Source organism: Spermophilus citellus (genome assembly GCF_964194105.1).
Source record: "Spermophilus citellus genome assembly, chromosome: 3".
Lineage (NCBI taxonomy): Eukaryota > Metazoa > Chordata > Mammalia > Rodentia > Sciuridae > Spermophilus > Spermophilus citellus.
Genome location: NC_138184.1, coordinates 180,739,136 through 180,883,314, shown reverse-complemented (window position 1 = coordinate 180,883,314; position 144,179 = coordinate 180,739,136). Strand labels below are relative to the sequence as shown.

Here is a 144,179-nt window from a genome sequence, read left to right as displayed (position 1 = left end):
GCCTGCTTGCTTTGGCCCTGTAAGTAAGGCAGTGCATCATTGTGGGTGCATACCATAGAGAAAAATCACTTACATTGGGTCCAGGGAGCAAAAGAGAGAGAGGAGGGGGGTCAGGGTCCCACAATATGCTTTGAAGGCATTACTCCAATGGCCTAAAGGCCTCCCACTAGGTCCCATTCTTCAAGGTTCCAACACCTCTCAACAGTACCATCTTGGGACCAAGCTTTTTAAAACATGATCATTTGGATGAAACTTAAGATCCAAACTATGGAAAGATTTTCAGTGCTTATTTTCTGATAATGCTTGCTATCAGGTGGTAAGTTAGGAGTGCCCTTACTTCATTCCTCTTCCACTTGCTTGATGTGGAATAGAAATCTCAATGTTTCTGGAAGATGGCTGTCACTAGTTTTCTTTCTTTTATTTTGTTTTTCTTTTCTTCCCCCTTCCTTCCTCCCTCCCTCTCTTTCCTTCTTTCTCTTCTTTTCTTCTTTCCCATTTGCCCTGCCTTTCCTCCCTCCTTTCTCCCCTCCTTCCCTCCCTTCTTCCCTCCATTCCTCTCTCCTCCCTTCCTTCCTTCCACCCTTCCTTCCTTCCTTCCTTTTTGGTTGTCAAATAATCCATTTGTCATTTTAATGGAGGAAGTTAGATATATACTAATGTTGCCAAATTCCATATGAGAGAAACATCATCACATATTTTTAATGACCTGAAATGTAATTCTTTCAAAAGAAACAAATGAATGTGGGCAATAACCTAAGTAATTTTTTTTGCATATTTTCAAACCTAGGGTGTATCTCAAAGTACTCTTAACGATATAGCATTGTATCATTGCAAGAATCAGATTGTTAAAAAAAAAAGGAGCCTTATTTGCCATCAGATAAGGAGCTCAAATGTTTCTGTCTGGCTTGTAATTATATCACAAACTGAGTTGAAATCACATGGGGCCTGCCTATACAAGGATCTAATAAATGTGGATCCTTTACCTATGTGCTGAGTCTGATAAAGAGTGGGAAAACATGTTTGAGATGTTTATACAAATTTCAAGTCTTCCAGGGGATTCATTTTATAAATACTTCTAAGGAATTTTAAGAAGGAAGTCAAATCCCATAATAATTAAAAATTAAAAGTGAATATTATTTAACAAGGTTCATTTCACTGCCCATGGGAAGGTTACTTTTCCTCTCCTGTTTTGTTCTATCCTAGTAAGTAGCACATAGTTTCCTGTGTGTGCATAATCAGTATGTGCCCTTAAAGACTGGGCTACAATTTGGATCACAAATGTCCCCCAGAAGCTCATGTGGTAAAGGCTTGGTCCCCAGCCCAATTAGGAGGTAGTGAAACCTTTAAAAGGTGGGGTCTAGTGGGAGTACGTTAGGTCATTGGGGGTGTTCCCTTGAAAGCAGATATTGGGATATCAGCCTCTCTTTTTCCTCTCAGTTTCTTGGCCATTGGCCAACGTGAGGTGAGCATTCTTTTCCACCATGTGTTCCCTGCTAAATGCTGCTTCAACACATACAGGTCTTAAGGCAATGAGTCCACCTGATCATAGGCTGAAACCTCCAAAACTGCCATCTAGAATAGCCCCTTCTTCTTTATAAGTTGGTTACCTCAGTTGCTGGTCACCATAATGGAAAACTTACTCAGCTGGAAACCATGTTCTTTGGAAATGTGCTCCCTCAGTCTCATGGCTAAACCCACATGCACCCTTGCTCATTCACTCCCTTTCCTTTCTCAGGATTTCCACCTCTCATATCTCCTTTGAACTCGTTTCTTTCTCAATTTTCTATGCCCCATCTCTATATATTTGTTTGGTCTATTTAGTGTTGTTGTTTTTTTCTTCCCCAGGGGATTGCTCAATGTTTTAGCATCTTTTTTTTTTGTTGTTGTTATTGTTTCTTTGTTTTTTGGTTTTTTTTAAAGAGAGAGAGAGAGAGAGAGAGAGAGAGAGAGAGAGAGAGAGAGAGAGAATTTTTTAATATTTATTTTTCAGTTTTCAGTGAACCCAGAGCCCCGCGCATGCCAGGCGAGCTCCTTACCGCTGGAGCCACATCCCCAGGCTACATCCTTTGTTTTGAGTTTTTCTTCTGATGTCTCTTCCTTTGTACATTATCTGACATTTGTCCTTTTTGCTCATAATACTCTCTATCATTTCTTTTTTACTTTTTTATTTTTAATTGCAATTGTACAAATTTACAGGTTATCAGTGGGTACTGGGATTGAAATCAGAGGTGCTCTAGCACTGAGCCCCAGCCCTATTTTGTATTTTATTTAGAGACAGGGTCTTAGTGAGTTACTGAGCACTTCTCTTTTGCTTTAAACTTGCGATCCTCCTGCCTCAGTCTCCCAAGCTGCTGGAATTATAGGTGTGTGCCACTGTGCCTGGTGGAGATATTGTGTTTTAAATCAATAGATTTATACAATGTGTAATGATCAAATCAAAATAATTAGCATTTATATCTCCTTGCCATGTCTTTGTTCTAGTTTTTCATATAATAATTTGGTTTAAACTATAGTCACCCTAATATACTCTAGAACACTAGAATGTATTATCCCTAAGTATATTTTGAAACCATTATCCAACTTCTCCATAACCACCACCATGCTATCTTTCCAAGCCTCTAGTAATCACTATTCTACTTCCATTTTATTTGTGGTCACCATTTTTAGCTTCCACATATGAATAAGATCATGCAGATTTATCTTTCTGTGCCTGGATTACTTCACTTAACATAATGTTCTCTAGTTTCATTCATTTTGACATAAATGATACTCATTCCTTCTTTTGTGGTTGAATATTTTGTGTGTATATACTATGTTTTCTTCATTCATTCATCTACTGATGGACAACTTGGTTGATTCTGTATTTTGCTATTGTGAATGCTGCGATAATAAACAGGAGTTCAAGGTATAGTTCCCGTTATGATTTGGAGAGGAAATATTCTCCAAAGCTCCTGTGTTAACAGGACTGATTAGATTAGGAAAGTCATAACCTAACCAGTGGGTTTGATGGATTTGGTACCTATAGGCAGGTGGGTCACAGCTGGAAGAAGTAGCTTCTTGAGGGCATGACTTGGGAATTAAGTGTTTTGTCCCTAGACCATCACACTCTCTGCTTGTTAGCTGCCAGGACCTGATCAACTTGGCAATGGATTCAACAGACCATGGACTAAGATCTCTATAAACATGAACCCAAAATAAAATTTTCCTCCTCTCTGTTGTTCTTACAGGTATTTTAACTAACACAGTGCCCATTCTTTTCTTTTTACACTTTATTCTTTTCCTTTTTTCTGTACAGTGTTGTCATTTCTCTTGGCAGCTCAAGAAAAACTGAATTTCCACTTTAGTTTCTATTATTTTGATAAAATCTTTCCTTACTTTCCAAGGAAAAGAAAGATACATTGAGTTCATAGACAACACTCAATTTTTAACATTTACTTTCATAATTATGATTATCATATTTTTCCAGTTATTCATAAAAGTTATATTATTTAGTTTTCGGTTACTATAACAAAATGCCTGAAATAATTGACTTATATAGGGAAAAAAGATGATTTGGGTTTACAGTTTTAGGGGTTCCAGTCCAAGATCAGTGGCTCCATTGCTTTGGGCCTCTGGTAGGGTGACACATCATGGTAGGAGTGAATGGTGAAGCAAAACAGCTTACATCATGAACCAGGAAGCAAGAACAAAGGGAAAGAATGAGACTGGGGTCCCACAATCTCCTTCAATGGCATACCTCCAATGACTTAGGAACCTCCCGTAAGTGCCTTCCTTCAAACAGTCCACAGCACCTCCCAACAGTATCACCCTGGTGACCAAAGATACATGTACTTTTGGAGGACCTTCAATATCCCAACTATAGCAAAAAGATGATTTACTTAAATTGAAATTGTGATCCTCAGCCTCAGCCTTCCAAGTCTCTGGGATTACAGGCATGTGCCATTGCACCCAGCTCAATTTTTTAAAGTTCTGGTTTTTAATCTAAAACTGAAAATATTTTAACCAAAACTTCTCACTCAGACTTTTTTCAGACAACAAGAATTGTAATAACTGGAACCAGGGACTCCTATGAAAACTTGCTAATGTTATGAATTCTCAGAGGGCATGGATTTCTAGATGGACATGTTACTTCATGACTCTCACTAATAGAGAGATCAATGCCCGCGTACTTAAGATTTCATTTGGGCTCCAGAGAGAATCCAGAACTTCAAACACAGCAGAAGATCCAAAACAGTGCAGAGACTCAGTGATCCCTCTTACTGCTCTCTTTGTGATCCTCTAACTTCAAAAGCTCTCACTTCTCAGTCCTTGTCTATCCATTGTATAATCACATGCTCCTGATTTTGCATACTTAGTTAACTACTCAGCACATGACTCATTTTTTTGGGGGGTGGGGGTCGAATGATGATCAAAAACTGCTATGAGCAAAAACTGCCTAGGCAGGATAACTTCCATTGTGCACATTTATAAAAACACACACACACAAGCACATACTCAGATACACACACAGGCCCATGTGGTTGCTCACATTTCCAAGGAGCTGTTAAGTGTCAGGGTAGGAGAATCCATCAGAGTCAGACACCAGAAGAACTGGAATTCAAAGGGATGTTATACTGGTAAACCAACAAAGGTCTGGTGATGTAGGGAGATCAAAGATGTAACTAGAAAGTAAGAGCAACTGTGTTGTTTTAGTCAGCTTTTTTGCTGCTTTGACTAAAAGACCTGCTGGCACAACTACAGAGGAGTAAGTGTTTATTTGGGGGCTCATGGTTTCAGAGGTCTAAATCCATGGACAGTTGACTTCATTCCTTGGGGCTCAAGGTGAGGCAGGACATCATGGTGGAAGAGTGTGGCAGAGGGAAACAGCTCGCATAATGATCCGGAAGCAGAGAGATTCCAGTCACCATATAAAAATATATAGACCCAAAGCCATGCCCCAATTCCCACCTCCATCAGCCATACCTTTCCACTTCAGTTACCACTAAGTTAATTCCTACTAGGGGATTAATTCAATGGTTGGGTCCAGACTTCGCAACCCAATCATTTCTCCTCTGAACCTTCTTGCATTGCCTCACACGTGAGCTTTTGGGGGACAGCTCACATCCAAACCATAACATTTGCAGACAATTTCCATATGAAAGATTTAGCAAGTTATCAGAAAATGTCACTGAAAGAAAGTTTCCTCTCCCTATTTTTTTTCTAAGTAGTAGGATCCCATTCAGTCTTTCCTAGCCTCCTTTTCTCCTTACCTATCATCAATGGATTTGGTAATTCCCTCTCATTCACTGAAAGGCTCTAGCATCTGACCCATGGTTTTCATCTCTGCCTCTATTTTCATCTAAAAAAAAAAGCATGAAAATCTGACCAGTGCTATACCTGCCCCTGGGTTTTATGTCACCAGTACCCTTTACCTTCACTCAGCTTCATTCAGGGTTCTCCAAGCTCTATCCTGGGCTTACCATCACCTGACACTTCTCCTAGGAAGGCTTACCTGGAAAGTCCTATTCTTTGTGAATGGACTCCTACTCTTTCAGCTCCCTCACCTTTACTTCCTTCAAACGTGACTTTTTTACTTCAAAGTGATCTCAGTTCTCTTAAATCCACTTCTATGAACTCTTTTTGAATTTGCATTCCTCATAACTCTGTTTGGATCTCAGTGATCCTTCTCTTATATTCTAAGTCTTGCAATTCTACCTCAAGTATTTCAGAATCTACACTTTCCTCTCTATCCCCTGCTCAAGCCACTGTTAACCTCTTACACAGATTGCCTCAACAATATCCACACTGGCTTTTCTGTCCCCATGCTTCCAAACTCATGCTCCAACACATTCTCTGCATTGCAACCAGAAGGATCATTCTATAACGTAAATATGACCCTACCATTCCTCCTTTTAAAACACTCTAATAACTTCTAATTGCCTCTAGAATAAACTACATATTTCTAAGAGTCACATATTTTCCATGATAGAGTCTGCTGTCCTCACAGGCCTCTCTTAACCTTCTCACCCTGTCTCCCTCTGTATTTCAAGTAGACTGAATTTATTCCATTTTATTAAATTTGCCATGTCCTCTCTTGCCTCTAGTCTTTGCACAAACTGGTTCCTCTTCCTGAAATGTTCTTCTGGACTCCATTCTCTTCTTGCACTTCTCAACTAATTCTAATAATTCTTTGAGATCACATCTTTAAAAAAGTTTTATCTAACCTCCCAAGTCTGAATTATTTCCATTATGCTTGTACCTCCCTAGCACTGTACTTAATATCCTATAACTGTCTAACTGTGCATTTTTCATTATACTGTAAGGACAGGGATAGCAGCCTCACAGTCCAGCACAAAGCCTGAATCATAGTAAGCACTCAATAAATATTGAATGAAAATGAAATCAGAACTCAGTCACATGTAGAGAAATTAAATAAACATTACCTCGAATCATGATACTAATTAAGAAATTAAATATTTTTATTCCATTATAAACCTGGGGAATATGAAGGCTTACCCACCTTCCTGGATGGTTATTGGATAAATGTTCCTGGGGAGAAAATCAGCATTTATGAAATTAATATAGAATTCTTCTTTATATTACATTAAGCAAGCATTTGAGATCTAAAGATTCTGTACATTTTTATCCATGCTGAGATTTGCACATGCAATGTCCACAACCAGTACCATAAATTATTTTCCTGATTTCAAATCAGCATATATTTTTGAAGAGTTTCCTTCTACTTTTTGCTTCAACAAAAGATGGTGACATCTAGAGACTCAGGAAGTAGATTTATATCAAATCTCCCATGACTTGCCTGGTGATGCACTGCAGGTCCCCCTGGTTTCTCTAGCATTTCTGACAGATTCTCCATCTTCCGCATAGCCTTGGCTTTATATACATACACTATCTGCCAGAGATCTGTGTCTCCTTATATCCTCAATGCCAAGTTTGCTCAGGCCGTAACTGTATGAGTTGACCAAGAGCATTAATATTCCCCTGCAAGTCTCCTTTTCCCATAAAAATAGATGTGTCAGATTATGGTAATTTCGTCTCCATCAAATGCCTATAAAAGGCAGGCAAATTGAGGGAAGACAAAAGTTAGCAAGAGGTATATAAGAATAAAAACCCAGCAAGCTGTTAAACTCTCCAAGGCTTTGATAACTGCTGTCATTTTGATAACCTAGTTCTTGAAGATCATTAGGCCATGTCCAGCTTCCTCCAGCTGACAAGTCTCAGTTCCTGCTGCTCCTACAGTTGAGTGATATGTCGGTATGGAGAGAATAGCCTTGTGAGAGGTCTTGTACTTTTATTTCCCAGGGATGTTTGTACGGCCACATACTTGAGTAGTTTCAAACATGGGTGATCATCACAATGAGGGTAGTATATGTTATAAAATACAAATCCTCGAATTCCACTCCCCAAATTCAGATCCACTGGTTCGGTTTTTGTTCATTTTGCTTTGCACTTTTTTCTATGTTTTATTAAAGTAAAATTTTACACATAGTGAAATACAAAGATCTCTTTTCTTGCCCTTTGAGCTAACTATTTTATTAGCATTTCATTTTGAGACTTTTATTTAGCTACACTTATTAGTGGATTTTTTTAGTGTTTTTTTTTATGGAATTAATACATCTTTAAGTTTTCAGTCCACTAAATGTTTATTTTCACTTGATCTAAAATACTAGGGCCTAACAGCATGATTCTATTTACTGTGCTATGGTCACATATTTCAAGTTTATATACATTGTAAAGTCCACAATCCAAAAACTTTATAATGTTTGCACTAACTGGAAGTTGCCTTTTTTAAAAATTAAGAGAAAATAAAGAGATATTTTATCACATTTACCCACATGCTTATCTTTTCTGCTCCTCTTGAATCCTTTCTGCAGATCTAACTTCCCCTGTCTTTAGGATTCTCAGCATAAAGAAGATTCTTCAACATGTCTTATAATGCAAGTCTGCTGATGGAAAATTGTCAACTTTTATTTATTTGAAAAGTTTTTGTTTTATATTATTTTTGAAAAGATATTTTTATTAGAGATAGAAGGCCGAAAAGTTTTTCTTTCATTGACCCTGGTCCACTATATTTAATGAGAAGTTAGACATCTTTGATTATCACACTCTACCTAATATACCACCATTCCAGTTCTAGCACGTGTGCGTGTGTGTGCACGCACACACACACACCCACACATCTTCTGGCTTTCAAGATTTTAAAAATTCTTGGTTATCAACAGCTTAATTATGATGCATATCATTTTGTTTTTCTACATATTAGAATTCAACTAAAGATTTTCTGAAAATTTTGAATTAAAATTTATGTTGTTCACCAAATTTGAGAACTCCCAGCCTTTACATCTTTAGTATATATTGCTTCCCATTTTCCCTTTGCCCATTATTTGAGATTCCATGTATATCTACATTAGACAGCTTGATATTAACCCACATATCTATGAATTTCTGTTCTTTATCTTCAGTCTTTTCTCCTCTTTGTTCTTCAAACTGGACTGTATCTATTAATCTGTCTTCACATTCAACTATTGCTTTTGCCATCTCCAATGTACTGATAAGACTACCATTTGACATTTTTCATTTCACATATTTTAATTTTTAAGCTCTAGAATTCACATAAGTTCTGTTTTATAACTTGCATTTCTATGCTGAGGTTTTCCATATGTTTATTACAAATGACCATCTTTTTCTTTTGGCCCCTGAATACAGTTATAACAGTGGTTTAAAGGTGGCATCCACTAATTCCAGCATCTAATTCATCTCTGGATCTGTTGATCTGTTTCTACTGAAGTGCTTTTCCTCTTGATCCAGTGTCATAGTTTTATTTTGTTGTTGTTGTTGTTGTTTTTAGTGATTGTCTAGTATTCTAGACATGATGGATTATACTAGAGGGAGATGCTGGATTCTGTTATTGTATTCTGAGTACTATTAATTTTTACCCCTAGCAGCTTGCTAAATTACTGACTGCTCACCTTCCACTTGTGAAGTCTTGCTTTTCTATATTGTTAAAGCAAGTCTATTTTTAGATTGTTCATATCTTAGAGTGAATCCCATAGGGCAAATCCTGTGGTATAGTTTTTAATCTAAAAAGCATGGGGTTTCCATGGAAAATTCATCAAGCCCTCTAAGTTGCAATGACTCACACTCCAAATGTAGAGTGTAGTGAAGTAGAAATCAGCTAAAAACTCTAAAGTCTTTAAAAATTTCCAAGCTACTATTTTCCACCCAACTCCTTGGACTCTCCCTTACATTTATACAGTCACCAAGGCTTTGAGGAAAGTTGGTACTTTTGCATCTCTATTCTCTGTCATGCTTCCCTTACTGAGGAGAAATTCTCTGCTATTAAAGCAGCCCCAAATTCTGTTTCTTGCAACTCAAACCAAAAACACTGAAGCTCTCCGCTTGAGTTCTTATTCTACTATACTATACAAACTGGGAAACAAAAGCAGGATAAAGGCAGTTCCTATGTATCAAGGGTCAAACTCTGATTTTGATTATTCTCCAGTGCCTTCATGTATCAACTCTTATAGATTTGAGAATTGTTATCTGGGAGGTGAGGGAGGAATGCTAGTGGAATGAAACCTGCCCAACCATCTATCTGATCCAGAACTCCTGTTTGGCTGGCTGATTTTTAAATAAAACTCCTATTTGTTTTTAATTCACTAAACAAATGTTTATTTGTTGAGCAACTTCTATGTGCTGGGCACACTCTTAGACTCTTGCCAGTTCAATAGTGAAGAAGATATCAAATCCCTGTCCTTGAGAAATTGAAATTCAAGTGAAATATGGATATAGTAAAAAATATATACAGAAGACAATGCCTTATAACAAGAGGTACTATGAAAAAATATAAAACAGAATAAAGGACCAGAGACAGGTATAATATTGGACAGGGCCATTAGAGAAAGCCTCTCTAAAGACTTTGCCAGGCGAGCAAGACCTACAGTGAAGAAGCCATCCTGGGGATAGTTGACAAAAGTGCATTCTAGGCCCAAGGCAGTAAACTCAAACACCTCACCATGGAGATACCTTCTAGAAATAAGAAGATAAGTGTGTGTGGAGAGGAATCAAGCCTGATAGTTTAGAGAAGCCACTCCAGCAGGATCATATGGAGCCTTGTGAGAATAGATTTTAATGAGTCAGATGAAAAAGCAGTTCTGAGTAGGGAAACCAGAGAATCTGGTTTGCATTGAGAACAAATCACCATGGTTTTGATTTGAAGAATATTGTGAGGGTGACATAATGATTTTCCCCTGGTGATTCTAGTCATCAATCGGTTTGGGAATGTTTCTGCATGGCGCAGACACTGGAAACTGCTACCTTTTTACCTTGATATTTCAAGGTCCAATCCACCACCAGCAGCATCCACTGAAGATAGATGGCCCCCATATCTACCGAATCAGAATTCACCTTATTCCCTCTTGGTATTTCTGTTTGTACATAATAAAATCTTACCATTCAATAATGATCTTATCCATCATATATATATATAAAGTCCCATCTAGAAGTGAGTTAGTTTTGCTCTATAAAATCATCTTTCCCTCCCAATTCCTGTATCATTCCAAGTTTTATTTTTCTAAGAAGTCAAGAGAGGTGAGAATTAAAGGAGGGAACATGGAACTCATGTTCAGCTGCTCCTTGAATTCATGATTGTTTTTCTGAGAATGGTCACACCTTTTGGATATACTTATGCACTGTGATCAGATCTACCTCATTCTTAGTAGATGGTTTCCTATCCTTCTCTCCACCACCCATGCTACCTTTCTGTACCACCCATGCTACCTATCTCCATGTGCAAATAAGTAGCAACTGATTGTAGTTTTTATTTTGCAACAAGATATTTTGACATTGATCCTTCATAGTCATGGAGAAAGTGCTCTTGCCAGACAAAAGAAGTAATAACTATGAGTTTCTGATTTTAAAATTTGTTTAAAAGTGAATACTAACATAAAACAATAGCAATGATATATTTCAAGAAGTATTCTCCCACTGTTAAAATTACCTTAATGTGCTGGGTTTCTTGCTAAGGATTAATGATCCATAGCTAATAAATAACTGTAATAGTTGAAAACAAAATTTAGCAATCTTAATGACCTTAGTTGGAAAAATATTTTGGTAATACATTTCTTTAAAGTCTTGGCAATGAGTGACATATTCGAAAACATAGTTGTCTATTTCTCTTCTCCATTCAAATGATTAAAAGCATTACAAAAACAATAAATCATTACAATAAAAGCAAAAACACATATAATGAAAAAAGCACATGCTATCATATAAATCAAAATGATTAAGAGCCAGCCTGTAATCTAGTGTTATACCATAACTTACACACATCTTATTGTAAGAGTTATTAAATTATAAAAAGTATGAACTCTATTATTTTATACAATAAAGTTAATATTATAAAATAATCTTGTTACTGTATAATTGTATTTGTAAAGAGACAATTTAAAGGTCCCTAGTTTAATTCACTTCTTAACTAGCAATCTCAGGTACTCATTTCTGATAATGCAGGTAGCCACTCCATTACTCTAGTAGCTTATTTCTTCCATTCTCTCTGGGGTTAAAACTGAAAATGCCTCTCTGCCTTGCCCTATCCACAGTGGTCTCCCTTGTGGGCTCCATTTCAGTAGGCAAATATGTATCATGTTTCCATTACACACTACCACTATGAGAAAAGTCAGGAATTAAAATATAGAAAGAGGCCATAATACAGGCTCTGCTCTTGAAAGAGTCTAGTGGAAGATACAGTTACAAATGATCATAACAGAGCATACTAAATAGCATGAACCAAGGGCTATGGGAGACAGCCATTGAATTTTCTTGGAGATTTGCTCACAGAAAATGATGGAAAGGAGGTGACATCTGAAATAATTCCTGAAAGGTGAGTGATCATTTGCCAAGAGATGAATGGAGTGGACCTGACAGGAAGAGGGCATAACATGCTAAGGGGCTGGGGAGGTGTGACATTGTATGTTGCAATTTGGAGAAAATGAGAATTCTAGTGCAGTCGAGTTAACATGAAGTGGCAAGACAGACTAGCAAAAATGCAGAAAATACCTGATTGAGATGTGAAGTTCCTTGTACATTGTCTTAGTGTCTTTCTGAGCTGAGCTCAGAAAAACCCTTGAAAGCCTATAAGCCTGAGTGGAACTATCTGATATGTTGGTCTAACAAAATTTCTACAGTATTTTATTTTTTGAATGACCTATTTGTCACTTATCATACATTATAATTAACCAGGCCTTGTTCACCAAATAAACTGCCAACTTCTTCTCAAGTAAGCATTTAGACTCTCACAGCCACTTTTTTTTTTTTACAGTGCTTATCACAAGGGTTCTCTGTGATGATTCTCTGTGAATAATTCTTGATTATTAGCTCATACATTCCACTACATACTTATGCATCATGTCATTCTGTAGTGAATTTTTTTCTTTTGCCCTTTCTAAAATACGTGAACATTGATGGGAAGCTTAAAGGATCATCTCTATATTAAAGAATATCCTTCACAGTCACACTTCATTCACAGTCTATGTTGCTGTGGATTGCTATGGGGTATATGTGGGAGAAATGGAAGGAAATGAGGCAGAAAATATTTCAGGCCAAGTCACGAAGCACCTTGATGTAACTGATGTCTATTCTGAATCCTTTCCTGAAGCATAGGATCCATTCAGCAGGACTGTCCTATGCTATTGTTAATACAATTATTATACATGCCATAAAGATTTTGATTTCTTTGAGACTTAATAACAACATTGCAGCACATTGACCTTTTTCTTTGATTTATATCCCACTTTCAAGCTCCCAAATCTTAGCATCATTTAACTATTCCTTGTATTTTCACTTTAATTAGAACAATAGCTCCATTCATCACACATAAGAAAAACTATGAGTAAAAGACCGACTCTGAAGCAACAAAATAAATAAATGTCTTAATTAGGGAAATCTGTTGTACTGCCATATGGTCCAAAAGAATTCCCCATGGCTATCACTAAATTGTGTAGTGAAGTGACATTTATTTATTTATTTTTACCAAAAATCAACTATGAAAAATAAAGCATGTTCTACGCAGCTTGGTGTGTTCAACAGAATGTAATATTGGCTCAGTGAGACAACTGTCATTGATTTAAATGCCATGGAAGCTGTGACTTTATTGCTGCATGTCTTCTTGCTTTCACAGGAAGAGAACAGTGAGACTAGGGGACTGATGAGATAAATGAGATGGAAACCCATTCAGAACAAACTCATTCTGATTTCTGAAAAAAACTCACATTGCATGCCCTGCTTGCCTGTTCTGCTCATGTTTGCCCTTGTCCTTTTCAGTTGTGTGATGCATCCAGGGAGCCTGACCTTGCAGTCTGCATTTTCCAGGCTCCAAATTGACTAGAGCGCACATGCAAGGGAGAAGCCAAGTTCATCATCCTCTGCCTTTGGCAGTAGCTACCATCTTTTGTAAGGTTTGTCCAGGGAGAGTTCAGTGGGCTTCATGTTGTATTCAGGAGCCTAAGATCTATCCTCTTACCTCCTGCTATGTAATTTTTCCATCTACTTGTGTTGGGAGCTTTGGGTTTTGACAATATATGAATAGCCTCACTGTCCTCAAGTTAGCCCCTCACTTTCTTCTATTATCTACAAAATCTATTTCTTACATTAAATTCTTTGTTTTAAATTCTGGGAATGTGTTTTTTTCTTGGATCCTAAACAATTTTGTACCTTGTTAAATGGAGAGTCATAACACTGTTGCTTAAGGTCAATGTTCTTTGTCATATTAAATTCTATAACTGCTTTGTCATACTGAATTCTACAACTAGATATATACAAGATGTGTATAAGAAAAAAAATCCTAAGGTCACAAAATAAATCTGAAGCAAAAACAAGATGACCTACAGGTTCAAGCAGCTCAAACAAAAATTTTAGATTTATTATCAAATGCATTATTCATGAAAAGAGATTAAAATTATAACAAAGCCAGGCAGCTTTGTTAAGATATTTGCATGATCCTGAAATTTGAATATAACTCTCGAATGTTAAACAGATGGTTGGTTTACAGGTAATTAAATACAAAGAATCCCCAGAGACAGACCATAGCCTTTTCAGTGAATCAATGATGGAATAGGGAAACTTGAAAAATTGCATAAATCCCCAGTTTAAAGGAGACTATAGTCACTATTATGTAATATGGTCATCTCTCCTTTTCCTAAAATGCTATGTTCTGTTAGCCTAAAAGGATTATGAGATTATGTATCATTAACATTTTCATTTCTTTCTAAAATCATCCACACAATGCATTTTAAATAAAGATGTTAAAGTATGTGTGTATCAATGTATGATTCAATAAATGAATGTGGCCTGTTAGATACATGTTTTGTAAATGTTCACACAAGATTATTAATAGAGACACTGTGATAGTCCAGAATTGCAGTAACCCTTTGCAAGTGCTTATAATGGTTCTCAAGTTCATCAAAATCCCAAACTTGAAGTTTATAAAGTTAAACTTGGGGAACTCAAGTAGTTTTATGGAACTACTCAAATTTACTGATGAGAAAGAAGAAAACTTAATTCTTCCTTATCTGTATTTTAACAAACGTGTTCTTAAGCAAAGTATTAAATATAAGAAGCATTAGTTTTTCTTTGTAAAATTATAATTATAAAAGTAAAGACAGTGTAGTATTATAGATTGTCTAACATATTTTCAAAATCTATCCCCATTTTAGATTCTCTTTCTCTCTCTCTTTCATCCTACAGGACTTGAATGTGTAACTAGTCACATCAAGAACTGTTTTAAATAGCAGCATTCATTATACAGAAATATCACACAGATTTATATCCTAATTTTACAGGTCTTTCTTAGATCTTCAAAAGCATGAAAGTATGATCTAAAAGGAAGTAAAGAACTCTGAGCCTCCCTGGTCACCTCGGTCTCATGGTGGCACCAAGAACGTATGGCCTACTCCATTTTACCCTTGGGAAGCTGCATGACATGTTTATTTTTAAGACTTTTTACCCTAACTTCTAATGTAAAACACATAAAAAGGCTAAGAAGCCAGAATACACTTTCATATGATTAACCTCCCATATCTTAATTACATGTAACTTCAAAGCATTTGACTCTACAAATAACCCTGTTCACCCCTTTGACCTTTCCCACAAGCTTTCCAAGCTCCTCTAAATATTGTCTCAAAGTCTGAACAAAAGAAGCCAGACTTATTTCAGGCCATTATTTCCCTTTGCTCAGCTTGTACTTTCCTGTGAAACTGAAATATATAATTGGAACTTACTTAAATTATGAAAGAGACATACATTATAATCTCAAAGGATTATCCAGTCTCAAGCATATTTAAGAAAACTCAGGATTTTTATTAAATTTTGTCTAGACAATTTAGTGAGTTGCTTTGATTAGATCTAATAGTTTCTTAGTTAACACTTGGATTTTCTTGTATAGATTTTTTAAATTAATTGATTTATTTGTTCTAATTTGTTATTTCAATTCATAGTACACAAATGGAGCACAATTTTTCATTTCTTTGGTTGTACACAAAGTAGAGTCACACCATTTGTGTCTTCATACATGTACCTAGAGTAATGAATGGATAAAGAAACTGTGGTATACATACACAATGGAATATTATTCAGCATTAAAAGAGAATAAAATAATGGCATTTGCAGGTAAATGGATGGACTTGGAGAACATCATGCTAAGTGAAGTAAGCCAATCCCCCAAACCAACGGCTTTCTCTGATAAGTGAATGCTGATCCATAAGGGGGGTGAGGGTGGGGGAGCATGGGAGAAATGTAGAATTTTTAACGAATATTTAAATGTTGTGTTTTCTTTCCCTATAACATTCTTTCAGAATTTTACTGAATTTGCTTCATAAATCCATGCATTGCCCATATCCTCAAGAATTTTAAATAGTGATAGACTCATCATGCATTTTATATTTGTCTTAAATATATCAGAAAAGCTTCCTATAATCTGTATCAGTTGTGATGCTGATTGTGGTTATGAAAGACATATTCTTTATTATGAGGATCAATAGAAAGGAACAGAAAGTTGCACACAAAAATGCACAGGGTTTTTGTTTTTATACATGACCGTGGTAGCATTCCAATGAGATGGGATACAGTCTTACCTCATGTCCTACCTTAAAATAAATTCTAGGTAGGTCAAATATTTAAGGAAAGACTATGAGGCATTCAAATAAAATGATGGGAAAAATCTATTTTTTAGAAGCCTAAGAATAACGTAAGCATGATACAATAACCAGAAATTATAAAATGTTTAACAAATTTAATTTTATACTTATAATATTTTATAACAAAAAATAAAGCATCTAAACAAAGTAAAAATAACAAATGAAAAGAGAATGAAATTCAGTTCCACTTATTATCACAGAAATGTCATACATAATAGGAAAGTGAACAAAATGCATGATAATGACACAAACATTAGAAAAGAATTTTAGCCTTCCAATAAATCAAAGACAAGAAAAATAAGCTTCATGTAATTCATGAAATTGTCATCATTAATTTTTTAAATATGACTGGCAGTATTTGAATCCTAGCATTGCTACTAACTAGTTATGTGAAATTGCTTAACATTTCTGTTCATAAGTTTCTTCATTTACAAATACATCCAGCCAGGCATGGTCATGCAGGTCTATAATCCCAGTGGCTTGGGAGGCTGAGACAGGAGGATCTTGAGTTCAAAGCCAGCCTCAGCAACAACAAGGCACTAAGCAGCTCAGTGAGACCCTGTCTCTAAATAAAATACAAAATAGGGCTGGAGATGTGGCTCAGTGGCCCAGTGCCCCTGACTTCTATCCTGGGTACTCCCATCTCCCCCAAAATTCCATCTACTTACACAGGGATCTAAGTTCCAAGCTCCATCCACTGTGGATGTCAGTATGCAATCTGAAATAAAATATTACTTACCTCATGGCTGTCATGTAAATTAATATATGTAAAATATTTTACACAGTGTCTGGCACATCATAAGTACTCAGGGACAGATAACAGAAAAGCTTAAAATTCTAAATTGACTAGGAATGGATTCAGTTGCATATAACAGAAAGGGAGTTCATGCTTCATAATGAACAAAAAGCCCAGTGCAGGGAAGGGAAGTTAGTTTGGCTTCTAAAAGACATTAACAGGAACTCAGCTCCTTTGAAACATTATTGTCCACTTTCTTCAGGGTGAAGCTTTCTGTGTTCATACTTAAGCTCCCCTGATTGTAAAGTGATGCTTTCTCTCTAATTATCAACATCTGCATTCCAGGCAGAAAAAAGGAGGAAGGAACAAAAAGCAGGAGGGCTAGAGGTGAGTGTCAGCTCCACCTCTTCTTTTTAATCAGGAGAGAGCACACCTCTCTCACAGCATCTTCTATTTTGGACCCTGACAGGTATTACGTGTGTGTTATTACTAGCTAGGGAGAAGGGCCTGTGGATGGGTATTGGGTTGTGGACCAATAGTGTTTGTCACAAATAGTAACAATGAAACAAACAAACAAACAAACAAAAAAAGAGACTTTGGAGTGGCTCTAACCTTTACATTCTTACTGAAACTCTTCATTGCTTTTTAACAGGAAAAAGAAATACCTCTGATACACTTCACTCCCGAACATTCTCCTACCCCAGCCCATACATCTTACAGGGAGAATGAGGACAATATATTCCTAGCATTCTGACATTTCATAATCATTGACATCCGAAGAACCTCACAAGTTTCAATTCCATGATTGCCCCTAGTGTGTTAGTGATATCTTTGGTATTTGTGAGGTAAGATGCATGTATACATCTTTCTCTTCTTTATAGAAAAACTGGGGGAAAAAGTAAGAATAAATTGCCCGTTCTCAACTGATTTCTTTAGTAAAATTTCTCTGTTATGAATACCTACTTCAAGGACAAAGACCTGAGGTGTTTCACACCAAAACATTGAATAGGAATTGGAAAAGATTGCAAGACAGTTTCTCACACTGAATTTTAAACTGATTCATTTTAATCAGATAATCTCTCTTGTCTAGAAAAGGTCATGAATGTGGAGAAGGAAACTGGAGACAACCAGAGCTTCACAGTAAACACAGTAGGGGGTAAGAGATGTCTCAGCAGTCACCTGTTGAGAAAGAATGATTGAAAAGACACCAAATAGCTGTCAGACTAAAATAGGGTCTCTCTGCTTTTGCTTACTTAAAATGAAATCTCTATTAAACAAACCCTCTTTACTAAAGTCATTTTCTTTATCTAATGGCAAACATCTTTAAAATATTTATTTTGTTGCTCTGTGCTACAATAGAAGTAAAGCAAAGTTTGGTATTTAGGACAAAATTACAGATAATGATGGTCATTTTAATTTAAATTGTGAAGGAAACTTAAAGGCCAAACTCATTTGCATGTAAAACAGGAAAATAAATATTTCTAGAATCCTGAGGAGTTTTCTGCTGATCTTTATGAAAATACTTTACACTATTTACTTTTAATTCTTTTTTTTTTTTTTAGTTGTAGATGGACACAACACCTTTATTTTACTTATTTACCATTATGCACTGAGGATCGAACCCAGTGCCTCACACATGCTAGGCGAGTGCTCTACCACTGAGCTATAACCCTAGTCCACACTAATTTTTTAAAAAGAAAACATACAGATCATTTTCTAGATCTAACTTTCCAAAAGTATCTTCTTTAATTCTTTAATTTTGTAAGTTCTTTACAAAAGACAAGTGATTAACAATACTTAAAAAGTTGTGGAATGTTATTATACTTGAGGTTGAAAAAAAATGCCACCCAAGGATGGAGAGTAATTTGTACTAGATCACATGAGTTAATGCCAGACTAACAGACTATTTGATATTTAAATATTTGATGCCATCTGGCTTTTTTCCTCCCTCCCTCCCTCCCTCCCTCCCTCCCTCCCTTCCTTCCTTCCTTCCTTCCTTCCTTCCTTCCTTCCTTCCTTCCTTCCTTCATACTGAATCCAGAGGCAGATAACCACTCAGCCACATCCCTAGCCCTTTTTATTTTTTGAAGCATGGTCTCACTAAGTTGCTCAGGGACTTGCTCAGTTGCTGAGACTGGCCTCGAATTTGGAATCCTCTTACCTCAGCCTCCTGAGTCACTGGGATTATAGGTGTGTGCCATTTTGCAGGGCTCTGTCTGGCTTTTCTGTTATAGGAACAGTATAGCCTAATGAATATTTTCATTCTTATTGAGAATCCCACACATACAGACTGTTCAATATGTTCTTCATAATCACAGTGAATTAGATATTCATCAGATATTCATGCACATGTTGAATGAATGAACAGAAAACCTTCCTAAGTGAATCATGCAAATGATTTAATAAAATTAATTGCTTAACAAAATTTGCATGAATAGACAAACTTTGGAATGAAATTTTCCTAAACTCATCTTAATTCATTTCTGGTTTTCAACTTTTAGAGAAATATTGGCTTTCCAATATTTACAATTGCTTCATGTTACTTGTCCTCTCAGAATAAAAAGAGAACAAAAAGGAGGACAATTTGGTTTGAGTTTAATGCAAGTTAACCTAATAGAACTTTCCTTTTGATACCTTTACTGAGATTTACATGAGATTAAAATTTTGTTGCTCTATAAATAGATGTGGATAGTGGCTATATATACATACTTGTTTGGTGATATTCTCCCTTCGACCCAAAACATGCATCTGATACAAAGTCTGTATTTCAAGTTGTTGAAGCCTAAAGCACACCTCTGTAATAAATACAGCATGTTTTTTTTTTTTTTTTTGGCATTCACCAGCTAATCTCCCTTTTCTTTTGAAATTGATCCCCCTTTTGAAAAATAATTTCAAATGAATTTCTGAGAATAAACAAATCCAAATATACAAATCACATTTTCCCAGAGTAAATGAAGTAGAAAAAAATTGAGTTTGACAGAAAATATATATAGATTATTTTCTATCAAATCCAAATATCATTAAAGTGAAGCCAGTGACACATCAAATAATTTCATGAGTCTGAAATGGCCTACTGCCAGTAGAAATTTGAATTTCCCTTTAAAGTGTCATTTTCTCTGTACCATGATTTAGATGTCTATTAAGTATGTAGCTAAATTTGATCATTAAGATCACGGCCTAATTCATAGCTAAAAATTGTTAGAATTTATTAAAAATTCTTATAATTATATAATTATACAATTAACCTTTTCAGGACCAAGGACATGAAAACTAATGAATTCTGCACAATTGAAGCTTATGAAAAATGCAGAAGACTTATGATTTATTATGCCTAGAAATTTAGTGGAATAATTATAAAATGATATTTAGCTGTTAAGTGACATCTTTTAATGACATTTTTGCATAATTAAAAGTGATAAAGCATACATAGTTTTCCCCTTTATTGAATAGGTGTTAAATGGAATGATTTTGTACAAATTCTGGATAACAGAAGCCTTGATATAAGGTAGGTATAGTAAAATTCTTCTGTTTTTGCTTTAAATTCTCCCTGGAGACATTTAAATTTTTAAATAATGATTCTCAATTATTTAAGATGGAAATACCAGAAAATAGTATGCTCTCTTTATCAGTTTCCATGCTAATTCTGGAAGCATTCCGTAGAGATGATCACAAATTCTATGATGTAATGAGACAGATTTCCACCAGGTTACTTAAGAAAACCACTTTCATTTTAGTAGGGATTTTCCTCATGCATGGAGTAAAATGGGTAACATAGTTATAAAATTGCATTTGTGCTTCACCTGAATCTGAATATATGCATACTCCTATTAGGTTTCTGCAAACTCTCAATGGGTTCAAAAATGTAAATAGACACCAGAATCCTACCAAGCAGATATCACTATGCACATTCTGATTGGTTCTTCCTGTAATTTGGGGCATTAATATCATCCTTGAGGGAGGGTGTTGTCTTTTCACTGCTGCATTCCCAGTTCTCATCTGTTTGCTCTCTTGGAACAAAATAAGAGCTCAGTGAAATTTGCTTTTTGAATAAATGAAAAGACACATGTTAAAATGAGGTCAGATTATTAATACACTTCTTTCTTTTTCATGTAACAGTAAATTTAAGAATGTTTCTTGTTCTTAAATATTCTTCTAAAATAGGACCTTTGAAGGTTGAATTATATTCCTTTTTTAATAATTCAGCAATTTATCAATCAGCATTGTAGGAAGTTGTCATTGTTTCTGATTTTCTAAATAGTATTTTTTGGAAAATGGTCACTCTCAAAATTTGCAGTTTATAAAAGAGAAAAGCATGGCATAGAAGAACAATTATTTTTAAAATTATTGTTATATTTATTTTTAGGGTACTGGGGACTGAACTCAGGGGCACCCCACCACTGAGCCACATCCCCAGCCCTATTTTGCATTTTATTTAGAGACAGAAACTCACTGGATTGCTTAGTGCTTCACTTTTACTGAGGCTGGCTTTGAACTCGAGATCCTCCTGCCTTAGCCTCCTGAGCTGCTTTTAGATTTTATTTATGCCACTAAATAACTTTCCAGAATAGTTTTAAATTTTAACAATACATAAAGGTGTCTTTTTAATCTATCTTCAGAAAATTTTTGTTTTTAATCTTTCCTAATTTCATGTACAAAATAAAGTTATTTTAATTTTCACTTGGGTATGAATTATACAATTGATCATTTTAATTTATTTTTCTGTCAATTTGTTCATATTGATATTGTAATGTTGTTTTTTTATTGCACCATTAGTCTAAAATATTTGTTACCATTTTTTCACAGTTAATTATTTACCTTATGTTTTTGGCTTACTGATATACACAAATTTTTAAATTTAAAGAGCATGGTAAATATAAAAGAAATTTAATGAAACTTTTTTTCCCCCAATGATTACTAGGCAAGTATAAAAAAAATTGGTTAGGACAAAGTATATTTTAAAATTATTCATTATTTCACTAAATATAGTACTAATGAAATTCCTTTTATGCAGTTTAAATATAAGAAGTTGATAATACATTTTAAATGATGTCTAAAAATGAGACTGCACTATATTAACAGTCAATACAAATGGTATATATACAACCCAAATCACTATAGTTTAGATCACTTTTAAGTCAAACTTTACTTTGGATAATCTCATCAGCAAGTTAGAAATGTAGTACTTTATAGAAGTTATAAATACAGTATGTGTAATTTAAGAATTATTTCCAATAGTGTTATTTATAAATCAAGAGATGGAATCTTTCATATATTTCTTTTCAAAAATCCAAGTGTTCATATTTATGGGGAAATTCCCCCAAGATGATGATGTCTGAGATATAATTCTTGGGTAACTTTATTGATTACCATGTTATGAAAATTCCCATTTAACTTGGAATAAATGTGGAACAACTAAATAAGGTCTACTAAACTTTACTCAACTGATCTGGCTTTGAAAATTAATGATGCCATTAAAAATAGTGTAGCATTTAGATGTTAAAGTTTAAAATTATCTCAAGCTAGCAAGTCATGTGGTGTTTGACAGACATTGCTGTGGTTTCTCTAAGTCACTGAGATTATCCTGATCATCCTGTGGATTTACTGTGGTGTCCTGAGATGTTTAAACCATGACTTCAGGTGAACAAAAGAATAAGGCCTAAAATGGAAATACTTCAAAAGCTTAAGCTGACCAATGCTGGGCATATATTAATGTATGTAAGATGTAAATAAATGCATGAATGTTAAAAAAATGTTAGAATTTTGGGGGACTTAGGTATCTTGAAAAAATACCAATGCTGGACTTTTGGTGCCGATACCAGGGGCAAAAAAGTAGAATTTAACAGGGTCACATATTAGTTTAACACAGTAGAATTTAATAATTTTATAGTCAGTCACAGTTCATTTCATAAAATGAAAGACATAAATCTTAAAGTCAAACTGGATCACATATTAGATCAAAGACTTCACTTCAAAGTGACTTTTTAAAAGAGAAAAACCAAGTTGACAGACTACCTTTGTTCTAGCCCTACTCTATGCCTGATTTATTTACATACATCATTACCAATTCTTTTTTTAGAATCAAGTTTATGTACTATTTTTTTGTGGCTTCATTAATTCAAATGTTGCTATCCTAAGGGAATTCAAATTTCAAAAACATTGAAGACTTTTTTGTTGGTGGGAATAGATTTCAAAAATTGTGGTACCCAGATCTTAATCATTTTATGAACGAAATACTGTTATTAATATAGTTCCTCCTTATGAAGAAAGACATGTTATGAGAATCAAATTATTTATTAAAATTATAAAATGAAAAATTCAAATGGAAGCGTTAGTGAGATACAGTTCTAGGCTTTTCTGGATAAGCCAAGGTTCCATCTTTAAATTTATCCAAGTAGGAAGGGATGTGTTAGTTCATCTGACATGATATTTGTTAGAACTTCTGCAATTGACTGAATGTCTATGTCCCTCCAAAGTTTGTATGCTGAAATGCTACCTCAAAGATGATAACATTGGGAGGTGACTAGATCATGAAGGCCATCTGAGGTTAGAGTGAAAAGACAACCACCTATGAACCAGGAAGTCAGCCCTCATAGGACAGCAAACTGCTGACACCTTGATTTTAGACTTAGCTTCTGGCACTGTAAGAAATACATTTGTTTTTAAGCTATACAGTTTATGACATGAATTTTATAGCAACCCAAATGGAATGACAACCTTCAAGGGGGCAAAGGTCTTCAAATACAAATTTTCACAGGTTACTAGGAAGACAGTGGAATCTCCCTTAAATTTAAGTGGTTGTTGAAAAGACCAAGTTATAAACCACAAAAAAAGGTAACATTACACATACAAGGCGGTGTTAATTTTTATTTTAAACATTTTTTTTTTGGTGTTTATGGCAATTCCCTTAATTGACACATTTTGTCATTAACAGTTACACTGCCTTTAGTGAGCTGTAAGTATTGCAATTTAAGTATCTCATATTAACAGTAACTTTTCCTCTATGAACTGTTGGATTTTTCTTCTAGTAGAGCAAGAATATGAATAAAAGAACATAAGAGTTTTCATCTATTGTATTTTAAGTGTCTCTTTTAAGGTTTTCTCATGATTCTCCTTACCTGAAGTAAGGTGACTCTAAACAGTGGGATATCACATCCATCCACTTTGGTTTGAAAAAACACAAGTTTTTCACTTGCTATGGACTGAAATGAATGAGGGAGGGACAACCAATCAACAAACAAAAACCACACCCACACACTCAATTTAGATTCAGATAATAAAGCTAAGCAATTAACTCTCCTCTTTAAAAAAATGATTTGAATATAGACAGTCCAAAGTCCTCCAAGATGAAATTAAAAAACATTTTTTCAGATGCCAAGAATTCTTCCAACAGAAGAGGAAAGAAACCAAACAGAAAGAGAATTGTGAATAATGGTCCACAATGATTCTGAATTGAAGATTTTTTTTCTTTTCCCTCTAGCTGCTTAAGGGTTGGTTTGTTCTTAAATGATGATCAAAAAACAGTCTATGAAGCAGTTCTCTACCGTTTCCTTTACTCTTTCCTCTAAGAATGCTTGTTACATTAAACCTTTTAGTTACATGGTGGGAGACAATTTTTTACTGGGTAGGGTGAAGACTTATTTTTGGTCAGTCGATAACAGCTGGATACAACAGAAACGTTACTGTACAAAACAGAACAAAGAATGAATCATCAAATTAGAAAAAAGATCAGAACTGGGAGTTCTTAAAGATCAGCTGGTTCACTGGTTTGCAATCTTAATTCCTGAACTATCAGTGACTTTCAAGGTACAAAGGGCAGAAAGTGAGATTCTTTTCAACATTACAAAAAGCTTAAAAAGTTGCACAGTGAGAAATCTGCACAGATTCTTGCTTTTGTTTAGGATTAAATAAAATTGATTATATAAAACATTCTACAGTATTTAATAGGACCATATGTTCTTATTTAAGTTGCTTTTAAAAAATGAAAATGAGAAATTTTTATTTAACAAGAGAAAGTTCAGAGGTGAAGTCTTGCAAATTAATCAATGGTGAGTATTTGATTTTTCTTCTAAGGCAAGAATGTGAACAAAGGAAAACAATCGTTTTCATCTATTGTCTTTGAAGTTTTCTCATGATTACCCTCATCTAGAGTGAAGTGACTCTAAATAAAGTGTTATACCATATTGATCCTTTTATTTATTAAACTCATCCCTTATATAGTCAGCCCTCTGTATGGATGGGTCCCACATCTATCTTTTCAATTAACCATGAGTTGAAAATAAAGTATTGAAAATGTACTATAGGGTCCAGAGAAGTGACTTTCTCAGGATTAAGTACATTAGTGTGAAGGCTGGGACAGGTGGGACAGGATCTCAAGTTTGCTGATTGACAGTATTAAAGGTCAAGGTAAGTAGCCTTTCTACCTTGGTCTCCAGTACAATAACATAGAGGCTGGCTGATGTCATTCACACTATAGCCTGTGAGTTGTAATCCCTGGAACTGTGTGATGTAGCCTCACACACCTGTGCTTTGTATAAGTCCTCTATTTTCAATAAAATGTCACTGATTTTATACCTATTTAAATATTTTGCCTATTATGTAGGTTTAAAAATTTTATACTATTTAAGTACTGATACCAACATGAAGTTGTGTTTTTCCAGGCTGATTTCTATTTTGTGAAGACTTCAGACTTAAAGCAAAGAACTGAAGCTCTTCCAAGAGACAGTCAACCTCACGCCAGGTATTCTTTTGGCACAGAGAGATTTCTGGAGGAAGACTGATGACTAAGGCAAGAATGATATAGCTTTCCTTAACTTTGCAAAAAAAAATATTGATCCATTTAGAGTGGAGCTGGAGCAATCAAATCATGAATGTCTGCAGAGTTGGCTTCTCTTAAAAGGAAGTAACACTTTGTCCCTTTGTAGATTAACCTCCTTTGCGGTGATCCTACAGGTGAGGTCTTGTTCTGAAAGATTTGCTTTATCATGTCATAGGATAACCAAGTGTTTTGTCAAAAAGATTGAGGAATACACTGAAGCCAGGTTTCAGTTACTTTTAAGTACCTAATGTGTGTTCTAAAAACCAAATTTTATTTTTTAAGGCAGATAAATTATGATCTATGTCATAGACCCCTTTTGTGATCTTACAGTAAAGAAGTAATTTGCAGATTCAATATTGGAAATTCAGTGTTTTCAGAGAGACATCAGTTATGGTCTGTGGAACCATAAAATAACCACTAAAATATCTCACCAAATAACCCAGCATAAAAATTGCATTTTGATTTAACTAAAACCAGAGGGACTAAACACCAGTAGCATGTATTATGTCATTACTCTCTGTTTAAATCTCTACTATTATAAGAATAGACCGGTACATTGTGTTGCTCCATTCCAAATTAGATCATACAAAATATTTTTTTTTCATTTCTTTTTTTATTGATTATTTAAAGCATTACATAGCTCATGATATATCATCTTTCATACATTTGACTCAAATTGTGTTTTGAACTCCCATTTTCACCCCAAATACAGATTGCAGAATCACATCTGTTACATATTCACATTTTTACATAATGCCATATTAGTGACTGTTGTATTCTGCTACCTTTCCTATCCCCTACTATCCCCCCTCCCCTCCCCACCCCTCCCATCTTCCCTCTCTACCTCCCCTGCTGTTGTTCAATTCTCTCCCTTTTTTTCCCTCCCCCTTGCCCCTCATAACCTCTTATAATTTTATGTATCATTGAAGGTCTCCTACTATTTCCATGTGCTTTCCCTTCTCTCTCCGTTTCTCTCCCCCCATTCGTCTTTGCTTACTGTAGTCTTTTCCTCATGCTCTTCCTTCCTGTTCTGTTCTTAGTTGTTCTCTTTATATCAAAGCAGACATTTGACATTTGCTTTTTAGGGCTTGGCTAGCTTCGCTTAGCATAATGTGCTCTAATGCCATCCATTTCCCTGCAAATTCAATGATTTTGTCATTTCTTAGTGCTGCATAATACTCCATTGTGTATAGATGCCACATTTTTTTTTATCCATTTATCTATTGAGGGGCATCTAGATTGGTTCCACAGTATAGCTATTGTGAATTGTGCCGCTATAATCATTGATGCAGCCGTATCCCTATAGAGCGCTTTTTTAAGGTCCTCAGGGAATAGTCCGAGAAGTGCGATAGCTGGGTCAAATGGTGGATCCATTCCCAGCTTTCCCAGGAATCTCCATACTGCTTTCCAAATTGGACTCACCATTTTGCAGCCCCACCAGCAGTGTACAAGTGTACCCTTTTCCCCACATCCCCGCCAACACTTATTGTTGTTTGACTTCATAATGGCTGCCAACCTTACTGGAGTGAGATGGTATCTTAGGGTGGTTTTGATTTGCATTTCTCTGATTGCTAGAGATGGTGAGCATTTTTTCATGTACTTGTTGATTGATTGTATGTCCTCCTCTGAGAAGTGTCTGTTCAGGTCCTTGGCCCATTTGTTAATTGGGTTATTTGTTATCTTATTGTTTAATTTTTTGAGTTCTTTGTACATTCTGGATATTAGGGCTCTATCAGAGGTGTGGGGGGTAAAAATTTGTTCCCAGGATGTAGGCTCTCTATTTACCTCTTTTATTGTTTCTCTTGCTGAGAAAAAACTTTTTAGTTTAAGTAAGTCCCATTTGTTTATTCTTGTTGTTAACTCTTGGGCTATGGGTGTCCTATTAAGGAATTTGGAGCCCGACTCCACAATATGTAGATCGTAGCCAACTTTTTCTTCTATCAGACGCAGTGTCTCTGATTTGATATCTAGCTCCCTGATCCATTTGGAGTTAATTTTTGTGGATGGCGAGAGAAAGGGATTCAATTTCATTTTATTGCATATGGATTTCCAATTTTCCCAGCACCATTTGTTGAAGATGCTATCCTTCCTCCATTGCATGCTTTTAGCCCCTTTATCAAATATAAGATAGTTGTAACTTTGTGGATTAGTCTCTGTGTCTTCTATTCTGTACCATTGGTCCACCTGCCTGTTTTGGTACCAGTACCATGCTGTTTTTGTTACTATTGCTTTGTAGTACAGTTTGATCTCTGGTATCGCTATGCCTCCAGATTCACACTTCCTGCTTAGAATTGCTTTTGCTATTCTGGGTCTTTTGTTTTTCCATATGAATTTCATGATTGCTTTGTCTATTTCTACAAGAAATGCCGTTGGGATTTTGATTGGCATCGCATTAAACCTGTAGAGAACTTTGGGTAACATCGCCATTTTGATGATGTTAGTTCTGCCTATTGTGCACCATGATCAAGTAGGATTCATTCCTGGGATGCAAGGATGGTTCAATATATGGAAATCAATAAATGCTATTCACCACATCAATAGACTTAAAGACAAGAACCACATGATCATCTCGATGGATGCAGAAAAAGCATTTGACAAAGTACAGCATCCCTTTATGTTCAAAACACTAGAAAAACTAGGGATAACAGGAACTTACCTCAACATTGTAAAAGCTATATATGCTAAACCTCAGGCTAGCATCATCCTAAACGGAGAAAAACTGAAGGCATTTCCTCTAAAATCTGGAACAAGACAGGGATGCCCTCTATCACCACTTCTATTCAATTTAGTTCTCGAAGTACTAGCCAGAGCAATTAGACTGACAAAAGAAATTAAAGGCATAAAAATAGGAAAAGAAGAAATTAAACTATCGCTATTTGCGGATGACATGATAATATACTTAACAGACCCAAGAGTCTACAAAGAAGCTGCTAGAGTTAATAAATGAATTCAGCAAAGTGGCAGGTTATAAAATCAACACGCATAAATCAAAGGCATTCCTGTATATCAGCAACAAAACCTCTGAAATGGAAATAAGGAAAACCACTCCATTCACAATATCCTCAAAGAAAATAAGATACTTGGGAATCAACCTAACAAAAGAGGTGAAAGATTTATACAATGAAAACTACAGAACCCTAAAGAGAGAGATAGAAGAAGATCTCAGAAGATGGAAAAATGTACCCTGTTCATGGATAGGCAGAACTAACATACAAAATATTAAGAAAAAAAATCCTGTTGACTCTCTTGAAAACCTTGCATATAAACACTTATGAGTGATGAAACACATTAGGAAATCCATAGTTTGTTACCAATATTTTAGTTTTAAGTGACTCAAATGAAGAAACTGAAAAGGCTTACACACCAGTCATATCGCAAACATTTCCCCATAAAGTCAAAACCTTTTGAGTTTTATTTTTTAATCATAAACAATTTCATTTTTTCTTATTGCTTGTGTACTATTTTTAGATCCCCTTTTGACTAAGTTACCTTAGTCAAGCTATATTCTAGTTTAAAAAGCAGCTCTACTGTTTATCTGAGTTTCTCTCTTGGTTTTATTTGTTCATGACAGGAATGCGATATTGAGAACACAGGGTCTGAAATCCTAAAACTATCCAACATAACCATCTGAAGAGGAGAATCTTTGGTCAATTGACTCAATGACACTACTCCATTTCATTTCCATTTCTGTAATGGGCTCTAGATTGGGTCTGAAATAACCTGTCATATGCTGTTTTGTCTCTTTGTCACCACCACTGCAGGGCTGCTAGAATGCTAAGACATCACAAAACAGAAGGATGAAATAAACTTTAAATCTTTTTCTGAAGAGAGCAGAAAGAAAAATGACTAGTTTTTGTCATTAAAGTTTACTGACATTTCATCCTTTAGAGGATTTCCCATGTGCCAGGTTCTAAACATTTTAATGTTTTTTCATTTAGTCCTCCCTACTTCCTAGGACAATCTAGGTGGGTACTACTAGCATTTAGTTTTCAAGAAATGCTAACAAACTTAACATTAAACAGGTGGTTAGCTGTGTTGAATCTGTACAACCCTGAACCAGAATCCAGGGTGCCAACCTAGTATCTGACACTCTTAATCTTCCTCTTCCAGGTGATTATGTTAGGAAGTCAGAGTTTAGAATGGTTGACCACTCTAGATCCTAGCTCAAGTTGCTTCAACTAAAATGTTCAGGGCCAGGCAGAGCAAATAAAGTCCTGAATCAGACACAGATACCACACTTGAAAAAATTCCTACAAATGGGTCAGAATCTTTTACCACAGGAGATATCTACCTAGGACTTTGCTTAAAATGCAAATTTCTGAACATCAACTCCATAGAATCTTTGTCCAATTTGCATCAAAACTATCTAGGTTTTACTTTTAAAAGCAGAATTCTGGGTCCCAGGCAACCATACCTCTATAATCATTGTAGATGCTAATTTTAATATTCTCACATTTTAGAAGATGGCTCTCAAATATGAGAAGATCTCTTCATTCCTTCCAGCAATATTTACTAAGCACTTATTACGTGGCACGAATTTCTAGACACTGGGTAAAAAGCAATGAAAAATTAAACTCCCTGTCTTAGGAGCTCGTATTCTGTTAGGAAAGAAAAATACAGATTGTAAACAAATAAATATGTCAAATTAGATAAGTGCAAGGGAGAAAAATAAGGCAGGGGTGATCGGGGGGATGGATTGCAATAGGATAAGGTGTCCTTCTTTATAAAGTCACATTGATACCCAGGATGATGGGAGTGAACCAAGGAAAATGGGACAGCTCATTAGTGTCCAGAATAAAGTAATGACATTAAGTTCAAAAACCTTGAGAGAGCTTGCCTAGTCCAAAGAACAAGACCAGTGTTCAGAGGGGACTGAGAAAGGAGAAAAGTGATGGGATCAGAGGTTTTAAGGAATTGTATCACATTGGGTGGGGGGGAGGCCCTGGTGATCAGTCTGTGTGAGACATGGAAAATAACAATACCTACCATGTATTAGAACGCATAAGCCTCTCCACTGAGAATATAATGCTGGCAAATTGTGGAGGTGAGAAAATCAGCTGGAGGGCTATGGCTGTAGGCCAGGCAAGAGATGCTGACAGAATGGTCAGCGAGGTAGTACAGAAGGGGTCTGGTGTAGCCCATTTCTGGATAGGTGATGGAGCAAGCCATGGTTATTTTTTCTAATGGATTGAATGTAGGGTACACACAAAGAGGAGAGAGAAGAGGGGACAGAGGGGAGAGAGTAAAGAGGGGGAAAGAAGAAAGAGAGGGGAGGGAGGGGAGAGAACAGGGTACAAGGGGAGAGAGTGGGGTACAGAGGGAGAAGGAGAGGGGGAGAGGGAGAGAGAAAAATGAATTAGGATGACCAGATCTGATGCTTGGGCATTTAGAGCACCGTAAATTTGATGTAAATAAAACACTCTCCCAGCAAATTTCCAGTTGGACACTGGTGTGAAGCCTACTTGTCTTACAACTGAAGCAACATGTTTCATGGAGCACTGGAGATGAAACACTGGAACACATACCTTTACAGAACTGTGATTCATCAAAACCCATTCTTCCTGACATAAAACATGGAATACAAGACACCTATTTTTTTTTAATTGCAACCAGAAAAGCAAAAGGTAAAAGAGAAACTTATTGGTTTTCTCAATGTATCAGAGGGAAACAGATTTTTTTTAATGACAGAAAAATATTTATGATTTGGTCATAATTTATTAGTATTTCTAATAATTTTAAATGGGCAGATGTTTAAGAATCTTTAACAAATCATTAAAACAAACCAAAAATTGTCTCACCTTTAAGTCAAAAGGTGGATGCTTAATTGAAAATTCCCCTATTCTGTTTCTTCCAACTTCAGAACTTACATTGTACTATCTAGATTGTTTCTGCATTTTAAAATAAGTACTATTGATTACATAGGTGTGTTTAAAATAAAAGTCCACCTTGCTACTATTGAGATAAATAAAAATGTCTGTAGCACCTAGTAATATGATTAATAACTTGTTATTTAGTAAGAGCAATATAACCTGATGCATCTTCATGTGTAATAAGTTTTGCTCAAAACCTGTAGCATCCTTTAGGTTAGGATTTTGAATTGTAATACTCCTCTCATATGGCTCTAGTCTTCTTGCCCTAATTCTGAAGGCATGCCCCATGTTTGTCTTTTAATGTAAGTCACGTCAAATTTCTTTTTGGATACAGACACTGTATGAGTAATAAGTGAACAGAAATGCACAAGATGACCTTTAAATACCAATTTTGTGGTTTGGATTCTTTATTTGAATCTCCATTTAAGCTTTGATCATCGTGCAGAAATATTTTATTAATGATTTCAAAATTTAAGGACAAGTTTGTCATTTTAGAACTTTATTAATGAGGAATAAGCACATAAGTTTTCCCACCTAAAACCAAACCCACAACCATGCATATCTACTCCAAGCAGTTTTCACTTGACTCCACAGGTCAATAAGTTTGATGTCTTACCTTACCAGTGTCAAAGACCCACTGTACTATTTATATATGTATTAATTATTAACTGTAATGCAAGCTTGAGACAGAAAGTCACTTATGAAGTAGCCAAACTTGGCAAGCTACTTTAAATTCTAGAAGACATTGCCTTCTAATGTAGGATAGAAATCTTCTAAGCAATTGTCTATGTAAATACCAAATGGCCTTTAGGAATTCATATTTCAAGAGGGAGAAATTCTCCTGAAGGTATAAGAAAAAAATTTCAAGGTTGCATATAAAAAGATACTTACTTAGAAACTAACAATATTTGGTATGTTTTTAATAGATGAGAATGTTAAGGTTTTCAACAGACATGTTTAACCTTCCAAATACTGTGAACAAATAGACAAAATGAAAGAATCTTTTGTACAAGTTGAAGACTGGTTTCTTTGACAACTATGGATGAAGTTGTCAGGTATCTTCAAATATAGTACCCTGAAAGGAGAACTCAAAGCAGAGAATAAAAGCAAGTATACAAACATAGATGGCATGCCTGCACCAATGTCAACACACACACACACACATACATAGTATCAATCTGACTTTGTGGCCTACATTTCAAGCTTAAAAAAACACACACACACAAAAAACACCAACATGTTGCTGTAGTCTAAAGAAATGTGAAGGAGTTTCTGAACTGCGTCATAATTGATACAAGAAGGAGAGCTCCCACTACAGATATATCATCCTTATTGTTGTAAAGGAAGTATAACAAGTCTTGATCCATCAAATGCAGTCCTGAATGCAGGGACATTTATTTCCACATATGATCATCATTGAAACTCCAACTGATATCAAATTTTCTAATAGCTTAAATCACAACACTGCAGGGAAAAATAACACAGTATTACGATTAACATATCAACTTCCAAAAGAAACTATAATCCATACCTGAGTGCACTGGTAAGTTCTCATATGATTTCCAGGTGCCATAGGGAAAGACAGACTATTTTGCCCCGATTTAACTAGATAGGTCCCTGTTTTCTGGGTTGGGTGATGTTTTGGGTTTTTCGTTGCTGTAACCAAGAAAATTTTTAGAGGAGGAAAAGTATACTAGGGATTCACAGTTTCAGAGGTCTTAGTCCATAGATGGCCGACTCCATTCCTCTGAGCTCTAGATAAGGCAGAACATGATGGCAGAAGAGTGTGGTGGAGGCGAGTGGCTTAGGACATAACCACCAAAAAGCAGAGACTGTCCTCACCACTGACAAAATATGTACTCTATGTACCCTAGGCATGCCCCCAATGACCCACCTTCTCCAGCCACACCCCACCTGTCTACAATTACCACTCAGTTAATTACTATCAATGGATTAACACACTGATATAGGTTAAGGATCTCATAACTTAATCATTTCACCTCTAAATTTTCTTGTATTGTCTTACTTATGAACTTTTGAGTACACATCATATCTAAATAAGAGGTGACAAAGATTTGAAACTACACAGAGAATATGAGGGAACAATAAGAGAAAAAAAATTTTGTTTCGCCTAAACTGATGTTCTAGAACTTCAGTATGACTCATCATAGCCTTCACATAACTTGAAATGCCTAATGAAAAGCATCAGAGAAAGTGTTCTTATTATTCTTTTCTCCATGATTTGTCAAAGCAGGAAAGAATATTTCAAGATAATGTGTCATGGTAGAATCCTAATCTATATTAGGCATCCGATATAGTTCTCCAAAATTCTGATCAGCTAATAAAAACCTCTAAAGGGTATGGTGACTCCAGACCCCAGGATGTCAGATTTAAGGGGTAATAACAACAGACAAAATACAAACTAAATAATGTAAACAGAACAATATTATGATTAACTATAAGGTAATAAAATAAAAACAAGGATACATTCTTATAAAAATATAAAATTCCAAAACTGATGTAGGAAATATTTAAACAAACAACAAAAAACACAACAGAAATAGTGAGATAATCAGAGAATTACCCACTGAAGTAACTTCTGCTGAGTAATTATAAGCAATGAGCTTCTTCCTCTATGTGTACTGACATGAAAAAAAAGTCCATTATTAAAACTGACAAGAGAAATATTGCAGGACTGTCTATAACATGATGCAATAAAAAATATGTAAATATACACATACTCACATGTTCTTAGGAAAAACAATCTGGAAAGTTGTACTCCAAGCTGTTAAAAAGTGCTTTCTTCGGGCTGGGGTTGGGGCTCAGGGGTACAGTGCCCACCTGGTGCACCTGAGGCACTAGTTTGATCCTCAGCACCACATAAAAATAAAATAAAGGTATTTTGTCCATCTACAACTAAATATTAAAAAAAAGAAAGAAAAAGAAAATGCTTTCTTGTGGGCTACCAGCAAGTGCAGGAATTAATTCAACTTTACATATGCTATGCTGTTTAAAGTTCTTCATAGTATACATTAGCGTGTATGTGTTGGGTATTGAACCGGAGGACTCCTGCATGATAGGCAAGTACTAACCTAAACCTCAGCCCTATTACTTTTATTAATAATAAATGTCTGGATAAAAATTATCTTGATAAAATGCAAAGTCAAAAATAATCCTAAAAATTATAAGTAGGGGTTGACACTGTTTTTTATAGATACCAAGAAAAATTTCCAGAAAGCACAGAAGATAATTGGTTGGATTTTCCTAATTTGTGACAAATTCATGGTTTGACTTCTGAAACAACTTCATAGTCAGTTGGGCAGTGGAGATTCTGGTCCATTCCTGTGGCCTGTATGAAGCTAAGGTACAGGTTCTATGTCAGCTAAAGACCTGGGTACCCAATGTCCTAATTTGTGAAGATGGTTTTCTAAGGTAGACAGAGGTCTATTTTTATTTAGAAACAACTTCCAATGTACAGGAAGACCAGGGGTTAAAAACAACAACAACAAACCCTGAGATGAACTGTGCCTTGGAATGTAAGGTTTCCTCAAAAAAAAAAAAAAAAAAAAAATTCAGTGGAACTGAAGCTGGCTGCACAGCGAATGTGTGAGCAATGCATTTTTCATTTCTGCATCTAGATCAGGAACAACTATCTTCAATAGAACAACTGTCACCAATTTTTAAGACCCAAATTCTCTTCTTCATATAGAACAATGCAAGGATTATAAAGAGACGATCTAATAGTATTCTTATGGTTTAGATGGTGTCCCCCAAAAGCTCACATGAGACAATGCAAAGTTTGAAGGAGAAATGATTGAGTTAGATCTTTAACCCAATCAGTGAATTTTCCCTGATGGGATTAACTTAGTGGTGGCTAGAAGTAGGTGGGGTGTGGCTGGAGGAAGTGGTTCATTGGGGGCATGGCTATGTGGTATATATTTTGTATTTGGAGAGTGGAGTCTCTCTATTTCTCTGTTTTCTGATCGTCATGTGAGCTGCTTCCCACCACAAAACTCTCCCTCCATAATGTTCTCTCTCACCTGGAGCCCTGAGGGCTAAAGCGAGCCTTCTATGGACTAAGATCTGGTTTTGAGATCTTAGTCCATAGAAGGACTATTTAGCCCTCAAATAAACCTTTCCTCCTTTACATTTGTTCTGGTTGGGTCTTTCAGTCACAGCAGTGAAAAAGCTGACTAAAACAAGTATCTAAAAATAGATACTGAAAAAATCAGAAGTTGTACACAAATGATCTTCCTAAATTTATGTCACATTTTAAACCTGACAGGAAGATTCTATCAGTAGTTATATCAAGGGGACAGGGATTTTAAGAACAATCTGGGATTATTAAAGAACAATCTGGCAGTATATATCAAATCTTGGTAAAACAAACTACCATTCTGTTGTTCTAGAAATGAAATTCTTCTAATACTCTGGGTTCCTGATTAGGGTAATGTACACATCACTGCTGGATAAATACTAGGTATAAATTAAACTCTTCTTTTTCAAACAGAAAAGGTAAAACAAAACAAAACTCCACAACAAACTATAAGAAGTCATGTTAATGTAATGGTTTACATAAAACAAAAAAAGAGTAAGAGAAATGACCTTTAATCATAAATATTCATGGGGAGAATTTTCCTTTGTAAAATGGGAGAACACATAGGTTCACAGTGTAAACACATGACAACATTTGAACCCTACTCTTTAGACTGGGTGTTTCCTGAAGGAAGAGGAAATGTCTACCCCACCTTTGTATCCCTAGCATATCAGCAGTACTGAAATACATCCGTTCAATTGTAGGGTTTTAAAGTATTTTCCCTGAGGATGTTTTGAACCAAGAGTCTGTATCTCTAAAAAACAGCAGCACAGGTCACGAGTCTCTCACTGTTTAAAACATGGAATTTGTAACTAGGTATAGAAATGTGTTAATGTATCCAATGCCTTTTGCCAACAAGGTATCAAAAGCCTCTTGAGAGTTCAGGAAAACACATTGACTTCTTTTATAATCTACTTCTATTTTAGGTATTTAAAAGCAGGATTTAATGCAGAATAGCCCATGGTATCTTTTGTTTCAGAATACTGGAGTGATTAGCAGTAAAGGCTCTAAATAGATAATAAAACACAAATACTGACTCTAGCACTTAGGAATTGTATGAACTTTACAAGTTAGTTTATCTATCAGGATTCAAGTTTTCTTATTAAAAAAATGGATTGTTCAGGGGTTCAAAGACATGTTAAATGATAGATGGTGCCTGGTATATAGTGCCTAGTATCTACTATGTTGCTTTGATTCTTTGCCTCATCATTACCATGCTACCACTCAATGTACAGCAAATAAATGAAACCAATGAAATGTGTGCATTCATTTATTCTTCACTAATACTGAACTAGGCAGACAGGTATTTGTCAGTTATTAGCAAATAGACAAATCTATCCATACATACAAATACATGGGAATATTTGTATGAAATTAAATATTCATGATTTTACACTTGACAAATAGTGTCAGGTAAAAAGCAGACTATTATACTGAGTTAACATCACATTCAATTAGTTAAAACCTCTAATATGTGTATATTTTACATAATACTATTGAAAATGTATATAATATAAATAAGTCATTAACATTAATCTGATCACTTTATTATGTTGGTGTGGAATGGAAAATGTTTTATTATCATGGAGAGAAACAAGCAATCAAGACACACAATTCAGGTCTAAAGAAATAGATTTACCCTAAAATGATCAATATCACAACTGAAATAAAGCATTTTTGTTAAATGCAGTTAAAGTAAATCATACTTTTACTGAACTGTGGTTCACTCCGACAAATACTTCTTTAAGCAGAACTTGGTTAAGCGGATCTCTCTGTACAAAAAACAAATCAAAATAAAACCAATAGCTTGCATTTAGTGAAAGCTGAGACTGAAGGTAAGGATATTTCCTAACCTCACACCCATATTAACATAAGCAAGGCTACTGATACAAAAATCAGGTAGGAAAAGAAGCTCATTAAGGAATAGTATACAGCACAGAAATCAGTAGTTGATACATGAAAAATGCCATAGAAAAACTGATTTTTAGTTTAGGGTAATAAAACAGGCTTCTCTGCAGCGACTGCAAAAATCAAATGAAAGACTAGTCTTTATTTATTCAATTTTCCTTTTATGTCCCTGGCAGTCATCATGTGGATATTCTGAGCAACAAGCACATTTTAACATACTCAAAAGAAGGCATTAAGATCACAAAATGTCTATTAAAAAAAATCTAAAATAGTAGTAAGAATGAAAATGTGACTGTTATTTGAGTAACAGCCAAATGTCTTCCTTGTTTTGCAAGAAATTCATAAAAAGTATTAACTTTTGCTTTTTAATTTACGGTATTTTACTTAGGCTAAGTTGAATGGCAATATTAGATAAGATCTTCTGCAACTGTGGTGTCAAAAATTTGATAGCAAATTTGCTGCTCCATTCCATTTGTGACACTGTAAGATCTGATGAAACATTCCAACCATGGATATGCATCTACAAACAAACACACAACAACAACAAAACACTATTTAACCATTAACACTATACATAACCATATTAACCATTAACACTAAACAAATAATTGGCAATTGTGTCTATTTAATTTTTTTCCCAACAGCAGAAGAAACTGATTAAATCTGTTTCATTTCAAAATGCTTGATATCAAAAGTAGTAAACCAACTTTTATTCTGTTTTCCTCTGCTGACTACTTAGTGATTATCCACATACTTTTAAATTTTTTTCCTTAAATGATTAAAAGAAATAGAGCCTGAACTTCAAATTAGTTCCAGCCCTTACACTTGCCAAGCTGGACTCACATCAGGTAGCAGATATGGAGCTCAAGCAATACTGGCAGCCACAGATGCCATTTCTAAGCTTTGTTTATTATCATGGTAAGTTTATTTGTAACTTCTAGAAAAATTGCATATGTTTCTTCAAGTTCAAGTGTGAAAGACATTTATTAAAGTACTTAATTTTGGCAAGGGTAAAGTGAAACTGACACTGTCCTACACTGCTGATAGAACTGTAAATAGATAAAATATTTTTAAAGAACAATCTTGCAGTATATATCAAAAGCTACAAGGTCCATGTTTTATTTTTTGACATGGGAGTTTTGCTTCCAGAAATCTATCCAAATAACTCAAATAACCAACACAAATAAAAACAGACAACAAATAAAACTGAAGAAGATAAACTTTGTTTGAGATGAACAAAACTATCTCTTTGGAACTGTCACAGATGCAGATTAACCAGAGAAAAGTATAGTGATTAAAAGTAATCCATAAAAATTAAACCAACAACAGTTAGATCTACAGCAGGTAAAATTTCTTAGTGATAAAAATATTTGGAATAATCAAATTGTCTTAAAATGATTTAGATCTGCAAGTTTCAGTATAAACAGAAATAAAAACCTCAGAAGGAAAACTCTGGCAGTAGGTATAATCCATACAATTTAATCTTAAGAAAACCTAGTTGATCAATCAAATGCTTATATGAAAAATAACTAAAGTTCATAAAAAAATAGAAAAAGGAAACTTGTATTATCTGAAGGTAATTATCAATAAATAGAAAATCTACCAATGAATTAAATGCCTAAGTAGAGTTTATTATAGAAAATGTTTAACATCAAAATTTCAGTCATTTTTGATATAATTTCAACCTAAATGTGTACATGCACAAACTTTGTATCAAATGTGCTTATGAGCCGGGCGTGGTGGCACACACCTATAATCCCAGAGCTCAGGAGGTTGAGGCAGGAAGATTGCGAGTTCAAAGCCAGCCTCAGAAAAAGTGAGGTGCTAAGCAACTCAGTGACACCCTGTCTCTAAATAAAATACAAGACAGGGCTGGGAATGTGGCTCAATGGTTGAGTGCCACTGAGTTCAAACCCCACTACCCATTACCTGCAAAAAAGTGCTTATGATCAAAACAGCCTCCCTTTTACTACATTTCAAATTACTTATAAAATATTATATAAACATTTCATTTATACCTTCTCTATCTCTGTCTCATCAAGAGATGGATAATATAGTAATTACTATTTAACAATTCATTTGAATTCAAAGCTTTTATATTTCTAACTGTCTGCAGATTAGATATATGCTAGATGCTCTTTCAAGAATAACAAAGAAAGGAGGGTTAGGGATTTGGCTCAGGGAGAGACCCCTTGCCTAGCATGTGCAAGGCCCTGAGATTGAGTCTCAGCCCTGGAAAAAAAAAAAAAAAGAATAAGAAAGAAAGGGATTGTCAAAATATTGTTACCTACCAATTTTTATCCCTGAAGGGCAAAACATATCCATGATCATATCCATATTTTTTTGAAGGTCATCATCAATTAAGATTTCTGATGCTGGAATCTGGAAGAATTTTTCCTTTAAAAAATTATGACAGAATGAAAAATAAAATATTAAATCTTTTTAATCATAATTAATATGAAAGTATTTTAACATTACCTAATATACTGAAATAATCTAGGATCATTTCACTTTATCAAGATTATAGAATTCATAAATTAGAGTGCTGATCTTTAAAATCTGCTTACACATCTTTAATCTTAAAAGAACTTTGTGAGATATATATATATATAAAATAAAATCAAGTTAGGTTACTCTGACTTAATGATGATAATAAAAAATAGACTGATGATTCTCTGTACACGAGAATACAGAATCTAGTGTTAAGTTTAAAAGAACATAACATAGTATGCATTTATTTTTTCTCCTCTCTACTAGGTTGTAAGTTTGCTTACTTTGGTCACTGCTGTATCCTTATCACACTGAAAAGGACTAGGTGCACAGGTTATCATTAAGTATTTATTTAATAAATGGCTAATGAGCTGTGAAAGTAGGAGAAAATGTCTTCTCTCAAACTAACCTCATGTTCAAGATGTTTAGTAAGAAGTTTAACCTTACCTTAATTAAGCCCTTAGCCTGTGGGGTAATGTCTAAACTTAGTGGCACACCTGATAGGAGGAAGACTTTGTTTGCCTGGGGTGGGGGTTGGGTCATTCTGAATAGTCTAACAATGTGATTCACATGGAAAGTTTAGGGTATGCATTATCAGCTTGATGATGACTCAAATCAGTCACATGGGCAGTCAACTATGCCAAGGTGATGGAGTCACAATAAACATTTTTGACATCAAGACTCATTCAGATTCCCTGGTTAGCAATACTCCACTATATAGTTACACTGTTGCAGGAAAAGTAACACAATTCACAATTTCATGGGGACAGGATGACTCTAAGTTCCATGTTTGGAACTTTCAGAAACTATGTAATCTCCATTTTTGGTTGATTTCAATCTACATCCTCTGCTAGGCAGTTCTATATTTGGACTACAATAGTTTTCAGTGAGTTCCAAGGTTTTCTTGTGAATTATGAAAACTAAAGATGGCCTTGGAGACTTCTGAACTTTAGAAATATCAGAAGTGAGGATGGGCATATGGAACACTCTACAGCTTTACACAATGTCTACCTCCTTTTCAAAGTAGCTGTATTTCTTCTAATATGAAATGTGGAGGCTTACAAAGTATGGTGAAACACTTACTATAAATAATGCTTATATAGTGTGGCCATACTTCTGATTTTTGAACTTGCGGTTCAACTTAAGCATGATATAGACAATGACTCTTCAAATTTCTATTCCCATTTTTTCATTTTTCAAATATCAAGATTTATAATATCAAATCAAAAGAGAGATACATACACAGACAACTTAAAGATGTATAAGCTTATATTTTATTTAAACTTTCAGGTTGCCTTAAAAATTTTAGGAATAAATAGGTATGTATAAGTGTATTACAATTTAAAAAATTTTTCTTTTAGATGGAAATGTCATTATTAGCTTTGTTACTTACTGAATCCTTGAGATAAGCTTCTAATACTCCAGTTCCATCATCAAAAGTAAATGTCATAACAAATACATACTCAAGGGGTACAATACCCAGTACTAGTGAAGGAAAAAAATGAAAAAAAAAAACAACCCATGAGTCTGCTATTCCTTACTATCAAGGAAAAGTCAAACTTGTTTTATTATGTATTAACCTATAAATATTGTTTACTAAAATACTTCAAGAGATAAAGAAACTTTCAGATTCAACTTTTGCTCTCTAAAAGCAAAATATTAAGTTTATTTAGCAGGTTTAATATGGAACATTCCACAGTATTTACACAGGGATAATGTCTTATGATATTACAGCAATGGAATCTTTCCTTAATCATTTTTATAATGTATCTTTAAAATGAGAAATCATAAAGTATTTCATAAATTGTAACACACTGCATTTAGTCTTCTGAAAATTAAACTAAAATAGCAGGATTAAAAAAATAGAATGCAGTTCTTTTTTTTTTTCTTAACATGCCACTCCTGTTTGTATTGTAAGTATAAGGGATCGCTTATTATTTTTTAAGGAATATTATCTGATTGAATTAACAAAAATCTCAGAATCTGGGATTTTATCATGATGAAAAGATGAAGAATAAGAAAGATATTAAAGACACAAAATCATGTTTGTATATGGAAATGAAAGATACTCAATATGCTTATATACCTTAGCTTCCATCTACCGAACCCATATTTAAACTGTAGGACTAACTGTACTAATCAAGTAGGCAAATAATAAATCAGGGCACACAGACATGAATTTAAGCATGTAATAGATATTATTATTACAGAGGAATTGATTTTCAGGTTTCAAAAGGTCTCAAATAAGTTAGAATAGTGAACTAAAGCCAAGAAGGAACAACTTAAAACTTATGCAGAAGATCTACAAAAACCAACAAAAAATTGCATTAAAAATATGATAGAAGTCAGTACAGTGGCTCCTGCCAATAATTCCAACTACTCAGGAGGCTGAAGCCAGAGGATCAGAAGTTTGAGGTCATCCTGGACAACTGAGTGAGACCTTGTCTGAATGAATGAATAAAACAAAGAAACTAAAGGGTCAGGGAATGTAGCTCAGCATGTCCTTAAGGCCCTGAGTTCAATTTCCAGTACTGCCAAAACAAACAAACAAACAAAACAACAAAAAGAATGATGGGAAGACCAAGCTTGACATCAAAAAGGGTACACTTGTACATTGCTTGTGGGACTGCAAATTGGTGCGGCCAATTTGGAAAGCAGTATAGAGATTCCTGGGAAAGCTGGGAATGGAACCACCATTTGACCCAGCTATTGCCCTTCTTGGACTATTCCCTGAAGACCTTAAACGAGTGTACTATATGGATACTGCTACATCGATGTTCATAGCAGCACAATTCACAATAGCTAGACTGTGGAACCAACCTTGATGCCCTTCAATAGATGAATGGATAAAAAAAAAAATGTGGCATTTATACACAATGGAGTATTACTCTGCACTAAAAAATGACAAAATCATGGAATTTGCAGGGAAATGGATGGCACTAGAGCAGATTATGCTAAGTGAAGCTAGCTAATCCCTAAAAAACAAATGCCAAATGTCATCTTTGATACAAGGAGAGCAACTAAGAACAGAATAGGGAGGAAGAGCATGAGAAGAAGATCACCATTAAACAGGGTCGAGAGAGGGGAGGGAAAGAGAGAGAGAAGGGAAATTACATGGTAAAGGAAGGAGACCCTCATTGTTATACAAAATTACATATAAGAGGAAGTGAGGGGAAAGGGGAAAAAAACAAGAGAGAGAAATGAATTACAGTAGATGGGGTAGAGAGAAGATGGGAGGAGAGGGGAGGGGGGATAGTAGAGGATAGGAAAGGCAGCAGAATACAACAGACACTAGTATGGCAGTATGTAAAAAAGTGCATGTGGAACCGATGTGAATCTGCAATATGTATATGGGGTAAAAATGGGAGTTCATAATCTGCTTGAATCAAATGTATGAAATATGATATGTCAAGAGCTTTGTAATGTTTTGAACAACTAATAATAAAAAAAGAAAAAAAAGAAAGAAAAAGGAAAACAATATGGAATTTCACTAGAACACAAAATATGAGATAGCAGTATCATACATCTGTATTACAAAAGGAACAACATACAACTAGGTATAGAAATAAATATCTAATCACTAAAAATTTGGTTAGTAAAAGCTAAATGTCCAGTTTTAGAGAAGCTAAAACTTTCATTATATTTGAAATTGGCCAGATGTCAGCAATCCTGCATCCAGCTTTGAATGTCAAACCCCAGTTAAGAACTTTGGCAAAGTAAAATGTTTACTGAGGAGGAAAAACAAAATAGTAAGACATGTGGAGAAGTACTAGAGAAAATGAGGGTGCCTGCTTGAAGAAATAAGATTCCAGAGGCCTGACAAATATCTTCAAATGTACTAAGTCTGTTTATCTTACAGAATAGGAAATAGATGTGCTCAATAATTCTAGTAGACTGAATGGTGCATATTAAAAATTCTAGGTAAGGAGATTTTGCTTCAATGTTAAAAGTGTCTAAACCGGGTGCAGTGGTGCTGCCTGTAATCCCAATGGCTCAGGAGGATTGCAAGTTCAAAGTCAGCCTCAGCAAAAGCGAGGTGCTAAGCAACTCAGTGAGACCCTGTCTCTAAATAAAATACAAAACAGGCATGGGGATGTGGCTCAGTGGTCAAGTGCCCCTGAGTTCAATCCCCTGTACACTGTTCCCTTCCCCGCAAAAGTATCTAGTACAGGCTGCCTTGAAATGTAATGAGTACCCTGCCATTGAAAGACTTAAACAAAGGTTGGATGGCCATAGTTAAGAATTCAATATGAAAAGATTCTTGTATTGGGAGAAAGTTGTAATTGCTCTAAAACCCTTTCCAAGCACTTAAGAGCTGAAGTGATTTTTCAGAACCTGTATTTACGATCAATGACTAATGAGAAAACAAATTATTGATAATTAAAATTTGCATTATGATGAAAATTATAGGATGACACTTGAAATGTACCTACAAATGTATTAAACATGTAGACTATATTTTAATAAAATCACTGTAAATGATTTCACCTAAAAAAAGTTAACCTAGTTCTGCCTTTTATATCCACAAATGCTAAAATATACATCAGTGAGATGATCTTATACAGGAATAGTTAAAACTGTACGACATGGAAATTTAGCTAACCTTCTGCCACCGAAGAAGGAATCCATGATGTTTTATCGATAACAGAATTTAGATTTTGTATGGGTCTCAAAGTAGAACACTGTTTACATCTGAAATTAATAAAAGAAAAAGTTGTGAATATTTAAAAGTAATTTAATTATTATTATAACATTTTTGCTGCTTAAGTACATATAAGTTTAGAATGTAAATTATTAAACAGAAGAGTACTGTACTACCTATATTGTAATGTACTTATTTCAAAAGGGAATTAACAAAAAATAAGGCTTTTTTTTTTTAACATAAAAGCAATAAAAAAGATACATGGGGATCAAAATAAGCAACTCTACTTTGAGAACTGAGGAATGAATTCCAGATGCCAATCATTAATTAATATGACTCTTTAATTTCATAATATTAAAAAGTTGAAAGAGATAATTTCTAAGAATTCTTTTGATTTTATAGCAAGCAGTCAGGATTAGATACTAAAAAAAATTACTAATTAAATTTCAAATAATCACATATAGAGGTTTATAGTTTATGTTGCCTAATACTACAGTTCTCTTTTAAAATGTAAAAATATCTAAACTTATGTTACTACTAAAGTTGTACACTATTTAGAATAGACATTTTGCTTTGCTTATATACCACATATTTTAAGTTTGAGTAATTCCTTTTTTAATAACACATCATCATATATTTATGACATATGATAAGAAAATTTTTGAATAAAAACAAAAATTCAAATTCAAAAGATTCCTTTTATTTTCAGTTTGGGGGCAAACAAGGTAACTGTATTAAATTTTACCACCTAATCATCAAATACATAAATGATTCTTAACTAACTAAAAAGACAGCTGAATGAAATAATAATATTGTCTAAAATAGGAGACTGAAATATTAATTAGATTGTGACACTGATAAAGCAAGTATACTAATTAAAGATTTAAGGAAATAAGTCAAAATAAGAGAACTCATTAATTCCAAATCAGTAAAAGGTGAAAAACGACAAAATTTGGAACATTTAAGAAAATCAATTCAACAAAAAGACTTGAAACATTTTTAAAGAAAGTAAAAATATACTAAAAATGTGCTAAGTAGAAAATAATAAAAATGAAAAGATATATACTACATACTAATAATTAAAATGTATTTAAATTCATCTGCTAATGATAACTAAACAATTTATAAGTGACATATTAAAACTGGATGACACAAACTTGAAAACAGAATTAGATACTAAAAAAAAGTTGAAAACAATAAAAAATATTAGCAAAAACAAACCTTAAGGAAAAAAAAATTATGGTTAGAAATGTTTTCCTTTTGTAAGGACCAATAATACTCAAATAAATGAACTCAGAAAAGAGCCTCAAATTATATACAGCAAATGGTGACAGAATAAAGAGACTCAAAATCACAGAGGATGTTTACACACATCTTATAAGAAAATGTTTAAATCAATAAAATTACAAAAGAAACAGAATTTTTTATTATGACTAATAAGCCTGATCTAATATTATACTCTAATTAAACTATTAAGGACTGTACATTCTTTTACAACACAGACAGAATATGTACAAATCTAAGCATACACATTGTAGGATAAAGAAAGCTGAACAAATCCCAAAGAAACATTATGAAATGTTCCAAAATGTTTAGCTAAAAAACAATCTCACTAAAATATACATGATAATATAACAACTAAAATACAAATTTGAGAAATGTTATAAACACAGCTAAATAATTCCTTGGTCAAAAAAGAAATCACAGGAATTATGAGACATTTAGAAGTATGTTACAAGAATAACACTACATATCAAAACTTGAGATAAATCTATGGCTATATTCTCAGGAGAAAATTTATAATTATAAATGTTAAAATATATTAAAAATTAATTAGTTGAGGCAAGCATTAAATATAGAATGTTTGAAAAACTAAGGAGACCTAAAGAAGTAAAGGAAGACAAAGAGCAGTAGTACAATAATAAAGAGCATGATCATGAACAAAAGTCGGCTGTTTTGACAAAGAAAACTCAAGGAAAAAAAGAGACACATACAAACGATATTAAGTAGATGCAATGACAAAGCAGATATTTAAAAGAATTTGAAAATATAATCAACAATTGTATGTCAATAAACTTAAAAAATGAAATGAATACTTCTCTAGAAATATTTCATTAACAAAATATAAATACTTAAAAGATGTATAACCATTAAAGAGACACACTGAACCATTAGCTTAAATCTTTTTTAAAAAGGATCATGTCCAGACAACATAAAGAAAGCTTTTAAAAACTTTTATGGGCTTAGGAAAGCATTTTGGCAAATATGACTATATTAACATTTTAAAACTCCATAAAACAAAGGAAACTATGAAATTAGAAAGATATAGATAGCACCATAAGTATGTAACTCACAAAATATTAGTATTTCTACTACAGAAGAATATTTACAAGCAGTTGCATGCACATGCACAAATTTAAACTAAAAAGAGAGTGGTAATCACATAGAAAAGCAGGCAAAAGATGTGAACTTGGAATTGATGAAACAGAATACTGAAACAGTCAATAAACATATGGGTTTTATAAACCCAATAATTACCTAGAAAATAAAAGAAAATACATAGACACCATTTGAAGTCTAATAAAGTTATAAGTTACATTTACACCAATGCATGGAGAGAACATAATAGAAATTGAAATTTTTATATACTATTGATGAGACCATTAATTGTTAAAAGCATTGAACAATTCAGCTTTCTTCCCAAAAAAGCAAAAAATATGCTTATCTTATGACCCAGTAATTCCAGTTCTAGGTAAATGACTTAGTAGTCACTTTCAAACTCTTTTGGCAAGGACCCACAGTAGTAAATTCATTTTAGATTATGTCCTGGTATGTATCCCAGTATATATCTAAAAAAAAAAAAGTCTAAAAAATATCTAAAATATATAAAAAAACTAAAAAACCAAAACTGCTGGTCATGATCGCTGAAATGATTTTATGACAAAGAAAATGTGTAACAGGAGATGATTTAGTATCGTCATCTTTAAATTAAATAGCATATACCAATTAATAGGAAATAGATGAATAATTATGATATGTTGATAGAGTACAGATAGTAAAATAACCTAAATCTATACAATCTACATGGATAAGTCTTGAAAAAAACATTGAATTTAAAAAATGCTGCACATGAGAAGGCATGGTATATAACAGTTTACACACATTTAAAAAACACAAAAAATAATAAGATATACTGCTTAAGAAGTTCATATATTACAACAGAAGCATCAAAACATGCCTGAGAAGGACTGACACAACTTTGGAAAAATAATTACCTGTGAGAAAAAAGGGTTAGAGAAGGGTCTGTTATAAGGACATATTTCTTCTCTGTAAAATACCAATTCTTAAGTGTAAAGTCTGAAAAATGCTAAAATGCTAATATCTGCTAAATCTAAGTAGAGGGTACATAAGTGTTGTGACATTTTTTTGATATTTTTGTAAGTTAAAGTTATTTTATAATTAAAGATAAAAAGGAAATCAATTAAAAGACATGTTGGCTTTTGCTGCTGATATTCAAGTAATAGAAAATCTAAAAATATCTTTAAAATTTAACATGTAAACAAAATTTCTGTATTGGTTCATGCTGAAAGTGGTGAGAAAAGCTGACATCCTTAAAATAACTTTTATAAAATAGAATACTGGTAAATTAACAAATGACATTCTAGAGTTCATAACTAATATCTGCTTTCCAAGTTTAAGAGTAGTCAATTACCCTATACAAGGAAGTCAAGTCAGAAAAAGGGCAAGAGAGAGAAGAGGTGTGTGTGAACACACAAACACACCCATAAAACAAAACAAATGGAAAATCCCATGTTAGTGATTTCATTCAAGAAGAAACACACAGAACATAAAAGGCTTTGATTGTTGAATTAACTGGTGGATAAATCTTGAAGATGACTCTGAGGTCATGTATCTAGTGAGAGATATAAAGATATTGGGCACATCAAGGTAAAAATCAATATTAACCTAGGCATTTAATTCAGTGGTGCAAATAATTAGTTCCACTTTATGACTGAAGCATTTTGGTGTATCTTATAGGGGATAGAACCTGGGGGATGCCTACCAGTGACTCCAAGTTCTCAATCTGGGAAACATGATAACTGTAGTAAATAATTTTTCAATGGAAATCAAGATGTACCCATTTTTAATAATGACTAACAATTGCTACAAATTTAGGAGTAGGAGAAATAGACAGTAAAAGATGCATCCATCCTAAAATCCAAAGTCTCAAAGCAGGACATTTGCATGGTGATTGTTTTTTCAAGTAGTAGGTGGCATTTTTATCTCTATGCTTTCCTTCTAAACCTAGATATTTCTTTGTATATCATAATGCATTCTTTTATCTTCTAATTTTTAGTGCAATCAAATATTTTATCTAATGTCCTGGCAATTCTGGAATTCAATCACTTAATTATAAGTTTGCAGCACTGAAATTTTCTCTGTAGCTATTATCTAAATCCTTGTGAAAGAAAACAAGTATCTGCATCTGTCTGAGGAAAAAAAAAGGTTGTAGGCTTATACTTCTAACACTGTGTGCTTAATATATAATGCTTAATAGAATAGAAAAATCTAGCATAGATAATCCTTGATCTACTTTGGAGTTACATCTTAATAAACCAATTTTAAGTTGAAAATACCTTAAACTGAAAATGCATTCAATACATCTAACCTAGAGAACATATAGCTTAGCAACACGTTCCTCTGCAAAGTGTTAGTTGTTTACCCTGACTGAGAACTCCAGCTTGCTACCAGTGCCCAGCCCTGTGAGGGGAGTACTGTACTCATATGACTAGCCCAGGGAAAAATCAAAATTTACTGAGTGTGTGTCACTCCAGCCATTGTAAGTTGGGAACCATCTGTATAGATAAGTTGGTACTAAGTATCTGCTAAACATATAATAGTGCATGGGACAAAATACTAACAATATAGTTTTTCATTCCAAAAATTCCCTGGGTTGAAAACATACCCGTAGTAAAACACTTTTCCTTGTATAAGAAATGGTGCTGAAAGATCTAGGAGTTCCAGGTCTTCAGGGCCAGATCTCACAGGAATTACACTGTGAAACTTGTTTGAGAGTTTAAATATTTCACCAAGCATACCTCCTATTAAAAAAGAAGAAATTAGCTATCCAGGTTTATTAAATAAGCCATATCAGGTTTATATAATGAAGGCAAAATGGAATACTTATTAAGTAACACATGAGATACAGTATATACTAAAGAGATTAACAGAAAAAAATAAAGTCATAAATTTAGAGATTTAATCACTCATGGTAAAAAATATTAATCCTATATATTAACAACATTATATAAAAATCCTATATATATAACAATTATACAAATATGTTGGGACTTAGTCAGTGCCATGGCACATGCCTATAATTTCAGCAGCTTAGGAGGCTGAGGCAGGAGGATCATGAGTTCAAAGTCAGCCTCAGCAACTTAGTGAGATCCTGTCCCAAAATAAAAATTAAAAATAAAAAGGGCTGGGGATGTGACTCAGTAGTTAAATGTCCTGGGTTCAATCATTAGTACCCCAAATTTAAAAATTAAAAAAATTTAATGCTGAGACTTGATTAAAAATACAAAGTTTGTAAAATTTCAACCATCATCCTAAATTTAAATAAACTGCTCTTTATGCCAGGATCACCTTGGTTCAAATAACCAAGAGAACAAAGATGGGAACCAACGTATTATAGGTTTCTCACTACTAAATTTCTTATTGCTATTAATGTCTAAACAAATATAGTTTTGAGTTTGAAATATCTTTTTTATGACTATAGTTTAATAAAACTTTATTTTCAAAAATAAGTGACTTGACCAGATTTCACATACAATTTCTGTCTAGAGTAGTATGTCCGACAGAAATATATCACAAACTTCATTTAAAAGTTTCTAGTACTTGCATTAAAATAGGATGAAATTTTAATGTATTTCATCTAATATAGCATATCCAAAATATTTTCAACATATTGTCAGTAAAAAGACTAATAAATTATTTTACGTTTTTTCACATTAAATCTTCAAAAACTGCTGTACAATATTTAATACTTACAGCCCATCTCAATGTGTTTTAGTTTCAAATGCTCAGTAGACAAATGTGGCTCAGTGACTACTGAATGGATAGTGCAGGTCTATAGTTCTAAAACCGATCAACTATATAATTACTCTACCCTCTATATCTTTTAGCTATTCTGTACTTTCATTTTGAAATATCTTTTAAACTTTCAGATCAATATTAAATTAAACTATACCTATGTAGAGTAGTTTATGTCATATGAACTCAAATACAGTGTTTATTCATTTTTCCTGGAAATATTATCACACTTCCCCTAATTCTGTGACAGGACAAACATTAAAACCACCAATTTGGCTAAGAAAACAGTATGCTCAATGGTTTTCCATTATTGGAAGATAGCATTATCTTTAGAACTCAAATCCAATTATCTTTTTACTTAGATTGATAATTCCTTTTCTCTATAAGGAAAGAGAACATAATGTTTAAACATCAGTTTTGTGTATTTCATGAAAATTGGACAGAAATTGTAATGTTAAATTGCAAGTACTTCTGGACCTTCAAAAATACTTTTTTCCATAAAAGTAACAAGAACATCAGCAAAAACTGCCAAAATTAACTTTTTCAGAACTCTGGAAGTTAAACATAAGACTGCAACAATCTGTGGAGTGTTTATTACTGATAAATGATTGAATTTTGGTAAGAACAGTGAGCTTGGCTGCATTTGATTTTGTACAGTCCCATCTTTGTTTCCACAATTCTGTGTCAGCTAGAAGTCATACTTTTGCTCTATTATACTGATCACAACTGCTTAAATTTCAAAATCTAAGAAGCTAGCTATTTAAAAGCTTCATATGCCAAAAGCTACAATCTATCTTTTAGATACTTATACATAGCCCCACTTAACCCTGCCTACTTTGCTTAAAATTGCAATGAGCGACCGAACATTCATAAACTCTTTTTCCATGAATGTTCCCTGCAAAATAACATTCCAAAGAACACTGTGAGCATTCTGCCCAGCCATTTTCACTGGATTACCCAACATTGGCTCTGATACGAGTTTGATAACCTTGGTTGAGCTACTTTGGTATATTAGTTTCCCGGATTTTTTTTTTTTTTTTTTTTTTTTTGGTGTGCGGGGGGAGTACTGGGGATATCACCTGGGGATGCTTAACCACTGAGCCACATCCCCAACCCTTCTTTAAATATTTTATTTAGAGACAGGGTCTCACTGAGTTGATAAGTGCCACGCTAAATTGCTGAGACTAGCTCTGAACTCTCAATCCTCCTGCCTCAGTCTCCTAGGATTATAGGCATGTACTACCTTGCCCAGCAGAGTTTAGTGTCCTCATTTTAAAAACAGAATTATAATACCGTTATACTGTAAAGTCATTATAAAGATTGAATAAGTTAATGTTTATAAAGTACTTAGAGTCACATGTGACTACTTTTATGAATTATTACATAAAGTTCACAAAAGAAAACACTTTGTCTTGTATGCTACAATACCACCGATGATGAGCTCAGTTCCCGGCACAGAATAAACATATGTAGAATAAACCAAAGAGTACAAATAAAAGATGGTTAAAATTATATGTATGAATAGCAGTGTTAGAAAGGTTTATATCTATAGGCATTATTACTGAAAGACACATACTTATAATGGGTACAAAGATTCATCTTGGACTATGAACATAGGTTTGAGTTTTTTTTTCTCCCATTTACTAGCTCTTTAATTTTAAGCTATTTATCATCTTCTCAGTCCCAGGTTTCCCATCTGTTTAAAAAGGGGACAATATATAGCTTACAGACATTGTTATGAGCTAAAGATAAAATATTAAACTATGTAGTATAGTGCATGGCATATAGTATGCTCAAGATATTAATAAATATTATGATAAAATGACTCAACATTAGAGTTGCAAATGAATCACATTTCAGAGTAAGTTTTAAATTATTCAGTTTTGAAACTACATATTAATAATAAAAGGAATACAACTGAAAAGAAAAAATAGGAATATTACTACCAACTCTATACCCACAAGTTTGTTAACTTAGATGAACAATTTCCCAAAACTCACACAAGGAGAAACAGATAATCTGAATAAAACTTTATCTATGAAATACTGAATCAATAGCTAAACCTAAGGAGGGGAAAAAGAAGAATCAGGCCCAATTTCAATAGTGAATTCTACACAAACATTTAAAGAATGATATCTGTCTCACTCAGAAAAAGACATTACAAGAAAGGAAAACTACCAACTAATATCTCTCATGAAGGCAGATATAAAAACCCTCAACAAGTATCAGGAAATAGAATCTAAAAAATGTATTCAAGTAACCATTCATCTATAAATGAGATATATTATAGGTATGCAAAGGTAGTTCAACATTAAAAACATCAATTGATATTACTTGTCACATCTACAAGCTAAAGTAGAAAAATAAATATAACATCAACAGATGCAGTAAAAAAAAGCATTTAACAAAACCTAATACTCATTAATGACAAAAAAACCTCAGCAAATTAGAAATAGAGGTAAACATGTATCCTGTCTTTAGTAAGATTAAAATCTAATAAATGAATTTTTAAACAGACAAATTAACATAAATCACAAGGTGATTTGGCTTTTTTTGTGATGGTTAAATGGATACATAACAAACACCAATTAGAGTCGTTTTGGGCACAGTGTAATTACATTAGAAAATTGCTATGTTCATGAAAATGATATCCATTTTTATAAACAGGAATATTTATATATATATGTTTTATAAAATCATATAAAAGCAGCATTACTCCTATGAATAAAAAATGTCAGCAATAAAAATAGTACAATCATTATTATTATAAAACAGAAGGAAGCATTTCTCCAATGCAAATTAGTTATCATGGAAAATTATATAGGAAGAAAAGCTTTAAGGAAAATAATGAAACTTTAAACTTGTCTTGAGAAAAGTTGTATTACATACATAAAATATTAGATAAAATGTGACAGAAATGGAAAGAAAATGAAAAAGAAAACATAATAAATATTTATTCTTTTACTTTATTATTATTATTATTTTTTTTTTTTTTTTGGTGGTCTGGAGATTGAATGCAGGGCCTCATGAAAGCTAGGCAGGCACTCTACCACTTAGGTGTATACCCAGCCCCGAATTTTCCTTCTTTTAAAACTTGTCAAGTTATTCTTACTTGTTTAATGGTCTCTTCCTTGATTTAGACATCAATACAAGACTTTCATCCTATTTTTATGAAACAACAGTGACATCCAGAGGCCAAGACAACAGCAGCTATACAATACAATAGCAATCAGCTCACTATTATTACTCAGCTAAATAATCAATTTGGAACTGACAAGATCACATGCCAGAATCCAACAAGATGGATGAATATAAATACTTAGGTTTAATGTCTAATTTCAAAATGTAGTTCAGATGAATGTGTGTGTACGTGTGTATAATATATTTGAATCTAGTTAATATAACATTCAATTTTGTGAAACTTAAATTACTAGTAGTTTTCATTTATATGTATTAGGTGGCCTGTAAAATACATTTAACGGTAATTAACCTGTAAAAGCAGTATTCTAAAATCCAACAGTTTAAATATCTTACCTTCTATCAAAACCAGACATTCATTTGAAAGTGGAAGAATACCATTATTTTTCACAAAATGAACAACTACTTTTCGTCCTCCTTGGTCTTTGGTGGTCCAGATCTCTGAATCATATAATGATGTATTTTGTAGTTTGTTATCTGGGGATTGAGTTGCAGCATCTTGCAAAATTATATCCAAATTGCCCTCATGTGGAACTTCTTGCCTAAAATCAATGACAATGAAGTATTTTAAAGCAATTTTGGTTTAATCTTAAAAATTCCACTTTAAGAAAGCATCCAATTAAAATTCCATTTTTATATACAGATCAATTAATCTATTTTTTTCTTAAATTAAGAAATAATTCACTGTGCAAATCAAGTAATTTTATTCAATAGATATCTGGTATTTTGTGGCTAAGCAGATCTATACCATCATTTCATTAACCACTGCCTAATTTTGAATGATTACTTACAATTATTTTTTTTTATACCAATCTGTTCTCCTCTGTAAGGAATGTGAAAATTACCAGTGGGAGAAAAAAAAAAAATGCAGCAACTCCGTTTCCCTCTCTTTATCCAGTTAATCTCACTTTCATAGAGCATATACTTTCAACCAATCTTAAACTTCCTTTAATAATTAGTAATTAAGTCACATGGTTAAAGTATCATAGTGTAGAAATGGCATAGTTTGGAATCAAAAGGTCTATGTGCCTGTCCTGGTTCTGTTGTCAATTAGCTGTATAACTTTATCTCATTTGTTTAAAAGGGGATTATAGATAGGGGCTTTGCTTTAAAGAGCTGTAGGATTAACACAGAAAGGTAGATTACCTGTAGGCAGATAGGAATAAGGGCCTTTGGGGAGGTGGGAGGAAAGAGACCTGGCCATCCTACAAGGAGACACTAGGCCTTGAGAACATTCTGTGGCTACTTCTGCCAGCCTCAACAGTAACTGCCCTTCCTTAGCTACCCTTATCAATAGCCAACCACAAAATCTACTCTTATCCCAAGCACTTTCTATTCAACTAAAGGACCAAATCCCAAGGTTGAGCCTGTCCTCTTAATTATGTAAATAAGGGATTAAACATATACACTTTGGATTGGTTTATTCAACCAGAGCTTAAAGAGCTTGACTGCTCCATTCTTCATTTATATAGGTTCCACCAATCACCTACCAGGGGCCATCACACATGCCTTTAAAAACCCCCAACAAATAGCCAGCAGTACCCTCCCTTAGGACCACTCCTGTACTGTGGGAGCCTTTTCTGACTTAGATAAATCTTGCTACTCTACCCTCTACTTTTTGTGTGGATCTCATTCTTGGAATCTGAGAGACAAAGAACACACTTAACATCATGCTCCATGCAACATGATTATACACAGAATTTAATGATCCAAAATTTGATAATATTTCAAGAATTAAGTAAAATATTTACATATATTTTAATCCCAACTACCATTCAAGGTCTAATGGGTCCAACATGTAATTTAAAGATATTTGATGATCAAAAACCACTCCAAACAGTATTATTCTTAGATTTTAGAGGGAAAATATGTATATTAATGTACACAGAAATTACTAAATAACATAGCAACACAAATATATATGGTCATGTATATAATGTGCATCATAGTACACTACAGAGAAAGCTTGATTTTTGGTATCCAAATATACATATCCATCCATTAGCTACTTTTCATTAACATCATTTTATATATTTAGAAGACAGGTAAATTGCATTAAAAATATGAACAAAAATTTAAAAAATAACTTTCCAACTATCTCTTGAGCTGAGTACATATTAACAAGATTACAAAACAGTCCTATGCATACCTGCATTTGTTTACTTACTTATTTATGATTAATGTTTGTAGTAAAGACACCAAGAAACTGAGAACTTCTTAATTTCTGCACAAAATTTAAATTGTGCTTTTTATATTATAGTTATTAACTAGACAGAAATATTTCTAACAAGAATTCTGTATCACTTAAGTAGAAATACCAATTACCTACATTTTTTTCAAGAATTCCAGTTAAAACAGATTTATATTTACATATACATTTTGTAACAAAGGAGAAATTCTCCCGAAATACTTTTCTAATTTATTATTTTCATAGGCATTCATCAGAACTAAGGTGAAGTTCAGATCTAAAAATAGCACATATTTTTATTTATTATTACTAAGAACGAACTGAAAGGAAATATAAGGGAAAAAGAATGAATCGGAAGAATCTACTCTGAGATTGTACATTTCCCTTAAAAACATTCTTTCAAAATACTATAAATGAAATCACAATTGATCATTATCAGGACTTAAAAATATGTATGTGTAATGCTTATATACAAATAACATGATAACTTTATTTTGGAATACTTACAGTGAATAACATTTAGGACAATGAAGTTTGACAGACTGAAAAAGTTTTCTGGGCTTATAGGATCTCAGTTTTGCTCGGATTCGATATTGTTGAGGAGCTTTTTGTTTCAAAATTGCACATAATGGTGTTTTCTCCAAATACTGATGATCTGTAAGTACTGTACAGAATTTTTATATTAAATCAGAATAGCTTACAAGAGCCTTAAGTGTATTCATGACATCCCCCAGAACCAAATATACACTATAAAACCTAATTAACTTACACATTGTTAACTGTCAGTTCCAAGAAAGCAGAAGTCATATTATTCCTGGATGCATACCCATAAGATTTAGGCAGCATTGTCATGCAGATAACATTACTATTGAAAATTGGGCAGGAGTTGGGGGAGGAGAGTGAGACCAGAACCTTGGTGGCAAATGCCCAGCAGGAAGGCCAGGAAGGCACACAATAGGTATCCAACAAATATACTGAGTAAATGCCAAATACTTCATTCATGAAATAATTTGTCTAGTAAGTGTACACTAAGTATTTTTATATGAGACTAAAAGTGATTTCTTGGCTAACTTAAGGAAAACAGTAAAGTTTATTTCATCAAGAAAATGAGTATGTTACCTGTGAAACATTTTAAAATATTCACTATAATACTGATATCTGCAACAACTCTCTATCAGGTAACAGCTTAAGTTGTGTTTGACATTGTTCAACAGAATATAACAAAACACATTTGCTCAATATTATTTGCCAGACAAGTTCTTCTCCCTGATATTTAAGACAAGAGACTCTTTCCAGAACTTTTATTTATAATAAACAATTCCAAGAGTGACAAGGGACATTAAGGAATACCAAATTGTCATGGTGGTGGTAAAGTACAAGAAGGAAAAGGAGTCAGATGGGAAGGAAATGAATGAGGAAGGTGAAGAGAGGAAAAGGAGGGAAGGAGGAAGATGAGAAATAGAAGAATTAGATTGGAAAAAAAGTCAGACAAAAGCAATAGAGGCTTAGCCTGGTTTCCTCAGCTGATGGTGGAAAGGTCTGGGATAGCAGCGGTCAGTTTATACAGGGATGAGTACAAAATTGCTGGTGACCCTCAGTGTAAGAAAGCAACACTTACTCTGCCTGCAAAATTAGTTAACACTTTTCTATTTTAGAAAATAGAATGGATGCACACAGTTTGACACTCAAATGGCTAGGAGCATTACTTCCTATATCCAGCTTTAATCCAACTAAAGCCTCACTGAATAAATTTGCCTTCAAGGAGGTAAGAGGCCAAGAGTTTACAGTGGAATAGTTTTGCTTTAAAAAGCAAAAGGCCAAAGTAGATGCAATCAGTTTAGTTTAAAATTGGCACTTGCTTCAATTAATACTGTGAGACAAAGTTTTTAACTTTTTATTTAAAACTTTCAAACTTAAAGAAAATTGCAAAAGTAATACAAAAACCCTCTATATTCCCTTTCCTAAGCTTTTGTCACATTTAACCTTGTCAGTCTGCCTTTATCTCTCTGCATATGTATTTTTATTAATGAAATAATTGAGAATAATTTTTAGATATCATGCCTCCTTCCCCCAAATACTTTAGTGTGTATTTCACAAGAACAAGATCTTTCAATGACATAGTTACAGTGCAATTTTCAACATCAAAACATTTAATTTAATAGGTATTATTCAAAATTTTCTAACTATTTCCAAAAAGTTCTTTTCAGCATTTTATTATTTGGTTCAGAGTCCAATCCTGTTTTTATTTTTTGACATTTATTTGAGAAGTTCAGGCCACTTACTTTGTAGAATAAACATTAATTTGGGTGTGTCTTGTTTTACTCTCAGGTTCAAATACAAGTTATACATTTTTGGCAAAGACAATATCTGTGATAATGTGTGCTGCTCAGTGCATCCATCAAAGGACATATAATACCATTGTTTCCATTATTGGAGATATAACTTTTTTCATTTGATTTAGGTGATTAGTCTGCTATAAATTTACTATTTTGCCCCCTCATAATTGGTAAAGAGGTACCTAAGAAAAAGCAAATATGCTACGCTTCATCAAATATTTAGGACCTAACAGCTTAGGAGCCGCTGATTCACAATTAAATCAATAATTACTAATATCATTGCAAAATGATGGATTTTTTTCTAATTTAATTGTTTTTTTTTTGTATTTATTAGTACTCATATGTAGTAGTCATTTCTCCATAAGAAAGAGATTTCCATTCAACCCCATTTATTTACTGTTGTTTGTTATCAACATGGGCTCATACAATGAGTTCTAATCCATCACTAATATATATTTTGATGCTCAAATTGTCCTAGATTTGACATGTCCAAACATTTATTTGAGAATTTCCTTATTTTCTGGTACTCTAAGATATTTCAAATTTATCTTATTCCCTTGTCCTAGCCCCGGATCTGCTATTTCTCTAAGGAGCCCTTGCATATTTTTAAACCAAAATCTGTAGACTGCTTATACTTATTGTTAGTGGAATACCCTTGCCTCTGTGCCCTTTCATGGATACAGGTGAGCATATGTGCATATAGGTTGATACTGGTGTATACACATACATGTACTTTTATATGAATATGTATACATGTAAATATATGGATACACACACACACCCCTGTCACCATTTCTATAGCTACATATAAAATCATGCCATGATTACATGGCATCTTTGGTTCCAATACAACACCAAGTTTTATTAAGTGTTCTCTCATTCCATATTTTGTATTCCCTTTCTCTCATATGAGAAACTCATATCTTTATAATAGTATATAACATTTAATTAAACTGTGTTTAATAAGTTCTGTGGCATGTTTTAAGAAGTTCCTTATCTAACACTATGAGAGACATAGTGTGATTAAAATTAATGTCATATAATATATTCTGTATCCTCAAACTAAAAATAAACCCTGATATACTGTTATATTGTACAATGATATTTTTTATAAATAGTAAGAGACACATGATTTAAAACATATATCCAATCAGAGACAGGTTCTGCATGGGTTACATTTTATGCTGTATAGGATGAGGTAGAGGAATAAAAGTTAAATGCAGACCTATTTTTGTTTTATGATATCTACTCTTACTATTAGGCAAGAAGGAATTAGTTAAGTGTAAGAGCAAACTTTAAGATGCTCATTACTGTAGTATTGTTCCTTATCTCAAAAACGATAGTTGATCTTACTTGTAGCAGACAGCTGTTGGCATCTTTCTACTTCATATAGTGATACTGATCCAGAGCCTACAGGAAGAAGAAAAAAAAGAAAGAAGAAGAATTACAAATTTACTGTGGCACTGAAAACTATAAAACATTATTGAGAGAAATTGAAGAATACCTAAATAAATGTTGACATAAGTTATCATCATGATTTGCTAGGCTTGACAATGTTAAGATACCAATTTCCCCCCAAATATTTTGCAGATTAAATACAATTCTAATCAAAATTGCATAGGCATTATTACAGAAATTGCTAATCAGATTCTACTACTTAAGTGGAAATGCAAAGGACCTAGAATAGTGAAGAAAATCTTGAAAAAGAAAAACACTGCAGGATTTATAGTAAATGACTTTAAGACTTACTATAAAATTATAGTAATCAAGTCAACATAGTACTGGCATAAAGACTGACAAATTAAATTAATTAAATATATAATCTATAAATAAAGCCACATTTACAGTGGTGATTTTTGACAAAGACAACATGATAATTCACAGGATAAGCAGAAATAGCTTTGGAACAATTGAAAATTCATATGGGAACAATGGATGCATCCTTCACACTATACTAACATGTAAAGAACAGAAAACAGAAATAAATCTATATTTACATCCATTTGACTTCTGACAAAGACACTGAAGTAATCTAAACAGGAAAAAGGAAATAAACATTGCTATAAAAACTAGAAATTCTTACTTAAAAGGAAAATGTCTACTTTACACTATACCACAAAGTGTTAAGAAAAGAATAAATTACAGATATATGCAATAGTGCAGATAAATCTCAGAAACATATTTTGTGTAAGAGAATAGATAACTCATGATTCCACTTATTTGAAGCTCTAAAACAGAAAAGTATGCAGAATGTGAATTATTCATGTTTATATATCAGGTAAAACTCATGTAGTAGTACATGAAATAATTGGTTGTCATTTCAATTAATGTAAATTTATCTTAAAAATAATCTTAAACAATTATTGAATGTTAATGACGAGTATTCATACTTAAGTGTTTAGAAGGCTTGATATCTGAAACTTACTTTAAAATGAACCAAAAAATAGAGACTAATAAATGAAAGGAGGAATGGAGAGAGACCAATATGTAACAGAGCAAATAAAATAAAATATGAATCAGAGAATCTAGGTACTGAGTATATAATATTCTCTCTACAATTGTTTTAACCTTGTTGTATGTTTTAAAAATTCTTAATATATCAAAAAATACGCCATGAAAATGAAGAAGTGGATAAATCAGTAAGTTTATTAAATGTAATACAATGACAAATTAAATTAAACAGCATTAAATAGGATATTACTTTAATAAGCAAAAGTAGAAATCAAACCAATAATTTGTAAAATACTATCTAATTTATAAAATGAGGAATTTAAGACAAGTATATTTTACAATTGCTTTATTTTCCATTCTATTATATATAGCAGTATATTATTTATTTTATGGAGCATCATATACAACACATGCATGACTAGCCTTTCTTCTTCAGCATCACTAATGACTAACACCAAAAAACAAGAGAACTCGGACAGATATCTCAAGGTGACGTGGTACAATTTCAATGAATCTAATTTATTTATTAACATCTACCATTCCAATATGAAGTGTAAACAATGCAGAAACCATAAAAGCAGATGAATGAGAAAATATGCAAAATATATATATGGTCTACCATCAATTGATAAAAAAGGTAAAAGAATCCAAAAGAAAATCACATAGAGTAAGGACAGAAAATTGAAAGAAAAAAAAATAAATAAAAAGAGCTTTTAATTATATTGAGATTTCCAAATGCTCACGAAAATTAAGTAAGACATTTCCTTTTACCTAGCAAATTGTCAAGAAATTATACACATTGTTTAACCTCCAGAACTGTGAGGTCGTGGAGGAAAGGACATTATCCTATGCTGTTATTCACGTACAAATTCTGATGACCTTTTCTGTAAGAAATTTTGTGGTATCTATTAACATAAAATATATGTCTACCCTTTAATATATCAACTCCACTTGTAGGAGTTGGTTTTTTTTTAAGAGAAGTAAAAGCATAAAAGTAAATGTGTTTAATATTTATTCAAACACTACATGCAATTACAAAGCACTTGTTGACAACCTAAATGTCTACCAAATGGAGAATGGCTAACTAAATATCGTTATGCCTGTATAATACAATACTATGTGATTACTAAAATAATGAGTTTAAGCTATATGAATCAGTGCAGAAAGATGTTTAAAATATACTGTTAAAAAAGCAACTATTATAGCATGATTCCATATTGGTAATAACTTAAGAAAGAGGGAAGTTTTATTTCTTTATGTTAGGTATATCTTTAGAAATATGAAGGTATTGAAGGAATCACATTAAACTATTAACCTTATTTCAGGGAGAAAGGCATAGAGGTGGATATAGGCATACAGACAAGTATTCAATTTGATATTTTGAATATTACTGTGTAATTTAAAAACAAAACACTTTTAAAAGGAGAAAAGAGATTGCAAGAAAGTATAACTACAAATTACACTATATCTAAACGATGTCAATTGTAAAAAATGGTCTTTTAATGGTAGTGTGAATAGTTATATATTACGCTAAAATGCCATTATTGAGGTGACAGAAATGGGAAGAGTTTTAAGACAGAATGAGAAATAAATTTAAAAACAGAACGTCAAATATACCCTATATTTGAACTTGATTTGCTTTATCATCAGTCAATAAGTAAGTATCTGTGAACAAATTACATGATGCCTGTTACTCAGAGCCTCAGTTTCCTTTCTGTAAAAGAGCGAAAATAATACATCTTACAGGCAGTTGTCAGGATTAAAAAAATAATGGACACAGGCATTTACTAAGTGTCTATTACGAAATGCATGCTAATTTTAGACTACTAGTGGTATAGCCAGAGAGTAAACACCCATAAAACATTTTTTTTTTTTTTGGATTATAGCAGGATAGGAGTTAAACTGTTAAAAAATATCAGACTAAAAACCTGATGTACATTCTATAGGTCAGAATGTACAACCAGATATTAAGCCAAAGTGGAAAAGGAGAAGAAATGTTGCACGCTGAACAGTTTTAAAGTTCAGACTTGAACAGGCATCTATTCAGGTAGACAAAAATATAAACATACAAAAGTATAATAATTTGATAGCATCTTATAATTAGATTATGGAAACTATGTATACATCTAAGATGTATATGAGCAAAAAATTATAGGGGTTTTTGATTTAAAGCAGCACAATCAATAAAGCAGCACAATCATCCTTTGTTCATTTTAGAAACTGAGAAGTAAAAGTAGTTGCCTAGAAAATAATACAGAATTTTTAATGAATACACACATTTTATATATATATACATCATAAATCAAGCAGTCACTATCACTCTAATTTGGAAATGTAATTATAAATTTAGGAAGAACCATACTTAACTTTTCATAGGATACAGATGAATGTTTAGGGTGTTCTATTATATTTTTATATATATATAAAAAATATATACATAAATATACATATATATATTTATACACACATATAAATAAAACAAGAGATAGAAATAGTGAAATATTAAAGAAAATAATTATACTGATGTAGCAATTTATCAGGAACTAAACTGTCAAAGTTAAAAACTGTCCTTACTTGAAAGGGCTGGAAAGCTGTCCTCATGTTCTGATTGAGAGATAATATCTGAACGCTGAGTAGCTGTCAAATCTGCAGATTCTAAAGCTCTAAAATGGAAAGAATATAATTTCAAATTTGATAACACAAAGTCAAAACAGCAAGGTTAGCTCCAACCACAAAAATCCAGGATTCCACTGTAATTACTTATTCAATTTTCTGTGTATTCTCAGTAAATAGTCTACAGCTTCCATTAGATTATCTGAGGGTTCCAAAGCCCCCATAATTAAAAACCCAAGGTTAGAAAGATAAAAGTGGAACAGAAAGGCAATGAAATACTATAAACAAAAATATTCTGGCAATTTAATAGACATTCGGAGTCAGAACAATCTCACTGTAGATTCAAGAAATGAAATAATGAAATGCTATGTTGTTATATATTGCAATACAAATAAAAATGACATAAAATTAGTAAAATAGATTTTAATTTTAATGACAAACTCACTGAAATACATTAAAATTTAAATATTACTTATCAAGTTACTGTTCAGTAAAATTAAGTGTTGTCTATCTCTGGAGATACATAAAAGTTATTTTTTTTGTTCTGTCTAAAATACTGCTAAAAATATTTTTTGTACACAGTAGCCACTAAGAATAGCTGAAGAAAAAGAATCGCATATACAGGAATTAAATTAATATACTATTTACTTTCTGAGCATATCCAAAAGTTAAAGACACTTTTGTTAAAAGTTTAAAAATTCATACACTAAAACACTTCTGTTACCTATTTAATCTTAAGCCCTTTAGAAAGTTTTTTCTTTTCCTCTCCCCACAGCAGGATTAAATATTTTAGAAATTTTAGTTATATAATAAAGTTTCCAAACTTTGGCTAAAGTCTACTTGCCACTGTTTATTGCTATACTTAGTATAACAAATGGTATAAGAAGAGCATGAGTGTAAAAAGCAGACTTTAACTACTAGAAACTTAGACTATAGTGATGGCTCTGTTACTAACTGGCTATTTGAACTTATAATCACTTGAGGTTGTATCATTTGGCTCATCTATTTAAAAACGTGGAGAATATTACAGAAGGCCATGAGGATCAAACCTGATGAGACCCACCAGGAACAATATTACCTTTGAAATTAGTTTAATGAATACCTTATGTACATTTTCTAAAAAGGTGTATAAAATGCTTACTTTTTCAGTTGGTCCACATCGGAGTTACTTTCTGGCAAGACCCTGATTCCTCGACCATAACTAGTACCTCCATGGAGATGAAACTCTAGACTTAACAATGATGCCTGGCTCTGCGAATTCACTGATTGTAGTTTGGTATGGAGGCTATAGATCCTAAGAAAGCTTCCAACCTAAAAACAGATTATTTATGATTTAGAAAGAGAGGAAAAAATCAATTTCTTACATTTAAAAATGTTAGATCCAGTGTGAGGCAATGACCAGCCACAACAATAAGGACCACTGCCTAACCAGAAAATAAGAGTAAGTGTGCTATACCAGTGTGGCTGAATATCAGCTCCATGGATTCTATATCCAAACCACACATTCAATTGTAAGACAGTCCCATTTCAGACATACTGAATGTGAAAGAACATACTGTCTTAACATTAAGCTAGGAATGTGGGAAAACAGAGAAAGATATATTCAGTCTCAAGAGAAAAAGAAGCACCCGCGAACTGTTGGAATTCAAAACAAAACTACTCATGGGCAACCCAGCCTGCACCCTTGGGGCATGCCCTTGCCTGCAAAAAGTCATATAATACCAGGGTAATATACAAATAGTACAAAAACCGGCTTGAAATTGTGTAATTCTGCCCTGCTTCCACCTGTAGTCTAATCCATAGTTACTGTCCCTCAATAAACGTTAACACCCCAGACCAAGTGGTGCCTCTCTAGTTCTTGAGATTGCCCATATTCTCCCTTGAATGTATCTTTGTTTCCCTAATTAAAACACTATCTGTGAATCTAACTGACATGTCTTAAATTCATTTCTCTAACATTAGTCAACATTTGTGGTCCTCCTCTCTAGGAATTCCTCTAGTCTCTTCCAGTGATGGCATCAATAAAATATAGCAAAAAAAATTATTATCTAAATGAAATCCAAGACCTTTATTTGATAAACATTTCTCAAAATAACTTGCTTTAACTAGTTTTAAAAATATGATCACTAAATACTCTCATGGTGACCAAAGTAGAAAAAACAAAAAGTACAACTATACCAAAATAATAAATATTACACCATCCCTCAATTTTTATGAAAAGGAAATTTTTATAATAAAGCATTTGTATTTCCACAACAGTACTGCGAAATAAAATCATAGGATTGATCTATGAGTTCAAATATAGGATTAACGAGTTTTGAATCAACTAATCTATGGTTAATCTTAGATGTTTTGCTAAACTTAGTCTGAAAGTATTTCAATTACAGAGAACCTGATTTTTTTTTTCCAATAAAGATCTCAATGAGAGAGATATAGAATGCCAATCAAAGATATCAAGATATCGACATCTACTTAAAAGAAGAAGCAACATAACCTGAATCATAATTTACTTTCATGAAAATTTACAGTTATAAGCTAGGAATTTAATTAATTTGCATAAAAGTAGCACTAGTGATTACTAGATGACTATAAGGCTATCTTCCTCTTTTTTTTTTTTGTCTGTTTTTTCTTTTTTTTTTTTTTTCCTACAAATTCAGCCTAAAAGTGGGGATGTAAAATAGAACAGAAAAGCCATATAAGGGAGAATACAAAAAATAAAGACAAAGAGCAAATCATCTTCCACTAGTGACTGTAACTTTTCTTTTCTTTTTAATATTTATTTTTTAGTTGTTGGTTGGACACAATATCTTTATTTTATTTATTTTCATGTGGTGCTGAGGATCAAACCCAGGGCCTTGCATGTGCCAGGTGAACACTCTACTGCTGAGCCACAACCCCAACCTAACTTTTCTTAATTACATTTCTCTTCCTCACTCTTTTGCTATGATGGAAGGGGATAGGGGAAAGAAAGCAAGGTAGTAAATCTACATTCCCAGACATACTCCTTCATTCCCAAGGGTCTTTTTTCCCATCCAGTAACTGGTTTGTAAGGAGGGAGTAAGGTATCTAGTCTTTTCTCCTCTGACTTCTTACACATCATGACTGGGGAATAGGATGATGAACATCAGGAAAACACACACACACACACATACACACACACACACACACACAAAGATGATAAAACTCATTTCCCACATGGTCTCCAAAGTGCAATAGTGAAAGAAAATAAGTTTCTATTTATCTCATTCTTTTTGAATATTCATTATTTTGTGATTATATATGTATATAAATATAACTATACATCAAATATACTAGTACAGTACATTTCTATACTCTATGAAGAACTTCAAAGAAGGTCTAAATATATGGAGAAAGATTCTATGTTCACAAACAAAAATCTCTGATATTATAAACATGATTTCCTCTGTATTACTCTTTAAAGTCAATGTAACCTCAAGCAAAATCCTTAGTGTCTTTCATAGAATTTGAAAAGCTAATTAAAATTTTATGGGAAATAGAATAGTCAAGTAAATTTTTAAGATGAAGAAGGGGCTCTGTCTTATTAAAAGTGTACATACAGTAAAAATATATTTTTTTAAAGGATCAAGCAGGATACAAAAAAAAAGTCAATGTATAGAGTTTGATTCTAAAAGTATCTAAAGTAAACATGACAAAACAATTAGAAATAAGTTTATCTGGTGAGCTCATGGGTGTTTATCTTTTCTAGTATTGTATTTCATTATTAAAAAAGATTTAAAGGCCAGAATAGAATTCACATACCAACAGACTATAAAAATGACAAATGGTTATTATAAGAAATTCCTTCTGGAGGCAGCATTGTACCTTTTAAAACCTGACTAAATATATCATGAAATATGCCCAATGCTCTAGTATAAAAAAAAGAATGTTGTTTTGTCTTATCACTAATGCAATAAGGTTCCAAAAACACAAATGAAAAAAATTAAAAAAAATAAAATATACTTTAAAAATTATTATAATTTTTAAATTATACCCTATTTCAATAAAGAAACACTGGAAAAAGCAAAGCAAATATGACTACTAAGAAACCACTATCTCTTAACATAATCACCTCAAGTTCTAACCATTTTCCTCCAAATGACATAATTTCACTTTTCTTTATGGTTAAAGAAAACTCCATTGTGTATATATATCACATTTTCTTTATCTATTCATCTGTTGATGGATATCTAGGCTGATTCATATGTAGAAGCTAAGAAAAAGCAAAAGAAAGGTGTGTGGGGCATGAGCACATGAAAAGCAAAGGGAGATCAGTAGAAGAGGAGAAAGCAACCAGGCAGTGGGAGGTGCAGAGGGAAGGGGGATGTGTTGAGGAGGAATACTGGCCAAGTTATATTGCTATATTGTGTGCATTAACTAATGTATAACAACAAATCCCACCATTATATATTACTATGATGCACCAATAAAAATGTGGAGGAAAAAAAAAAGAAACCACTATTCCTTTAGAAATAATCAAAATATGGGCTGAGGCTGTAACTCAGTGGTAAAGTGCTTGCCTCGAATGTGTGAGGCACTGGGTTCAATCCTCAGCACCACATAAAAAATAAAGATACTGTGTGTTCATCTACAACTAAATAAATAAAAAAAAAATCAAAAATATTTTCCATAAATCATCAAGAATTTATCTTTAGGCTTAATACTTTTAATACCTTGTATATGTCTCAAAATAGTTAAGCTACAGTTAATTAAGGGGTTGCTAAAGGCCAAAACATAATTATGACATTATATGTTTTATAGTTATTTTCAAAACTGTCAAGATAAGACAGAATCTCAATTTGTCTTCATGTGTGTAAAATGTTCTGGGAATGACATAACTTCCTTAAACAGCAAGATTCAGAAAAAAAGGTGAAATGAGTTAAAAGGTAATTTAGGCTGTAAAATGTATTGTTTAATAAAATTTGGTTACATCAAGCTTTATTTTGCATTAACTACTCCTTTATTTAAAAAAAATACACATCTTTCCTGTCTCTGTACAACAAATTTTGAATTTGCTCCATGCGTTTTGATATTAAAATGCAAACTTAAACCGTTGTCTTGAAACACTGATATTCACTTATATCTGCCATGGGATTAAAGATTTCATACATAAATGTGAATGTTTACAGAAGTTGCCAGAAATTAAGATATCAAGCACAAAAGCATATTATATAATAAAGATAATACTTAAACACAGAGACAATTATTTTCATTTTTAAATTGTCCTGCATACAAAAAATATAACTATGAAGTCTTTTGAGAGAAACAACATGCCACCTATTTTCTTAATTAGAATATGTGCTCATATCACCATCTAGTGGGCAAGAAGTTAAAAAGAAAAAATCTGGAAAAAATTCACAGCATCCTTTCACTCATGTACTCATTAACCAACAGATATCATTTCATCCTTACAATACGGAAAGTACTATAATAAGTACTGTTCAGGACTTAGACAAAAAAGCAGAACAAGTAAGGAAATAAAAATTCACAAAAGTGCAGAGGGAAACAAAATGGAATTACAATAATCAGTAGATATGCATGATGAGGAACTGAGGTGATTCTAAAATGTAAATCCTTTTTATTCATAAAAGAACTCCTTTTGTACTAAAAATAACCTCAGAAGTGGATTTATCATAATTTTTCATTTGAAAAGATACTAGTACAGACAGTATCTTTCACAGAAAAAAAATACCCAAAGTATATCTTCAACAATAATATGTCGGGTACACACACATAAACACAGACATTTCTAAAGAACCAGAAAGTGCATTTATTATATCCAAAGCCCTAATTTTAACCCAATTTTATTGTTTGAGTTGGGTGAGCTCATTTGAAACACAATGTGAGAGAGGAAGTGTTTTCTTCTCCATGGATTTTACATTTTTACAAAAGGAAACTGAGCAATGAAATGCATATCTGCACTTTTACTATTTCCTTTTAACTTCCATAAATAGGCAGAAAGACATCTGCAATAAGAACATTTCCTTTTAATGTTTAAAAGGATTACTTCAGGAAACAGACTTTGTGGATTCAATCACTGGCATAATCAAATAGCTGTAGAATTCTGGAAAGTTCACTTAACCTCTGAAAACCTCACTGTCTCATTTATAAAATGAGATGGTGACAGCACTTACAGCATAGGTTAGTACCGGATTCATATGAAGTACTTAGCAAATGTTATTATTATAAATCATGGTACCATTATTTGTTACAAAGGATACTTTCAAATAAAATACAACAAAATGAAGAAAAATATTCCATGAATTTGTGTTTCTAATTTAATAGGAACTGCCATATCTAAACAGTGCATTTTTCACTAAAAACTATAAGCAAATTCCCCCAAACAGTAAACAAATTCTATAAACTTTACAGTACATAAAAACATACACAACTAAATCATTACATTGGAGAGGATTTACCACTTTCTTAAACCAGTAAGTACAAAGTTGCCATCTAGAATCTACCAAATCAATTAACAAGTTTAAAATTTATTAACAATATTTTACAAATCCTTTGTCACTTGACAAAATTTTCCTTACTATTTACACAGTAAATTGTGTATGGATGGATACAAGATATCAGGAAAGATTAATTTAAAAAATAATCTATTATATATTCTAATTTATTTAGGTGACTTTAGTTACATATTTTATAAATTAAAAATTCAAGAAAAACATAAATTTGAAGCTAATTTCTAGACTTCACTTATCACTTATAAATGTAATCTTTTATCACCAACATTTATGTGGACCAAAATCATCAAAATAAAATAAATAACACAAACATAAAGTAGCAAAAATTTTATAACACTCAACATTACCTTCAGGGATTTTGCCACTCGAACATGATTATCATAGACTAAAATGTCTATTGTCAGATTCTGTAGCCGATGAATATGAGTTAAATCACCTTCAAGAATAAGGTCTTGTATTAAAACTCTCCAAGATGGGAATGGTGTCCTGGTACCATCCCATACCTGCCAAGGGAAGAGTAGAGCAAAGTTTAATGATATTTATGAAAAAAATGTAGAAGTTTTATTTTGTATTAATAGTACTTAAATAATTAAATGTATGCACTTAAATATCTGCAATACTTTAAATATAATACATATTATTTTCTAATTATAAAATTATTAAAGATAAACTATTGGTAATGTGAAAACATAAAGAAATAAAATTCACTTTTATGAGCATAGACAAAATATTAGTATACTGTTCTATTTCATTTTTCTATTGTTTTTGTATACATAGTGTATATATTTAAAACTTTTAAATAAATTGGTTTTATGTAATGTTATGGTTTGGATGTGGTGTCTCACAAAAGCTTATGTATGAGACAATGCAAGAAGCTTAAGAGAAATGATTGCACTGTGAGAGCTTTAACCTAATCCATGAATCCCCTGATGGAATTAACTCAGTGTAACTGAAGGTGGGGTGTGCTTTGTGGTATATATTTTGTATCTGAAAGTGGAGTCCCTCTCTCTGCTCTCTGATCATAATGTGAGCCACTTTCCTCCACCACACACTTCTGTCATGATGTTCTGCCTCACCTTGAGCCACTAGGAATGGAGTTGGTGGTCTATAGTTGAGACCTTTGAAGCTGTGAGCCCCTAAATAAACTTTTCCTTTTTTATAATTGTTCTTATCAGGTCTTTTAGTCACAGCAGCAAAAGAGCTGACTAAAATATATCACTTTTCTCTATAGTTTATGATTAAGTATTTTATCAAGCAATTTAAATAATACCCTACAATGTGGTTTACAATGTATTCATATTATTATTTTAAATCATTTGATTTTATTTTTTTAAATACACAACAGCAGAATGCATTACAATTCTTATTACACATATAGAGCACAATTTTTCATATCTTTGTAATATTATTTTAATAGGGATGGGCACAAATTTACCCTACTAACCTTCATTAGTCAGTTGGGTGGTTTCACATTTTGTTATTTAAAATAATACTATAGCTGTCATCTTGCGTATGAACCTTTTTGAGTACCTACACTAATTATCTTAAAAATTTTGTAGATTAACATTAGAAATATACTGACTTTTGTTAATTTTTTCCATTTTGTTCTTATTTAGAAAATCCTTTTAAAAGATGTGAATGTTTTATTTACACTAGATTTTAAAAATACAACTAAATGAAAATAATGGGTACTGGGAAAAAAAAAAAAAAAAAAAAAACCTATGTTGGACTGCTATGTAAACTACCTTAAGGTGCTGGGACACGGGGCACAAGATGAGAACTCATTCCCCCTTCCTCACAACATGAATAGTCTATGTTGTGCTTGGGTTTTAAGAGATACTATGCTGTGCCACAAATAAGTATGATGATGAAGGACAGCTGGTGTGATGTGGGAATGTTAGAAAAGTATGGATGAACAAGAATAGACAGGTTATTTGAAAAGAAAACACTAGATCTTTTATTTCTCTCTCTCTACTTTTTTTAAATTTTCTTGTGATCCAGTTATTGAATTCAGGACCTGACATAGAAACCCAAACACACCAGATTTTTATAGAAAAGGTCAGATCAGTGACAGATAGTGTCAGGGCACAGTAATGAATAATGCTGGTACCATAGGAAGATTAAAATAACAATCATGTCAAAATGAGTAATATTTTATGTCGCAAACATTTTTCTCTGTCCAGACTTCATTAATTTTTTTGTGTACTGGTTTTTGCCTTTAACATTCTGTACTTTACAGATCAATGTAAGAGTCTTTGAGAATGGGGTTAGAGGGTAAAAAGTTGTAAAACGGCTTTTATGGTTTAGTTTTTTTGGGGGTGGGGGAGGTACCCGGGATTGAACCCAGAGGTACTTAACCACTGAGTCACATCCCCAGCCCTATTTTGTATTTTATTTAGAGACAGGGTCTCACTGAGTTGTTTAACACCTTGCTTTTGCTGAGGCTGGCTTGCAATCCTCTTGCCTTAGACTCCTTAGCCTTAGGGTTTATAGGCATTGCGCATTGCGCCTGACTTATGCTTTAGTTTTAATTGAATGAAAATCACACACACACACACACACACACACACACACACACACACACACAGCTAACCCTTGAAAAACATGGATTCACTTTTATATACATATATATTTTTAGGGGAGCTATGATAATTTGAGAAAAAGAACTTGCAAAATAACCACCTAGTCTAGAAACAGTGAAAAAAAATGAAGAAAAAGCTATGCTGTGAATGCACTGAATCTATGTAAATATGTCTATTTTATCATTTACTACCATAAAATATACACAAATCTATTTGAAAACATGTGTTGATGGTTTATGTTAGTTGTAAGGCTTCTGGCCAATAAAAGGCCATTAGTAGCTAAGTTTTTGTTGAGTAAAAAGTTATATGTGAACTGTTCACTATAGGAGGCACTTTCACATTGTTTGGGAGTAAACTGCCTGTTTACGTACACACATACATAATTTTAATTATGTAACTTTTGTAACATCACATTAAAATTCAATTTGGTAGGTATTTGTATATTTATAATAATTATATGTAATTTTTTTCCAAATAGATAATAACCACCTTTAAACAACTTTTCTTGACTAATTTGAATGCAATTTTAAAAATATGTATATACTATATAAACATGGAAGAAAAAAATATGGTTAACAGTATTTCATATTTCCTCTAGGCTCATAGATTCTTATTTCTTTACATTCAAATTACTCATAGTTCATATTTAGTAATTGTATAATTATAAATAATATACATCATATTTAGAGTAGTGTGGCTACTTAAAGGCATACATTTAATTACTACTATTAAGAACAAATAAACTGTTGCATGTACAATACAGGATTATTTCTGAGTTTCTTCATCTCTTCCACTACTTAGTATTAATTTGAGTGGTTTTCTAAAACTTTTAAATATCTGATACAGAAGGCTCTTCGCACTACCAAAACTTTCTTATTTCATTCTTTGATCATTTATAATAAGCTTCAAAACTATAGTCTATTAAAACAGTGATTTTAATTAAAATTATATTTTATTTAAAATTACTACAGGGAAGAATCAAAAATTTCAATGCTTCAATTTTACTTTAATGTCTCAGTAAAGTCTTCTAGCTATTTTCATACAAGGTTAGGTATATCTTGCAAGAACTTACAGGTTTTACGAATTCATTGCCAATCTGAAAGGTATTTTGTTCAATTATGTTATTTTATTTGTTGACATACAGGAAAGACATATTTTAAAATATTTTAAACTAGTTAACTCATTGAGCAATTTTATTAACATAAGTAGCTTTTTAGTTACCTGAAATTTTGATATCATAGAAATACTACTGTGTTTTTTTCTTTTTCATTAAGAATTAAATCTCTCATTTCATATCTTATTGAATTCATGAGACTTCCTGAGCAATATTACAAATTAGGAAGACAGCAGATAATTTTGCTTTGTATCTTACACTAAAATTTCATCAGTAACAATTTGTTTGGTATAAGATGGACATGTTGTTTAAAAAGTTAGGGAGGCATATTTCTAATATTACCTTGCTAAATTAAATGTTTTCATAAATATATTAACATTCACTGAGACAAGCATATAATTTTTAATACTCATGGAGATTACTATATTTTCCTGTTATTATACAACTTCTGAACTATAAAAATAAATTATGCTAGATAATAGTATATTATCCTTTTACTATACTGTTGATTCTGTTTGGTGATATTTGATCAAGGATTTTGGTTCACATTTACATAAATAAAATTATTATATAAGATTTCATCTCATTCTTAGTTACACAGCATTCTTATGATGCTTCCATACAAAGAAGTAAATATTGCAAATCTGAACAGTAATCCCTTGAATATGACAATTTCTGGCTCACATTATTTTATGTTTTCCAAAACACAATAGAGATTAGACATACAAATGATCCATCAGCTCTGGCTACGCATGATTTCTGCTTTTTTATTTAAAAAACAATAATAATAATAAAATAAAAGAGCTGGATGCAGTGGCACAATATTGTAATCCCAAGGGCTTGGGAGGCCCAGGCAAGAGGATCAAAAGTTCAAGGCCAACCTCAGTAACTCAGCAAGGCCCTACACAAATTAATGAGACCCTGTCTCTAAAAAAAAAATAAATAAATAAAAATATAAAGATGAGGTTTCAACAACACTGTGGACATTAAGGAAACAGAATATACCTAAATAAAATTTAATTTATAAGTATTATACAGAACACAAGCTGTATAACAACAATAATAGAAATAAGGTAGAATAATGTTAGACTTCCAGACTTATTAATTTATGCCTTTATTGCACACCATTGGTAAAAGTATGGTTACTGAATAAATTAAATCAACTACATTGCAATTACCGAAAAAGGGATCAATACTAGTATCATACCCAGGTTGAGAAAGGAAATAATGATACTACATAGTTATGTTGACCAGATATCATTTAAGGTAAGGTCTGCCTCCTCCTGGTTTTGAAAAAGAATTTAATAATGTTTTCCTGATACATAAGAAAAATCCAACATCAGAAAAATAAAATCAGCTATAATTCTACCTTTCAGAGTTAACAGTAAAATACTGCAAAGTTATATATGCTTTTCAATATAGTTTTGCTATGTTTATGTATATTTTTGTAAACCAATGAAACAATATTACTCACAGTATAGACAACCAAAAAACTATCTGAACAAGTATATATCTACAATGCCATTTTATAGTCTGAGAGCATTCTATTACATATAAATAGTTCATACAATTTAATTCTCTACGGTTACTGAATTTTTCCCCTAAGTTTTGGTACTATAAGACAAATATTCTTTTAAATTTCCTCTGTACACATTTTAAATCAGTTCTTTAAAATATTCATGAAAATAAAATTGTTGCATCAAAAGGTACACAAAGACTTTTAGGCTTATATAAAATTGTCCAAGATTTACTAATTTAATTTCTTACATTTACTTTTTAATGCCATATTTTAAAAGTTACTTGAAAGTTCCTTTTACTTACTTGAAAAAGTTATCTATTAGAGTAAGATACAAGAACACACTATTTTTTAAGAGAAAAAAATATAGATCATCAGCCACAAAATTTAATGCAAAATTTAAGAATTTTCTAACAGGACAGCAGTCAAAATATGCTCTCTGCCCAAAGATGGATTCCTTGTCATTGAAAATATATAATAATTACAAACTGCGCTGTTTAAAGATATCACATTGGCCACAGAGCATGACTTCTATCTTTGAATGATTTTATGTTGCTTTAGCTTCAGCTTTGTCATATTTGACGTGATCAACTTTCCTTATAGTATTCTGTGTATATAAAGATTCTATTTTCAATTTCTAACCCTTCATATTTTATTTAATAATTTCTGTTTTTCACTGTCCCTTAATATGAGTGTTTCAGTCAGCTTTTTATCACTGTGACCAAAATACCTGACAAGAACTGCTTACAGGAGGAAAAGTTTATTGGGGGCTCATGGTTCAAAATTCTTAGTCCATAGATTGCCAACTCCTGGCCCCAGAATAATGGAGTCAGCCATCTATAGACTTAGACCTCTGAAACCATGAGCCCCACAAACACTTTTCCTCCTTTAAGTTGTTCTCATTACCCAAAGAACATGTATGAAGATAAGGATTGGTGTCAATATACTTTATATACAACCAGAGATATGAAAAAATGTGCTGTATATGTGTAGTAAGAATTGTAATGCATTCTGTTGTCATTTATTTTTTTAAAAATCAATTAAAAAAGCTAACTAAAATAATGGACAAGCTTAATGATAATAACACTAATCCCTAAGATTTGTCCAAGTGATACAACATTCCACTCAGTTCTTTGCCCTATAATTGCAGAGAACAGAGAAAAAAAAAAAACAAAACAAAACAAAAAAACATGGTGAAAGCAATGTTCAAATGCCCAAGAAAGAAAAATAGCAGATCATTCCTCCAAAAATTACTCATGAGCTAAACAAGGATAGCTATTTAGCCAGAAAACAGCTAAACAGCTAAATAGAAAACAGGTCTATTACTACTAAAATAATAAATAAATATGTCATAAATCACACTGTATTTAAAATACAGATCTGATAATAATATTTTTCTCTGGAAGGAAAGTATTAAAGAAGTAAGTGTAGATAGCATGAATATTTAGGCTTATCAAAAAAGTTAAATTTTAAGTTCTTATTAGAGTGTAAACTTATTCCATATGAATGCTAAAAATGTTTCATTAATTCAAATATGGTAATAACTTATAATTTCAAGTATTTAAATGTACCTTTAGAAGATATGAAGCTCCATCCACTTCTGCTTTGCCCACAAGCTGACAAGTCAGGTCAAAATACTGCATAGGCTGAACATCACACAACTGTACTAACATGGAAGAAGGCGAAATATGTGTAGATGCCCACACCCGTAGTGCTTCTACCATTTTGTGGTCCTCAGCAGTGAAGTTAAAACATTTGCTTGAAGTACGAGGTATGACAGGAGCTCCCAAGGTTCCCTCAAATGTCAAAGATGCAAACCCAGAGCTGGTGATACCCTGAGGCTCATTTTTATATATCTGAATCTAAGAAAATAGAGCAAAGTAGAAAACAGATACTAACAAAATAGTTTATCAACCACAACTTAGGAGCTAAAGAAACGTGAAAGATTATAAATTTTTCCAGCATAATTAACACACACATGTAATTCTCTAATATTTTTCATTGAACTAACATGAAATGTAAATTCAACTGGTATTATATCAATATACATAAGTTATCATATAAAATTCTACAACACTGTACAAAACATATTTACATTTTCAAAGAGGTAGTCATTGACTACCAAGTTTTTATACATTATTTTTACTAAGATATAATTTACACAAGGAAAAAAGGGATAGTAAGTGACAGTTATTAATGACAGATTAAAAGCTGGAATACTTAAAAGATGAGTGTGTGCTGTGAATAAATGCATTTTAGGCTAGTTTACTCACTGTGATTGAGAGAGCTGACAAGCCATGAACATTTTTTTTTGCTTTCTGAATTTGGGGGCTCATTTACTAGATATATAATTGTTATATTTTCTTCACAAAGTGACATTTTTGTCATTATAAAATGCTCCCTTTCTCTTAAAAAAATCTTTTTAATAATATATGCTTGATGGTGTAGTTATTTCATTTTCTGTATGACTACTGCTTGCTTGGATATTTTTTCCTATAGTTTTAGTTTCAATTAAATTGTGTCTTTATATTTTAAGCATGTTTTGTAGGTCATATACCTATAGTTTTTAAATTTTCATTCAGTTGATCCTTTCCTTGTAACTGTACTGTTCATTCTATTTACATCAATGTAATTATCACTATGGTTGTACTTTGTTATCTTGTTATTTATTTATTTTTTTGTTCTTTGCTGTTTGCTTTTTAAAAACTGCTTCATTGGTACCATTGTTCCATATGTTGGATATTTCAATTCTCTTTCAGCTGATTTCATACTTCATTTTGGTTTCTACACTGGTTTCCGCGTAATTTGTTTAGGTGTCTTTTATTTTCATCTACCTTGTATTCAGTGCATTTAAGTCAATGTTATTCATCAAATTTGGAAAAGTTTTGTCCTTATTTCTAAAAAATATTTTCCCCATCCACATTCTTTTCTGTTGCTTCTCAAATTATATAATGCAACACTTGATATTCTTCCAAAAATCCCTTAGGGTATATTCATTTTTACTTAATCCTTTTTCCTTCAGATTAGGTAGTTTCTTTAGCTCTATGTGAAAATTAACTTGATATATCTAATCTGCTCATTAGCCTGTCCATTAGATTTTTCATTTTATTTGCTGTTCTTTTCAACTACTAAAATTTCTATTAGGTCTTTTAAAAACAGTTCCCATTTCTCTGCTGTAATTTGATTTTTCATTCATTTACATTTTCATTTGCTAAAAAAATTTTTCTTAATATATTGTATTTTATATATTCTATAAATATCTATTTTTAAGTTTTAATTAAAAAAATCTAACATCTGGGCCAAGGAATCTGTTTAGAATGTCTTTTTCCTCCGTTGCCTCTGGGTAATATTTTCCTATATTCTTATTTAGTATTCTTTTTTCCTTTGGTAGACACTGTAAGAATCTGAATTGTGTTACCTCTTCATAGTCACTTATTTGATGGCTAAACACCTTAAATCCAAGAAGACCTGGTTTTATGCCTTGTTATACACAATCTATGGAAACCCCATGGTGTTTTCCAAAGTCCTTCTATCTTGGTGGGACTCACTTGCAACATGTCTTCTTTGTAGATCTTCTTACAGGTTTTGACAAAATATGTTGTAGTAGGCCTTACTCTAGGATGTTTCCCTTTATGATGAAGGGCTTTAGGTTTTCTCAGCTGAATGTCAAAGGTGTAAAAGAGGTATTATCAAGGTTATTTATCCCTAAGTAGGCTGAACTGCAGCATCCCCAATGCTAGACCTCTAATATCTATTTCATGTTCAAACATAATTCTGTCAGAGAGCAACTCTTGTAATCCTTAAGTATTCTCCTCCTTCCCATGTACAGCACAGCTTTCAGTCAAGAATTCATGGACACCAACCCCATCTCTAACACTAATAGACTTCTTGACATCCCCTTATAAATAGTTCTTTCCTCTCTGGTACCTCATCTTAAAGATCCAAGTTCTTTTAGCTGTCTTGAATTTTGGCCTAGTTTCCTTATCTTAGTAGAACAACAGGTTACATTCCAGCTTGCCATGCAATTGTTGAGAAACTGTACCCAGATAGAGATGTGGTGATCATGTGGCTCATCTCCTAAGTCTCTTTTCTCTATCTGACCAGATAGCTATTGTCCAATGTGTGAAAACAGCTGCTTCACCTTTGTACAGTGGGAAAAAAATGCTCACAATCCATATAATTTGACTAAAAAGATCTACAACCTTTATATATAAGGGACTTCCACAATAAGATAAGAAAGGGAAATAAAAATCCCATAGAAAAGAAAATACATAAAAATGGCTATTTCATATTTTGGAAGATACATGAATTCAAAAATGTTCTCGACTTCATAAATATTCACAAAAATTCAAGTTAAAACCATGAGATAGTAATATAAACTCAACAATACATCTTAAATGGAAAATATCAAGTGTTTGTGAAATGTGGAACAACTAGAACTTTCTTATGCTGTTAGTGACAATGTAAAGTGGTAGCAATCACTTTGAAAAACTTAGGGTGAACACAAAAGTACATCTTAAGGCCCTAGCAACCACACTTGCTAGTATAAACCTAACTAAAATGTATGTGTGTATATAGGTATGTGCTTGAACATATGTTTATATTAACTAAAAGCTAAACTAAAGAGTCCATAACAATATTTATAATTTCCACAATCTGGAAATCACCTAAACATTTAGAAACAACAGAATGAATATAAAAATTGTGATGCGTTCACATAGGAAAGTACCATTTATCAATGAAAACAAACAAAACCATGAAAGCAATATGGATGAAACACACAATCATGAGTAGACATTTAAAACATAAAACCAAAACCATAGTGTCTAGCCACATTATAAAGGGAATACAAACAACATAAACAAATAAAACTAGTATGATATTAGAAATCATAGCATTGACTCAGGCCTGGTAGCATATGCCTATAATCCCATCTACTCAGGAGGTTGAGTAGAAGGACTGCCTGAGCCCAGGAATTTGAGGCTAGCCTGGACAACATAGCAAGAGCCCTGTTTCAAAAATTAAGTAAATAAATAAGTTAATTTATTATGATTGTTACTCCTGTCCTTTACCAAAATTTTCATATCATGAATCTATATTTGAAAGTAAGAACACAGAATGGTCTTAGTGTGAATCTGAGCATCTAAAGAATTGGAAATTCATTTAAATGAAGTGATATCACACTATATATTATTTGGAGTCTGATACTATTTACATTTCTTATCTTCTGAAACACCTGATGTCATGCTCTAAACAAAGCAACTAAACAAGTAGTGCTAACTAGCTTCAGTGAACGGCAGAGTTCTCATCAAAAGAATGTAAGTTATAAAAAGTATGAATTATACCTTGAGCCTATGAAAGCGAACAATGTCTCCAATTTTATAAATTATTGGAAGGGCTTCATAGTTTCCACTAAAAAACAGGCAAGTTAACTTTACGTTTGTCTGATCCACAATTGTTACCACCGAGCAATAATCTGGAAAACACAAAAATATTGGCATAACTTTTAGTATTTCAAAGCATTTGATGAAATAAGATTATGCTTACTTCAAAATGTCATACTTTATTATTTAAATTTTTAAAGAAAAGGATGAAATATGAAGACATTTTCTTGGTTTTCAATATGTCTTGTCAAACTAATTTGTAAAAGTGTTCCACAAAAATTACTTTAGAAACTGTAGTAAAACAAAATTAAAGACTCAATTAATTTTTCTGGAGAGGCAGTATCTTTTTTTATTACTCCAAAGTTTAAAAATCATAAAGTTGATGAACATAGTCAAATAAACAAAGTATAATTCATAAAGTAAGCACATTTAAGTTTAGAATAAAAAGAGCATATTTGCACCAAATATGATGAAGTCATATTGTAACTACATAAAAATGCTATATATTGACTGCAGTGCCAGGGATCAAACTCAGGGCTTCATGCATACTAGGAAAGCACTCTACCACTGAGCTGTCCTTGGCCCCCAATTTTTTTAAAAACTAGAATTTTACAGTAAATGTACAAAAAAATAAATGATTCCTAGAAACAGTTTTTTGATAACAAAGAAGTAAAGATATACCTGAGAGATTGGAGGACTAGGGGTACTGAAGAGCAATAACAATGAATAAAAGCAAAGAACAAGGAATGAAAGTTAAGTATATTATTTAAAATCAAAGAGCGTTGATAAGGAAAAAGTGAATAATAAAAATCTAGTAGGAATAACATTTTCCAGAGTACAAGGATTTCAATAATCTAAAAGCATTTCCCTCTGATAATAACTGCTTGATAAATTACACTACATAGTCATACTTTAAAAATTGTTTCTCAACTCATAAGTAAATCCCAGGTATAAACAAATATGGCAGGAGCTCAAGCTGGGTGGAAAGTAAATACAGAAGTTAACAACACATTGGTCAGTGCTCTTATCATAAATCTAACAGCTTTGGAAATTACAGATCAAGTCTGAAAAAGAAGTGTATCTTAGACTACTGAAAGTTGAAACAGATATCAGAACAAATCAGTCATCATAAAAGACAGATATGGGAGAAAAAAATGACCTGCCAGTATAAAAAATCAATAAGAAAATTTGTCCAAATATGCCATGGTTTGGAAATGAGAAAAAAATAATAGGCTAACTAGTAGATAAACTTCCTGCTGAAGAGCAAGAATTAAAAAAAAAATACAATAAACCTAAAGGAAATAGGATACAGTAGTAATTTCAAAAAGAAAAAAAAATTAATTTTCCAGCAATATTAGATTTTAGCAATAAACAAAAATATTATTTATTACTCTTCTATATTTGCAACTCACCTAAGTTAATTCCTATTATGTAAATTAAAAAGTTTTATCAGAAAACAAATCCTTTACTTATAATTCATCCAGTTCTTCCACACAACTATCACTAACATTGCCTCATGTCTAACAGATATGATTTAATACAGGATTTTTGGTAAGAGCTTCCAATGTTTCTCTAAGCACTACACAGGTTGTTAACTTTGCAACTGGATTCACACGCATATGACCATGCTACTTACCACCTGTCCTTCTTGTGAATATTACCTCTGTAATTTTGGTCCCATTTTCCACAACAGTGATATAATTTACTAATTTCATAGTGAAATGCACAGCTGGTTTGCCAGAAAATAACAACATACTTTGAATAAAACACAATTAGTTTGAAAGTTTTAAGTTCCTTAATATTTTATGACAGATAAAACATAAGGGCAGAGATCACTATTCTAACATAATCTGGCACAACTCATGGTACACGTCATTAAACTTAGTCCTTTTACATTTTTGTTTCTTGGCAGCCTTTATAAAGCACATAGCTGATTCACTTGTAACAGAATACAAAAACTCGCGTTTCATATTTGTACCTAGTCACTTCTTGCATTTATGTCATTTTAACCTGCAGCAATTCTACATTACTCCTCTTACTTTAAATGCCTTGAAATGATCCATTTTTATATACTGGGGATATAATGCAAAAGCAAAACTGCAAATTCATGGCATAAATAGTTGAATTTGAATGTTAGCAAAGATGAACAAAATCCAGTCCTTGTAGTATTAAGATGATATTGAAGAATGTAATAGCTGTAGGGGACGGGGCGCGGGGGGGGGGGGTACGGGGATTTTGATTTTTAAAAATCAGGCTTAATCTAAATTTTAAGACTAAAAAAGTTTTACCCCCGTCCCCCTGCTCCCAGGAAATGTCAACCTTCAAAAGATGAGTTGCTGGGAAATGCCAACCTTCAAAAGATGAGTTGATGGATTGAAAGACTCTAGGTAATATTTTGGTAACATTAATGTAGGCCCATTATCTAAGTAGTCTTTACAGGGTCATCACTAGTTTTGTAGTGCTTTGTGCAAAACTGAATAGACTCCCCTTTTTCAAAAGTACTGATGATCCTCATCAATTTTACAAAGAAACTTTATTGACTCCAGGAGAGCAGTTTTGGCTACTCACCCATATGCACTCCTATCTGATCTCACATGCACACCCAGAAAGGGTGATAAAATGGACATATTCTTTCCTCACCACCACTTCCCTAGAAGTGACTGTGCCAGGTTAAAGGTCTGTGCGGGATTGGACAGCTAGGAGAAAGAGAAACACCTCAAAGGATGCCCAAAGTACACACACAACAGTTGTGTGTGCAAGGAGTATTATGTCTGCATGCTCAGAAATCTGAGTATATAAATAAGATGGCTGAGGATCTAGGTTTATGCAAGAGAGGACACTCCTCAGTTCAATCAAGTCTTGGCTGTAAACCCTGAAATGTCTTTTACCTAAACAACTCTATTACCTGGATGGAGGACACACCTCTACCAATAGCACGCTAAGTCCATGTTCCTAACTTTCACTAGACCCATGTGTTTTACTTTGGAAGCACTACTACCTGTGACTTTTGGCAAATGTAAACCACAGAGACTCACCATGTGCTCAAGGAAGAAAGGGAAGTAGGCAAGCAAGGAGGAAAGGAAGGAAGGAAAAAGATATTTCTATAGAGTAAGAGCTTCCTTTAAAGCAAAATACACACACACACGTAAATAAGAATTCGTAGGCATGACTTTAATTCAATACAAGAGATGGGGGAGAGTGGATGATATGCAACAGTTGAATCACCTGAAATACTATTTTAACAGAATGACTTCCCTTGCAGTTTGAATAAATCTGCCCCAAATGTAAATGTCCTTCAGGATTTTCCTCCATTATCCTACATCATTAAAATCTTTTTCGTTGGTTAATATTTTGTATTGCAGTAGTAGTAATCCCTTAGCTTTTGCTTTACAGTTTTCCAGACCCCATTTAAAAAAAAAATTAGTACATAAGCAAAGTGAATAGCAGATTCACTCATTATTTTATGTTACACATAACCATAGTTTATAGAGAGTACTAAGTGAGTGAGACATGGTCCTGCCTCCCATGAAGTTTACCTTATTGATTTCCTTGTACTGATTTTACATTTTTATAAACTAATGTTAAAATCTTAGTTTTTATAATATTTTATGCCCCTATTTGCTACTGTAGAGTTTACATTCTCTATATAGGTGATGACTCATTCATGGTAAAGGCAGAATTAATGATGCACATGACATTTTCCAGAATAAATGGAAATACACATTTAAACTTGATGAACAGTCAGTATTAAGATGGTCCCCGAGTCTTGCTGAGCATTTACTTCATTTATTTATTTATTTTAGAGAGAGAGAGAGAATTTTTTAATATTTATTTTTTAGTTTTCGGTGGACACATCTTTTTTTTTTTTTTAAAGAGAGAGTGAGAAAGGAGAGAGAGAGAGAGAGAGAGAGAATTTTTAATATTTATTTTTTAGTTCTCGGCGGACACAACATCTTTGTTGGTATGTGGTGCTGAGGATCGAACCCGGGCCGCACACATGACAGGAGAGCGCCCTACAGCTTGAGCCACATCCCCAGCCCCTTTATTTATTTATTTTTTTTTATGTGGTGCTGAGGATCAAACCCAGCGCCCCGCACACGCCAGGCGACCGCGCTACTGCTTAAGCCACATCCCCAGCCCTGAGTATTGCTTTAAATATTCACATTTTAGAAAAGTGGCAAAACCAAAAGTTTTTATAAATATTAGATACAACCCTGCAGTTCAAAATGTCAGGCAATAGAAAAGACCTCAAATTAAATTTCTAGATATGATTCAAGTTCAACCAAAGGGTCAGAAATTAAGTCTATCATGGGAAGTTAACTATTATTAATAATTTATTATTTTTGTCATTTTTTATAACTAATACTTGTCAATGTTCTGATTTATATAGAGCTGAATAAAGCATTCTACTGAAAACCAACTGAAAATATAGTTTCTCTGTTTAAGTACTTTGTTCCTAGGTCTTTAATAGGAAGAAAGCTGCATTACTTAATGGTCAATAATACTGAAGGATCACTATATACCAGGCAATATGGTAAGCTGTGTGTGTTTGTGTGTGTGTGTATACATATATAACATACATATATGTGTGCGGGCGCATATTTATACATGTGTCTAAACATACTCACATATCCATACACATACCTCCTTAAATTTTTTTGTCTTCTGGAAACTTTATTATTTTGTCTTTCACATACAGATTTGTTATTTACCAGGAATTAATTTTATGTTTGATAGGAGGTAGTGATTCAGTTTCATTTATTTCAAATGGTCACAATTGAAATCTTATATACTTGAATATACTAGAAATTATTCTTCCAGCTTTAAAACAAGGGAACTTCTTGTGGCTGGGGTTGTGGCTCAGTGGTAGAGCTCTTGCCTAGGACATGCAAGGCCCTGAGTTCGATCCTTAGCACCACATAAAAATAAATAAAGGTATTGTGTCCAACTACAACTAAAAAATATATTTTATATATATATATATATATATATATATATATATATATATATATATACATACATACACACACACACACACACACAAGGGAACTTCTTAAAAAGGTTAGTCAAGCTATCCAAGTTCTAACATCTTATAGGTCACAAAGCTGGGATACAAACTACAAACTTAGCATGTCTGTATCAAATATTTCTATGCTGCATGCTTTTAAAAACCTGAACAGTAACTTCCAAAACGTAAAATATTGCACTCAAAATTATGATGAAAGCTTGAGTAATTCTAATTACATAAAATCATACTGTATCTGAATTATATTTACAATCTTTAAAATTTCATGCATTTGTCTTGAAACAGATCATTTCTGAAGAATTAACACATCATAATGAAAAAAATATATAAATTTACTCCATAGAAACAGACCCAAGGGCACTATCACGGTTTCTATTACTGTATTCCATTCATATGAAGCTTATCATATATGCTACTTTGCAATTCTTTGTGATAATTAAGATTTATTTTTGATTCATAAACTGAATGAATAAAAGAAGAGTATTTTTAGAAAAGTAGTCTCTCCTCAGTATTTGTAAAAAGTTAAATACTAATGGAAAGACAATCAAAGATGTATGTTTAAGTGTAAGACCACTTAAAGAACAGTCTATTGAACTTTGAGTGGTAAGAAAAAATAGAGGGGCAGTGGGGTTAGGAACAGGGCAAACTATGGCCCAAGGGACAGATCTTGCCGACTGCTTGTTCTTCAACTTTGCAAAGCATTCAACTTTATTTTCATAAAGATAGTGTTTTCACATTCATATCTATATTTAACTTCATTATTTAATTAGAATAACAAGTGAAAGGAGTATCAACAGATCTGAGAACAAATCAAAATATAAGAATACAATTCTTGTAAAAAGAGAGCTTCATTTGTGGGAATAGAAGTGTGAAGGTGTACTAATCAACTCCTACTAGAGGGAATTCAGAATGCAAAGCATCAGTTACATGGTTTTACAGATAAGAAGAGGACAGACAGGAGTTAGAGTTTCTAATTTAAATAATTTAGCTATGTGCAAATGCCCAATATCATACAAAAGTAATTTATGTATTAGAATGGAAAATATATTTTCAGAACAGGAGACTTCTGAAGAATATCAAAGGGGAAATAGACAGCTTTTAATCAGAAGACATAGAAAGACAGGCTTCCAGACTTAGCATCAAATCTTCTCAATTCACTGCATTTATCACACATAGTAGCTGATCAATCAAACACATGGCACATGTAAAAATTCATCCCCCCTAAAGCCAGTGGCAAACACAGTCTCTGTATACCTCAATTTTCTTATATGAAAAAATGGGTAAGTCATAGTATTCACCTCAATGGACTGTTAGAATTAAACAAGTGATTACTTGTGCAGTGCTTAGAATAATACCTGGCATGATAAATGAGCGCTGAGCAGTAGTAGCAGGAAAAGTAGTGACAGTATTTCTTCTAGTGTACATAATAACAGGGTTCTCTAATAAACCTACATATGATCTTAGAATCTGTCTAAAGAAAATACATAGTATCTAAAAATACTTTGTCAAAATACGGTGCCAATCTTTAGATTAAGTTTGGCAAATGAAATGGAAAGTATAGATTCAAAGGATTACAAAAAGATTTAGACTTGAATTTCTACTGGATTAGTTACTATTAAATATGGTTTCTTTCCAGAGAAGACTCTCACAGTTAACAAGAACATGCCATTCTGAAAAGAAAATTCACTTGGGACACAAGAGTTTCTGAAAAGATGGAAAGTGAAAAATAACCATTAACCTGTCTTACCTTAATCTTAAACTTAATTAAAATGCCAAAGAGACAAAGACAATTCTCATAGAGCAAAGGGGTAATCAAGAGCCAAGAAGCTCTAATATCTAGATTAAGATTTAGGATAAATATACTAGCAAGGCAAAAAAACTAACATAGATTTTTTAATTGCTCCAAGGAAATATTGTATTCAAAAAATAAACCAACTTCACAACTTTCAATAATGAATTCACAGAACAATACAAGTATTTATTTTCACTATGACTTATTTCTACTCTGTCCTAAATGAAGATACAAACTAAAGGTAATTTAGGTCTTTCTTCATAGTTAACATCTCCAGGGAAGATGGGCAAAGAACTTTAACAAATCAACGTTTTTACCTAAATATAGCCTTCATAATATATATGTTTAAACTGTTGAGAAAATATTGACTTTAATGCGTTAGTAATACTTTATAATTTGATTTCTGACAAAGCATTTAACTGGTTTAACACTTTGGTAATACTTCCCATAACTTGATATAAATCTGAAAAGATAAAAAATGACAAAACAAGCACTCTATTCTGCAATATTGAGCAATTCACCTATTTTCCTCAGCATGATTAAGTATAAATTGCCTTGGAGTTTTATTATAAGGGAAAGTTAGTACTTCATCTAAGCAAGGTCTTTAATCAAAGAAGCATGCATGCATAAATAATATAATCTGCAAAAAACTCCTCTATGAAAGCTGCTTCATCTCCTTTTTATCTACTTCTGTACTTAAACCAATCAATATTTTAGCAAAACTCTCCCATTTGAATAAAAGTATCTTATGGAAATATTTAAGTACAAACTATGAAGTTAAATCACTGTATCAAGACCACATAATATATAATCCTATTTCTTTTATAAGGAAACTTATTATACAATAAGAACATTTCTTTATTGTGCTGGGGTGAGGTTACATAATTTCCCTTCATATTTTATTGTACTGTAAAAGAGCGTTGAAGATAGAACAGAAAGCAAATGGTATGATACATATTATATATTACAAAATACAAACTATAGATGATAAATATTATATGTACTATATATTTTAATACATACAGATATAGACTAGATAGGTGGAAGATCTTTTTTTTTTGAAATTGACATTTTAATTATAACTTAGGAGAGAGCAAATAGAAACATGTGCTCTACCATCTAAATTCATTTTACATGGAGGGGAAGAATAGCAGTTTACAATAGATTAGACAAAGGAGAATGAAGGGAATGGAGAGGGTAAAGAATAGAAAAGAGAGTGGAATGATTCTGACATAACTTTCCTATGTACATATATGAATACACCACAGTGAATCTCTACATCATGTACAACCACAAGACTGAGATACTAATTAGAATAAGATGTACTCCATATTTGTAATAAATAAGTCAGATTATACTCTATTGTCATGTATAGCTAAGAAGAACAAAAATTTTAAAAAGTAAAAAGTAAATAGATAAATCCATTTTAAATTGGATGAAAATCATAGCCATGAACAAGGTCAGCAAACTATGATCTATGAGGCAGCTGCCTGTTGTTATATAAAACTTTATTACAATACATTCATTTATATCGTGCCTACAACTGATTTCATGTTGTTTGGCATTTGGGAGGCAATGTCTATCATTAAACTAATTTGGGGGTCACAAAGCACCAGACAGAAAACATTTCTTGCTTTGCAGGACATATTTTCTGCAAGAAAATTGAAAAATTCCAAGTTGAACCGTTGTAAATCTGAAGAGCTGAACTGATACATACATGCTTCAACAATAGATTGATCTTGAAAAAAATCAGACCATGTGAAAGAAGGCAGGTACAAAAGCCACATATTGAATAATAAGTTTATAGGGAATGTCAAGAAGAGGCAAATTCTAGACTGCTTAGTAGATTAGACAAAGGGAAATGAAGGGAATGGAAGGGGTAAAAGAACGGTAAGAAATAAATTTCTCTTGTGTATAAGCTGCCCAGTCTATAATATTTTGCTACAGCAGCCCAAACAGAATAAGACATATATAGCATAATCATGCAACTTCTGAATAAAAATGCTTCTGTTAAAGAAATATAGGTGGTCCTCTCTTGACAATGGTTGAGATTACAATTTTTTAAATTTATCATGATACAAAGAGATACATATTGAGTAGAAACCATCCAGCAATTTTTGTCTTTTGCTAAGTTACTGCTATCTTCCCTGATACTCTTTCATGGTGCTGAACAGTGGTACTGAGCTGCAACTCACAGCCAATCAAAACATACCTAAGAAAAATATCTAAAAAATATATATACAGACATTTTTTGTTGTTTTTCCCAGAACAATGCAGTATAATAGCTTTGTACTGTGCATTTATGTTATATTAGTATTATAAGTAATCTGGAGATGATTTAAAAGAAGGATATATGTAGGTTATATGTAGTACTTCATTATTTTATATAAGAGACTTAACCATCTGCCAATTTTGGTATCCTTGTGGGTCTTGGAAGCAATGCCTCATGGATACACTGTGTTTGTGTGTGAATTTGTCCTTTGGTATATCTTATATGTAATTTACTTAAGAAGCTAATACTACCCTGATTTTAGAGAAGAAAAAAATCAGAACTTAGGGTATGAGTTTTATATAAACTTTACTCTGGTCTCAAATATATTAGATTCCATATACCAGCATATGTATGGTAAATACACTCAATATATTCCTGAAAGCCACAAAAATCCACTAAAATAATAAACAAAGAAAAGAGACAAACCCTGAAATTCACAAGTGGATAATATAATCATAAAGAAAATCAAGACTGAAACAAAGATTCCTGAAAACTCCAACACCCCCAAAAGTTCTATAGAGACTGCAGCAAAGACTTTGGCCAATGACAAAAATTTGTCAACATCTGAAAAGTCTTCTTTTTAACTGACAAATTATCACAGGTTAAATGCTGGGATCAGAAAATTAATTACAGACTCCACAAATCAGTACAGATATGTAAGTTATCTATATATCATGTTATTTAGTAAATGATTTTGAAACAACAGATCAATTACCAACAAAACATTAGATCATCATATCTTAGAGGGAGATGGACTTTCCAAAGAAGCATGTAGAAAAAAAAAACACTCCATCATATTTTAAATATCTGTATCTCAAAAATTACCAGTAATGAATAGCAATAATTGTGAAAAGCATCTTTAACATATACGACAGAAAAGACATTAATATCATTAGTACATTAGTAGCTCCAGAAATAACAGCAAACAACAAATCAAAATATAAAAAAGAAAAGATATTTTAGATTTCTTGACTAATGATAGAGAAAGTGTGTGGGGGGGCAAGGGGGAGTAGTATACTAAAGTAGAAGGAGCTCTCAAAAATGCAGATGAATGTAAAAGGAGTTCTTAACGGTAAGGTCTCAAAATCCTAACACCAGGTATGACAGCCCCATCATATGAAGTATTTGCAACATTGCAAATATAATCTGAATGAATCAGTTTTATCACATTTTAAATTAAATCTAGAAAACCATAAATTAAATATAAAAATATTTTTACTTTGACCCTAGGTTCTTAATAATGATCCCTAAAAGACTGCTACAACAGCATAAAATTAGGTTTTAATACAATGGTTTTTTTTTATTAGTTACACAAGACACTACAATGATCTTGACATATCATACATTTGAATCAAATGGGGTATAATTTCTCATTTTTCTGAATGCACAGGTTGCAGAATCACACACACAAACACACACACACACACACACACACACATATATATACTAGTCACGTATATACTAGTGTCTATTTTATTCTTCTTCCCTTCCTATCTCCCCTTTCCCTCCCCTCCCTTCACTTCTCTCTACCCAATCTAACGTGGCACACTTTTTTTCCCCCTCACATCGTCATACATGTATTCTGTATAACAATGAGAGTCTCCTTCCATCTTCCGTCCAATTCTCCTTCTCCCTCCCTTTACCTCCCAACTCTCTTCCCTATTTTTGTTTCAAATTATATTTAAGTCGACTTCCTCAGCAGTTGACTTTTGAAATTGAAAAATTCACTTTTTCATTACAGAACTCTGGCAACTATGACTGCTGTCTCCAAAATTTGGAATATTGTCCTCCTTTTCCTCATCTATCAAAATTCAATTCACCTATGAAAGTTCAACTAAAATACTAGATCTCTTAGAAGCCTTTCCCCTGTTAGCATTTATCTATGTTCACTGCCAGAGATCTTTGCTTTTTCCTTCAGTTATCATACAACTAATTATGTCTCATATTAGCAAATCTATTACATTATGTCTTCCTTGACAACTCAGTCTCTTACTATTTTATCACTGTGAACACCTAGGTGTAACCCAAACCTACAAGTGAGAAAAAAAGAAAAAATTTAATTGAGCAAATAAAAGAATGCATTACAAATTTTAAGACAGATTGAGAAAAATGTACTAACTTTTATGATTCATTAAAACAATTCAAATTATAAACTAATGAAATATACAGGTAATTCTCTAAATTAACAAGCTATTAATTCACCAAAGGAAAAGATCATAAAATACAAATGCTAGAATATGCACAGAAAGCCAGATGGAAGCCTCAGCTTCATTCAAGAAGTCATTCCTGAATGTAAGTAAACAATATGAAGATATGGTGATGAGAAAAAAAATCATTTTTCCCCACCTCCATTCTCCAGATGGAAATGGACAGACTAACTGGAAAACAGTATGAGGCAGATGAAGAAGAGAAGCTTAGCTCAACCTTCCAAGTCTTTAAAAAGAGATAAGTGGGGCTGGGGATGTGGCTCAAGCGGTAGCGCACGAGCCTAGCATGCGTGTGGCCCGGGTTCGATCCTCAGCACCACATACAAACTAAGATGTTGTGTCCGCCAAATACTAAAAAATAAATATTAAAAAAAAAAGAGATAAGTGATGACTATCCAAGGCCTGGATGCCTTCCATTTCTGAAAAACTGTCGAGAACCTATGAAATCTTGACTTATTCACCTAGAATAATACAAAATAATTCATTTTAGCTCTTGCAAAATGGAAAACTCAGTGCCTCCAACATTATAATAAATTGTCACTCAATTTTAAAATATACATTCAAAAAGCATAGAGTAAAACATAATATTTTGATAGAAAATTACTGCTAAAAAATCTCCAAAGTCAAAAGAAGGCAGCAATGATTCTCTCTTCCTAAAATTGTATCATACACTCCATGAAGAGACAACTTTGATGACCCACTGACACGTTAATACTAGCTGATTCCATAATCCTCAAAGTTTTTCTAGGTTCTCATGAGTACAAATGTTAATATCTATGGTATCCTATGTCCTTATAACAGGACTAATCGACTTCCAAAAAGAATTAAAAAAAAATTGCCCCAATAATTGATGATAACATTTAGGAAATGATGCATTTGCTTTCAGATGGAGATTATTACCAGAAATAAGACAGCATGCTATACATCATATGGAATTTTTAGTGCTCAGAATGAGGCAAGTCTTCAAGAAAAATTTTAGTCAAGGAGTAAGAATGCCAAATTGCACTTGACTCCACTACAATAGATTTAACATTTATAAAAAGAATTTTAGTGAAAACAATTATACCTAGTAATATATAAAAGAATATACACTTTTCTTCATCTATGTAAATTTGAGTTGCATGAAGGTAATTTTCCTGTATTTAGCTGTATGTATATCCAGATGTTATTGAGATTGTGGGTCTGCATTTCTGAAACAACATTGCTTTATGTAGTATTCTTAAAAGGCAAAGATATGCACTGCTCCTATATATTTCTTTTAGTATTTTTTTGTGGTACCATAAATGAAGCTGATCCTCTCCTGAACATACATGAGTCATATTTGTCTGACTCTCCTGCGGCACTTACTCCTGTTGAAGGATGAGTTCTGTCAACAAAAATAAAAATGTAACTGTAACTAAAACTGCAAGATGGATAGTTAATACCTTTACTGTCTTACAAGTAGTGAAGACATCTTCCTATGTCTGAAAGATGGAGTTTAAAGTTTCGATGACTGCTGAGACAAAATTGATGACATTTATTTTAATTTAGTATTTCAGAAGAAACATATTCCATCTGTAATAACAGATAGTTCTTTACTAGCCATGAATTTTTTACTAAGGGACTGGATCCCTTAGTAAACATATCTTAGTAAACATACCTCTACTATCTGATTAAGATACATACACATATACAATAAATGTTATAGTTACATGTGACATTCACTTTTATGTGAGATTCAATAACATTATCGATAGAAGAAATTATGACTATATTCTCTAATAAATGAAAATTAAAAGTTATCAGTGTTTTTTTTAAATTTTTTTTATTTTTTTTATTGGTTGTTCACAACATTACAAAGCTCTTGACATATCATATTTCATACATTAGAATCAAGTGGGTTATGAACTCCCATTTTTACCCCAAATACAGATTGCAGATTCACATCGGTTACACATCACATTTTTACATACTGCCATATTAGTGACTATTGTATTCTGCTAACTTTCCTATCCTTTACTATCCCCCCTCCCCTCCCCTCCCATCTTCTCTCTCTACCCCATCTACTGTAATTGATTTCCCTCCATGTTTGTTATCCCATTCCCCTCACAACCTCTTATATGTAATTTTGTATAGCAATGAGGGTCTCCCTCCATTTCCATGCAATTTCCCTTTTTTTCTCCCTTTCCCTCCCACCTCATGTCTCTGTTTAATGTTAATCTTTTCTTCCTGCTCTTCCTCCCTGTTCTGTTCTTAGTTGCTCTCATTATATCAAAGAAGACATTTGGTAATTGTTTTTTAGGGACTGGCTAGCTTCACTAAGCATAATCTGCTCTAGTGCCATCCATTTCCCTGCAAATTCCGTGATTTTGTCATTTTTTAGTGCTGCGTAATACTCCATGGTGTATAAATGCCACATTTTTTTTATCCATTCATCTATTGAAGGGCATCTGGGTTGATTCCACAGTCTAGCAATTGTGAATTGTGCTGCTATGAACATCGATGTGGCAGTATCCCCGAAGTGTGCTCTTTTAAGGTCTTCAGGAAATAGTCCAAGAAGGGCAATAGCTGGGTCAAATGGTGGTTCCATTCCCAGCTTTCCCAGGATTCTCCATACTGCTTTCCAAATTGGCCTTACCAATTTGCAGTCCCACCGGCAGTGTACAAGAGTACCCTTTTCCCCACATCCTTGCCAGCATTCATTCTTGTTTGACTTCATCATGGCTGCCAATCTTACTGGTGTGAGGTGGTATCTTAGGGTGGTTTTGATTTGCATTTCCTTGACTGCTAGAGATGGTGAGCATTTTTTCATGTACTTGTTGATTGATTGTATTTCCTCCTCTGTGAAGTGTTTGTTCATGTCGTTGGCCCATTTGTTGATTGGGTTATTTGTTTTCTTATTGTCTAATTTTTGAGTTCTTTGTATACTCTGGATATTAGGGCTCTATCTGAAGTGTGAGGAGTAAAAATTTGTTCCCAGGATGTAGGCTCCCTATTTACCTCTCTCATTGTTTCTCTTGCTGAGAAAAAACTTTTCAGTTTAAGAAAGTCCCATTTGTTGATTCTTGTTATTAACTCTTGTGCTATGGGTGTCCTATTAAGGAATTTTGAGCCTGACCCCACAATATGTAGATCGGAGCCAACTTTTTCTTCTATCAGACGGAGAGTCTCTGATTTGATATCTAGCTCCTTGATCCACTTTGACTTGACTTTTGTGCATGGCGAGAGGAGGGGATTCAGTTTCATTTTGTTGCATATGGATTTCCAGTTTTCCCAACACCATTTGTTGAAGATGCTATCCTTTCGCCATTGTATGTTTTTAGCTCCTTTATCAAATATAAGATAGTTGTAGCTTTGTGGATTAGTCTCTGTGTCCTCTATTGTGTACCATTGGTCCACCCACCTGTTCTGGTACCAGTACCATGCTGTTTTTATTACTATTGCTCTGTAATATAGTTTGAAATCTGGTATCGCTATAGCACCTGATTCATACTTCCTGCTTAGAATTGTTTTTGCTATTCTGGCTCTTTTATTTTTCCATATGAATTTCAGGATTGCTTTATCTATTTCTACAAGAAATGCCATTGGGATTTTGATTGTCATTGCATTAAACCTATAGAGAACTTTTGGTAATACCGCCATTTTGATGATGTTAGTTCTGCCTATCCATGAACGGTATATTTTTCCATCTTCTAAGATCCTCTTCTATTTCTCTCTTTAGGGTTCTGTAGTTTTCATTGTATAGGTCTTTCCCCTCTTTTGTTAGGTTGATTCCCAAGTATTTTATTTTTTTGAGGATATTGTGAATGGAGTGGTTTTCCTCATTTCCGTTTCAGAAGTTTTGTCGCTGATATACAGAAATGCCTTTGATTTATGCGTGTTGATTTTATATCCTGTCACTTTGCTCAATTCATTTATTAGTTCTAGTAGTTCCTTTGTAGACCCTTTTGGGTCTTCTAGGTATAGAATCATGTCATCCGCAAATAGTGATAATTTAAGTTCTTCTTTTCCTATCTTAATGCCTTTAATTTCTTTTGTCTGTCTAATTGCTCTGGCCAGTATTTCGAGAACTATATTGAATAGAAGTGGTGATAGGGGGCATCCCTGTCTTGTTCCAGATTTTAGAGGGAATGCCTTCAATTTTTCTCCATTCGGAATGATGCTAGCCTGAGGCTTAGCATAGATAGCTTTTACAATGTCGAGGTAAGTTCCTGTTATCCCTAGTTTTTCTAATGTTTTGAACATAAAGGGATGCTGTACTTTGTCAAATGCTTTTTCTGCGTCTATCGAGATGATCATATGGTTCTTATCTTTAAGTCTATTGATGTGGTGAATAACATTTATTGATTTCCGTATATTGAACCATCCTTGCATCCCAGGGATGAATCCTACTTGATCATGGTGCACAATTTTTTTGATGTGCCTTTGTATCCGATTCGCCAGAATTTTATTGAGGATTTTTGCATCTAGGTTCATCAGAGATATTGGTCTGTAGTTTTCTTTCTTTGAGGTGTCTTTGTCTGGTTTCGGAATCAGGGTGATGTTGGCCTCATAAAATGAATTTGGTAGAGCTCCCTCTTTTTGTGTTTCCTGAAATAACTTGAAAAGTATTGATATTAATTCTTCTTTAAAGGTTTTGTAAAACTCCGCTGTGTACCCATCTGGTCCTGGGCTTTTCTTGGTTGGTAGTCTTTTGATTGCTTCTTCTATTTCATCCATTGATATTGGTCTGTTTAAATTGTGTGTATCCTCCTGACTCAGTCTGGGCAAATCATATGACCTAAGAAATTTATGAATGTCTTCACTATCTTCTATTTTATTGGAATATAGGTTTTCCAAGTAATTTCTAATTGTCTTCTGTATTTCTGTAGCATCTGTTGTGATATTGCCTTTTTCATCTCGTATGTTAGTAATTTGAGTTCTCTCTCTTCTCTTCGTTAGCATGGCTAAGGGTCTGTCGATCTTGTTTATTTTTTCAAAGAACCAACTTTTTGTTTTGTTAATTTTTTCAATAGTTTCTTTTGTTTCAATTTCATTGATTTCTGCTCTGATTTTAATTAATTCTTGCCTTCTGCTACATTTGCTGTTGTTTTGCTCTTCCTTTTCTAGGGCTTAGAGATGAAGTGTGAGCTCATTTATTTGTTGGTTTTTCCTTTTTTTGAGGAATGACCTCCAGGCGATGAATTTCCCTCTTAAAACTGCTTTCATTGTGTCCCATAGATTCCGATATGTTGTGTCTGTATTTTCATTTATCTCTAAGAATTTTTTGATTTCCTCCTTTATGTCTTCTGTAACCCATTGATCATTCAGTAACATATTGTTCATTGTCCATGTGATGTAGGATTTTTCCTTCCTTCTTTTATCATTGATTTCCAGTTTCATTCCATTATGATCTGATAAAATGCATGGTATTATCTCCACCCCTTTATATTTACTGAGGGTTGCCCTATGGCATAATATATGGTCTATTTTTGAGAAGGATCCATGTGCTGCTGAGAAAAAAGTATATCCACTTGATGATGGTTGATATATTCTATATATGTCAGTTAAGTCTAGGTTATTGATTGTGATATTGAGGTCAATAGTTTCTTTATTCAAGTTTTGTTTGGAGGATCTGTCCAATGGTGAGAGAGGTGTGTTGAAGTCACCCATGATTATTGTGTTGTGGTCTATTTGATTCTTGATCTTGAGGAGAGTTTGTTTTATGAACGTCACAGCGCCATTATTTGGTGCATAAATATTGATAATTGTTATGTCTTGTTGGTGAATGGTTCCTTTTAACAGTATGTAATGTCTTTCCTTATCCCTTTTGATTAACTCAGTCTTGAAGTCCATTTTATTCGATATGAGAATGGCCACCCCTGCTTGCTTACGAGGACCGTGTGCGTGGTATATTTTTTCCCAACCTTTTACCTTGAGCCTGTGTATGTCTTTTCCAATCAGATGTGTCTCCTGGAGGCAGCATATTGTTGGATTTGTTTTTTTAATCCATGTTACCAGCCTATGTCGCTTTATTGGAGAGTTTAAGCCATTAACATTTAGAGTTACTATTGATATATGGTTTGTACTTCCTGCCATGTTTGATTATTTATGTCTTTTTTTTTTTCTAATTTAGTTTGTTTCTCCATGATTAGCTTTCCCCTGTCCTCTGTCTTTACCGAGGCACTTCCCGCTGATGGTTTTGGTTATTGTTTTTCATTTCTTCCTCGTGTAGAGTTTTGCTCAAGACGCTTTGCAATTCTTTTAGATTTAGTTTATCATGAAAGATTTTTATTTCGTTGTCATATCTGAAGCTTAATTTTGCTGGATACAGAATTCTTGGTTGGCATCCATTGTCTTTCAGTGTTTGAAATACATTGATCCAGGATCTTTTCGCTTTCAGCGTCTGTGATGAAAAATCCGTTGTTAACCTTATTGGTTTACCCCTGAATGTAATCTGCCTCTTTTCTCTTGTAGCTTTTAATATTTTCTCTTTGTTCTGTATATTGGATATCTTCATAACAATGTGTCTTGGCGTTGGTCTACTGTGGTTTTGTGTGCTCGGTGTCTTGTATGCATCTACAATTTGTATATCTGTTTCCTTTTTTATTTCTGGAAAGTTTTCTGTAATTATTTCATTCAGCAGGTTACTCATTCCCTTGGTATGAATCTCTGTGCCTTCCTCTATCCCGATGACTCGTAAGTTTGGTTTTTTTAAGTTATCCCAAATCTCTTGGATGTTTTTCTCGTGATTTTTTTACCAGCCTATCTGAGTTGGCTAGACTCTTTTCAAGATGATATATTTTGTCTTCATTATCTGACGTTCTGGCTTCTACTTGCTCCACTCTGTTAGTGATACTCTCGATTGAGTTTTTAATTTGGTTTATCGTTTCCTTCATTTCTAGAATTCTTGTTTGATTTTTTTTTTATAATCTCTATCTCCTGATAAAGATGCTTAACTTCTTCTTTTATCTGTTTATGTAATTCATTTTCAATGTGATCTTTAAGGTTCCTTTCCATCTGTCTAAGGTGTTCCTTGAGTTCTTTATATGGCCATTTTTCTGATGACTCTAGCTCCTCCTGAATATTTAGGCTGTCCTTCATTGTTTGTACTCCTTTTCTTCCTTGCTTTTTTATGCTCATGATACTTCTTGTTCTGTTTGACTGCTGAGTTACTGTTTATTCTTATAAATTTATTTGATGCTTGGGAGGAGAGATATTAGAAGGGAAGGGAAGAAGTCACTAAAGCGAGTGAGTGTAGGCAGGTAGACTTCAAGAAAGGGGGAATGAGAAAATTGAAAAGAAATGAAAAGACAAAAGAAAAAAAGTGAAAAGAAAGAAAGAAAAAACAAAAAAATAAAATTTAAAACCAAAAAAAATTATAATGATAATAAACAAATGGAAATTAAAGTTTAAAAAATAATAGTAATAATAATAGAATAAAAAGAATTAAGAAAAAATTGAAACCATTAATAAGAAAGTTAAAGAACAACAACAACATCAACAACAAAAAGTGAAAATAAAATTTAAAAAAATACCAATAATAATCATTAAAAAAAAAAATAATAATAATAAATGCAGTCATGGAGCTCAATTAACTTCTCTTCTAGTAGGTGGAGCTATGCCCACTGGGCCAGGCTTCTCTTCTTGATGGGTGGGAACCAATCACTGTGCCTGAGCCCTTCTTCCCAGACTGTGCAGGTCTCCAATCCTGAGTGCCTAGGGCCTTCTCTTGTGGTTCTTCAAGCCAGGCCCCGCTCACCTGTGACGCTCACCACAATACTGGCTACACACCGGGTCTGCTGCTCCTGGGAGCCCTGTTTCCATGGATGCCTGGGCACACCCTCTCTGTTTGCCTCCCTCAGACCCTAAGTTTGTAGGGCTTGGGGCTGAGGACCCCCAGCGAATTTGTTTGCCCTCAGGTAGCAACTCCCCTGGTAGCTGGTGCAAGGGACCTCTGTTGTCAGCACTGGTGGGAGCGATACCCTGGGTCTGACTATCGTGCTCAGTTGGCTTTTACCTCTGTGAGTTCAGGTGGGCCGACTAGTTATTTCAGCGGGATCATTAGTGCTGAGTCACGAGAAGCAGGCAAACCAGAACTAGAATGCAGCCCAATCCGGGCTCGGTGTGTTCTGAGAAGGGCAGACTGTTTGCCCGGGATTCCCTTCAGCTCAACAGTGCCTAGTGGTCCTGAGCGAACAGTATTTTGACAGTTTACTTCTCTCTATGCCCGCGCAGCTGAAGGGGTTAGAGACTTGATCTCTCCGCGTCCGCCACCATGTTGGATCACTTAGATTTTAAATTGTCACTCATCTTATCAGCTGTTCCATTTTACTCGGCAGCTCACTCGCGCGGTGAAGAGTCTGCTCTATGGTGGTCCGCGGGAAGCGGCGGCGGCGGCCCAGCTGTGGCCTTCGGGACCCGCGGGGAGGGGGTGTGGGCTGGGGGAGGGGAGGCAGCACCTCGGGGCCCGCGCGGGCCGGGTACTGGACACGCGGGAGAGCGGGCGGGGTGGGGGAAAGAAATTGAGATCTAGATTTAGGGAATGAGCGTGGGAGGAGAGATGGCGGGGGAGAAGCAAAGCGGAAAGGCGGAGAGGAGAAGGAGAAGGGGCCGAGGGAGCCGGGCAGCTCGGGGGCTGCAGCCTTACTGCTTGCGCTGAAGTCATGATGGAGTCACTCCACCTTGGCTGGAGTCGTGGCGGATTCACTCCACCTAGGCCCCTTTCTTGACACGGTGCTGAGTCTTTGTCGACAGATCTCCTTTAATGGTCTTTACTTCTTCTTTTAAGACGCGGCAACATACGCTGCGGGCGCGGCGGTGCGGAGCACGGAGTGGCTTACTTCTCGCCGCCATCTTCCTGTCCTAGCTACTTGTTTTATGTCATTTTTTCTGGTATTTGTGCCCACTCATTCATCTACAGACACACTTCCCTAATTTTTCTTCTATAAACATAACATTTTTTTCCTTTTCTGCACAACACATATCCCTGCATGCAGATTAGCTTCTGTTTGATTGTGATCAGGGTAATGATGTCAGCCTATCAGTGTTTTTTAAACCAGCTACCATTTTATTCTACATTATCATTTTTAGGTTATTTTCTAAAATGATGTATTTGCTGAACAATTTATTACCAAAGTATTAAGAGAAGAATTAACAACATATCAACACAATGAAGTTTTAAAATGATATCTTCTCCACCATAGATGTACATTATTAACAGTATTGGAGCTTTTTCCTAGGCATACCTGGTCAATCAAATCAACTGGTAAAACTGAGAATTTGGAAGAGGATCACGGTGATCACATTATATCCAGAAATACCCAGAAGGGCACATGTACAAGAAGTTTCACAGTTTCAGGTTGTATATTAAAATCTTTAACCCACTTTGAGTTGATTTTTGTATAAGAGAATAATCTGATTCCATTCTTTTGCCTATGGTTACCAGGTTTTCCCAGTAACATTTGTTAAAGAGACTATCCTTTCTCTGTTGTATATTCTTGGCAATCTTATTGATGATCAGTTGACCATATGCATAGGTTTATTTCCGGGCTATTTTGTTTCACTGATGTACATCTGTCTTATGCTAGCATCATAAGGTTTTAATTACTGTAGTTTTATAATACATTTTGAAACCAGGAAATGAGAAGCCTCCAGATTTTTCTATCTCAAGACTGTTTCTGGCAATCTGGGATTCTCTGGGGTTCCATATGAATTCTGGGATTTTTATAGAGACTATATTAAATCTGTACATCACTATGAGTAGTACAGACATTTTAACAATATATTAAAGTCTTCCTACCATGAACATATAATATCATTCCATTTGTTTGTATCTTCTTTAATTTCTTCCAGCAATATTTTATAGTTTTCAGTGAGCAAATCTTTTACTTCCTTGGTTACATATTCCTAACCATTTTCTAGTTTTTGATGCTATTGTAAATGGGATTGTTTCATTTCTATTTGAAATTATTTATTGTTAGTACATAGAAATGCAACTGATTTCCATATGCTAATTTTTAATCTTGCAACTTTTCTGAACTCAAAATACTTCTTACAGATATCTGTGTGTGAGTGTGTCAGGGGTGCTTTCTATTTACATAATCATGCCCTCTGCAAACTAAGGCAATTTTATTTCTTCCTTTCTGATTAGGATGCCTTATTTCTTTTTCTGGCCTAACTACTCTAGGTAGGACTTCTATGTTGAACAGAAGTGAAGAATGTGTGTACTTTGCCTTTTTCCTGATACTACAGGAAAAGCTATCAGTTTGAATGTCAAGTGTTATATGAAATAAGGGCTTTTATACATAGTCTTATATTAGGTTGAGGTAATATTCTCTTATATCTAGGATGAATATTTCATTCATAAAAGTACTGAATTTTGTCAAATGCTTTATTTGCATCTCTTGAGGTGGTGTGATTTTTATACTTCATTCTATTATGATGATGTAATAAAATGGTTGATTTCATACATTGAAATATCATTGCATCCCAAGAATAAACTTCATTTGGTCATGGCGTGTCATGACACACCATGACATGAACATACAGTTCACTAGTATTTTGTTAAGGATGTCCACATCAATTTTCATTATGGATACTGACATGTAAATTTCTATTTTTTCAGTCTTTGATTTTGGTATTATAATAATGCTATATTCATAAAATTAGTTTGGGAATGCTTCTTTCTTTTCAGCTTTTTTGAAGAGTTTTAAGGATTGGCACAAATTCCTCTTTAAATATTTGGCCAAATTCACTAGTAACATTATCTGGTTTTGAGCTTCTTTCTCTTTGGGGGGAAACTTTTTGATTAATGACTCAACAGCTTATAAGTTTTCCACTTTTTCATTCTTATGTTTCCAGAAAATCACCCACTGTTTTCTCAGTATCCTTTGTTTTCTGTGGCATCATTTATAATATTTCCCTTTCAATTCTGATTTTGAATTTTTTTTCTTAGTGTAGCTAAAACTGTCAATTTTGTTTGTCTTTTCAAAAAAAAGCTTTTTCTCTCAATGTTTTACTATTCTTTATTTCACTTATTTTTACTCTGATCTTGTTTACTTAATCCCTACTACATACTTTGGGATTATTTCTTTCTCTAATTCTTTGTAAATTAGGTTGTTTATTTGTGCTCTTTCTCCTTTTTTTTAACATAGGTACTTATTAGTACACAGGTCTCTCAGAATTGCCTTTGCTGCAACTTTTAAGTTTTTGTATGTTGTACTTTCATTTTTGTCTCTATTTTCTAATTTCCATTTTGAGTTTTCCTTTGACTCATTGCTTAAGGGATATTATTTAATATGCCCACATTTAGTGAATTACCTAATTTTCCTCCTGTTACTGATTTCTAGTTTCATTCCATTGTAGTTGGACATAAAACTTGGTATGTATTTAATCTTAAATTTGCCAAGTAGTTTAGTGACCTAACGCGTGGCCTACCCTTGCGAATGTTCTGTGTATATTTGAGAAGATCCTGTTATTAGTCTCTAGTTACAATAAATGTTCTGCTAGACACACAGGCGCATGCATGTAACCCCTGCTGCTCAGGAGGCTGAGATGGAGGATCAGAAGTTCAAAGCCAGCCGCAACAACTGAGACCCCATCTCAAAACAAAAAAAGGGGGGGGGTTGGGGCAGGGCTGAGGATGTGACTTAACAGTTAAGTGCCCCTGGGTTCAATCCCTGGTACAAAAAAAGAAAGAATGTTCTGTATATGTCTATTAAGTCCATTTGGTCTATAGTGTTGTTAAATTTTTCTGCTTTATTTATATCTTCTGTCTGGATATTCCATCTATTATTTAAAGTGGTCTACTGAAATTTCCTGCTATAATTATGACTACCTATTTCTTTCTTCATATATATCCACATTATTTGTTTCATATACTAGGAGTGCTGATGTTGGCTGCATATATAATTATTATATTTTCCCGGTGAATTGATCCTTTTATCATTATATGATGTCCTTTTTCTGTTGTAAGAGTTTTTGACCTCAAGTCTATTTTGTCTGATATAAGTGTACCATCTGTGCTCTTTTTGGATATCTTCTTGTTTGTTTCCACACAATAATCTATGTCTTTTGATTACAGAATTTAATCCATTTACAATGTCAGTCGTTAGTAACTGGGAAGATATATGGTCATTTATTTAGTTCTTTTCTGAGTACTGCAAGTCTCTCTTTTGTACTGCTTTTTTTTTTCCTCTCTTGCTATCTTCCTTTATGTTTGGCTGAGTTTACATAATGACAAAACTCATTAATTTCTAATTCCTTTCTCATTTTCTTTTGTACATTTTTCAAAGGTTCTATTTTTGTCCTCATCACAGGGTTTACTTATATCATAACAATCTATTTTAATCTTGCAACAATTTATGCTAAATAAAAACTTCTACACTTTCACTTCTTCTCCCAACAATTTTTATGTTATTGATGTTATAATTTACATATTTGTATATTGTGTATCTGTTAACATATTTATACAGCTACAGTTATTTCTTACACATAGATTTTTCAACTTATATACCAGAACTAAAGTCATTTATGCTGTAATAGTACTGCCACAATACTGTAATATTCTGTTATCTGTTTAGATATTTCCCTTTACCAGCAAATTTTATACTTACTTATGCTTTCATGTTACTGTTTGGCATCCTTTTAAAAATTTATTCTGTCTTAAACTAGACTCCTGAATCTAAATACATATTTATTTCATAAATTAAAATTGCTGAAGAACATGCATCAATGTTATTTGGCAATTATAAATCAGAATTAAGATTCTGTTCAAAGACTCAGGTTACTGAAGGAGCCTAATTCTTGCAACCAATATGCAGTTCTAGTACATAAAAAGCCCACCAGGACTGGCGATGTACTTCAGTGTTAAAGCCCTGAGGTCATCCCCAGCTCCAGGAAGGGAAAAAAATAAACTACACTATATAGAAGGTGCACCAATTTTAATACTTACCAGTTCCTTTGCTTAGATATGGGGGCTTAAAGAATTTCACAACACCATAGACATTGACAATTGTACCACCTTTAAGTTGATTAAGGGGTGTATATATATAATTTGTTGCTGGAACCTGAAGAAAGAAAATACAGTGAGTACATTATTATTTACTTTTTAGAATCATATCATCAGTTATAAATGAGCAAATCTACATAACTGTATATTACCCTTCAAGAATCGAAAAGAAGACAACTTTTAAAAAGGCAATGTGCAGTTTATAAAATTTACTATATAAATCAACTAGTTTTCTTCAAAATAACTTGTTTAAACATTATACTTCTTCAATAATAAAGTAAAAAAGAGTACATTAAAGTATCAGTAACTAATGTATAAACTGAAACAATATAGGAAATAAGAAACTCTTAAAATATGCATATCTTCTAAGTTAAAGAAAAAGAGTTTTACTAAAGAGATATGACACATAAGGCTGGGGATGCAGCTCCATGGTAGAGCATGTGCTTAGTACAGACAAGTCCCTGGACTTGAATCCAGTATCCTCCCTCCCCTCAAAAGAAAAGGAATAATCAATTATAATGAGACTTTTCTTAAAGTCCTGAAAGAGTGGTAAGAATACTGGTTCTATCAATAAAGAATTCTGTATCTTACAAGTTTAGGGAAAACGTTTTGTCTAGGGGATTCCCAAAAGTACTAAAGGCTCTGAGGGGGGGCCTGTCAGTAATTCAATCATTTTAGCCATTTTTTACATTAATACTTTCCCAACTTATCTGGCAATGAAGTCATAAATGAAACGTAAAACCCACAGTTTATGTGTATCTATAAAGAACAATTTTAAAAACCATAAAGAACTAGAAGAAAGACTAGTAGAGAAAGGAAAACAGGGTAGGAGAACGGAGGGAAAGATTAAGGACTGAAGGGAAGCAAATTATATTCCACAATTGTATGATTAGGTCAAAATAAAACCAAATATTATGTATAACTACAACACACTAATAAAAAAGCACAACAAAACAGTTATCAGAAAAAAAATTTTAAAAATGAAGTCTATGAAATTTTGGATTTGGCTTGTAACTTTATATCACTTTAACACTTATGGTATAATTTCTCTTTCTTTTTTCCGAAAGATTTACTGAAATAACTACATAAGTGTGGTAAAAAAAAAAAAGAAAAAAAGTCATTTAGGAGACTATGCACATCAAGGAGGATGCTAAATGTTGATATGACTGCAAGGTCCAATTCTAAAAGGTTTCAGCTGGGTGGTGCCGTCATCCACCTGCCTCTGCCTCTACCTCAACAGAAAATCGATTATCCATCACTCTGAAAGGGAAAATTTTAAAACTCAAATAAAAACAAATGAATTCATTTTTTCCAAGGAAGATGATTCCTTGAATCACACATGGAAGAGTAGGGCTTAGAAGCTGCATTAAACTTTTAACATAAAAGAAAGCTGTAGCTCATCAATGATGAAAGAACACAGGTCAGCAAAATAAACAGAAAGAAGACATGTGCCTTGGTTGACAAAATGACTGGACATAATATTCTATCTTAACAAGTCAGCCTAATGCAGAGATGAAGGAGGAATGCTAGCATAGCTAAATGGATCATCCCAGTTACTGTACTTGTTAATTCATGATGAAAAATCAACTTATGAATTATAAATTTGGCTTTCCAGGTAATCAGACAGTAGATGTGTATGTAGCAAGTAAGCTGTGTTTTTAAATAATATACTTATAAATTAATGTTTCTGCTAATATTCTCATATAAGTTTGGTTAATGTACTTTTTTTGGCATGGGGGACTGACCACAGGGGCTCTAAATCACTGAGCTACATCCCTGGAACTATTGTTTTTTTTTTTTTTTGGTACTGGGGACTGACTCAGGGGTATCTGACCACTGAGTTACATCCCCAGCCCTATTTTATATTTTATTTAGAGACAGGGTCTCACTGAGTTACTTAGGGCCTCACCATTGCTGAGGCTGGCTTTAAAACTCCTGATTCTCCTGCCTCAAGTCTCGAGAGCCACTGGGATTACAAGCATGAGTCACTGCACCTTTTTTTTTTTTTTCTTTTCTTTTTTTAAGATAGGATCTCACCAAGTAGTTTAAGGACATGCTAAGTTGCTCAGGCTGGCCTCAACGTTGGGATCATCCTGCTTCAGCCTCCCAAAACGCTGGGATTATGGATGTGCACCACTGCACCTGGCAGTTAATGTCCTCTTAAGAGAATATGTATTTGGAAAGACAGCAAATAAACTCACATAATAATTCCCAATAAAACTTACCTGAAAAATCTGTCTCCATTGCAGACAATAAAATATGACATTCCATAAGAAATGATTATAGTGGAGACACCCAAATTGATATTATTTTAAGAGACAAATGTATGTTGGGAGGGATGTGGTGTGGTTAGGAAAGAAGAATGATAAGCAAAGGTTTTCTGAAGGGGATAACTAATGTAAATGTGGAAGGACAACAAAGAGAGAACAACACTTACAAGAGATTGGCTATAACATTACATAATTAGAGATTCGAAAATATTTTGACAAAATTGACGCAAATGCTATTTCTAATATTGATAACAATAAACATAATATTTACAGCAAGCTACCAACTTCTAGGCTGATAATAGGATATAGTACTTGTTATGGCAATGCCTTTGGACACATTATTCTATAAATAATTGCAAAAAACTACATCATCACTTTCCAACAGATCCTTTTGTGAGAATAAAAATATTCCACAACATTGTGGTTGCTAAGAAATTTAAATATGACTACTGCAAATTAGAGTAGTCTGAGGAAGTCCCTTTGAGAGGCTGAAATGTTCCTAAGCAGCAGAGTGTGTATTTAGAAAATCCCTTTGAAAAGATATTTACAGGAAGGAGCCAATTAAGCAAAGAACAGAAGTTGGGAATGAGCTAAGTAATCCAAAGTACATGTATGAAGACATGAATTGGGTGTCAACCTACTTTATATACAAACAGAGATACGAAAAATTGTGATATATATATATATATATATAAGAATTATAATGCAAAAAAAAACCAAGTGCATGTATAAAGACATGATTGGCATGAACATACTTTATACAAAGATATGAAAAACTGTGCTCTATGTGTAATAAGAACTGTAATACATTCCGCTGTAGTGTATTTAAAAAAAAATAAAATCAATTAAAAAAAAAGTAAAAAAGAAAAAGAGAGTTCTAAGTAGAGAAAACAAATTTGATATGTTTGACAATCACTGTCAAACATATGGCTGAATTATACAAGGTTGAATAGGAATATAGGGGTTAGTTTATATGCTGAGCCTTTAGATCATAGAACTGGGCCAAATGTTTTTAAATCCTGAAGACAATATAAGATGAAATAATTGTTTGGTGTTACTTGAAAAGGGTAATTCTACCACTACTGTAAAATAATACACTCTATTTCCTAAATTCTAAAAGATTACTGGTCCAATGATACATTAGACATTAAATAATACATTCTGAGGAAAACTGCAAAATCTTCTTAGGAAAGTAGTAAAAACCTCACCAACAATAACTGGATGCTTTGCTAATATAACTGCGAAGTCCAATACTCAGTTTAAAAATGTGAAAATGAGCACTAGACTCAGGAAAATAAAGTTCAATAAATCTGTACTTGATTTATTTAAGAGGCCTGAGCTTTTTGGAAAACTATTTTAGAGATGTTCCTCTTATTTCCTTTTTATTTGCAGGCTCAAAGATGTACCAAATAATTAAAGTTGACTAATCTATAACAATTTTAGGAAATACAAATGCCAGGGCTACTTCACATTCTAAAAAGCACATCTACCCTCCTATTGTTAGTTTCCCCCCAAAACGAATTTTAATTATATTACTATTGATATGGCTTGGTTGGTAGAATGCTTGCCTACCACGCACAAGGCCCTGGGGTCAATCCCCATCGCACGAGCGCATACACAAACACACACACTAACACACACACACACACACACACACACAAAAAAAACAACAACAACAACAAATTTCAAAACCTGTGTCTCATATTTTTTTTTTTTAGGAAAAAAGTCTCTATTCTCTATTTGCCTAAAGCTTTATTATTCTCTATTAACTGAAGGTTTAAAAATATAGGCATATCATGAATTTTAAATTAAATTTTAACAATATACTACCTTTCCAGTTTCACTCAGCCATAAATAGCCTACCTATTAAAATGGGAACCTTCCTACCGCTATAACAAAATTTTATAAGAGTGAAAATATGGTATAAAAAGAAAAAGCAAAATGTATCACAAATACAAAGAAATTCTTTACTTAAAATTATATAATTCATCAAATAATAATTCAGCACATAATAATCTGTTCATACATAACTTGATGAAAAACAAAAAATGATTCTTCCTATAATTAAAATTATCAAAAATCTCATTGTCTTCATATAGTAAAAATCTTTTAAAATTAAATTTTCTTGTGTATGTATACCTTATACAAAGTATCAGCAGATATCCAGATAATAGAATAAGCAGATATTAATTACTAAGTAAATATGTTAGCAAATAGAATGCTATCAGATATAAAAAAAGGGACTTCATTTTCTGATACTATTTCAAAATCAAGACAGTAAGGTAGACTAATTCAAAATCAAAATATAAAGTAGATGGACTAAAAAGCAGATATAAATATGTGTGTGTGTGTCTCTGTGCATGTCTATGTGGATATAGTAGGTATTATGTATTCTAAAATAACTAAAATATCATCTTACCAAAGACATTGGTTCTGTAGAAAAATCTTTCACAGATTTGACATAAACCTGAAAAAAGAGAGAGGGTTTAGTTGTATGCAAACTATCTCTAGTGTCATCACAGACATTAAACTGTGGTAAAACTAATACTTAACAGTATAATATTCAAACTCACTAAAATGACAAGAAGTTATAGATTATATATTAAGAATAAAATGTGCTGGGCAAGGTGGCTCATGCCTTATATACCCAGCAGCACAGGAGGCTAAGGCAGTGAGATCACAAGTTCAAAAACATCCTTAGCAACTTAGTGAGGCCTTAAGCAACTTAACAAGGCCCTGTCTCAAAATTTAAAAAAAATTTTAAAGCCTGGGAATGTGGCTCAGTAGCTAAGCACCCCTGCGTTCAGTCCCTGGTACTACAAAAAGAAAGAGTAAATTTTCATTAAAACACTCAAATTTGAAGTATATCAGTATTTAGTCCTCAGGAAAAAATATAAAAGAGCATACAATTCTCAGTTCAAAAAAGTGGAAAATCAGAATTAGGGTTCAAAACTTCTGCACAGAACCCTGGACTTTACAGAAAAACAAAATAAAATAAAGGAAATGTAGTAGAGATCACTTTACCTGTAAATCTAACCCATATTCAACCTAATTTATTTATTATAATATCAAATAAGGCCACCCATAGCCCTTGAGTTGCTTTTGTACACACTAGGAGAAAACAATCAAACAGTTGTATGACTTGGTCAACATATGATTTTGATCAAAGAAGTAGTTTTCCAGCATGTGAAGGAGAAAGGAGGTCAAGAGTAAGAAGTCACTGTCACAAAGACTAACCCAGGAGAAAATGTTTTAACTAATTAATTTAAAATGAAATCAGGTCAACTATCAGAAGTACCTAATGGGATAATTACAAAGAGGATGAGGTCTTGAATGTCTATGAAGTTTTGTAAGTTTCACTTTAAATGCAATAATATGTTGATCAGGATATTTAAGTCAACAAGTCAACAATGGACTGCACATATGATGGTGGTCATGTAACACATCCTTGTGACATAGCAGCCATCTGAGCTTGTGAAAAGTACATTCTAGGATGTTTATACAACCATAAAATCACCTAAGGATGCATTTCTCAGAACATACGACCATCATTAAGAAATGCATGACTGTATTCATACAAGACCTTCCTTTTTCAGAGTCATTCTAAATATTTTGATTTTTTTTAAACTTGAAATAGTCAATTGTTGAAGCTCAGAAAATGACACTCCAAAATATACAACTTTGGACCTCAAGCTGAGAGGCTATTTCAAAATCAAACTGTAAGGTAGACTAATTCAAAATCAAAATATAAAATAGATCGACTAAAAAGTAGATATAAATATGCGTGGATCTGTGCATGTACATGTGGATGTAGAAGGTGTTATGTATTCTAAAATAACTAAAATATCATCTTACTAAAGATATTTGGTAAGAAACAGCAAATGCTTGGAAGAGTTTTCTCTGAAGTTAGTTTCCTTATTTACTCAAAGACTAGACCTCCCAAAAAAGAACATAATTACCTTCATATCTTGGTATTATAATTTCATTAGCCATGGAAGATTAAACTCAAATCATAGAGGAAGAGATTAAAAATCAAATATTACATTAAGAACCCAAAATATATTTGTATTAATTCACTGTCTCCTCTCCAGACATTCTCCCTCCATAAAAATCCTTTTATACTCCCCTAAAATTGCAGATAGCTCTCCTCCCTCCCTCTCTCCTATAGAGGTTTTTAAGTCTCAAGCAGCTTACATGTCTTATTTTGTATGGCTCCTGTAAATATATTCACATTAATAAATTTGTACATTTTTCCTCCTATTAATCTGTTTGTTTCATGAGATTCAATCACTGAACTTCAGAACTGAAACTTGAGCTTTCTATACCACTAAAACAATTCAGTCAAACTAAATTTATCTACTGATTTCCATCCCATTACTTCAGCTCAGTGAAGCTACAATATATATGGTTAGAAAATAAAAGTTGTATACTTACATAAACAATTGATTTGAAGTTTTCAAATGCTTTCAAAAATATGCAACATTTAGTATCTCTGCTTGTAGATGCTGACAAAACAATAAACCTAGCCAATGCAATGGTGTCCTATATATGAAAAAAAAGTTTGTTATTTAATTATGAAATATCTATAACCCTGAATGTTATACAAATCATTATTTAAAAACAGGAATTACTTCTATAAAATGGAAAACTGCTTAACCTAAATTGATTTCATGCTTATTGAATATATGTTTTAGACTAATACCTCCTTTGACCCTGAACTTCTACAACCATAGAAAAGAATAATGTCCCACTTCATGGCCTAGGAAAACACTGACAAAATCACACAGAAGATTTTTTTTTAGTGGGACTTAAAAATCATTGTTTATCTCAGCTTACATAAATAAGCTGTATAATTAAACACAAGATAACAAATGGGTTAGCAGTATTAAGAATAAAATTTCAGAACTGAGAGACTACATTGAAAAAAGCACGTCTTTAGTGTATAAACTCTATATTACAAATTACATATGTATATAAATCCAGAACATGATAAAACTAGGAAATTTCCAGTTATACCTAAGAAGAGATATATTAAACTTATGTTTATAACAGTAAGAAGAAGCCATTCTCCATTTGTTTGTGTCATTCTCCATTTATTTGTATCTGAATATTTTTCAGATACTGAAACATAAACTGAGTTCTGTCTTGTCCATTGTACATATTTTGTTTTCTTATTCTTCTAATTTTAATAACAAATCTTAAGATGTATAAAAATTCTTGGACTTTAGGTCATCTTCCATCAATAGTTTTAATCTCCATCAAATGAAAGTCTACATAACTACATTTTGCTTTATATATACAAGGGCATGGTATCAGCCCCCAGAATTTTCTATTCAGTTTCATAAACTAGGTTCTAAGCCCCTGGAAGACAAAGGGTTATGTCTTCATTTTCTTTGTGTTTACAACTGACCTCAGACCAATAAATTCTCATTTAAATGAAAACTTAAGATTTTGGTTAAAGATTCAAAGTTGTTTATTCATCTCTCTCTCTCTCTCTCTCTCTCTCTCTCTCTCTCTCTCACACACACACACACACACACACACACACACACACCAGTATCTTATGTTATTCTTTATTTGACTTAAAAACATTTTCAAAAATAAACACTATGAGGAAAAAAAATTCACCGAAAAGCAAAAGATAAGGAAAAGATGGACATTTTTATCTCAAAGTTTCAGCATAAAACTTTATAAATATTTTTCATAATATAGAAAATATTTTATGAATAAATGACTAAAAGCTGTGAGCTAGCATTCATTAAAAATTTCTCAATTTATGTCAATATTAGCTACACTTGATTTAGTAAGAAGTTATAATTTTTCCCTGAGCATATACTTGTCAACATGGAAATCATCAAACTTTTTTTAAAAAGTAAAGTTTGTTATAAGCACAGATTTATATTTGAATATGTACAGAAGCATGCACACACACACACACACACATAAATTGCTTTGAAGGCCCTCATCTCATCTGAGCCTACTTCCATTTATTTTCATCCAATAAATATTTCCTTCAATATTTTCATTCATTCTCTTATAAATCTAACACTTTTCCACATCTATTCTTTGCTTATTCTAAGCTCCCATGAATAATAAACATTTCCCCATTTGTGTATATTTAACTTTATCTGTTCTTCAAAGTCTGAGTTATAAATGCTTCTTCCCGATAAGGACTATCTTAAATTACACCTTTCCCAGAAGGGGGAAAAAAAAAATCTTCCTCTGATTTCTCCCATAGAGCATTTAAACATTCTTTGTACTCTGTTACTTCCAAACTTTAAATTTAATACCTCTAGTGCCATGTTAAAGCCCATTAAGCTCTTTTTAAAAAAAAAATACCTTTTATTTATTTATGTAGGTATGTATGTATGTATGTATGTATGTTTGGTTTTATGTGGTGCTGAGGATCAAACCCAGGGCCTCACACGTGCCAGGCAAATGCTCTACCACTGAGCCACAATCCCGCCCAACCCATTAAGCTCTATAAAACTAAAAATAATGTCTTATCCACGTGTACATCCCATGAGTCACTGACAGGTTTCTATTCACAGTAGTCAACAAAGATATAATATGAATTAACAGTGGTAAAAATTGAAGTACGGATCAAACAAAGGAGAAAAAAAATGGCTCTTCAGATCTGTTTCCATGAATTTATATATTTTTATATTTATTCCAATACATAGAAAATAAGAAAGATGAATATTTAATATGAAATATTAGTTTTTATATTTAGTAGATTTAATTGAAAATGAGATTTAATGTGTAGTGCTCTAACTTCTAAACTTCTGAGAGGTCCATACTGAGGCCATTCAAAAAAGAAGAGGAATTACTTAGTTTGGTGCCAAGAGGACATTCTGATACACAAAAGCAGTTATCTCAATCTGCTGAAAAAGTGTTAGGAGACCAGCTTGAGAAGAATACCATGTTACTAAATGTTACAAGGCTTACTGATGCCTGTGCACAAGCTATTAAAAGTAAATAAATATACAATCAGTGTAACTGAAAACTAGAGAAGTCATTTCCTTTTCACGACTGCTCCATTCTTCACTGTGCCTTAGATAGAGTGATTCCATGTCACTGAACAATTCCTGTTTGGTTTGTTTTCTGCAAACCAGTCTCGGGGGGGAAAAAAAAAAAGAATGTAAACAGTATACATGTTCTTAACTTAAAGAAATGTTCTTCAAAAATTAACAATCAACAGGAAAAAAAAAAGAGCCTACATACTGTGTGAGTCTATATAACATCACGAAAAATGTAAAACTTTGAAAACAATAACCCACTTGAATCAAAATGTGAAATATGATATGTCAAGAACTATGTAATGTTTTGAACCAACAATAAAAAAAGTAAATAAATAAAGTCTAGTTGTCAGCAAAAAAAAATAAAATAAAATAAAATAAAGATAAAATGATCAGTAGCCTGGGATTAGGAGAAGGCAAGGATGCCTAAGCAGAGTACAGAAGATTTTTCAGCAGTGAAAATCCTCTGTACATACTATAAATGGTAAATATATGTGAATATGTATTTGCCCAAACCCAGAAGAATGTATACTACTAAAAGTGAACCCTCATGAAAACTACAGACCAGGTGATGATATGTGAAAGTAGGTTCATCAATTTTAATGACTATCTCACTGTAGAGGGGGATGCTGATAGTGGAGGAAAGCCTGCATGTGTGTAGGGAGGGTGTAAAAAGAAAATCTCTGTAATTTTCTCCTAATTTTGCTGTGAACTTAAAACTACTTTTAAAAAATGTCCTTTAAAAAATCTATCAGACAACTCATTTGTACATTAACAAATAGGTCTTAATATGTTCATGAAACTTTTTTTTTTAAAGAGAGAGTGAGAGAGGAGAGAGAGAGAGAGAGAGAGAATTTTTTTTTTTAATATTTATTTTTTAGTTCTCAGCGGACACAACATCTTTGTTGGTATGTGGTGCTGAGGATCGAACCCGGGCCGCACGCATGCCAGGAGAGCGCGCTACCGCTTGAGCCACATCCCCAGCCCATGTTTATGAAACTTAATGAAGAAAGCAATCAGTGGTGAAATAAGCAAATTAATAGATGAACAACAAAAAGGTAAACTGTAATAACTGGTGCTGGAGAGAGGAGCCTTATTTTTTATTATGGCAGCCTGCTATTTTTGTAACATGATGATTGAATTGAACACAAACTACTGTAGAAACTGATCTCCTCTTCTTCCTGAATGAGTGAGCTGATGATTCAATATTGAAATCAGTATCCTTGGGCATACCTGAATGAACAGTGTTTGGCAACTGCCTCTGTTTGAAATGATGCTGTGTTTGGGTTGTATTCTGAAGTTTTTTGGAGCACTACTTGGCATCTCCTTTCTTCCATGGAGCGCTCACCATTCAAACATGACAGATTTGGTAAAACACTATTTAGATTGAGTCTTGCATGCCTCCACGTGGTCACCGTTGTATGAATCCAATGGTTGTTTTGTTTTGCTTTTTGGTTTTTTCCTGTTTTTTTTTTTTTTAACAGTTTTCAGCTGATGTTCATGAAGAGTGTAAGTATTTAGAATTGTGCTACCAATAAAAGGAAATCCTAAAGAAGTACACTTCTTTACATACTGCTATTATATATATATATATATATATATATATATATATATATATATATATAAAATATATATACATATAAAATACATATTATAAATGAATTTGAAACAGCATTTGTTTTAAAACAAAAGATACGAAAAAAAAGAAAAAGAAAAAATACATATTATATATATATAATATTGAATTTTTGGAAACTTTAGCTATACTGTCAACTTTGGAAAAAGTATCCCAATTTACTGTGTTGAGTTGGCATTGTTCAGAAATTAACAGCCATATTGGTCTAGAAAAGTTAAACTTAATTTTTTTTCCATTTATACAAGGGTAACACACTGTATCAAATATGCAAGGTTTTATCTACATATGTTTTTTTTTTTTTTTAACACTTCAATGGTTTATTATAGACCAGATTCAACTGTAAGTTTGAAGATAGAATACATCAATAAAAATATTTTCATAATTAAAAGAGTGCACTGGAATTTAAATTGTTAAAGAGCCATGACAAAGTAAAGCCTATTGATTTATTCAGTAGAGTGACTTCATTGTGAAAATAATTATTAATAAAAATTAATTATTAATAATAAGTAAAATAATTATTCCTATAATTCTTTCTTAGTGTTGATTACTTTATAAAATATCTAATATGAAATAGTAACTACATGGTAATTGATTGCCAAGAAGTCAAATAACAAAAGTATAATTGACAGGTTTTTGTATAACTTAATGATTCAAGTTATGATATGGGGGTATAAATTAATATATTTGTTATACCAAAGAGAGATTTCTTTCAAGATTTGAGTAATCAGCTAGGTGCAGTGGTACATACCTGTAATCCCAGCAACTCTGGAGGCTGAGGAAGGAGGATCCCAATTTTGAGGACAGCCTGGACAACTTAACTGAGACCCTGTCTCAAAAAGTATAAAGATCTTGGGTTGGGGATGTGGCCCAAGAGGTAGCGCACTCGCCTGGCATGCGTGCGGCCCAGCACCACATACAAACAAAGATGTTGTGCCTGCCGATAACTAAAAAATAAATATTAAAAATTCTCTCTCTCTCTACCTCTCTCTCTCTTTTTTTTTTAATTATTTTATTGTTGGTTATTCATAACATTACATAGTTCTTAACATACCATATTTCACAGATTGATTCAAGTGGGTTATGAACTCCCATTTTTACCCCGTATACAGATTGCTGTGTCACATCAGTTACATTTCCATTGATTTACAAATTGCCTTTCTAGTGACTGATGTATTCTGCTGTCTATGAGAAATGCAAATCAAAACCACCCTAAGATACCATCTCACTCCAGTAAGATTGGCAGCCATTAAAAAATCCAACAACAACAAGTGCTGGCGAGGATGCAGGGAAATGGGTACACTTGTTCATTGTTGGTGGGACTGCAAAATGGTGCAGCCAATTTGGAAAGCAGTATGGAGATTTCTTGGAAAGTTGGGAATGGAACCACCATTTGACCCAGCTATTCCCCTCCTCGGTCTATTCCCTAAAGACCTAACAAGAGCATGCTACAGGGACACTGCTATATCGATGTTCATAGCAGCACAATTCACAATAGCAAGATTGTGGAACCAACCTAGAAGCCCTTCAATAGATGAATGGATTAAAAAAATGTGGCATTTATACACAATGGAGTATTACTCTGCAATAAGAAATGACAAAATCATAGAATTTGGAGGGAAATGGATGGCATTAGAGCAGATTATGCTAAGTGAAGCTAGCCAATCCTTAAAAAACAAATGTCAAATGTCTTCTTTGATATAAGGGGAGTAACCAAGGACAGGGTAGAGACGAAGAGCTTGAGGAAGATTAACATTAAACAGGGATGATAGGCGGGAGGGAAAGTGAGAGTTAAGGGAAATTGCATGGAACTGGAAGGTGAGCCTCAGGGTTATACACAATTACATATAAGAGGAAAGGAGGAGTAGGAGGAAAATTATATAAGTGGAAGAAACGATTTATAGTAGAGGGGATGGAGAGAGAGTAGGGGAGGGGAGGGGAGGGGAGGGATGAGGGGACAGTGGAGAATCTACATATGTTTGATTGCAGAAACTAAAAGTATTTTATAAATAATGAAAAAATAAATTGTAAGACTAGAGAGTTAATTTGCTGATTTTTAATAGATAATAAATTAAAAATTCTCAAGCTGTTAAATTTCATGAGCAGAAAAAGGGCACAGAATATGTAAAATAACTGATAGTCTAAGAAGAAAAATACATATCTAATTTTAATAAGCATCAAGTAATTTTTCTGACCTTGCAGATCTTATGAGGTTATCTTATTATTTTAAACAATGTTAATACAGGGTTCAGCAAGAAACCAGGGACCTGATGGTATTAACAGTATAGTGATTAGACAGAAAATGTTTCACTAACATAAAAAAGTATATTTTTTTGAGAATTACCAGCTATTGGATTGTGTATTACACCACAGACAATTATGTAATATTAACCTTAAAAACCCAAATCCTACAATGATCTACAATTACTATATGATCCCGTAACCACCTCCCTCACCAGTCATATACTAGTTGACTCAATCTGATATTCTACCTTCTAGTATTCTTTAAACATTCCAGATGCTCACTCAGGACCTCTGCATGTTATTCTCATACTGAGTCACTCTCCAAGTACCCTGTGCTCATTTTTCTATAACTCTTCTCAATTTGTTATTTAATGTTCTTACTATGAATCATGTCTGTATGAAATGATTGTAATAGTTGGCTAACTCCACTTTTCTCCACTCCACATCATGTTCCATGAATGAAAGGCCCATGACTATCTTATTCACTAATTATCTCCAACATCTATCATAAAACATAAAAAAATTCATGTATTTGAACAACTACATAAATAACCAAAGAAATGAATACTCGCAAACTCAGACACACACATTGTATAGCTTCATAAATCTTACATAAATTGTACAAAACTTCCTTCATAGAATCTTAGCATTTTGCATTTTAGAATTGATAAGAACCTCAAAGATCATCAAACACCTTCATCTTTCAGATAAGAAAACAAGGGCCAGAAATCATATTAAGAATGGCCTAAAGTCACTTATAGATAATTAGTTATAGACTAAGACAGGAACCCAGATCTCTTGATCTCCAAGACAGACACTATTCTACCTCCAGTTTTCAAAACAAGGATAGAAAATCTATCTATACATAAATACCCATAATTTGACAGTTTTGTAATAAAATATTTTTTTTAAAACTTAACACTTTGGATAAGTCTACCCATATCAAATATCAATACTTACTTTAAAAAATGAAAGCTAAACAAGGAATTTCAATTATACGACATGTATATTTCTATAAACTGTATCTTTAATTTAGCAAAGCAAGGATTAAAATCTTGTTAAAATTAGTTTTAGAGTTTTAGGAATTGAGTTTTACTCAAATATGGAATTAGCCTTATAAAAACAAACAACTGACAGGGCAGACATAAGAACAAAATTAGAAGAGTTAATTTCTCTATGCAAAAAAGTTCTAACTTTGCATTGCAATTTTCTTTAATGATGATACTACAGTCTCTAAACTAACCATGCCCAGATGATCAGCACTCATGAACTGTAAGTCCAGAAAGAATTTAAACTGTGACCTAAGTTTATCATATTTAAAGAGGGAGAAAACACTAACTTACCATCTTTAACATCATGTTATCTCAGAAATATTAATTAGCTGTCATAATCCTATTATATTTTCATAAACACCTATATAAAATTTATTTTAAAAGCAAAAAACATTTTTCATGTGTCAGGGAAAATACATTCAATACTTAATATAGTGTTTATCACATAGACACATAAGTACATGTTCTAAAAAATCACTATAATTTTTATATAGGCTTTTTAAATAAAAAAATAAATGTAAGCTGCTTAAAGAGAAAATGAAAACATATCAGAAATATAAACAGAAGATTCCAATATTACTTTGCATTTATTTTTGAAATGCTTCTATAGGATACCTAAGTATAACTAAGTGAAAATGAATCAATTTTCAAAACATGGGTAGCATTTGTTCCACTTCCAGACCCTGTAATCCCTTTTCCCTTCCCTCCTCCCTTCCTCTATTCCCCATCCTCTATTCTACTGGTCTTCCTTCTATTTTTTTCTAGTTGCAGTTGTTTTAAATTAGTGCTTTACAGATATACATAAAAAGTTAAATTCACCATATTCATATATGCACACAGCACAATTTGGTTAATTTTATTCCACTGTTCCTCTCTTTTCCTGACCCTCATCCATCCTCCTCAATTACCTTTCCTCTGCTCCACTGATATTGCTTCTATTTTCATGGGATTTCCCCCACCCCCTTTATTTCCCTTATTTTTGTCTGCCTTCCACATACAAGAGAAAACATTTGACCCTTGACATTCTGGGTCTTGCTTATTTCATTTAGCATGATATTCTCCAGTTTCATCTATTTACCAGCAAATGACATAATTTCATTTTTCTTTAAGACTGACTAAAACTCCATTGTATAGATAAACATTTTCTTTATCCATTCATCTGCTGATGGGTATCTGGGTTAGTTCCATAACTTGGCTATGGTGAGTTTCCCTGCTATAAACAATGATGTGCCTGTTATCACCACAGTATGCTGATTTTAGTTCTTTTGAATAAATACTGAGGAGTGGGGTAACTGGGTTATATGGTGGTTCCTAGTTTTTTGAGGAATATCCATACTGCTTTCCAGAGTAGTTGGACTAATTTGTGGTCCCACCAACAATATAGAAGTATACCTTCTTTCCCCCCACATCTTTGACAACATTTATTATTGTTTATATTCTTGACTGCCCATCTGACTGAAATGAGATGAAATCCCAGTATAATTTTAATTTGCACTTCTCTGATTATTCGGGATGTTGAACATTTTTCATAAGTTTGTTGGCTACCTATATTTCTTCTGTTTGTTCAGTTCTTTTGCCCATTTATTTATTTCTGATGTTAAGTGTTTTGAGTTCTTTATATATTCTGGTTAATAATTTCCTGTTAGAGGACCATCTCACAAAAATCTTCGTCCATTTCATAGGTTTTTCTCTTCATGCTTTTCTTTCTTTTGCTGTGCAGACGCTTTTTAATTTGTTGAAATCCCACTTATTGACTCTTGATTTTATTTCTTGAGCATTAGGGGACTTGTTAAGAAAGTTGGTCCTTGCAGGGATAATGTTGAAGTGTTGAGCATGTGTTTTCTTGTAGCAGTTACAAAGTTTCAATTTTGAGTTAATTTTTGAACAGGGTGAAAGATAGAGATCCAGTTCCATTTTTCTACATACAAGGCATCCAATTTTGTTAGCACTGTTTGTCAAAATGGCTACCTTTTTTTCCAACAGTTTTTGGCTCCTCCATTGAGTACCAGATGGCTGTATCTATGTGGATTTGTCTCTGTTTTTTTGGTGTTTTGTTTTGTTTTGTTTTGTTTTTAAGTCTCATTGGTCTTCATGTCTGTTTTGCTGCCAATATCATGCTGCTTTGGTTACTATAATCTGAGATCTGGTATGGTGATGTGGTGATGCCTCTGGCATCGTTCCTCCTGCTCAGTATTGCTTTGGTCATTCTGGTTGTCTTATTTTTCCACAAATTATTCATGAAATACACAGGGAAGGGGGACACTGACAAATTCATTCCGAAAAATTCAGACCAACATCATTGATGAATATAGTTGAAAAAATTCATAATAAAATATTGACAAACCACATTTTGAGGAAGACAGTACAACATAATCGAGTGGGTTTCATTCCAGGGATGCATTGTTGGTTCAACATACAAAAATCAATAAAGATAATCTATCACAGAGTCAAAAACAAAAATCATCTCAATATAACCTGAAAAAGTATTGGACAAATGCAGCACCCATTCATGTTAAAAATGTTAGAGAAACTAAGGATAAAAGAAACTTTCTCCCACACTGTAAAGGCTACATACAATAAATCCAAAGTCTACATATATTTAACAGAGAAAAATTGAAAGCATTTCCTCTAAAATCAGGAACAAGACAAGGATGTCCACTCTCACCACTCCTATTCAAGACAGTTCTTCAAACTACCAGAACAATCAGACAAGAAAAGAAAAGGAATACAAATACGAAAAGAAGCCAAATTATGTTTGCAAATGACATGATCCTTCCTTTAGAAGACCCAAAAAACTCAATCAGAAGACTTCTAGAGCTAATAAATTCAGCACAGTATCAAGATACAAGATAAACATAAGTAAATCAATCATTTTCCTATACTCCAATAATAAATCTACTGAGAAAGAAAGAATGAAAATTATCTCATTCACAATAACCTCAAAAAAAAAAAAGCCTGAGGAATAAATTTAACTAAGGTGGTTAAAGACTTCTACAATGAAAAATATAGAATATTGAAGAAAGAAACTAAAGAAGACCCTAGAAGACGTAAAGGATATTCTTGTATAGGAAGAATTAATATTGTAAAAATGGCCATACTACCAAAAGCATTATACAGATTCAATGCAATCTCTACCCCATCCAAATCCAATGACATTCTTCACCTACTCACATTCTAACTTCATTCATATTCTCTCTCCCTGTCTTTCTAATTCCATCATTTCTGAATACCTTTCTTCAACAAACGACATCTCAAGTCTTCTTACATGCTGAATTTTTTTTTTTTTTTTGGTAGTGCTGGGGATTGAACACAGAGTTTTGTGCATGAGAGGCAAGCACTCTACCAAGTGAACTGTGTCCTCAGCCCACACTGAATTCTTAATAACTCAAAACAGTCATCTCAAATATTAAATTAATTAAACTGATAAAAATCCACACCTCAAAGGTAGCAATAATAATAGTAATGACAACAGGGACTGACTGGAGCTACCCATAACCAAAGTGCCTCATCATAAAAGACAGTTTTATAGAAACCTGCTTAGAGCTATTAATTCTTAGCCTAAATGGCTTGAGTAGGAATAACTGTGTATGGGCATGGTTTTTTTTTTCTATTTAATTTTCTAGTCCCCTTCCCTGATAAAAGACTGCTATATAACACTTCTTATTTAGTAGATTTGTCTCTAGAACTTCTCTATCACACCAAGTACATTAAAACTTTATCTCAATGAGAATCTTTAAACCTGTATCTAAAATTACTTTTCATCCTGGAAGAAATGATCTAATGACCTATCCATGAATTTTAAGACATAAACTGTACAACACCTACCTGACTACCTCAATCCCAAAGAAAGATTTTAAGAAATCACCGGTTTAATAAGAGATTTGCATAAGGAAAAATATTACTATTATTGATTCTCCTTTTGTTTGTTTAAAACAAATTAGGAAAAAAATTAACTGATATACTGCCTCTTTAAAAGAGCTTTGGCAAAAATAGATTAAAACTTCACTTTAGCAATATATCCACAACAATCTTTTACATGGAAAACAAACAAAACAAAGCCCAAAGTTTTTTTTGAAATGGATCTTTAATCTAGACTCAAAGTCGGGTTTTACAAAAACAGCACCACTTCACAAGTTAAACTTAGGTTAAACTTAGAGATGTGCTGTTTAGAGATGTGTTGTTCAATACAGTATCAACCAGCTATATGTAACATTTAAACTAAATAAAATTTAAAACATTATTCCTCAGCCACACTAGCCACATTTCAAGTGCTCATTAGCCACATGTAAGTAGTAGTTACCATATCAACAATGTGGATGTAGAACATCTTTCTATCATTGCAATAGTTTAGATGATGCTGGTCTAGGAAACTTAGTCACTTAGATTCTCATTTTCAATTACCTATCTATATTGTCTAAATATTGTATAGCAGGTTTGCATTATTAGGCAAAATATAAACAATGTAAAACTTGCCACTTCTATTCTTAAGGATTCAACTCAGTAGAATTAATTAAAAACACGAAGTTGTGCAACCATCACCTCTATTTCCAAAACTTTTCAAGATAGCAAACACAAACTTTTCAACTGTCAAGCAGTAATTCCCCATTTTAACCTTCTTTCAGGTCCTGGTGATCTCTACTTTTCCTTAATTTCCCTAAAGTCTCTATGAATATGCACTTTCTACTTATTAACTAGAATCAAACAATAGTTGTCATTTTTTATCTGGCTTATTTCACCTACTTTAATGTTTTCAATGTTCAAACTCACTGTAGTGTATATCAGAAGTTCATTCATCTTTATGGCTAATATTCTACTATATGTACATACACACTTTGCTTATCCATTCATCTGTTGATGGACGTGTAAACGGTTTCCACCATTGCTGACTGAGGTAAATAATGCTACAATGAAAACTGGCCTACAGGTGAGTTTCTTTACCTGTTTTTATTCTTTTGTTTATACACCTAGATCTAAGATTGCTGGTCATACACTAATTCTGTTTCGATTTTTGAGAAAATACCAACCAATTTTCTACTGTGGCTGTACTATATTACATTCCTAAAGCAAAGTATATAAAGGTTCCAATTTCTTCAGATTTTTATGAAACATTAGAACTTCTGTGACTTTTTTATTATAACCATCCTAGTGGGTGTGAAATGGTATTTCACTTTGGTTTTAATTTTTCTTATTCTAAAAACCAACAATAGTATTCATATTTTTCATGCAGTTCTTGGTCATTTGTAGATCATCTCTAGAATTTCTTTATATATTCTGGACAGCAAATCCTCATTAGATATTTCTCCCATTCTAGAAACTGCTCTTTTTCTTCTGTGATAATATCCTTTAATACATAACATCTTAAACTTCTGATGAAAAGAAATTTATTTCTTCTTTTGTTTCTTATGCATTTGTTGTCACATTTCAGAATCCACTGCCAAATCTAAGTTCATTACGGTTCATTCCTGTATCTTCTATTTATTCACAAGACTTCAATCTACTTTGAATTAAATTTTGTGTATGATGTACAGTAAGGATCTACTTCTTACACATGGATATGATCAACCCACACACAAAAGTTAGTTGTTTATATACACCTGCAATGTGTTTGTCTTTTTAACAAATAATGTGTGGGGGTTGTTTTGTATGGGGGTTGATCATATCCTACTAGTTTCTTACATTTAAAAATGCAACTGCCTCATCATTTGTTAAAAAGACAAAAGGTCACTATAAATAAAGATAGTTTTACTTCTTCCTTACTCATTTGGATGTTAAATGTCTTGAATCTCTTTTTTTGTCCTAATTGTTTTGTTCATTGACTGGACCTGATATTCTTCTCAAAAATTAACTATTGATAGAAATCTGGATTTCTTTCTTTTCTTTTCTTTGAATTTAGGGATTGAACCCAAGGCCTCAAACATGCCCCATTGTTTCTTGACTAACTTTTAGTGCACTTGTCTTTATGCCAGTATCAGTGTGTTTTGATTAGTATAATGTTTTGAAATTAGGAAGCATGAGTTCTAACATTTCATTCTTCTTTTTCAAGATTGTTTTGGTTATGTGGTCACTGAAGTGCCTTAAAATTCTCTAAAAACTTGGGGACTGTTTTTGTTGTTGTTGTTGTTGTTTTTAATTTCTACCAAAAAAAAAAAATTGGAACTATGATACATACAGATGTTCTTAAATCTACAGATCATTTGGGTACTATAGGCAACTTAACATATTAACTCAGTTCTGACCCAAGAACAAGGAAGGTTATTTTCTTTCATTGGGTCTTTTAAAACTTCTGTTAGCAATAACTTTTTAATTTTCTGTGTACTAATCTTTCTTTTTTTTTCCTTTTGTTAAATTTATTACTAGGTATTTTATTCTTTTACGTGCTAGTATAAATTGCTTTCATCATTTCATTTTCAGACAATTCATTGCAGGTATATATAAACACTTAACTTTTGGCGGGGGGGGGGGGGTTTAATCCCTCAAAACTAGTAAATTAATTTATTAGTTCTAATAGCTTTCTTTTGAAGTATTTGGAATTTTCTATATCTGATCAGTCATTTGTAAATAATGATTGTTTTATTTTTCCCTTTCCATTATGAAAGGTTTATATTTCTTCCTCTTAACTAATTGATCTAGTTAGAACATCTAGTACAATGCTGAGTATTGGGGCATACTTCTTTTGTTCCTAATCAGAGAGAAGGCTTTCAGTCTCTCATTATTATATTAGGAGTGGGTTTTTCCAAAAATGCCCTCTATTATGTTGAGGAAGATCCATTTTATTCTCTAATTTTGTATATTTTTATGATAAAATGTGTTAGGGTTTCTTACATTATCTAGTAATCTTTTCCCCATATTAACAGATATTATCATGTCTTTGTTTTTTCCCCCTTTCTTCTACTAATAAATCTGGTGTAAGGCAGTGACTTATTTTCTTATACTAAATGAGCTTTGCCTTCCTGGGATAAATCCTGCTAGTTCACAGGGTCTAATCCTTTTCATATGTTGTTGGATTAGGTTGGCTACTATTTTGATCAGGATTTTGAAGGCATGTAGTTTTTAAATAACTGTAAGAAAATACTATAAACACAGAACTAAAGCTCATATTAATCTTTAATAATACTTATTTTAATTAAAGGAGCAATGTATTTAAATTTAGACATGCTATTCAATACTAAAAATTAAAATGAACTAAGAAATAATTCCTCTTTATGCCAATGATTAGTTTTACTCATCTCTTAGTACTGTTACATTTCAAAAATGTCACTTTTATAGGTCTTATTCTTTTATTACATGCCTGAAAATAAATAATAAATTTCAAAAAGTCTGTAAGATGAATAACATCATTAATAACTCTATTTCTAAAACAATAAATATAAAAATATTTTACCCCTTTATAGAAAACTTTTGCACAGTCCTTTGCTAATTTTCCAAAAATTAATACATTGATGGTGTTGACCTCTGAATTTTCTTTTTCTATTGAGAAAAACATAACACATACACATAGAAAAACACTTATTAGAAATAGCAGTTTTATAAATAAAATAAAACTGATGACAACTATATCTTTAAAACTAGTTCCTTGAAAATTTAATTATGAAGAAAATAATTAAATTGCTTATGACTCAATTTTAGCTTGCTGTAATTCTTTAAGAATTACAAAAGTAACGTATACTACACATGAAAACCAAAATTATAACAAGTTTCAACTAGAATATATCTGGTATAACATTCTATAAATATCACATTAACAATACATAATAGCAACCTTCTACTATTTTTTATGTTTGTAATCAAAAGAAAGTGAAAAACTACTAATTATTTAATTTAGAAATGCCTAAGAGATCTTTCAAAATATTTCATTTTTATTGATGGTCAACTTTAAGTATCTACAGTTATTAATGCAGAGTCTCCTATACTGTTATTTTCTCTATCAAAATTTCAGGGTACTTTGCAACACAGATTCTGATCTTTCATACTTGCATATATATGTGCTGGGAGAGAAGACCACAGTAGTTTAGGTAAAACCTACTTAAATAATGAGACTACAAAGAAATTTCACTGACAAGGTGTTGACTAACAATCAGTTCTTTATATGCTCCCTAAAAATATGACCATATTTATTTTTAAAGTGAAAATATCAAGGATGTTAAATACCTAAAAGACCTTATCATATTACTTCTTTTATCTCTAACATAATCCAAACACACGAGCCAAGGATCTAACATACCTAGGAATGAATATTTTTCAAACTGATATCAAGATCAATTATACTCAATACTTAGAACCAATAAGGCAATGCCATTTTTATCAAATCTTTAATAATTAAGAAAGTGTTGAAGAGCAGGGATGCATTTAACATAGTGATAAACTCATTAAAAAATGCTCAGCAAATATTTGTGAATAAAGGAAGTGGGTGAAACAAATCTAACTGCTGAGGTGATAATCAGTTCTTCTAAATAATGGCACATCTTGGCCAAATCATTATAACTGTGGAAGAGTTAGACAAATTCTATAAAGAACCTAACTGACATCTTCTATATTTGGGGACAGAATGTCAGACATTCTCATTCTCCAAAGGTTACCCATTTCCTATAAGCCACTACGACAGAGCCAGATGCTAAGATTCAATTATGTCATCTGAGAGAAGCTAATTTATATTAATTGGCAAACATTTAACTAGTTCAAGACCCTCCCTTAGTAGATTTTCTTGTACATAAAACATCTTTCCAAAATCTGAAGTCTCTGTTTTTTGACTTGGAACTCTTACATCTGCCACTCTATCAGGTCTAATAGCCCCTGGAATGAAACAAGTACCACAGAACTACCTATTGCTCCTTTTGCTTACCTCCCTCAAAACAACTATATATGCATATTCAAATATTACTGTTCCTCAAACACAAAAATATAGTGGCTACTAATCAAAACCTAACACATTTCTTGAATGTCTTAAATGACCTATAGAATTTTTCTTTTTGGCCATGAAGAAGCAACAAAGACTGGATTTATCCTCCAGCCTTAAAACAGAAGATCAAGAAACAAAATATGTGAAATAACTCTTCTTGGACATTAGACAAAAAAAAGTGAGTTGTGGGTTTTTTGTTTGTTTGTTTGTTTAGGAAATAAAAGCAGTAACCTAGTTCACTTGTGGGAGAGATTGTGGGCAACAGAATATGGAGATGGAATCTAAAGTCAAGCAATTTCATTGAGTTAAAAGTCCGAGGACATCACAGTTGTTAGAATTTTCAGGACAGAGTGCAGAAAGGAAGGGAGCCATAAAATGAATGCTTTGAATATCGTTAGGTGTCCTCAGGTCTTTGGCCATACACTCATCTTCAACTGTATGAGCACTCAGTCCTCTGGGAAAGAGACTAGCCAACTGAACAGAGAATGCAGAACAATCTTGAGATTCACAAAGACCTATAACAACCAATAGGCTAGAATAGAAAGAGTTCCTCATTTTTAGAGTACAGAATGGACTCCTCAGAAGGATATTTCCTTAATGACAAGGCCAATATGTCCCAGAATAAAGGCTATTTTGGACCTAATTTAATGAAGCTAATCAAGTTGAATCCAACAAAATATATCCCAAACACTAACAATATTCAAAGGGTAACAAATCCAATATTTGATTATATAAAATTCTAAATATCCAGCATTCCGCAACAAACTGCCAGTCATGTAAACAGGAAAAACAAGGACATAAAACAGGAAAAAGGGAAATAAAAAAAAATGGCCTGGGACATTAAGTAGCTCAGTGGCATAGTAGCTAGCACGCTAGAGGTTTTGCATTATTACCAGCAATGAAAAAAAAAAAGAAAAAAAATAGAAAAGATCCATGAACAATAGAAATAACAGCACTAGGAGAAAGGAGTTTAAGGAAGTTAAAAACATGTTCACAAAAGTACAGAAAATCATAAACATAGGGAAAAATGGAAGGTATAAAAAAAGACTCAAGTGAACCTTTTAGAGTTGAAAAATACTGAAGATTGATAATATACTGAATGGGGTTAATAGTCAATAAATATAGAAGAAGGTGCTACAAAGAACTGAAAAATACAGAAAACCAATAAAACAAAGCCAATTATTTGTAAAGGTCAATTAAACAGACCTCTAGCCAAAAAATGAATAGGAAAAGAACACAGTAACCTCAAGTTACCAAACCAAAAATTAGTAATGAGATATCACTACAAATCTATCAACATTAAAGGAGTATTCAAGAAATGAACAACTTCATGCCAACTGAGATGAACAGAATAACTTCCTTTACAAACACAAACTACCAAAGCTTCCTCAAGACAAAGGGACAACTGAACAGCCTTATATAAATTAAAAGACACTAAATTAAGTATTAAAAGATTTTCCATTAAAATAAGGTAGTTGGCTGGCTTTACTAGTGAAATGTATAAACATTAAGGAAGAATTAACAATTCTCCAAAACTCTCCCAACAAAGAGGAGGCAACACTATGTCATGAGAACAGTGTTACTGTGACACTAAAACCAGTCAAAATTATTATAAGAAAAGAATGTTTTAGATCAAAATCTTTCACAAATATATAGATGCAAAAACATTTAACATATTTGCAAATCAAACCCAATAATACATAAAAAAGATAATACATCAAAACTAAAAAGGATTTAAACCAAGAATACAAGACTGATTTAATGTGGCAAAATCAATCAAAGTAAAATACATATTAACAAACTAAAAATAGGAGAAACTATGATCATTAACAGAGGCAGACAATGCATTTAGCAAAATCCAACATCCAATCATGATAAAACTCTCAACAAAGTAGGAACTGAAAAGAATTCCTTAAGTCTGATAAAGGACAATTATTAAAAATAAAAGCATAAAAAATTCTGGAATGTATTAAAATATGTGCAATATCTGTCCACTGAAAATTTATAACACACTATTAAGAAAAATTAAACAACTAAATAGTGAGTCCTTACAAAGTTAATGAATCTGACACATGGGTATCATTAACATGTGAAATTTCCAAAGAATCTATAGATTCAGTGCAACAGCAATCAAATCCCATTTACTTGTTGTTAATAAATAAAGATAAAACTGATTTTTGTTTACTGATCTTTTATTCAGCAGCCTCATTAAATTTTATAATTAAATATTATATTTTTCCACTGATAACTTTAGAAATTTTACATATTTAGTAATGCCATCTGTCAGTAATGACATTCTATTAATTCTTTTCTGATCTGTATTCATTTTAATTCTTTTGTCTTTTTATATGACAAGGACCTTTTGTAAAATGTGGTAAAAATGAGCACCCCTATTACATTCCTGATCTCAGGGGAAAGGTTCAAATATTTCCCCATTAAGAACAGCATTTGCTATACGATTTCTGAAGATATTTTATATCAGATTAAGAGAATTTGTTTATATTCCTAGTTGTCCAAGTGTTTTCACCATAAACTGGTATTTAATTAGACTATACCTACTGAAAAAAACATAAATTAATAAAATAAAATAGATAAAATATTGATGACAATGTGTAATCTCAAAGTCTGATATCCTACTGGTAGAAACTGAAATCCTACTGACAGAAATATAAAACAGAATAAATCCTTTGGAAACAATCTGGCAATACCTACTAAAGACCTAAGTCCACTACTATGTAAATATGATCAAGAGAAATACTTTGTATTTACCAAAACATGAACAGGTATATACAGTATAGCCAAAACCCACAAAACTAACCAACTGCCTATCAACAGAACAGATAAACTCTTAATACACTCAGAAAACAGCATACTGGAGAACAATAAAAAAGCAATGAACTACAATATCAATATTGGTCAAATCTCATAACAAAATGTTCAGATTAAAAAGCCACACATAATAGAGATACTGCCATAAAATTCAACTTATATAAATTTCAAAAACAAGCAAATTAATATATGGCATAATGAGATTAATTCTCCTTGGGAAGATAATGACTCTGGAAGACAGTATTAAGGATGGTCTTTTATGGATTTAGATGCTAATTACAAATGTATATTATCCTCATAAAAACATCATTATGCATGATTTGTTCATTTTTCTATACATATATGCTATATATACATGCTAAAAAAGAATCCAGTGCCTTGAATAAAAGTACTTTGATGGATTCAAATTATGAATGCTTCTATCATGTTATATTATACTCATCTGAACATCTTTTTTTGGTCAATGAATGGATAACTTCTCTACTTGATCTCATACATGAAGTCCAAAATTTTTCTATTTACTTCATCTCTGGCTTTGTTCAATATTTAAAGTTCATTTAAAAGTATTTTACCAAGTTTCTGCTGCATGCAAAGCTCTAGCCACTGGAAATACCAAAAAATAAAAACAAAAATAATACCATTTCCTGATAAATCAATTTTCTGTCAATATCTGTTACTTGAAAAATGCAGACATTATAGATTTCCTGAGAAAATTTAGAATATTTTTACGATCTACCAATTTAATTTGCTCTTTCTCAAGATCACACTTGTATCTGATATTACTTTTTATAATTATTTACTACATTTCATTCACTCTCCTATTCTGTAAATTCTATGAAGACATGGGTTGAGTTTCAGTCATTGCTGTATCCACAGAACCTTTATCAATGTCTGATACTTCAGTGGTTTTTAAGAGTTGTAGAATGTTGAAGTTCTCAGTCTGTTTCCCATTTACTGATCCAGATCATTCTTCTAACCAAATTACAGAATTTAAATGTGTTCTATTTTATAGTTTTCAATGCTACAAGGTGCTCTTCCTAGCTTACTAAGATTCTTTGAGAGTTACTAACCAGAAGGAATTCTGCCTACATAAGGGCACCTATATAAGAAGTAACATGTTGAGGGCAAATTTTTAAGAAAGTTTAGTTACAATGCTTAGGTCATTATTAATAAAACTAGAAACAGGGAGATCAATCATTGCAATAGTCTAGATATGAGAGTAAAGGTTATTATATTTTAAGTAAAGGAATGAGAGGAAGAAGGAAAGAGATGTTGAAAAAGTTTAGCAAAGGAAAAACTAACTTCATTGCACAGATTTCTGCAATAATGCGACTGTATCACCTGCTAAAATCATTTGGGTTATGTATGCATGTAGTACACAAAGGTACATATTTAAAGATTACAGGAGAAAAGCTAAACATAAATTTAGTTAGCTTGCTTACTATATACCTTGAAGTCCAATCTTCAAAATAGCTCTTCCATTTCCACCATAAGTTAAAGAAGAGATAAGTGAAAGTTTTCCCTGAAATGGGAGAAAAAAAAAATTAGTTAACAAGGAGAGAATTTTATGTAATACCAAGATATTAGTAAAAATTAGAATTTTTTAAAAAGCATTAGAATTTTATCTTTTGTGAATGATCTCAAAACCAAAATAGAACTGCTTTATATCAACCCTAACTAGTTAAATAAATAAATAAAGCTACTGGAGGTTTCTGACAAGAGTTCCTATGTATGACTTCTGACAGTTGTGAAGTCACAACTCTGCTAGAACCAAAACTTTGTGCAAATGCTACTGCAAACTTATACAAAAATATTTCTTTGAGGATATCTGCACAGCATTTGCCTGTACAAACTGGTATAGACCTTGTTATTAATCTCTGTGGCTGAAGATTATTGTCTCAAAATATATAATTTTCCTCACGTTTTGTTTAAAAACTTCTCCTTGTGCCTGAAGTTCCTAGAACATATTTATAGTTGACTACGGATACAAATTTTCCTGTAATGCTATTCTATTCCCAAATAAGCTTAATTAATCTTTAGAGAATCTCTGTAATTTTTATTGAGGTTGATCCTTTCAAGAAGTCAATATATTGGGTTCAAAAAATTTTTCTAAGACAATGAATACTGCTGAATAAATTTTTCTAAGGAAAAATTTGAAGGTGTAAAAATACTTAGTTACTAATTTAATTTTTTAAACAATCTTATTAGTTAAGATACAGGTAAAGAAATATATCAACTTTACCCAACTTGGTTTTAACCCATATTGTTCTCTAACAAAAATAAAAAATAAATAAAATTTGAACAATAAGGTTTGCTCTACAAAGGAATGAAAATCTAAACAAGAAAAACTTGGTAGTGCAAAATTATCTCATAAAAAAATAGTGGAGGGCTGGGGATTGACTCAAGCGGTAGCACACTCACCTGGCATGCGTGCGGCCCAGGTTCGATCCTCAGCCCCACATACAAACAAAGATGTTGTGTTCGCCAATAACTTAAAAAATAAATATTAAAATTTTCTCTCTTCTCTCTCTCTCAAAAAAATAGTGGGGATAAATCAATATACTAAGACACAAATACAGGTTAGCCTTTGTTCTACTCTGTAACTAACCAGTCTGTCTGATTTACAAAGTTATTAATCAGAGTCTCTCAGATAAAATGAAGTGCTTAAATATGAATGGTTTCTTACTTTCGTATGGCTTTAAAAGTTAAGGATATTTTGAATATATTACGAGGCTCTTAGAAAACTTCCATAAAGGTATCCATTTTACTTATTGAATAGTTTTTAAAAAGATCCTAAAACACACACCTCCCACCCTAATAATATTCCAGACATTTATACAGTCAACAATAAAAAGAAATCAAGTTTATTGATGAGACAGAAATCAATATTAGTTATAAGTCAATTTTATTTGGAAAACCATATTCTTAAATAAATAAGAACATGGCTATTAAGAATACATAATAAGGGGCTGGAGTTGTGGCTCAGTGGTAGAGCACTTGCCTAGCATTTGTGAGCACTGGGTTCAATCCTCAGCACCACATATAAATAAATGAATAAAATAAATGTCCATCAACATCTAAATTTTTTTTTAAAAAAAGAATACATAATGATTCAAAAGTAAAGATAAATAGTTCTGCTTTAGAGGTAGAAAGCTAGAGACTGACAACAAAAAATAAACAATTTGCAAATTTCAAAACTTTTTCTTGACCCTTTAAAGAGCTGAGGTCACATGTCAAACAACTAAGGAAATCTAAACAGAAAGTGCTCTTTCAGTGAGAGATGGCAAACAACACTTTCTTATCTGGCAAGTGTTATAACACTTGCTTATATGGCAGATGCTGCCAGATTATCTGTTAGAAAAAAAATCGTCTGACCTTTTTAATGAACTGTTAAAAACCAAGAAAGGCTAGTGAGCACAAACAGAGCTCCTGGGAGCTGCATAAATAAGGGAATTCACATCCACTTATAAGTTTCTTTCCACAGAACTGACAAGATTCACACCAAAAGGTGGGGCAAGGGTGACAGGAGTTACTACAAGAACTGGAGAATCCCTGCTTGGATCTTTCTCATCAACCTTTTTTTCAAAAGAAAAGCATGATAATGCTGGGAAAAGGGCAATAAACTTGGAATAACTTTGGTGAAAACTCACTGTAGATAGAAGGGAGTTACTGAGGGAAAAAAAAAGAAAGAAACAAGAAACTTCTACTCCTGCAACGGATGGTCAGGAACAGTAATACCCATACAAGGTCCAGACCTGCATCTAGGGGCATGGCAAGATCATGGAGAAGGACCCACTCACAAGACCCAGGAACTCTTCACTGCCTGCCAAGATAGGCTTAATCAGAACAGAAAGCATCCACCCATCAAAGACCAATACATATCTAGTAAAAGGTAACATTGTCTACAACTAGGAGAGAAGTACTACTGCATGGAGAGAGACCTTATCTGTGGAACAGAGCAAGGCAAAACCTAAAACTAAAGATGAAGAAGACAGTGAGCAAAACCCTCTGGCCATTCCGCCTTCTTCCTACATACAAAGTAATCTGCAGCCCACAGCACACTGAAATAACCATACTAACAACAAATCACAAACTTAGCCCTCTTATTGACTAGATTAGTTTAATGCACCACATACAGTTTCAGAAATAAAACTATCTGCTTCAATTTCCATAGTCCTATATAAGGTGCATGGTTTTCAACAATATATTTGAGGCATACAAACAGGCAAGAAGTAACACTGTCTTAGACACAAAGCAACCAAGAGAATCACAATAAGATTACATGAGATTAATCAAAGCAAATGGCTTTGTTCCTCTTACATGTGGTCCAACTAGAAGAAAGGTCTGGGTGAGAGAAGAGAATGATCAGAGAAAATATGAGTTTCAGTTACTGGAATGAGAGAAGCTGGTTTCATAAAGTTGGCACCCTGAAGAGAGATCCCTGGAACCAGGGAAGGGGTATGAACACTTGGGACTAGCTAGACTTGGGAAGGGAATACTAAGACCCTAGAGGTATAAGGAAGGGGAGATTAATGACCTATGGCAGAACTACTCAAAGAGCTTTCCCACAACCCCAAAGAGAATGAACTAGTGCTACTTTCACAAACTGCTGGGAAATTTGCAAGTAAAATAACTATAGAGCCTATTATCATCCACCACCCCAGGGCTCTCACAATGAGGTTGGCATGGCCAACCTCCTGCACCTTCAATGGAGAATAGCTCCAAAAGTTCTCTACATTTAGGGCAAATGAATTGGTCAGACAGGACAGATTTAAATGACCACCCTCAAGCAGTGTTTCTGGAAACTAGATCTAAATTGAATTACTGGGACTGAACTGGGGGCCAGAGGCCTTACCAGTGGCAGACCTCATAAGGGACCCTATCAACTCACACTGATCTATGTCCTTTTAGGAGGGGCTCCCAACAATTGTAATTTTGTTTCCAGAGATGAAAAATGTGCCCTTGAGATTGTGTTTCTTGTGTGAAAGACAGAAAACCACACAAACAGTGTGATGTGCACCCAGGAGTAGTCTATAAACATTTAAGTATTTAATATAATTCCTTTGGTTGATACAATAGTCCTTAGTTATATATTATCTTGACAGCTTTACCTACAATGGGATTTACTCCATAAGGAGGGTGGTAGGAAATCTCACACTGCCTTAGCTGAAGTGAGCAAACATAAATGGAACCTGAGTTAAAGAACAAAAGCTTGGAAGTTAAAGGATAACTGACCAGTAAGAGACTTCAGAGCGACTTGCATCCAAGTTATGTGTTCATCATTTAACAGGAGATAAAACCGGGGCCACTCCTTTATATTCCTTCCAAATGATATATTTACATTAAGAAGATGCTATTTCTCTACCACAGAAGAGTGAAGTTGAATAGCTGTCTTACATAAACTCTATATAAGATCTATAAGATCCTTTCTTACAGTACAAGAAATCCCCTTTACATATGTAGGAAGACATCAGGTGCTCATTACATCACCCTGAATAGGCGCAATGTTATTGCTGAGATAAGCTGAGGTACAGGGTGTACAAGAATAATATTAATCTCTCTCTACTCTAGAAATCTGTTTGCTTTCAGAATAAAAATGAAGACAGACATAAAAATGTAATACCCCATGTTGTGGACTGAATCATGTTATCCTAAAATTTATCTGTCTAAGCACTAACCCTCAATACTCCACAATGTAACTATATTTAGAGATTTTTAAGGAGGTAATTAAGTTAAAAAGAAGCCATTAGGGTGGGCCCTGATCCGATGTGATCAATGACCATGTAAGAGAATAGGATAAACAAAGAGACACCAGGAGCTCACACATGCATAGAAGACAAAAGATACAGTAAGAAGATAAACACCTATAAGCAAAGGAAAGAAGCATGAGAAGAAACCAAACCTGCAGACACCTTAATCTTGATCTTCTCTCCTATAGAAATTATGAAAAGATAAATGTCTAAGCACCCCAGTCTGTAGTTTTTTGTTATGACAGCCCTAACAAACTAAAACACCCTGTTAAAATTCAAGGGTTTCCTAAGCTTATCTGGGAATTGGACACTTTCATCTTGACCTTTTAGCCTACAGAAATTATGAGAAAATAAATATTTAAATCCACAATCTGGGATATTTTGTTATGACTTGGGAGTATTCAGAACTCAGTGTTCCTGAGATATGAAGGAACCTCTGTGCGAACTATACAAATATGCACCATGGGACTTGGAATGGGAAGGGGAACCAATGAAAATGTGAAGTTGTGTCACCTGCTGTAACCTAAGTAATAAACTACTATGCAAATCCATCTAGATGCTCTATCTCCTCACCAGCTGAATCTACTAAAGTACAGCAGGCCAATCTAGGAGGAAAGCACAATAAGATGGTGAGATTGTCATACTGGATTAAAAAATATAATCTAGTTAAAATATTAAAACTGAAAACAAAAAAAAATACATAGCATCCAAAAAGTAAAGATAAAAACATTGGCAAGACTTGGCCAGGTATGGTGGTACATGCCTGTAATACCAGTGATTTGGGAAGCTGAGGCATGAGGATAATAATAATAATAATAATAATAATAATAATGGTAAAAAAACAACCCTAAAGATGTAGCCCAGAAGTAAAATTCTCTTGGGTTCAATCCCCAGTACTACAAAAATAAAATATAAAACATAAAAATAAAAATGCTAGCAAGGCTTTGTCACCATCAGACAAAACAGATCAAAGAAAATGAGCAAGCAAAGATCAAACAGGGACATCTCATAATGATAAAAGGATCAAACCATCATGAAGACACAACAATGCTAAATATTTATGCACTTAATAAGTTTTAAAATATATGAATACTCACATAACTACTCAGACAAATCCATAATCATAGTTGAATTTAACAACCATCTCCCAGTAATTTACAGAACAAGCAGAAATTAAGCCACTTTGAGTATGAAAGACTCAAATACACCCACCACATAATTTTATACAACTGATATTCATAGAATACTACACTTGACAACAAAGAATAGATTTTTCTAGAGACCATATGCAGGCCCACAAAGAAGTCTTAATAAAGTTTTCAAAAATCTGATAATCTTGCAGAATATAATTACAAATCAACAACATATTCAGATACATCCCCAGTCTAACATTATCAATGCTTTCTTCAATCTGATATCCTCTTTAACTACCATCTTTCCTCAATCCATTTCATCACATCAAAATTCATTTAAAATAAAAAGGAACAATAAATTATAAGCTATAAAGCAGAAAAGTGATACAAATATTTTAAAATTCCAGGAAAATAACCTAATTTATAATTAACACTGTGTGACATATCTTTACTTTATGTTTTTTGTTATATACTCTGATAATTTTTTCATGTTAATTTTAAAATATGGTTTCTACAGAGTATTGACTATTTAAAGAACAGAAAACTGTTATCAAGTTTGAGAAAACTCCTATTAAGTTTCATTCATACGTAAATTGTAAGATTCATAACATCTCTCCTCAGACTAGCCTCAGGATCTAAGTGATTAAGTATTTATTTTTTCCTTCACTAACTGTACATAAGTATCATGGTTCAGTGGGACAGAACATATTCACAGCCTTATACAATTTCAGGTCCATTACCTTCCTTCTTCTTCTTCTTCCTTTTTTTTTTTTTTTTTTTCTTAGTACCAGCAAGTTGTTAAGAGTGATTTCCCATAATACTCTGGCTCACTGGACAGCCTTGCAAAAAGGTAAGGGGTCTATCCTCAGGTGTGGTGGCACACAGAGGGAGGCTGAAGCAGGAGGATTGAAAGTTGTAGGCCAGCTTGGGTAATTTGGTGAGACACTGTCCCAAAATAAAATTTCAAAAGGGCTGTGGATGGAGCTCAGAGGTAAAGTACTTGCCTGGCATATGCAAGACCCTGTGTTTGAAGTGGCACCCCTTTTATCCACCATGGCTGATTTTAGGACTGTCAGCAAAAGAGTCTCTGAGAAAGAGTCCAATGTAGATAAACTTCCTATTTTCGTGTCACCCTGTTTACTTGGCCACTGGCCAAGAAGATACCAGCACTCCAGGTGCCGGACACCCCCTTACTAGTTTTTCACAAACGTATCCAGTATAGTACTTTGAAGAAATGTGCAAACAAGGCCTCAGGCCTTGAGCTGGGGTTTCACAGAGATGTCTACATTTTTAAGATAAGTTACAAATGGGCCATGGTAACAGCTGGCAGGGGGAGACAAGAAAGGGGAAAAGAAGCTCTCCCCTTCTCAGGTGTTGTCCTTGAAGAGTTAACTTGCCCAGAACAGTGAAAGAAAAAGCTGCTTTTAAGTGAACTTCTGCAGATTGTGAGCTTCTGAGCCCCTCCCCTTACATGCTGGGTATAAAATTCTGAAACTCCCTGAACTCAGGGTTCAGGGGATTAATTGAATATAGCAAAAGCTGTGCCCTCTGAACCTGGCTGCAGCCAAATAAAACTGTTTCCTGCTATCTTTGGTGCCTTGGCTAGTTTGTCCCTACAACAGGTTCACTCCCGGCCTGCAATATCAGAGACTATCCATGAAAGTGACTACATACCACATAAATACATCTCCCAAAACCCAAACTAAATATATTTTATAAGACAACTTCTCCATAGCTAGAGTCAAAAGAGAAAAAAAAATCTTAGTTGTTCCAATGACATTTAGTATAAGAAAAAATATGATGGAGGAGATGAAAAGAAATTGTAGCCTTAAACATCTGATAAAACAACTTATTTTGGCAAATTCAAAAAATCTATATCAATGTGTAAAATAATTTCTAAGGCTTCTGACAGCATGGTAGAAGGGCTTATGCAGGTGTAAGAGTCTTTGAAGCTTGCTCTAGTCAGTAAAACTAATTATATAGTATCTTCATCTACACAGATGAGGATTAATAGTGCCTATGCCTATATCATTGGTCTTAGTGATAATTAAATGAATTAATATACATAATGCACCTACAAAAGGAGCTCAATAAATATTAACTTTTGTTATTATTTTATTGCTGTTTTTTCCACATTTATCTTCTTACCATTATCCCCACTAACACTCAGATTACTATCAAATATCACCTAGATTACTGTAACTGACACTTACTAAATATCCTTCCTCTGATTTTTTTAAATACAATATATTTTTCACACAGGAAGTAGAATAATTTGAATGCAAAGTGAATCATGTATTTTTCCTGCTTAACACCTGCTGAGAGCCTTCATACTTTTATGGTAACATCCAAATTCCTTAACATGCACATGATTACAGCTTTTCCCCAAAAGAAAAAAAAAAGAGAGAGAGAATCTATCATCCTGTAAATTCCAGTTCAACTTTCCTGCTAACGTATGTAAACCAAAAACTCTCTCATGTTCACATCATATGACTACCACACTTAGTAATAATTAGAGATTGAGCAATCCTATCAAACCCCTCAAAAATACAATCACCTTTAGTTCCCCACAATATTTATTCATCTTTGTATCTCAGAAACCCACTCCAATATATTACAAAATTCTAAATGTTTGCTATGGATAATTATGCAGAACTTGTTGAACTATTCAGTCTCAACTGTTTAGACAAAGATAAAAGCCATTCTTAAGACAGTTCTCATAAAGAAAATGAACATAAAATTCTCATTCCCTTTAGAAAGAAAAAGCATTGTGAGTTAAGAAACGTCTTACCTGAATATATTTCTTGCTATAATCACAACCTGGCTGTAGAGATCTGAAATCTACCTTGTGTAATTTACTCAGCTGCTGAACTTCAGGCACCCCACTGACTTCCTTTATTAATTCAAGTGACATATCAATTCTGCTTCACAATGACATCCAAAGCAAATTCATCTAGGGAAGTTGACAGCTTGCTGCTAAAGACACAAAGACCAGTGTTTTATCCAAAACATACTCAAAAAATAAGTCTCTTTGACTTGTTTGGCTTTTCATTTTTTTTTAATAAGATACTTATCGCTGTTGGGGTTGAAAGAGTGGCAGAATGATGGATTACTTTATAACCTTATTATAATTACCTATATAGAACATTCTAAGGAATGGAGACAATTTCTTTTTTCCATTTAGCGTTTGCATTTAAAATACCTCTAAAAGCTAGCTTTAAGAAGTGTCAGAAGTTCACTAACAAACTTCACCAATGTATAACTGTAAAAGCAATTGGGGAGGAGGTGCTGAAAGTTTGGGTTTTGTTTTTCAATACTCCTGACAGTTGTAATATTGTGTAGGCAAACTGCAACAAAGCATCTATTGTTACTCCACCCCCCATCCCCTATATAATCCAAAGAAAAGATAAACTGTTAACTTGCGGACTGGCAGTTAAATCCTACTTCTCAAATGTTGACCTGAAACACTGACTAGTATGGATACTTAACTTTAACATGTACGCGCCAACCTTGTCCAAGCCACTTCATTTTTGTTAGATCAAGGACTTGTACGCTGGTTTCTCCCAAAACACCAGCCAAGATGCAGCGCACAGCAGGTTCACCATAAACACAAATATGGAGAGTTTCCGCGAAATTACTACATCAATGTGGATCTAAACGAAATCAATCTCTAAAGAACGCTGATCCAAGGTTCAACCTACCTCTCACAGACGCAGCAAACTCCAAAACCACTTAAAAAGTCACTCACTCACAAGCTAGAAAGAAAACTAGGAAGAGTTTAGAGACCGGCGCGTCCGTGACGTCACGCGCACGCCGGCGTCTCCGCCTTTGCGCATGCGTACGGGGTCACTAGGGGCTAAACAGCACTGGTGGAGGACAAGCTGCGCGCGTTCCCAGGCCTAAGGCGCCCTAGAGGTTTTCTGAAATATGTAAAGGAAAGGGGCGGAGGAGGGCCTACAAGCCCCGCCCAGTTTGTTCACACCCACCCAAATTCTCGCCGCTCCTCCTTGCTCCACCTCTCGTCAATTTCCCGCCTTCTCCGCCGGAGAAAGCTGGTGAGCGGATCCTGTGGGCTGCATGATTCCTAAATTCTGTAGCCAATAAGAAGCCATCCAAACCAGGGCAAGAGTGGACGTTTCATTTGGTGAATCATAAGCTCATGGGAGCTGAACTTTTAAAGTTTCTTACCCGAACACATATGCTCCTGAATGCAATTTTTACAGAGAAATATTTTCGAGCATAACAGTGTTCTTTGATAATTTTTATAGCAGGTTTCAGGCATTGACATAATGAGTTATGCAATTTTCAGGCAAATTTGATTTAAACTTGCCATTGGTTTACAATGCAATGATTTTGTGGTGTAATAAGACAATGTGAAATGTGAATTATCCGCTAATTTCCAATGTTTTTTAAATCATTTGATTTACGTGAAACCATAATGTAATAAAGAACTACATAAATATTTTCAAGACTGATTTGGACTAAAATGTCAGCTTTGGGTGCATATTTGCAGGAAGAAATAGCTCACTGGTTGTCTAGTACCTAGTTTTTCAACAGGAAACATTCAAAACAAGCCCATCTTCCCTTTTCCCTCCCCATATCTGGATTCATATAACATACTTAAGCCAGGAGGAATAACTGACAGCTCAGGATCTGCCACTGGAGGAAAACCATAGGCTCAGATCATATCCTTGTTTCTCCTTCCTAAATGAATCCCTACTCCTGAGCTTTGTATTCCAACCACTTTCATCTCACTTCTGTCAACAATAGTATACTCTCAACATGTTTTCGAATTTCCCTCCTTACTCATTCTTTCCCAACTGCATTTTAACATTTTAGTATCCCAAGCTTATCAAGAACAGGAAGAATTGTTTACTATTATATCTGTGGGTCTTATGCAATTTCTGATGCATCATAGGTGCCGAATCTTTGAACGAACAATGCTCAGGAAAATGTTTTTCTTTCCTCACCTCTAACTTACACTCTTCTCTCCCACTCCCATCCTCACCCCATTGACTGAAACTTACCTTGACAAAAACACTGAAGACTTCTTTGTTGCTAAGCCAAAAGGACATTTCCAGTCTCACCTTTTAGAAATTTCCATAAAGGCGAGTTTATTTGATGATTCTACAGGTAGTTTCATGTCACATGTGAGTTTGATGTCACAGTTCACCATAGGGATACACATCTATGTTCCTTTTTTTGCAGGGCACCATGTTTTCTAAATGTTGGCTGCTCAGATGATATATTTTTCTAGGCAATCAACCAACTTTCTAAGAATTCAAGACTCCATATAAATGTTATAATTACTGTAATGCTTCTAAAAAAATGATTGGGGATCTCTTGTAATCTAAGGCATATAATCTAATTTTTCTAGACATATATCTGTCTCCTTCAAAGTACAAAGAAAATCTTAAAGGCAAGTCAGTAAATTTTATGACCTGCCACTAAAACCCACACTGAATGCACTCAGGACTCAGACTCAGCTATTTCCCTGAGAACCTGTGAAAGGTCAAGGCTTATCTCAGCATTGTAGCAAGACTAGATATTTTTTTCTTCCATTTCCCTTTCTCTCTGCTCAAGGCATTCTTATAAGAATTTATGTATCTGGATTTTGAAAGGGGGTGGGATGGGGGAATGCATTATCTGATTATCTGAAATTTAACAATCCCTTCAGTTTTACTTCAGTTTTTTTTTTTAGTTCAAGCAAAATTTAGGTTAATACTCTGTAAGTATCATTTATATTATCATTCCTTTCTTTAAAATGAATTTTATTCATGTAGTCTGGTAGCTTCATTTTAATTCTTTTTATTCATACAAAAATATAAAAAATAAAGTCTATAAAATATTAACCTGTTGTCAAGTGCAGGATTTGAGTGACTAATTGCTTTCTTCTTTAAAAATTTTACTATCCATCACATAACTAAAGATATATAAGCTAAAAATTTTTTTGAAGACTACACATTGTACAGTTAAATACATTTTACTTCTAAGATTATCTGATAATCAGCCATGTGAAGTGGTGCATGCCTGAAATCCCAGCGAGTTTGGAGGCTGAGGCAGGAGGATCACAAGTTCAAAGCCAACCCTCAGCAACTTAGCAAGGCTCTAAGCAACTCAGAGACAGACCCTGTCTCTAATAAAATATAAAAATGGTCTGGGGATGTGGCTCAATGGTTAAGTACCCCTGGGTTCAATCCCTGGTACAAAAAAAAAGAAAAATAGATTATCTGATAACCAGTGTACATTTTGGATTTTTATACATATCACCCTCCACTTCTCTAAGATCTGTCCTCCCCCAACAAAGTAGTTTCACTATGCTACCATATTAATGTAATATATTTCATCCTATTCCAGGACGACCAGAGTGATC

The 144,179-nt window shown here is 33.2% G+C and overlaps 1 protein-coding gene across 3 annotated transcripts; it reads right to left on the bottom strand.

The window, feature by feature from the left end:
• Window positions 1–37,477: 37,477 nt before the first annotated feature.
• Window positions 37,478–141,625, bottom strand: POT1 (protection of telomeres 1). Of its 3 annotated transcripts, XM_081286355.1 has the most exons (20): window positions 141,508–141,625; window positions 140,598–140,782; window positions 132,373–132,445; window positions 126,580–126,665; window positions 111,685–111,792; window positions 109,670–109,717; window positions 104,924–105,038; window positions 80,675–80,805; window positions 76,901–77,191; window positions 70,465–70,620; window positions 64,768–64,937; window positions 63,588–63,676; window positions 59,916–59,972; window positions 56,734–56,890; window positions 54,375–54,580; window positions 49,711–49,846; window positions 44,706–44,794; window positions 41,496–41,587; window positions 39,904–40,009; window positions 37,478–38,132 (listed from the first exon to the last, which is right to left on the bottom strand). In XM_081286355.1, the coding sequence occupies exons 2-20, from the start codon at window positions 140,718–140,720 to the stop codon at window positions 38,020–38,022; spliced, it is 2,346 nt and encodes a 781-aa protein (XP_081142481.1). In that variant the 5' UTR covers window positions 140,721–140,782; window positions 141,508–141,625; the 3' UTR covers window positions 37,478–38,019. The 3 variants fall into 3 exon arrangements, with proteins under 3 accessions (XP_081142481.1, XP_081142479.1, XP_081142480.1); XM_081286353.1 differs by lacking the exons at window positions 104,924–105,038; window positions 109,670–109,717; window positions 111,685–111,792; window positions 126,580–126,665; XM_081286354.1 differs by lacking the exons at window positions 104,924–105,038; window positions 109,670–109,717; window positions 111,685–111,792; window positions 126,580–126,665 and having other exon boundaries at window positions 140,598–140,779; window positions 141,508–141,618.
• Between the last annotated feature and the right edge of the window lie 2,554 nt (window positions 141,626–144,179).

Excerpts from the sequence above, each read along its gene's own strand:
- POT1 (XM_081286355.1), bottom strand. The coding sequence starts at position 140,720 with ATGTCACTTGAATTAATAAAGGAAGTCAGTGGGGTGCCTGAAGTTCAG. Across the intron at positions 49,847-54,374 it reads ATGTCTGGTTTTGATAGAAG|GAGGTATGCTTGGTGAAATA; the intron begins GTAAGATATTTA and ends CTTTTTTAATAG. Across the intron at positions 41,588-44,705 it reads TCCTTCTTCGGTGGCAGAAG|TACTGGGTATTGTACCCCTT; the intron begins GTTAGCTAAATT and ends TTCCTTCACTAG.